Genomic DNA, 144,179 nt, shown 5'->3' with positions numbered 1-144,179 from the left:
GGTTTAAATCACGTTGGGGTATGACCATGAGGTGCATTTAACCTGCGATCGTCGCACGGTGGCGCTGGCAGCAGTCCACATACGCAGAGGTGTTTTGGTGCATGTCAGAGTACGGTGTAGCGAGTAAGTGCGCAGACGTTTTCAGACGTGGTAATGGTGACTGTGTGTTGAAAATGGCTCAAAGAACACATATTGATGACGTTATGAGTGATAGAATACTAGGGCGACCGGAGGCTGGTCAAACACAGCAGGTTGTAGCACGGGCCCTCCATGTGACACAAAGTGTGATCTCAAGATTGCGGCAACGGTTCCAGCAGACACAAAACGTGTCCAGGCGCTACAGTACGGGACGTCAACAGTGTACAACACCACAAGAAGACCGATATCTCACCATCAGTGGCAGCAGATGGCCACGGAGTACTGCAGGTAGCCTTGCTCGGGACCTCACCGCAGCCACTGGAACAGTTGTCTCCAGACACACTGTCTACAGACGACTGAACAGACATGGTTTATTCGCCTGGAGACCTGCAAGGTGCATTCCACTGACCCCTGGTCACAGCAGAGCCCGTAAAGCCTGGTGTCAAGAAAACAGTACATGGTCATTGGACAGTGGTCGCAAGTTACGTTCACGGACGAGTCCAGGTACAGTATTAACAGTGATTCTCCCCCGGGTTTTCATCTGGTGTGAACCAGGAACCAGATACCAACCACTTAATGTCCTTGAAAGAGATCTGTATGGAGGTCATGGTTTGATGGTGTGGGGTGGGGTTATGATTGGTGAACGTACACCCCTGCATGTCTTTGACAGAGGAAGTGTAACAGGTCAGGTGTATCGGGACGTCATTTTGCACCAGTATGTCCATCTTTTCAGGTGTGCTGTGGGTTCCACCTTCATCCTGATGGACGATAACGAACCGCCCCACCGAGCTGCCATCGTGGAGCAGTACCTTGAAACAGAAGATATCAGGCGAATGAAGTGGCCTGCCAGTTCTCCGGACCTAATTCCCATCGAGCACGTCTAGGATGCACGTTCTCACACGCCTAGGACACTCCAGAAACTCCGACAGGATCTGTTGCAAGAATGGGAGGCTATACCCCAGCACCTGCTCGACCACCTGATCCAGAGTATGCCAACCCATTGTGCGGCCTGTGTACGTGTGCATAGTGATCAGATCGCATAATGATGTCGGTGTATATGGGAAGGGAACAGTGACGTTTTGTAGCACATGTGTTTCGGGACGGTTTTCTCAACTTATCACCAATACCGTGGACTTACAGATCTGTGTCGTGTGTGTTCCCTGTGTGCCTATGCTATTAGCGCCAGTTTTGTGTAGTGCCACACATTCTGCAATTATCCTTAATTTATGAGCATGAGTATAGTTTACAGAAAGCTCTGGAAGTCAATTCTATTCTTTGTTTATCTCTGTTCCTTTCAATCTAGTCGTTGCCCTCAATTGTCCTACACTCATCCACTGACACTGTGACTTGAAAACAAAGGGAGTTCAGGTACTTTCTATTAACACGAGTTTCTTCTACTTTCCCCCGGTTTAAGGATTTTAAAACTGCATCTGGGCTTGCTGAGAATTGGTTTAGTGGTACGAAATATCCACGACACTCTGCTCTTTCAGTTTTCTACTTTCGCTCTGTGCTGATAAAGTCTAATCGAATCTACAGCAAAGATGAACACCGTCTCCAGTATACTAACTTAGGCTGAATCACCGATTTGTTTCCAAAGGGCTGCTAGTACGCACTTTTTTGACACTGTATCAGAAGCTGTTCCAAAAACTATGAATCCCAGACTATATATTAACTCAAGCTTTTGTAATCATTATTTCCTTGGAAGTATGGCTTAAACAACGCGTTCAGTCACAACTTTTTCGCACTTTATTAACTACACGATGCATTTCGGACCCTGTGCGTCCATCGTCAGGTGTAATTTGTCTTAATACATGTTTTATTTCTTCTCCTGAATGAGGTGAAATACATATTCCTGTCACGAAAAGGTTTAATGTTAGGTTATGAACTTCGTAGGTCGAACGCGGATAATGTGTGCAAAATAGTGGAAAATGAACAGTATAAACTTACGACATAAACTGGTGATCCCTTGATGCCTCAGAACATGTCCTACCAACCGATCCCTTCTTCTAGTCAAGTTGTGCCACAAACTTCTCTTCTCCCCAATACATGTTTTATTTCTTCTCCTGAATGAGGTGAAATGCATATTCCTGTCACGAAAAGGTTTAATGTTAGGTTATGAATTTCGTAGGTCGAGCGCGGATAATGTGTGCAAAATAGTGGAAAATGAACAGTATAAACTTACCACATAATCCAAGGAAGCATTTTTAATGTTTTAGTACCGGCAAACAGTCTTTTCTCTGTCGTTTAAGAACATGTCACTGCATTCAGGATGTACATTTGCACACACATGTTTATGAACACATCATTGATGTTTTTGTACATGGTGTCAAAGATGAACGTATTCGTAGTGCTAAGGATATACCTATTAAACAATTGGCATAAGCAAGAAATAACTTCAGAATACGACTTTAAAATTACGGAAATAACTATGGCTTGCGAAATCTGTTTGTTCATTTAACATAGATTATGGTTTTTTGATTTTTGTGGAGGTATACCTCCAGTTGTTCTAAAAGGCTTATGGTTCACCACTGCGTTCATTATGTAGTATTACCATATTGTTTTCTAAACTGTAGATCACATGTTGCGTTTCCAACATATGTTATGCAATGACTGATGTTTCGAAAGCAAGCCATACTTATTTCAATAATCTTAAAGACCTATTCTAAAGTTATTTCTTGGATATGTCAATTGCCTATTAGTTATATCTTTAGCACTACGAATAAATTCATCTTTGACAACACCATGTAGAAAAACATCTGTGAAGTGTTTATAAACTTGTGTGTGCAAATGTACATCCTGAATGAAGTGACATGTACTAAAACGACAGAGTAAAGAATGTTTGCCGGCACTAAAACATTAAAAGTGCTTCTTTGGATTATGTGGTAAGTTTTTACTGTTCATTTTCCACTATTTTGCACATATTTTCCGCGTTCGAGTTAACGAAATTCATAGCTTAGCATTAAACGTTTTCGGGACAGGAATAAGCACTTCACCTCATTCAGGAGGAGAAATAAAACGTGTATTAAGACAAATTACATCTGACGATGGAGCCACAGGGTCCGAAATGCATCGTGTAGTCAATAAAACACGAAAAAGTTGTGACTGAAGGCGTTGTTTAATTCATAGTTTCAATGTTTTGAATACAGTCACGTTTTAAGCTGCAAAATCTGGATAAAATTTAAAAAAAAGTTATTTTCTTATATTGAGGAGTTTGGACAGAAGAACACGACCCCATAACTTCGATTGTTGGTTCAATCATGAATTACCTCTATTTGCTTCCTATTGAATACTTTGTTCGTTTTTGGAATTTGTTTTACGAAACTTGCAAAACCTTTAAAAAAGCTTATCATGGTTGTCGTCTGAACGTAGAATTTTCATTGTCATCGCCATCGTCATTAAGGATTAGACCTTTTTGTCTGTACCACCTCGGAATTGTTCACGCCATCTCTTTAAGCGACATAGTCCGGTGCGAAGTATTCCTCGGATATTTTCCCAGGGTAAGAAAAGTGGCGAGGCTGCCGCCTTTAAGCTTCCGTCTCAGCTGATACGTAGTAACGAATCTTTATTAACAGAATTTTCTTGGAACAGTAACATGTAGTTTTTTTGTGTTGCTTTTCCAGAAAATGTAAAATGTATTGCGTATCTTCTGATAATAATCATTCATTACTGTCCTCCTCTCCTGCGATAATTCCTTTTTCCTTGTTTACACCCATCAGAAGACTGAAGGCGATAGCAGTACCTATGAATTATACATGTTTGTCCCTTAAGTCTTCTGAGAAACGTCACCTGCGCTTTGCGATGGGGAAACCAACACGCTCTGCTTATACGGTAGTTTTGTTCTTTTTGCGGCTTGGTACAGCTCTCATGCTACTCTGTCGTGTGCAACGCTTTTTGTCTTTGCATGACTGCTGCAACCTACAATGACGGAAAAAATCGCAAAACCAAGAAGTACTTGTGCGACTAAACGAATGTTGGTAGACATGTTTCTAAAACTATTAAAATTTGAAGCTGTTATCAATACCTCACTGACTCGAACGAGTTCGTGCAATACAGCTACGAGAAACCGGATGTTCCTTCTGCGATAATGCAAAAGGATTTGACAGGAATATAGCTACTTCACGTCGTAACAACAACGACTCTGTACTATTGTACATATAAGTAATTCTTTTCATCTGATTTTACGATAAAATTGTGTAATTGATGTTCTGATTTCATTTCTTTTTGTTTCATGCCATTATGTTAAGAAAACTGTAAATAATTTCAATGTGAATATTAATGTTTATGTCAAATGTAAAGTAATATTGTAATAGAATTGTTGTTGTTGTTGTGGTCTTCAGTCCTGAGACTGGTTTGATGCAGCTCTCCAAGCTACTCTATCCTGTGCAAGCTTCTTCATCTCCCAGTACCTACTGCAACCTACATCCTTCTGAATCTGCTTAGTGTATTCATCTCTTGGCCTCCCTATACGATTTTTACCCTCCACGCTGCCCTCCAATACTAAATTGGTGATCCCTTGATGCCTCATCTAATCTTCAGCATTCTTCTGTAGCACCACATTTCAAAAGCTTCTTTTCTCTTCTTGTCTAAACTATTTATCGTCCATGTTCCACTTCCATACATGGCTACACTCCATACAAATACTTTCAGAAACGACTTCCTGACACTTAAATCTATACTCGATGTTAACAAATTTCTCTTCTTGAGAAACGCTTTCCTTGCCAGTTTACATTTTATATCCTCTCTATTTCGACCATCATCAGTTATTTTCCTTCCCAAATAGCAAAACTCCTTCACTACTTTAAGTGTCTCACTTCCTAATCTAATTCCCTCAGCATCATCTGATTTATTTCAACTACATTCCATTATCCTTGTTTTGCTTTTGTTGATGTTCATCTTATACCCTCCCTTCAAGACACTGTCCATTCCGTTCAACTGCTCTTCCAAGTCCTTTGCTGTCTCTGACAGAATTACAATGTCATCGGCGAACCTCAAAGTTTTTATTTCTTCTCCATGGATTTTAATACCTACTCCGAATTTTTCTTTTGATTCCTTCACTGCTTGCTCAATATAGAGATTGAATATCATCGGGGAGAGGCTACAACCCTGTCTCACTCCCTTCCCAACCACTGCTTCCCTTTCATGACCCTCGACTCTTATAACTGCCATCTGGTTTCTGTACAAATTGTAATTTTTTGGAACGGTGGTTAAAGAAATGTTTTGTTAATGAACCAGTAAATGAATAGCGAAGGTCTAACGAAGTCGAAAGATAACTTTAGCATTGATATAGTAATGAAGTTTATTATTTAAATTATTTAAATGAGCAGTAAATAAGATGAAAAGAGTAGTAACTTATATACTGGAAATCTTGAATGAATAATAAATTCAGTAATCATTTTTTTTAAATACAGCGATCGTAACAGTTTCAGGGTCGCCCCTCGTTCATTTGAATTCTGAAGTGTTCTAAATTGGTTTGAGCAGCAAAAGTTAAAGTCAATATAAAAGTCAAAATTTATCAGAGTTTTATCTTTATCAAAATTGAGATTTTGCGTGTGGCATGAAAGCACAATTTCTAGGGTAACCTATGCCCGATTTTAACCGGATTAATTGACAGTATAAAGTTTTGTAGTAAACATTATAGTGTAGTGTTATGTATTCATGATTTTCCATATCAGTACAGAACGTGAAACTATCAGTTCAATCGATTTTCTGGTTCTAAAATTCTACTATATTATGCAGTGTTACAACTTGTTGTTTTGCATGAATATATACCAACTTGTACAGGGAAGAAACTCAGTTGATGCCTAATTAGTCTGGCGACCGTATTATTGTCACATTGGTAGCATCTTCTGGTTTGCTTTTGGTCCATCCTGACGTATGATTGCATTTCGAACTTACTTGACGTATCATTGTTATTACAGAGTGGATGTAAGTCTTATTTGTCACCATTCAGGTACACGCGGTCGATATCTATGCGAAAATCCTTTCTCGTAAGGTGAATCCCGCTCACTTGCCATAGCACAGGCTTTAACGAGTACTGTGTCAGGGATCACAGCGTGACTGCTGGAAGCATTGGTCACTGGCGCCACCGAAAAGGAAGACCATCGTGTTCGGCGTGTGGTTCTGGCGCATCGTACTGCATCTGCAGCAGTAATTCGAGCAGCAGTTGGCACCGCAGTGACACAACTAACTGTTAACAAATGCGTTACTTCAAGGACAGCTCCCAGCCAGACGTCCTGTAGAGTGCATTTCTCTAACCCAAAACCACTGCCGTTTTTGACTTCAGTGGTGTCGATCGAGTTCTCATTGGATGGCGAAGTGGAGGTCTGTTATGTTTTCTGACGAAAGCCGGTTCTGCCTCATGGCCGTATGTTGGTTAGAAGCAGGCCGGGTGGACGCCTGCAACCAACCCGTCTTTTCGTGTGACATCACTCTCGTGGTTATCCCACACACCCTGACTGCAAATCTGTACGTCAGTTTCGTGCTTCTACCTGTTATGGTGCTATTTATGAACAGCATTTGAGGGAGCGTCTTCCAATAGGATAATGCTCGCCCATATACCGCTGTTGTAACACAACATGGCTCTACAGTGTCGACATGTTTGCCGGCCGCGGTGGCCGAGCGGTTCTAGGTGCTTCAGTCCGGAACCACGCGGCTGCTACGGTCGCAGCTTCGAATCCTGCCTAGGGCATGGATGTGTGTGATGTCCTGAGGTTAGTTAGGTTTAAGTAGTTCTAAGTCTAGGGGAAATGGAAGAGGATGTAGATGAAGATGAAATGGGAGATACGATACTGCGTGAAGAGTTTGACGAAGCACTGAAAGACCTGAGTCGAAACAAGGCCCCTGGAGTAGACAACATTCATTGGAACTACTGACGGCCTTGGGAGAGCCAGTCCTGACAAAACTCTACCATCTGGTGAGTAAGATGTATGAGACAGGCGAAATACCTTCAGACTTCAAGAAGAATACAATAATTCCAATCCCAAAGAAAGCAGGTGTTGACAGATGTGAAAATTACCGAACTATCATTTTAATAAGTCACAGCTGCAAAATACTAACGCGAATTCCTCACAGACGAATAGAAAAACTGGTAGAAGCCGACCTCGGCGAAGGTCAGTTTGGGTTCCGCAGAAATGTTGGAACACGTGAGGCAATACTGACCCTACGACTTATCTTAGAAAATAGATTAAGGAAAGGCCAACCTTCATTTCCAGCATTTGTAGACTTAGAGAAAGCTTTTGACAATGTTGACTGGAATACTCTCTTTCAAATTCTGAAGGTGGCAGGGGTAAAATACAGGGAGCGAAAGGCTATTTGCAATTTGTACAGAAACCAGATGGCAGTTATAAGAGTCGAGGGGCATGAAAGGGAAGCAGTGGTTGGGAAGGGAGTGAGACAGGGTTGTAGCCTATCAACGACGTCATTCAATCTGTATATTGAGCGAGCAGTAAAGGAAACAAAAGAAAAATTCGGAGTAGGTATTAAAATCCATGGAGAAGAAATAAAAACGTTGAGGTTCGCCGATGACATTGTAATTCTGTCAGAGACAGCAAAGGACTTGGAAGAGCAGTTGAACGGAATGGAGAGTGTCTTGAAAGGAGGATATGAGATGAACATCAACAAAAGCAAAACGTGGATAATGGAATGTAGTCGAATTAAGTCGGGTGATGCTGAGCGAATTAGATTAGGAATTCAGACACGTAAAGTAGTAAAGGAGTTTTGATATTTGGGGAGCAAAATAACTGATGATGGTCGATGTAGAGAGGATATAAAATGTAGACTGGCAATGGCAAGGAAAGCGTTTCTGAAGAAGAAAAATTTGTTAATATCGAGTATAGATTTAAGTGTCAGGAAGTCGTTTCTGAAAGTATTTGTATGGAGTGTAGCCATGTATGGAAGTGAAACATGGACGATAAATAGTTTCCACAAGAAGAGAATAGAAGCTTTCGAAATGTGGTGCTACAGAAGAATACTGAAGATAAGGTGGGTAGATCACGTAACTAATGAGGAGGTATTGAATAGGATTGGGGAGAAGAGAAGTTTGTGGCACAACTTGACTAGAAGAAGGGATCGGTTGGTAGGACATGTTCTGAGGCATCAAGGGATCACCAATTTAGTATTGGAGGGGAGCGTGGAGGGTAAAAATCGTAGAGGGAGACCAAGAGATGAATACGTTAAGCAGGTTCAGAAGGATGTAGGTTGCAGTAGGTACTTGTCGATGAAGAAGCTTGCACAGGATAGAGCAGCGTGGAGAGCTGCATCAAACCAGTCTCAGGACTGAAGACAACAAGAACAAACAACAAGTCTAGGTGACTGATGACCTCAGATGTTAAGTCCCATAGTACGTAGAGCCATTTGAACCATTTTGGTCGACATGTTGCCTTGGGCAGCTCGATCAGATCTGTCTTCAATCGATCACATAAGGGATATCATCGGACGACAATTCCAGCGTCATCAACAAATAACATTAACCGTCTCTGTATTGACTGACAATGCGCATAAAACATGACACTCCATCCCACAAATTGAAATCCGGCACCTGTGCAACACAGTTCATGCACGTTTGCTTGCTTGCATTCAACATTCTGGCGGTTACATCGGTTATTAATGTACCAGCATTCCACATTTGCAATGGATTATCTGGCGCTTACATTAACCTGTGATGTTGCAATGTTAATCACTTTAATTTGTATTCCCGACAAATGTATTCCCTAAGTTTCGTTATTCTACATTAATTGCTTTTTGGTATTGCGTTTTTTTCCCGTCAGTGTACATCCATTTGAAACTGCTTACTGTAGTGAAGTCTCGGTTCCCTTCCACAATCTCTACCCCCCCCCCCCCCCCCTCGCACTCTCCCCCCACAAACACACACTTCCCCCCGTTACCAAAATGATGATTCCTTGACGCCTTAAGATGTGTATTATTAACTGAACACTATTTTTAGTCATTTTTTTCAGTAATACAGAAAGTGATTACAAAACCAATTTAATCTTAATTCAATCTCTCCATTAATTTTCATAATTTCGTTGTACAATATGTTACAGTATATTTATCAGAATGTGATAAATAGGTAATTAACATTTTAGTTAACTATGACAACATATCGTTTGAAACATTACTTGTATAGTCCTGCAGTCACTTTAATTTTAAACGACAGTACACGTTTCGATGGCGTACTATCGTTTTCAGGTTGATAACAGTATTTTTACGCGGTTGAATTTGTTTCTGACACACATGTGCTGTGTATTTGGCAGACATCGCTGTGACAGAGAGGTTACGCGTCGTCTTGCATGAATGTCTGAGCCCATATGATTGCTGAATGCTGACGTAGCGAACCTGATGTGTTTGTCACTACACACTTTCCAATGTTACGATATTACGTTATGAGATAAAAGTAAAGTAGTAGTATGTCACATCAACCATACTGCTTATTCATTCTTACTCACGCACAGTTAGAATCTGGAAGAAGATTAAACGAAGTTAAAGTGCTGCTGAAGCACTGGATGAGTTTCATAAAATGTAAAATTTATTTTATTGTGTGAATAGTTCAAGACAGTGGTTTTCAACCTGTGCGCCGCAGAACCCTGATGCGCCATGAACGACAGTCTGGGGCGCAGTCCTTTGTTTCGTGGTTAGTGACAAAGACGACAGTCGTGGGAAAATTCATTTCTCGTCTCAACCTGTGTGGCCTAGGAGGAATTCCACTTAAGACGTTGGCTTGTCTGTGTAAGCGCGTCACGCTTATTGTCGGCAGTAATTGTTTTTGATATAATGTGACTTTGTTACAATTTTGATAAAGGCAGTAAACTATGCAAAAATTCTTAAATTTGTCAAGTGGGTGTAAAAGGTGAGAACTTGCTGCGAACAAGAAGGAACGTGGTAATGAAGACGGGAAACACAAGTATAGAAAATACGATGATACCTGCTTAGATTTTGTTGTGAAGAACGAAGAGCGTCCACAGTTTTCTGTGTTTGAAAGTACTTTTTCTTAAAATGTCGTTAGGAAGTGTCCATGGGAATGACGCAATCAAATCAAAAGAATAATTTTTTAGAAAAGTGAGTGAAATGGAAGAACAGAAATCATTTTCTTAGGGGGCGAAAATCTCGAATAAACCACTTCTAGCGTCCTAAAACGTAGATTACAGAGTAGCAAGATGTAAGAAAGCGCATAGTTTTGCAGTATAACTAACTGTGTCGTGTGCTATTGACATGGAGTCCATGGCAAAACAACTTTTGGACATTCCTTTGTCTGACACTATAACTGGTTGTCGAATTCAGGAATTAGGAGCATACCCTCATGAGAAAATAAAAAAAAAATAGAGGGAGGGATTTTGGTTTGCAGCTTGGTGAGGCCATTCATAGCAACAGAGATGCTAATTTAATTTTCTACTTGCGATTTGTTGAGGAAATAAGTAACGAAATGATGAAAAATTGTTTTATGAGGAAATAAACCCAGATACGACAGGAAAATATTTGTTCGAAATAATGGAAAACTTCGTGACAAAAAATCAGAAAGCACTTATTCGCGGCAAAGCTCCTGATATTACGTAGGTCCATTGCATTATCCATAAAGGAGCCCTTCCTTCGGAACATTAGAGTGTTGACCATAATCAACTACCGAAAACTTTCAAAAATATGGTGAACGTTATTAAATCTCCTACTCAGAAATCTAAATATTTCGGATGCGAATGTGACGATATGGTGGCTGAACAAACATTTCTCTCATTTTGTTGCTGCTGTCTTTCTAGGTGAAAAGTGCTATCACGCATTGTTTGATCTTAACGAAAAGTCTGAAGAATAAAATCGTATCAGCGCTGTTTTCTAGACACTAAGTTTCCATTAAAGGTCACATACTTCTGTTTTATATAATCGAGAAGTTAAACTCACTGAATAAGTGTCTGAAAGGAAGTGAAACTCGTTTCATTCATCTTATTGATGGAGTTTAGCCTCTCAAAAAAAGCTTCTTCTTTACAAGAGAAATATTAACGGCGGAGGAGAAATGGACTACTTTCTATGTTTGTGGCATTTTATAAGCGACTATGACATGGCCTTACTGCATACATTTTTTCTATAATTGCAGGACATTTATTTGAACTACATGTTCATTTACAAAAATGCTTTCCTGAAAAATGTTGTAGGTTTCAGTCGGTTAAGAATCTCTTCACTACTGATTCTCCTTTTCAGTTCAATACTTAAGACGAGGAAGCGTTGATAGAACTTTCATCAGACAATTCACTAAGAGTGAAGTTTTCATCAATGACATTGCTAAAATTTTGGTATTCAGTAAGAAAAGAGTTTCCAGATTTGAGCAAAGAAGCACTAAATGTATTAATTCTTTTTACAACCTCTTTTCTCTGCGAGACAAGGTTTTCAGCAGTGGCTGCCATTAAAACCAAGTACAGGTCAATACTTTGTGTGGGTAAGGAAATGAGCGCAGCTATACCTCATTTGGTGCCAAGTTGTGTAACAAGAAGAAAGTCAGTGTCCTATTAAGATGAGTAGTATTTTATTCGTAACGTTTTTATTAATTATTTCAGTTTTTACAAGGTATCCTATAGAAGAGCCACGGAAACAACGTAGTTGTTAAAGGCAGCCACAGAAAGGTGGCTACACTGAGTCACAGCGCCAGAGATTGCGCCAAAGAGTATTATTCAGCCGCCTCCACTGGCAGTGCTTGTTGAGATGTGGTAGTGGAGAGTGCTTGTCGAGAAGTCGTCGTGGAGAGTGCATATTGAGAAGTGGGCAGTAGGAGTTCTGATGTAGCCGTGACTAGTTGTGAGCATGTTGTATGCAGTTGTTTTGATGGGCTAGACAGCCGATGCTGTTCGATTGCGGATGTTGTAATGATCAGAGTGTATGTTTCGTCAATATATATGAAGGTAAAGAAAATCTTTTATTTTTTTATTTCAAATGTGCTAAATAACAATGCCTCTTGGTCACAGGTTCAGTCAACAAAGCATCTGGCTTGTGTTCATGTATTAGACTGTAATTCGGGTTTCTATGTGCAATTGTAGTATTTCAGTTTTATTTAATTGATTCAGTGTAAATGGTATTTAAAATACCTTGTCTTATTGAGGAAGAACCGTGCCAGATGTGTACGTTGAATCACACTTCCACACACAGAACAGTTACATTTGTGTTTTGTTGTTTCGTAGGTTTTGTAGTTGCTGGGGACTTAATTAATTAATTGTGTTAACGGAAGGTTTCTTTCATTCTTTGTTGTTATTCTATGAAGTCAGATTGCGGAGTAATACTAGTCAGGGCCAACCGGTTACGAGACTGCGTAACCGGACAGACAGAAAAAAAAAAAAAAAAAAAAAAAAAAAAAAAAAAAAATTAAATTACTTGCATTCTTTTTAATTAAGCCCCCATGCACGTGGCGACCGCTGCTTCGGATCGTCCCTTGGAATCTTCTGATAGTAAAAACAGCAGACAGTAGTATTGTTGTAGTAATAGAATATTGCATATGTAGATTTGGTAATTGAACATTTGTAGTTGTCTTGTTATTCTTTTAATGGTATTTTGGCAGAATTTAATTTTTGATGTCTTGTATACGGGTTTGACAATTTTGTGCAATTATGAAGATTTCAATTGTTCGTTAATCGTGTTTGTCGGGAAGCATTTCGTGTGAATGGTATTGTTGGAGATAAAGTGTCATTTTGTGTAATTTTCGTATAGTGACGAGTTTTGTATGTTTTGTAAATGATTACGCGATCGATGAAAAAGGCAAAAATGATGAATAGTGAGAATGACGAAATTGTTAACATGGCGAACTCGCCAACACAGGAGAATAGTATGATGAATAATGAAGTAGAAAGCAATTTAATAAGCAGGGAAAATAGTCCAGAACCAGTTCAAAACATTTCACAATCAAAAAATTTTCAGAATTCGAGATTAACGACAGAAGATTCTGGAATAGTATCGAACACAGATAGCTTTACAGCTATGACGAAGGAAGCTGGTTTTGCGGGAAATGTTAGGGGCGAAAAGAATTTCGAACCAGTCAATGTGGAGCAGTTGATGGGTGGTATATTAAATTTGGGATCACGGATGGGAACAATGGAAACACGGTTAGACTCACTGGGATCGCAGTTAGGATCTGAATTAAGTACAGAGATGGGAACTTTGGCAACACGTTTAGAAATTGATATGGGAACAATGGCAACACGGTTAGACTCACAAATAGGAACAATTAAAACAGATATGGGAACAATGGAAACACGGTTAGACTCACGAATAGGGACATGTTTTAAAAACATGAAAGATGAATTAAAGAAAGAAATTAGAGAAGAAGTACAACCGATTTTGAGTGCTCACAATAATAGATTGATTTCAATAGAAATCAGACAATAGGAACAGGATAGAGAACAGGAAGAAAAAGATCGCGTGATAGTACAAAAAGTTTTAGAGTTAAATTTACAACGTGCACACGATAAGGAAGAAATATTTGAAAGAATCGAGGAATCCGTGCCAAATGACAGAATAAATAACCTAACACAACAGTATGAACAGTTAACTACTAAATGTGTCAGTACTGAAACCCGAGTCGCGACACTTACGGAAGACGTATATAAACAGAAAGAACAAATAGGTGACTTATCGGAAAGAGTTGAGGAGATTGCAGATAAATTGACAAGTCTTAGTTTAAATGGGGACAGAGATTCAGATGATATAGCTCCATTGCCATTTTTAGAAACCGAAGAGTACCAGAACATAAATAAGCATGTTGAAAATCAGGGAAAATTTAATGATCGCGTTAAAAGGGAATTTGAGGCATTACGAAACAAAGTCAAACAAATTGAAGGCGAAATCGTAGGAAAAGACAGCAGAAGAAATTTAGAATCACAGATAGCAGAAGGGTTTGAAGGAAGTAATTTATTTCATTTACGAGAAGCAACAAGAGAGCGCCAGGCGCGCGAACTTGACAATAATCGACATTGGGACTGGGACAGACGCGGTAGGTCTTTGTCGCCACGAGGCGAAAACTTTGACTATAAACACTTCTTAACTGTTCGGAAATTTAAGATCTTTCGCAATTCTAAGAACGACATACATCCATGTTCATGGTTAGATCAATTTATGTACGCACTTCCACCAAATTGACCGCTAAGTCACAAACTGGAATTTATGTGTGGATATTTAGAAAACGAACCAGCGACGCGCATGAATGCACTTATTAGAGATTGTAGTAATCTAAATGATTTTTATCATGCATTTCTATCGGCATATTGGTCCGAAAACACACAAGACAGAGTCAATCATAGTCTTATTATGCAGCGTAATTTTAAACAGTCTGAGTTCCGCACGCCAGCAGAATACTTTGAAGACATGATTCGAAAGAATCAATTTCTGTCCAACCCTTATAGCCCGACTGAATTAATTCGCATTTGTTTAACTAAGCTGCCACAATCCATAAGACAAATTGCTTTAGCCGGGAGATATAAAGACGACATTGAGACTTTTAAGACGTTGCTACAAGAACTTGAGTATGACAACGACGAGGGGACTTCTTGTAATTTTTTCAGTAACAGTTATCACAATAGATTTTCAGAGAGAAGGGATAATGATCGGAACGGACGTTATAGCGGTAATTTTGAAAGTGACAGACGTAACAGACAGGACAATAGATACCAGCCTTATGACAATAACAGACGGTCTAACAGAAATTACACAGACAATTATAATAACGGAAATTCCTACCGGAATCATCAATCATACGGAAACAATAATCGGTATCATCAAGACAGAAATTATTCATACAATAATAGGAATTCTTACTACAGAATTAATCAGGGTAGTAGATATAACAATAATTTCAGAAGTGACAGTCGAAATTACACAAGAAGTAGTCATGCAGACAGCCAGGAAAATAGAAATTTTAACAACAGACGCAACCAAGAAATTACATGTAACAGACAGGAGGGACCTAATTGGCATCCTCCACGTGACAGAAATTCAGAGAGACAAGTGCAAATCGTAGAAACTGATCCGCGAAATGACGGGAATAATCAAAGACGTGACGCGAACAATCGACAATGACTTGTAGCTTCGGCTTCTGGCAGCAATATAGACGGTTCAGAAAGTAATGACACTACGACTTTACACTACGTACGCCTGGAAGACATGAGAGACATTTTGCTAGACGAAAAGGAAAATAATGTAGACGCATTTTTACATCCTGTTATTGAAGTATGTGTGGGTAAGAATAAGTTCACTGCAGTTTTAGATTCTGAGAGCCCATTGAATGTCATTAGTGAATCAGTTTTTCGTATATGTGTAAGAACTATTGCTTGTCCTGTGTTACCTGTTTCTAAAACTACAATTCGAGGAGCTATTTCTGGAAAAAGTGTGGAAGTCAAAGAACAGACCAACTTAAATTTCATTTGTCAAGGATACGAATTTTATGCTAATTTTATTATTGTTCCATTACTCAGTACACAAATTATATTAGGTATGGAGTTTCCTAACGCACATAAGGCAATTTTAAACTTTAAAGAAGGAAGTGTGAATTTGACTGTTGCCGGAATGACGAAAAGTTTGAAATTTTTCGAGTGTTTAACAAAATCTGAATCAGACACAAAATGTTTAAGGTTTCTTACTTCTGATGTTTTCGCTGAGCATTATGACGACAATGTGTTCATTCATGACAACGACAATAGATAAAGAGACGCGATGGATGATATAATTAACAGCGAAGAATTAATTAATGAAAAGGTTAAGAAAGCTGAAGTGCCAGATGACGTTGCGAGAGAAGAACTGCACCAAATTTTGACTTCACGTGCTACAGTATTTAGTAATCGCACAGGAACTATATAAGGCTTACAATATTTATTTAAAGTAAAAGAACACATACCATTTCGGGGGAAAACGTACGCTATTCCTTTGGCTTACAGAGACAAGGTTAAGAGTGAACTTCAATACATGTTAGATCAAGGCATTATTGAGCCAGCAGTCAGTCCTTATACCAGCCCATTACACGTCGTTCTTAAAAAGGATGGGGCAATTCGTTTGGTTCTGGATTCCAGACAGATAAATAATATCATCATTCCTCAAACTGACCGTCCACAAAATTTAGATGAACTTCTTCAACATTTCCATGGAATTAAAGTTTTATCCACGATTGATATGCGCGCAAGTTTTTGGCAAATAGAACTCCACCCGGATTGTAGAAAATACACTGCCTTTTTAGCCTTTGGTAACTGTTACCAATTTCGGAAATTACCGTTTGGACTTACTGTATCTTCAGCAGCATTCATTCGTAGTTTAAACGAAATTTTACCTGTTTATCTTCGTGACAATATTACTTCATATGTTGACGATATTCATATTGCTAAACGTTCTGGGAGTGAGCATAACAAAATTTTGGATTCATTATTACGTATTTTCGCAAGAGTTGGCATTACAGTGAACTTGGAAAAATCTGAATTTGGTCGTTCTCAGGTGAAATTTCTTGGTCATATTATTTCTACAGAAGGTATTCTTCCTGATCCAGAGAAACTAGACGCTATTCGTAATTATGCTGTTCCTACCACAAAACGTGATGTTCATAGTTTCCTTGGAGTCTGTAATTTTCTTAGACGCTTTGTTAGAGTGGACGATTTGGCCACACCTCGTTTATGTGAACTATCTGGAAAGAATTCTAATTGGTGTTGGGATGAGGAAGCTCAGTCAGAATTTGAACAACTTCGTGATGCTTTAGTTGCTGCTCCACTTGTTTCACATCCGGATTTATCTAAAGATTTTTGTTTGGCGACGGACTCATCATACAAAGGCCTAGGTGCACATTTATTTCAAGAGATAGAAGAAAACGGCGTTGCAGTACAGAAAACTATTGCATTTGGAAGTCGTGTTCTCCCTAAATCAGAAAAGAATTATTCGATTACGGAACTTGAAGCTTTGGCTGTTGTATGGGCTTTCACAAAATTTCGCATATTTTTGTATGGCAGGCATACTAAGGTTTACACCGATCATCGAGCTCTGGAATTTCTTATGTCAACAAAATTAACTCATGGAAGATTGTCACGATGGGCGCTGTATCTACAGGAATTTGACTTTAGTATTGTTTACATACAGGGTTCTTCAAATATTATTGCTGATGCTTTATCACGTGCACCTATGGGTTTGAAACAAAGTGCTGAAGAGGACTACAAAGAAAACAATTATTGTTTGATGTATATTCAAGGTGTTGCGTTTGAGAATTTTATTTCTTCTTCGTTCCAGGACATCGCTAAGGAGCAAAACAAGGATCCAATCTGGAAGGACATTAAGGAGAAGTGGAGGAGAAAGGAAAGCGTAGCGATTAGACAATATTATTTAGTTCTTAATGATATTCTTTTTAAACGAAAATCGGTCGACAACTCTGTTTGGTTAGTTTGCATTCCTGAGTGGGTTAATAAATTGATTTGGTACACACATTTCAGTTATGCACACTTTGGTCCCATAAAATGCTTTCAAAAATTACGAGAAAATTGCTACTTCAGTAATATGGAAAAACGTATTCGATCTGTTCTTGCCAAATGCAAATTATGTCAAAAGGCTAAGCCGCCAACTATTTCTCACAGAGCACCGTTGTTTCCTATCATTCCAGCAAAATTAAAGGACATGGCTGCAGTCGATTTGTTCGGTCCAGTGGTTCGTTCTACTAATGGTTTTGCCTACATTTTGGTAGCAGTGGAATTGACATCAAAATATGTGTGTTTTACACCTTTACGCAAAGCAACAGCCCATTCAGTATCTAATGCCTTCATCAAACATTTTCTTAAAGAAGTGGGTCATGTTGATAAGGTTATATCAGATAATGGATCACAGTTTCGTTCTAAAATTTGGCTTCGTACTCTACGGCGTCGTAAGATTAAACCAATTTTCATTTCACTTTTTCACCCTCAATCTAATGCTTCAGAGAGATTGATGAAGGAAATCAATAAATTGTGTCGACTTTATTGTCATCAGAATCACAGAACATGGTATCAGTATCTTCATATTTTTCAAAACATTCTGAATGAACTCCCTAATGATTCAACTTCTTTACCACCGATACTGATATTAAAAAATAAAGCACTGACAAATCGCATTTCTGAAATCGTTCCTTTTCCGCCTACACGGAAACTGCGGCATTCTGAAGTTGTGAATCTGGCTCTGCAAAATATTGCATCTGCGGCTGCTAGAAGAGAGAAATCAGCTAAACGTCCTGGTCGTTTAAAAACCTTGTCAGTTGGTCAAAAGGTGTTAATTAAGTCTCACCGTTTGTCTCACAAATGAAAGGGCTTGTGTCGCAAATTTTTTCTGCTTTATAACGGTCCATATAGGATTCGCAAAATTATTCATGATAAGACTGTTGAAGTAGAAACTCTTAAATCTCGGCGCTCTAAGAGATTACATCATATATCGAACGTTAAAATTTTTGTGGAATGACATACTTTAGAGAGGTAGTCGTTGACCGTAAACAATTACTTCCTACAGCTGATCGAGCGCTCAGTGCGAATGCACTGACAGCCGTAAACAAATACACAGTCTAATTTCTCTGAATAAATTCTGTATAAAGCTATAGTGACTTGATAAATTATGATAATAACGGTGAGTATTTTTCAGGATACAGTTGTATAAAATATTTAAGAACTTCAGGTAAATTCTGTGTGTGTCCGACGTTAAGAGGACTTGCTATCGAGAAAATTTCAGGAAGAATGTAATTTCGAAGAAGAAAGTAATAAACTAAAAAGGTAACTATTAATTGAGTTTATTTTTCAGGTAACATATTTCCCCTTAGGTACGTACTTTAGACGTAATTTGCTGCTCGCGATTACGTGATTCATACTTCGTGTTAACTGATTTTGACAATGATTGATTAATGAACAGGGTTGTTACTTATGTATATTATGCATCGCTTGGCTGCACTGCTTTTTCACTGATGTCATATTTTTCTATTATGTGCCTGCTGTGCTTATTTATTTAAATTATAATTGTCACCTGATTAATTGTGCTGATATGGTTATGTATGTAAGTTATACTTTGTGATTTATCTGCTTGCGCCTTCATGTTTACTTATTAAGATTACATATGAACATTTATTTGCTTATGCTGAAATGATGCTAATGACCTGTTTATTATGTAAGATACATAGTTGCTGCTTTGCGTATGGATTGCATATTTACACATTTCTGTTTGTTGTCATCACTACTCTTTAATTTGGTGTATAGAAATGCTGATATGCAGTGTACGAACATGGAGTTTAGGTCACACTATGGTATTAATTATAGATTGTTCGCTTGGTAGAGCCTCGTTGTAGGGATTGTGCTGCATCCACTTGTTGACACTGTTCTCTACTGGTATATTTACTCGCTATTGCATGTTTTGCTTACACTCAGTGCCTTATATTTTAAGATAAGAAAATGAACTGCTATAATTCTACGAACGACGTTGGTACAAGAAACTTCATTGAAGTCACATGAGCTGGAGGTTTTATGGAAGCTGTATAAATTTATGCTAATAGGAAGGAAGCTAACGACATGACATACCAACACTAGGTTTAGACCATTGACAGTTATTACACTGCATTCTTCGTGAGCAATTGAAATAGCAAGTGATACTTGACACAAGAAATACTCCACATGTTTGCTTCTGTTTTGCCATGATTTTTGAAGTGGTGTACACACTGTGAAATATTACGATTTATGCATTCAAAGTCTTATGTGATCTTTCATACTGCGTACTCGCACCTACTTACTGAAAGTTATTCAAACTGAAGGCTGTTAGAGGTCATGTATGCATTTCTTTTATTTTATGATGGACAAGGTAACCAAAATGTATTTTATAATTCATAATGAGTAGAAGATTTGGCTCAGTTGGACTACACAGAGGTTGTGTGTGGACATTGTGTCTTCGGATTGCATGGGATGATGAATTGAAGTTTGCACTAGGATTTTATCTGTACTTGTTCGAGGAGACTGACTAGAGGAAAGAGTTGTTATGGAAGGGAAATGATATTGGTAATAAGGTTTATATGTATCGACGTATTGAAGAGGTATTATTGAGGTATTGAGATTGTGTGAAGTTGACGATTATTGGAGTTTTGGTGGACAAGAGGTAAGGTAAATGATATTGACGATAAGGTTTATATGTATCGACGTAAGAGGTATTATTGAAGTACTAAGATTATGTGATGATAATGATTATTGGAGTTTTGGTGGATAAGAGGTGAAGTAAGTGAGGAGCATTTTTTTTTTGTTTGTTTGTTGGTCTATATGGAACAAGGAGGATGAAGATGGCAGACTAGAACACTCAAGTGGAAAGAAGATTGTCTACACACACACTTTGTTAAATCACTAAGCTGTATATATATTTTTCTTGGAGAGAGGACGTATTTGCATATCTTGGCACACTGACAGTTGTTCAGCAACCATACATTTGATTTGGCTTGGCAAACATTGGTCTTGACATGATGACTACGACGTTGACTAACTATTATTGACTGTTATACATTGCTGCCACTACTACTTGATACACAAGTTGAACATAAAATTTTGGATAGAATTGCATTTACACAGTTAACACTATTCAATTACACAGTAGTACTTAATGTGGATGAAAGATGAGTGAGTGTGTTTTGTGTGTTTTCCTTTCCTAATCCCAAATAATTGGTACCGACCTATCTCCTAAATATTATTTTACTTGTTTGTTGTGGCTTGCACTGACACCCATAAATATTATAGGTTTACTGATATTTGTGTATTTGTAATATTTAATATGACAATTATCTGATATCATTTGTGTGTTTATTATAATTTGTATGTTTAGTGTAAGAGCATTGATAATAATTTTGTAAAAGCAATTGTGTGTGCCTTCAAACTGTTGTTCGTGCTTGCACCTATTCAACATTGCTGGGTGCCACTTGGAAATGTTTAATTTCTGCTGATAAACTCTGATGAACTGTCTAATTAGTGATAGTGAATATTATGGACTGTTACCTGCACTTGTTCAACATGATGGGTGCCACTAGGAGATGTTTAATTTCTGCTGATGAACTCTGATGAACTGTCTGATTAGTGATAGTGAATATTATGGACTGTTACTTGCACCTGCTCAACATTACTGGGTGCCACTGATGGACTGCTTCTACTGAAATGATGTCACTTGTTGGTGTCTGCACCTGCTCAACATTACTGGGTGCTACTGATGGAACTACTTATACTGAAATGATGTCACTTGTTGCTGTTTGCACCTGCTCATCATTGCTGGGTGCGACTGTTGGAAATGCTCAACCAGTGATGAGATGTTACTTGTTGCTGTCTGCACCTGCTCAACATTGCTGGGTGTCACTGATGGACTGCTTCTACTGAAATGATGTCATTTGTTGGTGTCTGCACCTTTTCAACATTGCTGGGTGCCACTAATGGAACTGCTTCTACTGAAATGATGTCACTTGTTGCTGTCTGCACCTGCTCAACATTGCTGGGTGCCACTGATGGACTGCTTCTACTGAAATAATGTCACTTGTTGGTGTCTGCACCTGTTCAACAATGCTGGGTGCCACTGATGGAACTGCTTCTACTGAAATGTCACTTGTTGGTGTCTGCACCTGTTCAACAATGCTGGGAGCTACTGATGGAACTACTTCTACTGAAATAATGTCACTTGTTGCTGTTTGCACCTGCTCAACTTTACTGGGTGCCACTGTTGAAGCTTTTTAAATACTGCTGATGAAATGTTATGAGACTGCTATTTGCACCTGTTGATCATTGGTGGGTGCTACTGTTGGAACTGTCAACTACTCTGAGGAGTTCTACTTGTTTATTGAACTATTGAAAGGATTTTATGTGAATATTTGTATAAACTGATTTTTTGTGTGTTTACTGTTTATGAGATTTTATGAGACTCTTACCTGCACCTATTCGTCATTGCTGGCGCTATTGATTGAATTGTTCAACCACATGATACCTGTGTAAACTATTATGTAAAATCATATGTACGCAAGCATCTGTATTCCTTACTGTATTTTATATATTAGGTTATTGAAGGGTCAGTGCAAAGCCAAAATTTATTTAGTTATGTGATATTTACTTATTAATATTACTTTTTAATTTTTGTCTGTATTTTTTTGACGAATTTGGTGGTATTTTCACCACCAAAGCTGGCAAAAATACCATCAAATTCTAGCCTGTGGAGGAGGGGCATATGAAAGGTGGCTACACTGAGTCACAGCGCCAGAGATTGCGCCAAAGAGTATTATTCAGCCGCCTCCACTGGCAGTGCTTGTCGAGAAGTCGACGTGGAGAGTGCTTGTTGAGATGTGGTAGTGGAGAGTGCTTGTCGAGAAGTCGTCGTGGAGAGTGCATATTGAGAAGTGGGCAGTAGGAGTTCTGATGTAGCCGTGACTAGTTGTGAGCATGTTGTATGCAGTTGTTTTGATGGGCTAGACAGCCGATGCTGTTCGATTGCGGATGTTGTAATGATCAGAGTGTATGTTTCGTCAATATATATGAAGGTAAAGAAAATCTTTTATTTTTTTATTTCAAATGTGCTAAATAACAATGCCTCTTGGTCACAGGTTCAGTCAACAAAGCATCTGGCTTGTGTTCATGTATTAGACTGTAATTCGGGTTTCTATGTGCAATTGTAGTATTTCAGTTTTATTTAATTGATTCAGTGTAAATGGTATTTAAAAAAACTTGTCTTATTGAGGAAGAACCGTGCCAGATGTGTACGTTGAATCACACTTCCACACACAGAACAGTTACATTTGTGTTTTGTTGTTTCGTAGGTTTTATAGTTGCTGGGGACTTAATTAATTAATTGTGTTAACGGAAGTTTTCTTTCATTCTTTGTTGTTATTCTATGCAGTCAGACTGCGGAGTAATACTAGTCAGGGCCAACCGGTTACGAGACTGCGTAACCGGACAGACAGCAATAAAAAAAAATTTAAATTATTTGCATTCATTTTAATTAAGCCCCCATGCACCAACAACTCGTAAGGGTTGAAAACCATGGGTTCAAGATATCTAAAGGAGATTTTCGTCGAACGATAATACGAAGAGGGGACGTAATTTCATTGTTAGGTAATCCTTGTAGATATAGTATCAACAAAGATATTGAATGTAACGGAATGGAATTATGTACTTTCCTTCTACAGCTTTCGAAAGCTCTCGAAAAGGTGAGTCAGTGAAATAAGGTTTGTCAATTTTCGCAGGACAACCTGAAAGCAAAAGTAGCCAGAGCCTGATAATGTGGTGTAAACATCGCCAGGGGTGGCGGGCTGTCACGCCGGGTCAATAGCTACGAGCTGCGAGAAGGTCAGAGGTGTTTATATCGTGGAAGCGGATTCGGGCTTTCTTGCCTATGAAGTTCAGTTCATTTCTCACATTATTCTGTCGTCGACAGACAAAACATGAAGGAGGGAGAGTGATGTCTGAGACTAACAGAAGAAGCGGACTATAATGAAGTTGCGGCGTGGGATTAGCCGAGCAGTCTAAGGCGCTGCAGTCGTGGACTGTGCGGCTGGTCCCGGCGGAGGTTCGAGTTTTCCCTCGGGCATGGGTATGTGTGTTTGTCCTTAGGATAATTTAGGTTAAGTAGTGTGTAAGCTTAGGGACTGACGACCTAGCGGTTAAGTCCCATAAGATTTCACACAAATTTGAACATTTTTATAATGAAGTTGTTGGATTAGGCAGATATTTGACCCACCGTGTGAGTGATCCGTTAACACGTCATTAATACAGTCTGAGGTGGCAAATGGAAGAATGGAAATTTTTAGTAGGCTAACAGTTGTACAAGAAAGCGGTTACAGAATGTAGAAGTTACAAATATCGGCCAACTTCTGTAAAAATGGCATTTAATAGGATACTCACAATAAATTAAAGCAAACGTGGAGGCATAAGTCTCTGCGTAGTGAGTAACCAATCCTTTCGGAGATCTGAAAGACTGCAAAGATCAGACGCACATGTGGCTTTAAAGAGGAAGAACGAGTGCAGAGACCAAGTACCATGTAATATCAGGCTGCTCTATGTTGGCGAAGAATGTGTCCTGTAATTGAAACACTGTCACAATATTCCCCCTTTGGCAAAAGATTCCAGATTAGTCTCCCGTTCGTATCTCCGGGAGGGGACTGCCAAGGGGAAGGTGACTATGAGAAAAATATGGAAAAACCAACGACAGGACAACATTCTACCAGTCTTAACACGGACATGAATAGTTCAGGTACGCATGCCATCGTCTCAAGCAGCAGATGGAGAGAAAGAGTAGGTACATGGGAATACTGGACAGGTAATTCCGTATGTATATGGAGATGAAAATCTAATAGTCATCACGGACAAGATGGAAGAAAGGGTTACGGATGTATACGGGCTTGGAAGTAGGAATGAGAGAGGAGAAGGACTGATTGAGTTCTGCAATAAATTTCAGATCGTTATACCAAATATTCTGTTCAAGAATCACAAGAGGAGGAGGTGTACTTGAAAAGACCTGGAGACAAAGAAAGGTTCCAGCTAGATTACTTCATGGTCGGACAGAGATTCCGCAATCAGATTTTGAATTGTAGCGCGTAGCCAAGTGCAGATATGGACTCAGATCACAATTTAGTAATGACGAAAAGCAGACTGAAGTTTAAGAGGCTCGTTCGGAAGAATCAGTGTGGAAGGACGTGTGATACTCAAGACTGGGGAATGATGAGATGCGTCTGAAGTTTTCTAAGGATGTGGATAGTGCGTTAAGGTATACCAGAATAAGCAGTCTTGTTGAAGAGGAGTAGACATCTCTGAAAAGGGCAGATGTGCGACAGTCAAATGTAGGTAGAAGAAAGGTGGCCGCAAAGAAACCTTGGGCAACACACGAAATACTTCAACTGATCGATGAAAGAAGGAAGTACAAAAATATTCATGGAAAGACAGGAATGCAGTAATATAAATCCCTTAGAAATGAATAGGAAGTGCAGTGCAGCCAAGGTGAAATGGCTGCAGGAAAGATGTGAAAAAATCGAAAAAGAAATGATCGTCACGGGCACTGACTCAGCATATAGATAAGTCATAAGAAACTTCGGTAAAATTAAAAGCAAGGGTGGTGGCGTTAAGAGCGCAGTGCCAGTTCTTCTGTTAAACGGTCAAGAGAGAACAGATAGGTGAAAACAGAACAATGAAAGACTGAATGACATGACAGAAGAAGAAATTGGAGTCGATATGGAAGACATAAGGGTATCTGATAACAGGGTCATAATTGAAAAGAACTCAACAAGATTTGAGATTAAATAAGGTAGAAGGGATAGATAAAAATCCATCAGAATTTCTAAAATCGTTGGGAGACTCAGCAACCAACCGACCATTGAAATTGAATGTATGAACATGACAACTTACTATCATACTTTCTGAAAAATATCATCCACACAATTCCGAAGATAGTGAAAACTATGGCACAATCAGCTTAACAGCTTATGCATCCAAGTTACTAACATTAATGATGGAAAAGAAAATTGTGAATCGATTAGATTACGGTCAGTTTGGTTTTAGCAAAGTTGAAGGCACCAGAGAGGCAGTTCTGATTTTGCACTTGATAATGGAAGCAAGGTTGACGAAAATCAAGGCACGCTCATAGGAGTTGTCGACAAAGGAAAAGCGTTCGACAGTGTAAAATTATGAAAGCTTTTCGAAATTCTGAGAAAAGTAGTAGTAGAGCCTACGCTATAGGAAAGACGGGTAATATACAGTATGTACAAGAACCAACAAAAAACAATCAGATTGGTAGGCAGAAACAAAGTACTCGGATTGAAGAGGGTGTAAGTCAGGGATGCCGTCTTTCGCCTCTGTAGGATGAAGTAATGGCAGAAATAAAAGAAACTTTCAAGAGTGTGACTAAAATTCAGAGTGAAAGGATTTCAGTGATAAGATTCGCTGGTTACATTGGCATTGCTATTCTCAGTGAAAGTGAAGAAGAATTACAGGATCTGGGGGATGGAATGAACAGCACAGTGAGTACAGAATATGGATTGAGCTAACCTGGCAAAATACAAAGGTGATAGGATGTGGCAGAAACTTGAATAGCAAGCAACATACCGTGAAAATTGGTGATCCCAAAGTAGACGAAGATAAAGAAATCTGAAACTTTGGAAGGAAAATAACCTGTGATAGACAAGGCAAGCAGGACATGAAAAGCAGACTAGCATGGGCAAAGAGCTCATTTCAGGCCAAGGGGAGTCTACTGGCATCAAACATACGCCTTAATTTGAGAAAGAAATTTATGAGAATATACGTTTGAAGCACATCACTGTGTGGGAATGAATCATGGTCACTGCAAAAACTGGAGTAGAAGACAATCGAAGCGTCTGAAATACCGGGTGATCAAAAGTCAGTATAAATTTGAAAACTTAATAAGCCACGGAATAATGTAGATAGAGAGGTAAAAATTGACACACATGCTTGGAATGACATGGGGCTTTATTAGAACAAAAAAAAATACAAAAGTTCACAAAATGTCCGACGGATGGCGCTGGACAGCAAGACGTCAGTGACTTCGCATGACACTCGTGTGCAAAAGGAGCTGTAATGAGAGAGAGAATCAGATGCGCCAGCAGTCGCAGCATGTTGACGTTACCTGAAAAGGCGCTTTTAATGAAGCTGTATTATCAGAATGGGGAATGTGCTAGTTCAGCGTCACGATCATATCGCCATAGGAAGGGGATACGAACGGGTAAAGGTCCGTTGACAAATGCAGCTGTGGCGAGAATGATTTCGAAGTTCGAAGCCACGGGTTGTTTAGACGCTAGACCCCGTAGTGGCCGACCGAGCACAAGGCGTAATGCTGCTGAGACAGTTCAGGAAGAAATGGAGACTGTAGCGGGTTCGTCTATCCACGGGGAAGTCAGCGCTCGTGCAGTCGCACGTCGCACCGGCATTCCATACACTACTGTTTGGTTGGCACTTAGGCGCACGCTCCGATACTATCCGTACAAAATCCATTGGCATCAAGAACTGTTACCTGCCGATTTAGTGAAGCGGAGGGCATTTGTGGTGTGGGAGTTTCAAGGGATGGCGAAAGATGACAATTGGTTGAGTAACGTGTTGTGGACCGACGAAGATCATTTCACGCTCCTAGGGTCAGTCAACGCCCACAACTGCAGAATTTGGGCTACCGAAAATCCTAAACTGTTGTGGAAACTCCATTGCACGACGAGAAACTCACGGTATGGGTTGGATTTACCACATCTACCGTTATCGGGCCTTTTTACATCGAGGAAATGCGTGATTCTGGTTTTGTAACTGATACTGTGACGAGTGAGAGGTACGCCGATATGTTACAGAATCGCATCATCCCCAGCCTTGCTGATAAACACCTGCTGGAACGTACGATGTTTATGCACCACCCCATATTGCTAGACGCGTGAAAGATCTCTTGCGCGCGTCGTTTGGTGATGATCGTGTGCTCAGCCGCCACTTCCGTCATGCTTGGCGTCTCAGGTCTCCAGATCTCAGTCCGTGCGATTATTGGCTTTGGGGTTACTTGAAGTCGCAAGTGTATCGTGATCGACCGACATCTCTAGGGATGCTGAAAGACAACACCCGACGCCAATGCCTCACCATAACTCCGGACATGCTTTACAGTCCTGTTGACAACATTATTCCTCGACTACAGCTATTGTTGAGGAATGATGGTGGACATATTGAGCATTTCCTGTAAAGAACATCATCTTTGTTTTGTCTTCCTTTGTTACTCTAATTATTGCTATTCTGATCAGATGAAGCGCCATCTGTCGGACAGTTTTTGATCTTTTGTATTTTAGTGGTTCTAATAAAACCCCATGTCATTCCAAGCATGTGTGTCAATTTGTACCTCTCTATCTACATTACTCCGTGATTTATTCAGTTTTCAAATTTATACTGACTTTTTGATCACCCGGTATAGTGCTACAGAAGAACGTTGAAATTTAGGTGGACTGATAAGGAAAGGAATGAGGAGGTTCTCCACAGAACAGAATCGGAAAAGAAAGGAGCATATCAAAGACATTGATAAGAAGAAGGGACAGGACGATGGAGCATGTGTTATGACATCAGGGACTAACCTCCATAGTAGTAGAGGAAGCTGTAGAGGGTAAGAGCCGCAGGGGAAGTCAAAGATTGCAATATATCCAGCAATAGCTGTGGACATTGGGTGGAAGTACTACTCTGAGATGGAGACGTTAGTGCAGTAGAGGAATTTGTGGTGGGCCATATCAAAGCAGCCACGAGACTGATGACTCAAAAAAATTGCTCCATCTTCTGAAGAGCTTTGGAAAGGCACTTTTTAGTCGACAAAAAAGAAACATACCTGTTTCAAGATCTCTGTTAACATACTAGTTACGAGGGTTAGCATAGTGTGTCGTTATCGATGAACATTTCAAGTTATACACTCACACTGTTGACTATAGTGGGACATTGTCTCAGCTTTGTTGCTGACTGACTCTGTATACTATAACTTGCTGTAATAGTGGGTTCGATATTGAGAAGAATTCATAAATTAAAAGTGTTACGTTTTTCGCGATTCCTCATGACGATGTGAGAATTTTAGGCCACACGTGTCCTGCCACGAAGAAGCTACCGCTACGTTATCCCGCAGAACACAAGAGACTCGATAGCCGGTGAGTGGGTGTGCTGTGATGGAGAAAGGAATCTGCTCCAGCTGCTCCCTGGTGGAGCCGGGTCGGATGCGGAACCTGCGCAGCACTGCAGCCAGCGCAACCCGCATCTCCAGGTCGGCGAAGCGCGCGCCCACGCACTTGCGAGATCCTGTGCCAAACGGCAGGTAGCTGCCCGGCTGCCTGCAGGTGGCGCTGCCTCCGGGTAGGAAGCGGCCGGGGTCGAACAGGTCGGGCTCAGGGAACAGGTCTGGCCGGCGGTGCATCAGCAGGAACGACACAAGCACGCAGCAGCCCCTCGGCGCCAAGTAGCGACCATCGCACAGCGTCGTGTCCTCGGTCACCAGGTGTGACATGTTGGGGATCGTCGGGAACAGCCGCAGCGACTCCTGCAACAGTCAGACCTATCAAGCTGTAGGCTGTTCAGAATGAAGGGGACATTTAGCACCCGTAGCCCTTTTTCGCCCCAAAAACGTAGAAGTACCATATGTCGAAAATTGTCGTGGTTTTGCAGAGGGAACAAGAAAGAGTACGAGATTTCCTAGCCAGAAATTCATTGACAATAAACATTCAAATGAATGGATTTTGCCGAATGTGGGAAACACAGCATAGTGGATGCGTGGGCTCTGAAACAAAAACATCGACGCAGAAATGTGGCCTGGTAGATACCCCTGAACATACACGAGTCATCGGATGCCTCTCAGTATCCTGTTGAACCTCCGTTTCCTCTGTGTAGTGCAATGACTCAACGGGCCAAGGACACAAGTCGTTGGAAGTCCCCTGCAGAAATGCTGGTATAGGATTTTCTGCACGAACTGACCTGTCGGTTGAATCCTATAAATGTTCGACAAGATTCACGTTGAGCGATCTGGGTGCTCAAATCATTCTTTGGAACTGTCCAGAATGTTCTTCAAACTAATCACAAACGGTTGTGGTCCAGTGACATGCTCCATTGTCATCCACAAAAACTTCATTGTTGTTTGGACACAGAAGGCCTCCAAGTAAGAGAACATAACCATTTCCGCGTAACGATCGGTTCACTTGCACCAGAGGACCCAATACAATCCATGTGAAAACGTCTCACACCATTGTGGAGTCACTTCCAGCTTGCACGCTGCATTGCTGACAACTTGGTTCCATGGCTTCATGGGGTACGCCCCACACTCGAACCCTACCATCAGCTCTTACCAACTGAAATCGGGACTCATCTGATCCAGCCAGGTTTTTCCAGTCGTCTAGGGTAAACTGATATTGTCACAAGCCCAGGACAGGCACTACAGGTGATATTGTGCTGCTAGCAAAGGTACTAGCATCGGTCGTCTGATGCCATAGCCCATTAACACCAAATTTAACCACACTGCCAAAACGGATACATTCGTCGTATGTCCCAATTATTGCACATAGTGTTGCTTGCCTATCAGCACTGACAACTCTATGCAAGCGCCGTCACAGCATTGTCTGTCGTGAGAGGTAATGCCTAAATGTGGTGTTCTCACCACGCTCTTTACACTGTGGATCCCGGAATACTGAATTCGCTAACTATTCCCCAAATGGAATGTCTCATACTTCTACCTCCAGCTATCATTCCACGTTAAAAATCTGTTAATTCCCGTCCTGCGGCCAGAATCACGTCGGAAACCTTTACACATGAATCATCTGAGTACGAATGAGAGCTATGCAACGTACTGTCCTTTAATACTTTGTGAATGCGATACTACCTTCGTCTGTGTATGTGTGTATCACTATCCCATGCCCTTTGTCACCTCACTGTACTATGTTTCAATGCGATCAATGCTCAGTTTAGAGAGGCAGCTCATATTCCATATTCCGCAATCAGGAAATGTAGCATGTGGTTGACATTCCAAGAAATAATATATCTAAAGCTAATCTAAATTAATATTAAAATACAAGAAATATGGGGTAGAAATTGAAGTGTGAAGTACACTGGCTATATCATTAGGGGTTACAGATCAGCAAGTATTAAGGACTGCTGCAGATGGAGAAACATCATTAGGAGCTATGACCGGATCAAGATCACGACGTGACCTCTCGTCCAGATTGTGTAACAGCCAGGTTCTTTCCAGAGGATGCTGATACAACAGCTCCCGATTTAGCAATTATATTCAACGGCACGCTCACAGAAAGATCCACACCTAAAGACTGGAAAATTGCTCAAGTCACACCAATACCGAAAAAGAGAAATAGGAGTATCCCGCGGAATTACAGGCCCATATCACTAACGTCTATCTGCATTAGGGATTTGGAACATATACTGTGTTCGAACGTTATGAATTATCTCGAAGAAACCGATTTATCGACACACAGTCTCCGCGATATCCTTTATTCCAGCAGTGCTAGTACTGCAAGGTTCGCAGCAGAACTTCTGTGAAGGTTGGAAGGGACGAGACGAGGTACTGGCGGAAGTAAAACTGTGAGGACGGGTCGCGAGTCGTGCTTGGGTAGCTTAGTCGATAGAGCACATGCCCGCGAAAGGCAAAGATCCCGAGTTCGAGTCTCGATCTGGCACACAGTTTTAATCTTCCAGGAAATTTCACTCTAGGGGGTGTCTTCCAACAGTATAACGATCGCCACATACCGCTGTTGTATCCCAACATACTCTATAGAGTGTCAAAATATGTCAATAGGCTTCCTGGTGTATACTGCTGAAAAATCTTCTCGGGCTTCCATCCGGGTAGATGCGTCGAAAATCTGCGACGTTTCCATTAGAGTCTTCTGGCGAAGATGATGAGAATGACTCTAATCGAAACGTCGCGGATTTTCGACGCAGCTATTCGGATGGAAGCTTGAGGCGTGTCAAAATTTTGTCTCCTCCAGCTCGATCACGAGATACGTCTCCAGTCGACCACATACACTACTGGCCATTAAAATTGCTACTCAAAGAAGAAACGCAGATGATAAATGGGTATTCATTGGACAAATATATTATACTAGAACTGACATATGATTACATTTTCATGTAATTTGGGTGCATAGATCCTGAGAAATCAGTACCCAGAACAACCACCTCTGGCCGTAATAACGGCCTTGATACGCCTGGGCATTGAGTCAAACAGAACTTGGATGGTGTGTACAGGTACAGCTGCCCATGCAGCTTCAACGCAATAATACAGTTCATCAAGAGTAGTGACTACCGTATTGTGACGAGCCAGTTGCTCGGCCACCATTGACCAGACGTTTCCAATTGGTGAGAGATCTGGAGAATGTGCTGGCCAGGGCATGAGTCGAACATTTTCTGTATCCAGAAAGGCCCGTACAGGACACACAACATGCGGTCGTGCATTATCCTGCTGAAATGTAGGGTTTCGCGAGGAACGAATGAAGGGTAGAGCCACATCTGAAATGTAACGTCCACTGTTCAAAGTGCCGTCCATGCGAACAAGAGGTGACCAAGACGTGTCACCAATGACACACCATACCATCAAGCCGGTTGATATGCCAGTATGGCGATGACGAATACAGGCTTCCAATGTGCGTTCACCGCGATGTCGCCAAACACGGATGCGACCATCATGATACTGTAAACAGAACCTGGACTCATACGAAAAAATGACGTTTTGACATTCGTGCACCCAGGTTCGTCGTTGAGAACACCATCACAGGCGCTCCAGTTTGTGATGCAGCGTCAAGGGTAACCGCAGCCATACTTTTCGAGCTGATAGTCCATGCTACTGCAAACGTCGTCGAACTGTTCGTGCAGATGGTTGTTGTCTTGCAAACGTCCCCATCTGTTGAATCAGGGATCGAGACGCGTCTGCACGATCCGTTACAGCCATGCGCATAAGATGGCTGTCATCTCGACTGCTAATGATAAGAGGCCGTTGGGATCCAGCACGGCGTTCCGTATTACACTTCTGAACCCACCGATTCCATATTATGCTAACAGTCATTGGATCTCGACCAACGTGAGCAGCAATGTCGCGATACGATAAACGGCAATCGCGATAGGCTACAATCCGAGCTTTACCAAAGTCGGAAACGTGATGGTACGCATTTCTCCTCCTTATAAGAGGCATCACAACAACATTTCACCAGGCAACGCCGGTCAACTGCAGTTTGTGTATGAGAAATCGGTTGGAAACTTTCCTCATGTGAACACGTTGTAGGTGTCGCCACCTGCGCCAACCTTGTGTGAATGCTCTGAATAGCTAATAATTTGCATATCACAGCATCTTCTTCCTGTCGGTTAAATTACGAGTCTGTAGCACGTCATCTTCGTGGTGTAGCAATTTTAATGGCCAGTAGTGTAGCAGACATTATCAAACAACAACTTCAGTGTCATCCATAACCAGTATTGACCGACCATGTGCAACAAGCCTGAAACTCCATACCGTAAACTGACATCCGGCAGCTGTGCGACATAATCCATGCACGTTTCCATGCTTGCATTCAACATTCTGGCGGTTGCACCAAAATTTCACATCGGCTTATCTGGCGCCTACTTTAACCTGTGCTTTTGCAATGGTAATCTCTTAAATATGTTACCTAGACCAATATATTCTCGACATTCATTACGCTGTATTAATTATTTTTTCCCATTAACGTATGTGCAGCTCTATTGTCACCTAATGCCCTTGTTATCTAGCACAGAGTGAAATAAAATATCTAAGGTGTTCATGAGCAGGTGGATCTATGTGCATTTCGACTGTCGCCCAGTGCCCTTATTATCTAGTGCAAAGTGATATGAAATATCTAAAGGGTAGTGTTACAGGCCGTCTGCTGTTCCTTATCTACATAAAAGATTTAGGAGACAATCTGAGCAGCCGTCTTACGTTGTTTGCAGATGATGCCGTCGTTTATCGTCTAGTAAAATCAGAACATCAAAACAAATTGCAAAGTGATTTAGAAAAGATGTCTGTAGGGTGCGAAAATTGGCAATTGACTCTAAATAATGAAAAGTGTGAGGTCATCCACAAGAGTGCTGAAACGAATACTTTAAACATCAGGTACAAGATAAATCAGTCAAATTTAAAGGCCGCAAATTCAACTAAATATTTAGGAATTACTATTAAGAACAACTTAAAATGGAAGGAACACATAGGAAATGTTTTGGGGAAGACAAACTAATGACTGCGTTTTACTAGCAGAATACTTAGAAGATGCAACAGATCTGTTAAAGAGACTATCTGCAATACGCTTGCCCGTTATCTTTTGGAATATTGGTGCGCGGTGTGTGGTATTTACCAGATAGGATTAATGGAGTGCATTCAGAAAGTACAAGAACGTTTTGCATTATCAAGAAATAGGGGAGATGGTGTATCTGACATGATACAGGATTTGGGATGGACATAATTGAAACGAAGTCATTTTTAGTTGCGGCGGAATCTTCTCACGAAATTTCAATGATCTACTTTCTCCTCCGAAAATATTTTGTAGACATCGACCTACATAGGGAGAAACGGTCGTCAGAATAAAATATGGGGAATCAGAGCTCGCACGGAAAAATTTTGGTGTTCGTTTTTTCCACTCGCTGTTCGAGATTGGAACAACAGAGAATTATTGTGAAGGTGGTTCGCTGAACCCTCTTGCAGCCTCTTAAGTGTGATTTGCAGAGTATACATGTAGAAGTAGATGAAAAGGGTTCATCAGCAGCTAGCTACACACATGTCTGAACTTTAAATGAAATACCGAACAGTTTTTATCTGCATGTGGATTCAAACCCAGTACCTACAGCCAATGGTAACGAAGCAAAACCTTCGTGGCTGACCGAGAGTCTCAATCGGTACCGATCGCCTTTGCTGACTAAGCATAAAGAGACGTAGGGAATCTCACTAACAGGTCACAAATTGAAACTAAATGACGAAATCCTTGTACTGGACTTGAACTGTCATTCAACTACTACAGTCCTTATTCATTAACTACGAAAGATATTAAATATAGCTTCATTCACAAGCGACAAAGTGTGCACTTGCTTAAAACTTGAAATGATGTGACGGAAACTTTTGTGTTGGACTGGAAATCGAGCCCAGCACCTAATCGGATTGTTACTAAAGCACAGTCAGATGTTAGATATGGAACTTTTTCGCCAGAGTCCCAGTAGGTCGAGACGTGAGCAAGTATTCTTGCTTGTTCAAACAAAATCTACTTATTTAACAGGTTGTGGTCTGCCACCTCTGATTTATCCATATTACTGTATTTAACCTATTGGCACTCTGTGATGAGGGAAGCAGTTGAAGGTAGTCTTTGTGAAAATGACATCAATAGAGACTCTGGCTATGCACTTGGCAATGCATGGAAGCGTGTTTTTGATGAAGATAAAGCAGAGAGGAAGACTTCTCGCAGTTTATCGCCTGGCGTGAGAGATGGCGCTGCAGGCAACGCTGGAAACGGAGCGGAAACAAAATCTATGGACGTGGAGGACCATTCCGCTGTAGACAGCGTGATGTAATACAGCTAATGAGATGCTTTGCTGTGGGTACAAAAGAAGAAGCGTCAACAGTTCACGACAGTCACTTTTAGCCCCTGACGACGATGATGGAGCTAATCATTATTCTTGGCTGAAAATTTACCTCATTCTATCCTTACACGCATCGAAAGTGATATGGATATAGAAGATTTTCTGGCCGTCACGTGAACAAGGCCTTCCCTTCTAGAAGTTCTCCTAGTACTAGCTGACGGAATTTCATCCACAGTATGAGGAACCCCTTCCTGAAGCTCCAGCGCTTGTACGTTGTGTAGACTCTGTAACGACACCAGTATACGTCACACAGGGTAGGAATTCTTCTATTTCATTTCGTAGAAGTTATTTCGTTATTCTCTGTCATAACTTAGGAAAAATACGAGCAATAGTAGGGCAGTTGTAAAAACCTGTACAATGCAAGCAGTGAGATGATAGAGCCCTGAGGACATGTATGCCATCTAACGGCAGCAGGGTAAAGTATGGCAGCTCGCCGCTGTAAGGTGTTGCCACCAGGCTGCGAAGTACGCAACCAATAATCTGTAACTGTCTCCAAAATGTATAGCTGTAAATAATGGTTTTTCCTATTAATCTCTATATATTGTTAAGTAACTGTTAGTTTTAAAAGTATTATGAACCTTTTTATTAAAGCTGCAACGAGTAAAGGCTTAAGTTACAATCTAAAGGGACTTACCCGTGGAAGGGTAAGGGAGGAATGTTGCGACAGAAAGTTCCAGAACAGTTCTCTTTGTGAGTCGGAAGGGTTGTGAAGTAGCATGTGCGATGCCCACGTACTGAATTGTGGGGTGATTAAAAGGAGCACAATCATTGTCAAATGGCTCAGATGGACGAGAAATTATTGCTAGACATAATTCTACAGTGTGAAGCAGCTGTTTGTCAACCAAGCAGAAGTGGCACTGTTATTACGAGGGCCAGTGGGAAGACGTTGTTTGCTGTGAAGGAGGCAGACATTACGTTGCAGCATTACACACTGTACTGGCCAAATATTACAATGGGAATTACGACTTGGAAGCCACTGTGTAAAAGCTGCTAAACCATATGTTAGACATTTCACGATTTAAGCTAGCTTCCTACTTCTGCAGAGTAGATATGGATGAAGGAGGAGTTGCCAAATTTATTAAAAACTGCCATAAATTCAAGAACATTGACATCAATAAATTCTGTTTAGAGCAGCATCTAGAAGCATGTGCAACAGAAGTAGAGTTCCATAACAGATCCTATATAATAGTAACTATCAACCGAGCACTTGCAAGAAATTATAATCTATTCATAAATCATCTAGAAGCTCTCGTGGGTTATTTAACAGGTAGAAAAAAAGAAATTTTGATTGCTGGTGTCTTTAATACAGATTTTCTAATGCAATCTTCCAGTAAACATTTACTGCAGTTAGTAATGTTGTCTTTCAATCTAACTCATACTGTAAACTTTCCAACTAGGATCACTAAATCCTCAAGGACAGCCATTGATAACAATTTTATAGACAAATCAAAGGAACAAAATCATATCATAAAACCTGTAATAAATGGACTATCAGATCATGACATGCAACACCTTGTTTTAGACGTAAATTCTAAGTAGATTATCAAGACTGCTAAATCTGAGTACAGAAGAGTAGTCAATCAACCAAAATTTGAGTGTTTTAGAAAACTGCTCAAAGATATGAAGTGGAAAGGTGTTTATAGTGCTCCTGACATGAATGAAAAATATAACACATTCATGAACAATGTCAGTACCATGTTTGAAAACTATTTTCCCCTAAAAGTTACTCAAATTAAACAGAAGTCTATTATAAAACCATGGATTACTCAAGGAATAAAGATTTCCTGTAAGACAAAAAGGAAAATGTATCTGTCGACCAAGAATAGCTCCAATGCTGATGATTTAGCTAAGTACAAGGAATACTGTAAAATATTAAAAAACGTAATTCAGACATCTAGACAAATGCACTACCAAAAGAAGACAGCAATGTCAGGGAACAAAATAAAAACAATATGGGATATAGTGAAAGAGGAGACTGGTAGAACTAGAAAGGAACAGGAGCAAATAGCTGGCTCTGAGCACAATGCGACTTAACTTCTGAGGTCATCAGTCGCCTAGAACTTAGAACTAATTAAACCTAACTAACCTAAGGACATCACACACATTCATGCCCGAGGCAGGATTCGAACCTGCGACCGTAGCGGTCGCTTGATTCCAGACTGTAGCACCTAGAACCGCACGGCCACTCTGGCCAGCAGGAGCAAATAGCATTAAGGATAGAGGACACATTAGTAACCGATGGGCATAGTGTGGCAAATCTATTTAACAAGTACTTTATATCCATTACTGATAGAATGGGATTGTCAGGATCAGTAAATAATGCCCTTGAATATCTGAAACTAGCCTTTACAAATAGCTTCATGTACATGAATATGTCACTCACTTCATCAAAAGAAATAACTTCCATAATAAAATCTTTAAAGACAAAGCATTCTAGTGGTTGTGATGAAATATCAACCAAGTTAATTAAGGCATGTTATTGTGAGTTTAGTACAATTCTAAGTAACTTGTGTAACCAATCGATTACAACTGCGCCATTTCCTGACTGGCTAAAATATGCAGACGTTAAGCCTCTATTCAAGAAAGGGGATAAAGAGATACCATGAAACTACAGACCGATTTCACTTTTGCCAGCATTCTCAAAAATTTTAGAAAAAGTAATGTACAGGCAGCTTCTCAACCATCTGACCACAAATAACATATTACCAAGAACACAGATTGGATTTCTGAAGGGTTCTGATATTGAGAGGGCTATTTACATCTACGGTGAAAATGTATTTAATTCATTAAGTAACACACTACAAGCAGCAGGTATTTTGCTAATGATATTTTCATGGATATTAATAAATGGTTTAAAGCCAACTTGTAAGGTGTATGCTTCGCCGGCGATGGGCGAGACATGACAGAATCTCTGACCAGAGAGTAGTTTATTGTTAGTTGTTGCTTGTCGCGTGTCTGCGCTTGTCTGCGCGAGTCTGCAGTAGTAGTCAGTCGGATACAGTAGTAGTCGGTCGGCTTTAGTAGCGAGTGGACAGGAGTAGTCTGCGGGAGTCGGCATGCGTCGGCTGTGTGCTCTGCTCGCGACTCTGGTCAGGACTCTGGAGGATGAGTACTGTTGTAGAAGGTAAAGAAGCAGCATTGCGCATATTTAATAATGTATGTTAATTGTAATTAATTTGTTCAAAAAAATTTGCCCCAATAATAATTTTTTTATAAAGTAACTCTTTTAAAGAAAAGTATTCATTTCAATATAAAGAATTTTTCCACTCTTTTGAAGAAAAAGCATTCATTTCAATTTAAAGAATATTTCCTATGCATTCCTTCCAAAAATTAAAAAAAATATACGCCAGCATTGCACGAAGCTGTGTCGATAAATAAGAGCAGATATAGTTGTAGTTTTTATTGAGGTAAGAATTTTGCTTTTGTTATTCAGAATACAGGGCCGAAGGTCAGCGCTGCCGTCCTTATAAAATTTTCCAGATATTATTATTTCTGTTAGGAGGTTACATTTCGTTCATGGTTCATTATTTAATTAATATTATTGTTGGTTCATGGTCAATTTTCATTCCTTAATTTCGTGTGGAGAGGTTACACTTGGCTCCATTTCAAATTTTCATTTAATTAAAATTTTTGCGGGGAGGTTACAAACTCACTGACATTAAACTTCGAAAAGACTCACTATATGCAATTCAGAACCTGTAAGAGGTCTCCATCCAGCGTATGCATAAAGTATGAAGAAGAGCAGATAGAAGAGGTTGACAGTCATAAATTTCTGGGATTACAACTTGATAATAAATTCAGTTGGGAGGAGCACACCACAGAACTGCAGAAACGCCTTAACAAATCTGTATTTGCAATTCGAGTGTTACCAGACACAGGCGACGTAAAAATGAAAAAGCTTGCATACTTTGCCTACTTTAATTCCATAATATCATATAGTATAATATTTTGGGGTAACTCTTCAAGTCAAACAAAAGTTTTCAGAGTCCAAAAGCGTGTAATATGTATTATTTGTGGAGTAAATTCACGGACGTCCTGTAGAAACCTCTTCAAAGAACTGGGTATACTAACTACTGCCTCTCAGTATATTTACTCCTTAATGAAATTTGTCCTAAATAATATATCTGTTTTTCCAACAAACAGCTCAGTTCATACATACAATACCAGGAACAAAAATGATCTGCACAAGGACTTAAAAGCACTTACTTTAGCTCAAAAAGGGGTCCACTTCTCAGGAACACTCATCTTCAATAATTTACCAGAAAAATAAAGATCAGTTCAAAAGAAGCCTGAAAGACTTACTAGTGGCCAACTCCTTCTACTCCATTGACGAATTTTTTAATAGAAACAAATGATGTATTGTATATACTCATACTATTAGTACTGCTATTTCAGCTTTAAAAAAAGTGACATGTTCCACATCCACGAGGATCCCCTCAGCACGGATCTATGGAACGAAAAACTAATCTAATCTAATCTCATCAATCGTTAGCAAAATCTCGTCAGAGGCTGCAATACGCGGCTCAACACAACAAAGCGATTGAAGTAATTATTTCTGTGGTAAAGTTCAGTAAATTCTATTTTTCCTAGTGACGGACATATTATAAAAATCATGATTCGCCGACCTCTTGTGCAAGTTAAGTAATAAAAATTAAGTGTTTAAAAAAACAACTTTATTACAGTGTTGTTATTTCAGTACACACTTAGTGTGTCCTTTCCACATACCGTGACATCTAACCAGAAACATTTTCATATTATAAGCTTGTAATACATAGGTCTATATAAAGTGCTTAAAATTATTAGTGCAATATTAAGCAAAGCATCAGATTTATTACATTGGGAAGCATAATAAAAGCAGTTGCGGAAGAAGACAACAAAAGGTATTGTGTACATTTTCATTACTACAGAAAGGATTATTATCATGATGTTCAGAACATACGATTTTACTGATTCATGGCATGTGACAAACTAAATTTATGGATCAACAAAAGTCCAGGAAAGTGTTTTTGCTAAGTTGCACTGAAGTATCATCCGTTCAAAAATTCTCCATGTTGAAAATGATCAGGAACAACAGCGTAATAACACATTTTCAGTCAGTGGTCAATTCTGAGTAAAGATAATACTGAAGAAAGATGTTTACTAGTTACAAGAAGTACACATAACACCACCACAATAGCTATGCATCTTCAGTTCTCAGCAGGATCTTTTCACTCAACAACTCTGTATTACTGTACATAGAAGTATCTCGATTTTCAACCGATTTATTCTGCACTGATGAAAGTGTCAGTGGCTGCGGTAACGACAGTAATAAATGTGTAGGATCCATATTGTCAATATGCAGCATATGTCGGTATTTCAAAGTGGTTATGACTTATATTGTGTGCTCTCCTCCTCCACAATTGTTTGTCAATTTACTACACTACTGGCCATTAAAATTGCTACACCACGAAGATGGCGTGCTACAGACGCGAAATTTAACCGACAGAAGAAGATGCTGTGATATGCAAATGATTAGCTTTTCAGGGCATTCACACAAGGTTGGCGCCGGTGGCGAAACCTACGACGTGCTGAAATGAGGAAAGTTTCTGATTTCTCATACACAAACAGCCGTTGACCGGCGTTGCCTGGTGAAACGTTGTTGTGATGCCTCGTGTAAGGAGGAGAAATGCGTACCATCACGTTTCCGACTTTGATAAAGGTCGGATTGTAGCCTATCGCGATTGCAGTTTGTCGTATTGCGATATTGCTGCTCGCGTTGGTCGAGATCCAATCACTGTTAGCGGAATATGGAATCGGTGGGTTCAAGAGGGTAATACGGAACGCCGTGCTGGAACCCAACGGCCTCGTATCACTAGCAGTCGAGATGACAGGCATCTTATCCGCATGGCTGTAACGGATCGTGCAGCCACGTCTCGATCCCTGAGTCAATAGATGGGGTCGTCTGCAAGACAACAACCATTTGCACGAACAGTTCGATGACGTTTGCAGCAGCATGGACTATCAATTCGGAGACCATGGCTGTGGTTACCCTTGACACTGCATCACAGACAGGAGCGCCTGTTATGGTGTACTCAACGACGAACCTGGGTGCACGAATGTCAAAACGTCATTATTTCGGATGAATCCAGGTTCTGTTTACAGCATCATGATGGTTGCATCCGTGTTTGGCGACATCGCGGTGAACACACATTGGAAGCGTGTATTCGTCATCGCCATACTGGCATATCACCCGGCTTGATGGTATGGTGTGCCATTGGTGACACGTCTTGGTCACCTCTTGTTCGCATTGACGGCACTTTGAACACTGAACGTTACATTTCAGATGTGTTACGACCCGTGGCTCTACCGTTAATTCGATCCCTGCGAAATCCTACATTTCAGCAGGATAATGCACGACCGCATGTTGTATGTCCTGTACGGCCCTTTCTGGATACAGAAAATGTTCGACTCATGCCCTGGTCAGCACATTCTCCAGATCTCTCACCAATTGGAAACGTCTGATCAATGGTGGCCGAGCAACTGGCTCGTCACAATACGCCAGTCACTACTCTTGATGAACTGTAGTATTGCGTTGAAGCTGCATGGGCAGCTGTACCTGTACACACCATCCAAGTTCTGTTTGACTCAATGGCCAGGCGTATCAAGGCCGTTATTACGGCCAGGGGTGTTTGTTCTGGGTACTGATTTCTCAGGGTCTATGCACCCAAATTACAAGAAAATGTAATCACATATCAGTTCTAGTATAATATAATTTGTCCAAAGAATACCCGTTTATCATCTGCATTTCTTCTTGGTGTAGCAATTTTAATGGCCAGTAGTGTATATCGATTCCAATTATTCAAAATTAAAGATTGTGTGGTAAGAGCTTGGCTCTGCAGTCCTTAGAGCGATCAGTGAAATCAACTCTGAGGTCTTACTGCATGAGAGTGTCTGCCCAGAATAATTACGAGTCCCATCGCCAAGCACGGTAGTTTATAGGTGAAAACTGGATGCATATAAGGATAGAACTTGGTGGGGCATCGCAACTACCAACATCTACAACCGTCTTCTCAAATGAATCTTTCTCTCACAAGCGTTAGTGGGGTAAACCAAGGTTCTAGCACCGGTTAACTGCTTCTCAGCATAAAGTTAGCATGTTGCGTCCTCATTTTCATCTGCTGATCTGTACATGTAGTGCATGCCCATCATTTCAGACACTGAATACAGCGTTGTGACATGTCATGATGGAACTTATTCTTAAGAGAACAAACTACGATGAGACAAAACAAAACAAATGCCATGACAACTGTAAACAAGAAAGTGAGAAAAACAACGCATTTGAGGTAAATTGCACACCAGGAGTCAACGAAGAGAATTCCTTTCACACCTTCCTAAGGAAAAGGATTTTTCGACCAATAATCATATGAATTTCTTGTATTGTTTTGAATTCAAGAATCAATCCCTAAAGTTTCGGATCATATTTTATACACCCTGTACAGCATTTAGCTTCAAATGATGACTGTACACAAGTATCTAAAGACTGTTTGCTGCTAGTCTGGCGGAAGAACAGTTTGGATTTCGTGAATAATTTCAGAACAAACGAGACTATATTGGCCTTACAAGTCGTCATACTAGATATGTCGAAGAAAAACACATTCCCATGTTTATGGTACATCATTTGTTCATTTTGAAACACGTTCTAAACAAAAAGGAGAGCAGAAGGTTATCAATAACTTGTACATAAAACGGCAATCATAGCAGGTGAAGGACATGGCAGTGGATCAGTAACAGAGAATGGAGTAAGACACGACTTTCGCCCAGATGGCTGGACTTGGTGCATCTAATGAAAAGAAAATAAAGGGTTTGTACAACATCTATAACAGTAAGTTACGCTGATACGTCATTCTAGTACATACCTTAACAATGGCATCTATGATCGTGAGCCGGGAGAGATCGGCCGCAGTGGCTGGCCTGAGGTAGTCGCCTCCAGAGCCGAACACGACGTCCAGCTGCCTCTGCGCCGCGTCCTGCCACTCTGGGTGCAGGCCGAGCAGCGCCAGCGTGAAGCCCATGGAGGTTGCCGTCGTCTCCACAGCGCTCAGGGCGAGGGTGCGTATCTGAAGCAACAAGCCGCAACACAGCTGGTGGAAATGCTAAAATATTAGAATATCTAGAGAATGTGCAACACAGGATTGGTTACTGTGAATGACACGAAAACACTTTCATTAAGAGAGGACTCCGTAAAGAGGTTATGAGGGTCAGTTCTGGGATGACAAAACACTTAACACATTTTCTGGCCGCCTTTCAAGATAAAGGTTAAGATGTGGCTAGTAGAAGATACTCTTTCAAACATCTACATCTACATCTATACTCTGAAAACCACCGTGAGGTGCATAGCTGAGCGTATGTTCCATTGTACCAGTTTTAAGGTTTCTTCTGTACCATAGACGTATGGAATGCAGGAAGAATGATTGTTTCGATGCCTCTGTGCATGCATTAATTAATCTTATCTTCATGATCCCTATGTGAGTGATACGTACGGGGTTGTATTATAGTCCTAGAGTAACCATTTAAAACCGGTTCTTGAAAGTTTGTTAATAGACTTTCTCGGGATAATTTACGTATATCTTCAAGAATCTTCCTGTTCAGTTCCTTCACTGTGACACTCTCTCGTTGGTTAAACAAACATGTGACCATTCGTGCTGCTCTTCTCTGTATATGTTCAATATCCCTCTCAGTCGTACCTGGTACAGATCCCACACACTTGAGTAATATTCTAGAAATGGTCACAGGTGTGATTTATGAGCAATCTCCTCTGTAGAGTGCTTGCACTTTCTCGGTATTCTAAAAGTAAATGGGTTATGCAGCATTCTTTGTGAGTGTGGGTACTTTTGTACTGGTCAGTTGAAACATAACATTGCTGGCCACACCACAGGACTTCGACAGTTCCAGGGTGGGAGTTTTTTCTAGCATCTACCTGGGGACTTTGTGTTTCCCTAAAATGTCTAAAGTGGTCTGTGTCCGGAACCTAATTCTCTCACGTAGAGACAGGCGTATTCCAGTTCCCATTGGAAATTAGTTGGTTCAAATGGCTCTGAGCACTATGGGACTCAACTTCTGAGGTCATCAGTCCCCAAGAACTTAGAACTACTTAAACCTAACTAACCTAAGGACATCACACACATCCATGCCCGAGGCAGGATTCGAACCTCCGATGTAGCGATCGCGCGGCTCCAGACTGTAGCGCCTAGAACCGCTCGGCCATTACGGCTGGCTGGAAATTAGTGTGCGAAAAGTCCTGGTAGCGAGCAGCAGCTGTTATTGGGAGTACGGGAGCAGGAAACGAGCAGTGGAAATGAGTGAATTCCACTCCTGCGGCTAAGTGCCTGAAAGCCCTGAGTGTTATAACAATTTCCGTGCAGCTTCTTACAGGGCATGACGTAAATAAGTCAGCCAGCGTAGGAAGCCCTTCGTGGGTCCTATGGTGAGAAGACGGTGTTTAGACGTCTTCAGCATTTGCAAAGTCCATAACTAGTGAACTTTAATGATCAACAAAGTTGTTTTCCCAGTACATAAAGCATACAAGAATATAAACAGTCGTTCCTATGTGTGGCATTCTCTAGAGTTCTAGGTGAGTGTCAGACTTCAGTGGGTGTGCAAGAGCTTGGCAGGTAGCGTCCATATATCTGACCATGGAGCCATTAGGTGGGTGGCATTGGTGTTTAATGGAGGTTGTGGGGTGTAACTGTTGGTCGAGTCTTCAGACCAAAGTCTCGTTTGGTGCAGCTCTCCGTGTTACTCTATCCTGTGCAAGCCTCTCCATTTCCAAATAAATACTGCAGCCTCTCTGAATCTGCTTACTGTATCCAACTCTTGGCCTCCATCTACGATTTTTACTCCCTCACACTAAATTGGTGATCCCCTGATGTCTCAGAATGCGTACTATGAACCAATCCCTTCTTCTCGTTAGGTTGTGCCACAAATTTCTTTTCTCCCCAATTCCATTCAGTACTTTCTCGTTAGTTACGTGATCTACCCATCTAGTCTTCAGCATTCTTCTACAGCACCAAATTTCAAAATCTTCTGTTCTCTTTTTCTCTACACTGTTTATTGTCCGTGTTTCACTTCCATACATGGCACACTCTATCCAAGTACTTTCAGAAAGAGTTCCTGACCGTTAAATCTACATTCAATGTTAACAAGTACCTCTTCTTCAGAAACGCTTTTCTTGCTATTGCTAGGTTACATTTTATACACTAAAGAGCCATAGAAACTGGTATAGGCTGAATTATTCAAATAAAGACTTACGTAAGGAATACGGCACTGCGGTCGGCAACCCCTACGTAAGACAACAAATTGTTTGATCACTTACTACTGCTGCAATGGTAGATCATCAAGATTTAAGTCAGTTTGAATGTGGTCTTACAGTCGGCGCACGAGCGATGGGCACAGCATGTAGGAGGTAGCGATGAACTGGGGATTTTCGTGTACGATCATTTGACGAGTGTACCATGAAAATAAGGAATACGCTAACACATCAAATCTCTGACATTTCTGCGTCCAGAAAAAGAACGGGACCAACGACGACTGAAGGGAATCGTTCAACGTAACAGAAGTGCAGCCCTTCCGCAAACTCCTCCAGATTTCAGCGCTGGACTATCAACAAGTGTCAGCGTGCGAACCATTCAATGAGACATCATCGGTATGGGCTTTTGGAGCCGAAGACCCACTCGTGTATCTTTGATGGCTGCAGGACACAAAGTTTTATGCCTCGCCTCGAACTGTGAACACCGACATTGGACTGTTGATAACTGGAAACATGTTGCCTGGTCAGACGAGTCTTATTTCAAATTGTATCGCGCGGATGGACGTGTACGAGTATGGAGACAGTCTCACAAATCCATGGACTTGCATGTCAGCAGGGGACTGTTCAAGCTGGTGGAGGCACCGTAATGGTGTGGGGCGTGTGCAGTTGGAGTGATATGGGACCTCTGATATGTCTAGATAACACTGTGACTGGTGACGCGTACGTAAGCATCCTGTCTGGTCACCTGCATCCATTCACGTCCATTGTAAATTTCTAAGGACTTGGGCAATTCCAGCAGACAATGCAATACTCCACACTTCCAGAATTGCTAGACTGGCTCCAGCAACACTTTTCTGAGTTTAAACACTTCCGCTGGCGACCAAACACCCCACATATGAACATTATTGAGCATATCTGGGATGCCTTGCAACGTGCCGTTCAGAAGAGACAGTGCTAAAGAGCCAAAGAAACTGGTACAGATGCCTAATATTGTGTAGGGCCCCCTAGAGCACAGAGAAGTGCCCCAACACAACGTGGTATGGACTAGACTTGTCTGAAGTAGTGTTGGAGGGAACTGGCACCATGAATCCTGCAGGGCTGCCCATAAACCCTCAAGAGTACGAGGGGCAGAGATATCTACTGAAAAGCACGTTGCATGGCATCCCAGATATGCTCAATAATGTTCATGTCTGGGGAGTTTGGTGGCCAGCGGAAGTGTTTAAACATAGAAGATCGTTCCTGGAGCCACTCTGTAGCAATTCTGGACGTGTGGGGTGTCGCATTGTCCTGCTGGAATTGCCCAAGTCCGTCGAGTATGCACAATGGACATGAATGGATGCAGGTGACCAGACAGGATGCTTTTGTGCTTGTCGTCTATCAAAGTCGTATCTAGACGTATCAGTGGTCCCATACTACTCCAACTGCACATGCCCCACAGCAAAACAGAGCCTGCATAAGGTCGAACAGTACCCTCCTGACATGCATGGTCCTTGGATTCATGTGGTTGTCTCCATACTCATACACGTCCATCCGCCTCACATAATTTGAAAAGACACTAGTCCGACCAGGTAACATGTTTCCAGTCATCAACAGTCCATTGTCAGTGTTGAATGCACGAGGCGAGACGTAAAGCTTTGTGTTGTGCAGTTATCAGGGGTACATGAGTCGGTCTTTAGCTTCGGAAGCCCATATTGATGTTGTTTCATTGAATGATTCGCACACTGACAGTTGCTGATGATCCAGCACTGATATCTGCAGCAATTTGCGGAAGGATTGCACACCTGTCATGTTAAACGATTCTCTTCATTCGTCGTTGGTCCCGTTCTTTCAGGATCTTTTTCCGGCCACAGCAATGTCGGAGATTTGACGTTCTACCGGATTCCCGATATTCACTGTACACTCTCGCAGATGCTTTGTCTCATCGGTCGTGCGGCGACTGTAGCACCAAGTTCAAACTGATTTAAATCTTGATAACCTGTCACTGTAGCAGCAGTAAGCGATCTAACAACTGTGGCAAACACGGGTTGCCTTGTACACTGGACCATCGCTAATGTGACCCTCAGTAGTCCGGCCTCTCAGTAATTCGGCTCACATCCAGCCTCCAGTCGCTCAAGCAGAAATGATGACGCATACAATAATGAGTTCTCGTGTGTAGCAAAGTTGTTAGTTTAATACAATGTTAAATAATACTACACATGTTTGAATTTGTTACTTTTTTACTGTTCAGTATCAAGGCTTCCAAAAGGAAGCACCGTATGTTAGATGTCAAATAGAAACTCGAAATTAGAGATAAAGTGAACTGAGCTTCTTCACAGAAAGCCATTGCTGCCGGCTAAAATGTTGTAGGAGAAACTATTTACGACCAAACTTTAAAAGACGAAAAGATAATCAAAAGTGTGCAGAAAAGTTATGATAAAAGTGATGAAGAAGAGGACATAGGGGGAAATAACGTAAAGATACGTCACACTGCTGGTACTGAAGCTGCAGACATCTAGGTGGAGTGCATTATGCAAATACAACACCGATTTAATGCTTGTTAAGTCGTTGTGTGATAAAGCATACAGCTGACGCGTATCATCAATGTGACAACTAAAAATGTGAGACATGTTTCGTATGGATACTACTGTATAAGTATACGCTCAAGAAGTTAGTTTTCTACGAAAATGAATGTCCCTTTGGATATAATAAAGTATTACGCCTATTTTACACTAAATTTAAGACACTCTCAACAATCCATCACTTCCGCTAATTGTTGACCCATATGTGGAAAGAATGGCCAGATTAGCAAGAGTCCAGTGTATATGCGTTGCCGAGTGCAATATTCTGCCTGTTTACATATATCTGTATTTGAATACGATATCCAGGGTGTTTGAAAAAGAATTTCCTAATTTTAATGTACCCTCGGATCTGTATAAAGTGACATACAATATTCTAGTTCGTCGTGTTTGATTCATCAACTCTCCACATTTGGCTCCCCTGCAGTTGGCACGCCTGCTTGACCTTGAGACGGCACGAGTGCTGTTTTTTTTTCCTCTACGCCCTCAGTTCAGTCCAGGGGTGCACGTAGCGCAGTGCAGAGCAACTCAGCAACAGTGTGTACTCTACACCTGGATGTGCAGTGTGTTCTTTTACTTTCTTTTGGGGCCACATAAAAAATGTTGTGTACAGTGAAAAGACCAGAGACATCAATCATTTATGGGAAAGAATCGTCGCCGTGGTTGGGACGTTACACCTGAAATGTTGGAGAATACGTGGCAAGAAGTGGAATATCATCTTGACATGCGCAGGGTAACAAATGGATACCATGTTGACATCTGCTAACGTAACAAAACTTGAAGGAATTCTCATTGACGTAATTTTTCATTAATTTCCTCATTAAATTTATACTTAAAACTAGGGTGTTCTTTTTCAAACAGCCTTTATATACATATATATATATATATAACAAAACTTGTAAACACAGCTATGTGCTGTTTTGATTTCTTCCTCGCAGTCATATTTAACAGTAAATAGGAAAGTCGTAATTGTGGCTTAAGGTCGTATGATTAGATTGTCTCTAACGGAATCTGAATCGCCACAACTTAGTATTAATACACGTGTGCAGATTAAAATGAGCTAATTACTGTCTGTGAAGCTGCTGTCCTCACAGACCCAGCAGCAGGAGAGCTCTCACACCTCAGATACCAATGATACCAACCAATTTACCCATTTATTTTAAGTGACTTCAACTCTCATCCAGATTTCGTTGGCAGTAACAATAAACAAGGCTTAATGTAAGAGAGGGGGGAAATAGATACGCAGATGGAAGGGGGGGCGAGGAAATGGACGCAGAGAGGGGAAGGAGAAGATGAACCAACAGAGAGCGGTGGAGGAGATGGAGGTGGAGAGAAATAGGGAGAGGAGGGGACGGTCAGGAAAAGGAGGTAAGGGACAAAGAGAGGGGAAGGAGTAGGAGACGGACAGAGAGACTGGGGAAACGAGAGTAGGACGTATATCCAATTCGCATACGTAATTAGCAATTGCAAAGCTTTTCCGTGTTTGCTATTGCAATTATGATATGAGAAAAAGGGACCCAACACGTCGTGCTGAAAATTTTCGCCTTATATATATATATATATATATATATATATATATATATATATACGTGTGTGTGTGTGTGTGTGTGTGTGTGTGTGTGTGTGTGTGTGTGTGGCGAATATATATATATGGTGAAAATGTAAACAAATACGGCCCCTCTAACGATTTTCGGCACGATATGTTGTCCAATAGATACGTGACATTCGCGTTGTGGCTCTTCTGCGCGCTCGCGGGCAAATCAGTAGATGTGATGTACCTTTGTACAGAAACGATTACAGTTTGAGAAAAATTAGATCGTTTATTTAAAATAAAGAGATTCATGAATTGAGCAAATCAAGAATGCGTTGGTTCTCCTTTGGTCATTAGGCAAGCAGTTTTTTGGTACGGCAGTGATTGATAAAGTTGTAGGATATCTTCCTGACGGATAGCGACCCAAATTCTGTTCGACTGGAGCGTTAGATCGTCAAAATCTGGAGATGGTTGGAGGGTCTTGCCCATAATGCTACTAATTTTCTGAATTGGGGGAGATGCATTGACCTTGCTGACCACAGTGGAGTATGGCTAGCGCAAAGACAAGCAGTAAAATCTGTCGACGTGTACGATCGGGCGTTATCTTGCTGAAATGCAAGCCGAGGACTGTTTGCCATGGACTGCAACAGAACTCGATGTACAGTATCGTCGACTTACCGCTGTGGTGTAAGGGTTCTGCGGATGACAACCAAAAGATATCTGCTATGAAAGGAAATGGCGCTCCACTTGTGGTTGCCTGACCTTATTGCGGGCGACAGGTTAGTATCCCCCGCTGTCCATAGCGTGTCCAGACACGCCTTTGCTGGCCATCGGGGACAGTTCGAATCGGGATTCATCACTGAAGACAACTCTACTCCACTCAATGAAATTTCAGACCGAAGACGTGTCTGGAGGCTCGCCAGACACTGGTGGGATACTAACCTGACTGTTTCCCGCCATACGGCCCGATATCCAGGAGTGGTGGTCTGCAGTGTCATTTCGTTTCACAGCGGGACCCCATTGGTTGTCGTCCATGGCAGCCTTAGAGTGATATTCTACGCTCCGTTTCGTTGCCTTTCATGGCAAGGCATCCTGGGCTCACATTTCAGCAAGATAATGTCCACCCGCAGACGGCGGGAGTTTCTACAGCTTGTCTTCGTGCTTGCCAAACCCTGTCTTGGCTAGGCAGTGCCCTCCAACCATTTCGGGATTCTGACGATCTAACTCTCCAGTTGGACAGAATTTGGGACGATATCCCTCAGGAGGGCCGGCCGCGTGGACGAGCGATTCTAGGCGCTTCAGTCCTGAACCGCGCTGCTGCTACAGTGGCAGGTTCGAATCCTGCCTCGGGCATGGATGTGTGTGATGTCCTTAGGTTTAAGTAGTTCTGAGTCTTAGGGACTGATGACCTCAGACGTTAAGTCCAATCGTGCTTAGACCCATTTGAACCATTTGAATCCAGCAGTTCTATAAGGCACTGCAAAGAAGCCCAATAACAGCTTAAATACGGACCAGAGATTGAACAACACGTTATTAACTTGCTCGATTAGTGTAGCTCCTCCTCTTGGACAAATCATCAAATCATTCTGGAAGTGTAATGTACATCATACAAAGCTATAAGGATTATTAATCAGATCAGGAGAAACTGCTTTAACAAAAAGGAACTGATGTGGGATGGAGTATGTATAGCAAACCATGCTGATGAGAAATTCAATTAAATTCATAGTAAATTTGTGTCAAGTAGTAGCTGACGAAATATAGCCAAAAGAGTAGTAGAAAAATTTAATTATTTCGTTCCAGTGAAATTCATGTCAATTACAGTTACCTGTAGATGGAAATATGATGAAAGTTATCAAAAACGAATACTCACCTCATTGTACATTTCTTCTTCAGTCATATGCTGCCCAGGCTTCTGCTCTGAGAGGAAGTGGACCAACGGAGTCACGCCGTCAGCCTTCCTGCCGTCTCTTGCAATGGCGAGGCCACGCTTCACTAGGCTTCTGAACTCCGCAATGTTCCTCTTCACTGCCCTACCTTCTGCACTCAGCCACATGGCGCCAGTAATCGTCTTCCAGGGTCGGACAACTATTGCCTGTCAAATACACATCATCAGCTGTAAGAGCTGAGTGTCTATGTTTTATCTATAAAACAAGTTTTTAATCAAACTGACAGTCACATTACGGCCTTTTATACAATGTCTTCCGATTTTTGCATTCTATCCACGAGTAATCCTCGCTTAGCTTTCTGTAAGAAACTTTTTCAGTATGTAATATTTAATGCATTGGACTGAAAAGAAATGTCCATTCGTTTTAGTTGTGAAACTGTGTAACTGGCTTAATAAGAGAATGTTGTTGGTTTATTGTAGTCCTCAGTTCAAAGGCAGGTTTGCCGCAGCTTTCGACGCTGGTCCGACTTGAGCAAGTCTTTCCTTCACTACGTACGTACTGCACGCTACATCCATTTGAATCTGTATATTGTATCCAAGCCTGGGACACCATCAACAGTTTTTACTCCACTCCAACACTCCTCCCCATACACATACTTTCCCTACCATTAGGTAATATGTATTTCTAATTGCCTTCTACACTGAAGGGCAAAAGAAACTGGTGTAGGCATACGTATTCAAATACAGACATATGTAAACAGGAAGAATACGGCGCTGCTGTCGACAACGCCTATGTAAGACAACAAGTGTCTGGCGCAGTTGTTAGATCGCTAACTGCTGCTACAATTGCAAGTTATCAACATTTAAGTGAGATTCGACGTGGTGTTGTACTCGGTGCACGAGCGATGGGACACAGCATCTCCGAGGTAGCAAGGAAGTGGGGATTTTCCAGTATGACAATTTCATGAGTGTACCGTGAATATCAGGAATCCGGTAAAACATCAAATCTCCGACATCGCTGCAGCCGGAAAAAAGATCCTGCAAGCACGGGACCAACAACGACTGAAGAAAATTGTTCAACGTGACCGAAGTGCAACCCATCATCGATGTGGGCTTTCGGAACCGAGCCGGCCGAAGTTACCGAGGGGTTCTAGGCGATAGAGTCTGGAACCGCGCGACCGCTACGGTCGCATGTTCGAATCCTGCCTCGGGCATGGATGTGTGTGATGCCCTTAGGTTAGTTAGGTTTAAGTAGTTCTAAGTTCTATGGGTCTGTTGACCTCAGAAGTTAAGTCCCATAGTGCTCAGAGCCATTTGAACCATTTTTTCGGAGCCGAAGGCCGACTCATGTACCCTTGATGACTGCACGACACAATGCTTTACGCCTCGCCTCGTGCCGCCAACACCGACATTAGATTGTTGATGACCGGAAACTTGTTGCCTGGTCGGACATCTCGTTTCAAATTGTATCGAGCGGATGGTGGTGTACGGGTATGGAGACAACCTCATGAATCCATGGACTCAGCATCTTAGCAGAGCAGTGTTCGAGTAAGTGGAAGCTCTGTAATGGTGTGGGGTGTGTGCAGTTGGAGTGATATGTGACCCCTGATACGTCTAGATAATTCTATGACGAGTAACGTGTATGTAAGCATCCTGTCTGATCACGTGCATCCGTTCATTTCCACTGTGCATTCAGACACACTTGGGAAATTCCAGCAGGACAATGCGACACCCCAGACGTCCAGGATTTCTACAGAGTGGCTCTAGGAACATCCTTCTGAGTTCAAACACTTCCGCTCCTCACCAAACTACCCAGACATGAACATTATTGACTGTATCTGGGATGCCTTGCAACGTGCTGTTCAGAAGAGATCTCCATTCCCTCGTACTCTTACAGATTTATGGACGGCCCTGCAGGATTCATGGTGTCAGTTCCCTCCATCACCACTTCAGACATTAGTGTAGTCCATCCTACATGGTGTTGCGGCTCTCTGTGCGCTCACGGGGGCTCTACACGGTATTAGGCAGGTGCACCAGTATCTTTGGCGCTTCAGTGTATCAGCGTAGCTCTTCTTTTCGCGAATTTGAGTAACTTTCCCAGAAAATTTCACGCCCCTTGGGACTGGCGATGAGCGCCTGTGTCCGACAGATCTGTGACATTCGACTTTTTGATCATGTTTCTCCGCCTAGAGCACAGCTGTTCTGGGCATGTGCAGAGAGCGCATAGATCTTCACTGACACTCATGAACATTATATTGCTGCTTATCTCCCTCCTCAATCTTAACTCTCTTTTCTGAGCAACACAGCAGAAACACTCGTTCCCAGTAGAACAAAATCCTTTCCGACCCACTCGGATTCTTTCTCCAAGTCCTTCCTTACAGCAGGAACCCGAATCTAAAATGATTTCCCTCACGCCGTTAGTAACAGTCTTCAGATTCAGAAGACATTTAATGACTTGTCCACTAAAAAAATAATAATATCTGATTGTCTTGCAATCAACACTTACGCCATTACAATTAGGTACCTTTCTTCCCAACCATGTCATTTTGAATTCCAGAAGCGCGTAACTGGTGCAGTCGACACTAAATGTATCCTACTTAGAATACGTTATGTACATTTATAAACATAGCTGTAGTGGTTGTGGAGAAATGATTTTTTGTGAAGTTCGCCATCGCATCGTGGTGGTTTCAAAACATCTGAAGTCTCTTTTTCATCGATCTACCGTATTTTTCGAAGGAAAAAAATCGAGATTGTTGTAATATGTTCTCGTGCGTCTAAGAATTTTCTTGAATGTTAACGAATGGTTTAGAACGTCTTAGAATGTTCACGAATGTTCTAAAATACAATCTGCAAACAGCACCTATAGCATTTATACACACATTGGCAAAATCGTCTTAATCGATGAGTTGTGTAAAGTAGTAAATACAGAGGAACAACTCGTCGAAAAAGCGTATCCGCTTGTAGAGAGAAATTACATTACGTAAACTAAGAGTGGTTGTGACAGCGAATAATTTTAGCTGTTACAATGACGTTGCCTAACACACAAATCAGAGAACGGAGAATATGATACCAAAGGCAGAAAAGTATTTAAATCCACTGATACGGTGATGAACCGAAATGAAACCAGTAACTTCCCAAGTGAATTTTTAAATTCGATCAGTGTTCCCGGTATTTCCTCGCAAGAGAACTTCTAAGCATGATAGAAGCGGAAATATTAACTGGAAAAGAAAAAAGACGAGTCAGTTTTCGTATCACTAATTCCACTCATTTTAACCAACTTACCGTTCAGTTTTAAAAGCATCCAATTTTCGGTATGATTACGACTGTCTGGTAAGTTTATCAATAAAGCATAAGGGCTGACATTCAGATGCTGCAGCGTGCACTGAAAAGAGTTGTGTTTCTCCGATGTTTCCCGTATGTATCATGATTGCATGCATGAGAACCACAATACTTGTTCGTCTCTGCACATGAAAGAAAAACAGCAAATGCAGTCACTACGAATACAAATAAATTAGGTGGTATAGTAATGAGATGATTAATTGCACGTTTTTTCAGTTCAGAAACGAAATGAAAAAAAACATAAAGCGAATTGGGTAGTTTTCAGCAAGTAAATAAATAAAATAAATTTTTTTCGCAATTAGATTGGGTATCTTTTTTACAGTTAGTACGTTTAGCATTCACGTTTAGCATTCGTCACGCCTCAAAAGTTCCTGTGCTCTTCATATCTGTGTTGTTTGCTGTGCACGCGCCATTTCCAAATAAATAAATTAAGAGCAGGCTTCCCAACACTGAAATTTATATTCGCTGCTAAAATATTTCTCCTTTTCAAACCAGTTTTTCTTCGTATTGCCGTTCCACATTTTATAACCTCTGTACTTCTGCGGTCGTCTGTTATGTTTGTGGCCCCTTCTTCGAAAAAAGGGAAACCAAAAATGAAAGAAAAACGCTTTCTCTGACATTTAGCCTCTCTCCGAAACACCGAAAAGCGCTATCTTTCATGATCAACGACTCGTTCTCCCGCCGCTCCCAGCTCCCTGATATTGGTTGGAGCTGGTTGTAAGGGGCGCAGATCTCACTCGATACTGTTCCAGATGAGATCTACAGGGATGACGTCATGCGACCTGGAGGCTCACACGAGTACCCTCACGTCCGTCAATTGTTTTTCATATGATTGCGTGGTGTCTGTTCTTTCGGACATGTCCGAAAGAACAGAAATCCACAGATGTATATCTACAGCTATATTCTGCAAACTATTGTGAAGTGCATGGCAGATGATACTTTCCATTGACCAGGTATGACGTTTTCCTCCCGTTCTATTCGCCTATGGAATGAGGGAAGAAATAAAAGCTTAAACGCTTCTGTTCGAGCTGCAGTGAGTCTACTTTTGGCTTCCACATTCCTACTGGACCGTTACATAGGGCGCTGTAGTATATTCTTAGATTCCTTCTTGTTGCTGAGAGTTTGGCGTAGGATTTTGAGGGACAGTTCACATCTATCTTCAACCATCTGCCAGTTCAGGTTTTTCAGAATTTCCGTGAGGCTCTCCGTGAGCCAAACGAACCTGTGACCATTCGTGCTGTCCTCCTTTGTATAGTATCCTGTGTTATTCCTATTACGAATTCCCGCCCTGAAAACTGCACTACTCGTTAACACGCCACTTCCGGGATTCGGGGAACCAAGACATACAGGGGTGCGTAAATTCCGTCCCGGGGGGAGAGAGGGGGGGGGAGTGCAGGGGGGGGGGGGGAGCTGAAGGGCAGGGGTGCTGACAGGAAGGAGCATCCGCCCACCCTCTACTACTAACACTCATTGCCAAATACAGTAATTAATATGCCGACACCGAGAAGACCGGGGTGAACAGCAGGGAAAAAAGGAGAAATCCTATTAGGAATGGGCTCTGCACGCTTCAGCAATACGGGCCGAAAGAATATTTTGTATGAAATGCACTTCTTGGAAGGACCGCAAGAATTTTTGTATGATATACCCTTTTTAGACTGAATGTATTTTCGTAGTGTGCTACCAGTGAACTGAAGCCTGCCACATGCTTTATCCACTACTCAGTCTACGTAATAATTCCATTTCATATCCGCACAAATTACACGGGAGTAATTGCGTAAGTAGGCTGGCTATATTTGTGACTTACTGATATTTCGTCATAGGGGATACTGCATTATTTTCTCGTGTAGTTTCTTTCTGACAATACTTCATCAGCAACAAAAATTCCGTGGTCGATATTCATATTTCCCTGCCAGCTTACTAACATACAACATGAACATATGGGATCCCTTAAATGTTCCTTGGTACACCTGAAGTTCCTTGTACATCTGTAGAGGTATATTGTGTTTATGATGACACAGGACACATGCGGCGTATTTAGGCGAATGAACAGATGCACATGTTCAGACAAGAGGAAACAGACAGTAATTTGTAGAGATATGAATGAAGGTTTCTTAAAAGATTGTGAGAGAAAAAATTAATTTGCGTCATTATTTGGCTGTTTTAATCTGATTTCAGTAATGAATTTTCCAACTAGCGTGCAGAAAGATAGCATGGATCTAACCGGTATCATTTTTATAGTCACTGCTCAAACTGAAAAAAACAACGTGTATTCAACAGTTAATGGACTGTCTGCTCATGATGCACAGTTAAAAGGAAAAAGCAATGTAGCACCTTACAACTGTGAGGTGTGTTCATACAGAGCTATAAGGTTTATTAATTAGATCACGATAAAATGCTTTAACAAAAAGGAACCGACATGTGATGGAGTATGTATAGAAAAGCAGGCTGATGTGAAATTCAATAAAATTCATAGTAAATTTGTGTCAAGTAGTAGCTTTCCTAAAAATTTATCCAGAAAGTTCATTAAAAAGAAAACAGAAAAGCCACAGGAAACGAAACAGATTATATTCTCTTGTAAGAGGAAAAGATAAATTTATGTAAAGACCAGAGCAAGTCGAGATCCAACGTTACTTGCATTCTGCAAAAAATACTGTGATATTTTAAAGAAAATTATTAAAAGTTCGGATATATGCATGTTCTGATATAAATTAATAATGCAGGTAACGAGATTGAAACTACAATGCATCTACATCTAATAGATTAAAACTATACAGCCTATTGAGAAAAAGGAGGGAGGGCAACCAGACGGTGCACAAGATACCATTACAATTAAATTAAAAGACAATGTTGTTACACTCAGTCAGCATAGCTCTCACACTCCTCTTCGAAAGTAAAGTTTCTTCCCTCGTTAACATCCCACACACATGAACTGGCTAGAAAGAATTTTTACAATTGGCTGTGTCGGCAAGTTGGACGTGCCGGATGATGTGATTTCCCCACTGCTTTGTACCAAACTGTACCGTACCTTACTAGTCGGGATGACCTTTGTCCATGCTTGTACAATTCCACGGCAGGATTTATTGCGCCAATTTTCTGTGAAGTGGGATGAACAGAGATTCACCTTGGCGGCGATGGCTTCCCTACCTCATGCAGTGGTAGTGGTTCGGGGGGTGTGGCTATTTACTGTTTGTCATTGTCTAACATTTAGTCAGACAGTGGTTTTCTGCATGCTAGCGCTTCTAGCTGCTGTCACATTCCCCGATACTCAATAACGGTCGCTTGCTATCAATGCATTGTTACCATCTGTGGCGGTGGTTTGCTCCTAGGCCAGTTCTCGCGGCAAACTCTTGACGTGGTGTAATTTTATTGACTAGTGCTTCTTAGATCCTGGAGATGTGAAGACTCTCAGCTGTCGGGCTCTGTCGGTCTGGCCACGATGAAATGCATTGACGTGACAATTGTCTCCCATCCCATGCTTCACTGTCTTCTCATACTCGTAGGTCAGTACGGTATTTGCCAATCGGTATCCCCGTCACGGTTCCGTTTTCATCGACTGCCTGAGCAACAAAGTAGCTACTGGCAGTGCTTCTTTCATGATTATTCAGATTTCTCAGATAAAGGAGAAGGGCCAATCTATCACTTGGAGATTGCAACTGCCGGTCTGGAAACAACTGACAAGGTAAGCACCCCAGCTTCAACGGCTAAAAGCGAATAAAAATAATGTTGAAGTATAGAGATTGTCAGTTCTACCACTAATTCAGGTTATTTTCTGTAAAAGTTTGCATTTGTTAGCGAACGTGGAGGGCACAGCAAAGAACTCCGCTAAGGAAATGACAATGTGCAACAGACAGTTATAACCAGCACAGTCATAAGATCTGTAAACGAGACATTATTTAACGAAAAGCTAACATTTCTTTTGGAAAAAAATATGGTAACAAATGCACTAGTTACTGTGTCGTATTTGACAAAAGAGAAGTTGCTGTGTCGTCTTATGTTCCTCCCGTATTTGACACTGAACTGCAAATGTGGAATCTCAGCAATACTGAAACACGTCTGAGTGGAAGAATATGCATACCAGACGAGGAAAAGGAGTGGACATTCTCGGTGTATCTGTACTGTAAAAGTCCAGTTCTAAAAGGTAGGGTGGCCTCTGCTGTACCGAGGCTTGTAACGCCTGGAGTGTCAGCATCCAACATCACATCAGTGCTTCAAAGATGCTTAACACACAGGGGACAACTTTGCTGGAGACAGACGGCCATGCTTCGATCGTCCACCAGGAAGCAACCCAAATGCCACCAGAGGCCACACGTTGCACGAACCTATTCTCTTCAGCACGAACGTGATCGAAAATAGCCCCACCTGCATCCTAGCGCAGAGTAATATTTAGTGCAGTGCTCTGTCGGTAACAGACATGTTTGCTCTGAGTATTTCTGCGCCAGGCGCTGATCCTGCAAGGATTCCATGAAGCAGGGGTCTCACCATTGAGTCGCCACCACGACGTCACTGGCATTGGCGTCTGACTTTGGGAGCAGCCAGCTATGGAGTTGAGAGTGTTTGTCACCTGTTCACCAAAGAAGATGGGGACTCTGTCGTCGTGGAAGACTTGTCGGCTTGTAAATTTGCTCCTGTTCATCGTTCAAATGGCTACATGTCAGACTTAGACAATGTTGCTCCCTACGTAACTTAAGCTTTGTTCATGCTGTTTGCACTTTAAAAATAAGTATCCTAAGGGACTTTCATTTTTATAAGGAGTGTGTTTAATGAACGTAGTCGCAATCTAACCGGCCTAAAGTTGCCAGAAGTATTATTTTTCTATTAAAGAAATTTACTTTCAATATTCTTTGTTTCAGTCCACATCACTTCGACAAATAAACATGTTCATTTATTCCTATCTGGATAGTTTTTATGCTGCCATTGGTGAACATATCGGTATCATTAACTAGATCTTTAATATAACCTGTCCCATTCCCCTGTCTTAATCACTGCATGGAAACTCCATGTAAGCACATGGCTTTTGTGATGTGTTTTGGCATTTGAAAAAATAATGGAAATGGCCAGTGACCCACTACATGACCTCCTCAAAACGGAGAGGAAATAAGTACTCCATTCAAACCAATGAGTATTCTGTCACATTTATGTCTAAACAGCGAGGACTGTAAGAGGAAAACGAACATTGAAAGGAAATTCAATCACCTGAGGGAAGCAATACTGTTTGGTGGGTCAGGGATGTGGGGAATATCAAATTATGATCAGCACATTCGAAGCAGCACTGCAGATGGGTGGTTGGTTGTTGGGGGGGAAGGAGACCAGACAGCGAGGTCGTCGGTCTCATCGGATTAGGGAAGGAAGTCGGCCGTGCCCTTTGAAAGGAACCATCCCGGCATTTGCCTGGAGCGATTTAGGGAAATCACGGAAAACCTAAATCAGAATGGCCGGACGCGGGATTGAACCGTCGTCCTTCCGAATGCGAGTCCAGTGTGCTAACCACTGCGCGCACTGCAGATGACTCGTACCTAAAAATATCACCTACTTAAAATGATAATGACTGCTGTTTTAAATAACTAAATTGCATAGTCATCACTTCCCTTTTCCAGTTTAAGAGCAGAAAAACAAAACACTACGTATGGTAAAAGTATCTTTACGCAAAACAGTGCTTAAATAGTGTCAGGGTAAAGAAACTCAATGTGATGGACTTCGGACAATAATTTTGAGTTAGAAAAGTGGAAAGATAGATGAAACAGTCAACAAATATATGGGTAGTCACAAATGGTACGGGAAAGAGAAACATTGTTCTATAGCCACCAAAAAATTAATTCCAGTACAATGAATAAATATGCATCAAACAGAAGTCCTAGAATTATGTTAAGATCATTCAAAGAAACTGAAGTAGACATGTAGACGCTGAACATATACCCATACAGGCTCCTCCACTCGTAAATACGAAAAAAATGTATAGTTCTGTTGTTTGGGGGAGGAGACCAGACAGTGAGGTCATCGGTCTCATCGGATTACGGAAGGATGGGGAAGGAAGTCGGCCGTGCCCTTTCAAAGGAATCATCCCAGTATTTGCCTGGAGCGATTTAGGGTAATTCCGGAAAAACCTAAATTAGGATGACCGGGCGCGGGAGTGAACCGTCGTCCTCCCGAATGCGAGTCCAGTGTGCTAGCCACTGCGCCACCTCGCTAGGTAAAAATGTATAGATTTAAATTACTTGTTCGTTGCTATGTAAAGAAAACCGCTCCTAAAGCCAAGGCTTTTACAGATAAGGTAGCAAGGGTGCAGTAAAAGTAAAAGAGTTTGAGCGGTTTAGTGGACTCACCGACATTTTTCTGATGGCCGCTATACGGGAATGCTTGCGCCGATCCGGCTCCAGGCGGTCCAGCTCGACGCCAAACATTGCCTTCATGATGGTGCGCAGCGCACACACCATCAGCATGGGGTACACGTCGACGGTGGCGCCCGCAGTCACTGCCAGCTTCTCAGACAAGGAGATCCCGCTGCCGTTGAACGTTCCCATCAACTTCGTGAGCACCTGCGACATGGCAGGAGCACTCCTGATATATAGCACATGTCTTCTTTAGGAATTAAGATACGTTATTAAGTGTTTGCCTATACCCTTGTCATACTACTTTTCATTACACGTAGAACTATGACAAAAGCTGGTCGAAAGCAAAAGTAGAATAATAACAAATGAAGTGATCACAGGATGGAAAAGGAACAATAATTTCGAAGGCGCCTGTACCTGATAGAGTCTCCTTTGTATTCTACATGTTATGAAGTATCACCTGTAGTTATATGTTGAAAATAGAAGAAAGTAATCTAGTCCAGTGACAGTTAGTGTTAGTGACTACACTGTGACTGGAGGAAGTGGTTGGCAGAGAGAGTGGGGGGAGTAAGCAGACGATACTAACAACTGTTGTTAGATTTATTCCTGTCTCGTACATATGAATTAGTATGAGTCTATCATGCCACTTTTCAAGAATGATTAACGCCCTCTGTCGTTCCATTACACTTAAAAATTAGCTGTGCTAAATCTGGGTTTACTGGGATAATCGGATGGGGTGCCCTTCGACCTTCACAATCGGAGACTGTAGTAAAACAAAACAAAAACAAAAAACTGTTTAAGTACTATGCGGGACTACCTGGCTCAATTTGCACCTGAACGCAGTATTGAACCTTAAAAGACCACTGACTTCAAGTGCATGAACTAGCGCAGGTCGCCTGCATGTGGGGACAAAAACTTCACAATCCAAGATAAGGACAGCTCCCAGCCGCCTATCAATATTATCATAATGTGACACCCCAAACCTCTCCCTTCCACCACCCAGTCTGCCTACACACTTCCCTCTCCAGCAATTAACAGCACAGTAAGAAAATGAAAAGTCACCCGCAATGCAATATTTTAGCTGGCACTGAAATGTAACGGAGAATCACAATGTAGCCCTAAAGCTGTCACCGAAACATCATAAAGAAATTAATGAGGCAGGTTTGTCCTTTGCATCCATATTTTGTGTGTAATACATCATGGAAGAAACTATAGAAACTCTGAAGGGAAAACAGTAAAGAAAGATTTGTGTCATCGTCCTACCGACAAACTCATCAGAGGCGAAGCACAAACTCTGAATGGGGAAGGCTGGAGAGTGAAATCGGTTGTGCCCTTTTCCAAGGAACCATCCCAGCATTTGCCTCTCGCAGTTTAGGGAAACCACATAAAATCTAAATTTCAATGGATGAAGGTTATGTTATCCGCTGCCCTCCATAATGTGAGCCCTGGATCTTATCTCTGTGCCCCCTATCTCAATATAAAGACAGAAACAAAAAGAGAATTACAATCGATGATGAAACAAGCTGCTGCATCAGATTTGGTGACAACACAGCAACATTTACAGATCCATAGAAAGAAATGAACGATACGTTGCAAATTTGATCAAATGAATTGAAAAAAAAGAAATCTGAAAGGAAATAAATTGAAAAAAGAAATACTGTAACTTAGGAACAGCAAAAAACTGATCGACATGGGGATAATGACTGACAGTACTGAAATCAACCAAGTGAAGTAGTTTCTCTTCACTGGAATTATAGTACACAATTGATGTACAAGAGAAGTGAAGAATAGCTCTAGCAAACTTTTGTGAACCAAACAATAGGTTCACTACTGATACCACGAGAGGCGGCCATCACTCGCCTGGTGGCCCTCTGGTCCGTACAGCAGCCTCCAGATGGCGCTCACAAATCCGGACCTCTTCCTGCCTCTGTGCCGCTTCTAGAACGTGTTATGTACATCCAATGATTGCGTGGAAAGACGCCACAACGGATGCTTGCACTGAGGGGGACGCCGAAATAACTTCTGCCAAGGGGCACCAAAACATGATGCACCATCGAAACTCGGACAGTTGTGAGCCATCAGTCAGACAGATTAGTTCAGTGCCTGCAGCCAGCTCAGAACAGTTCTCTATAAGACTACATTCTAACATAGTAGTCGGTATTTACAGAACAACAAGACAAACAAGAGTGTCTGCAAATCATATCAGTTATGAGCCGTACCCAGCCATGCTTTGGTATGGCTCAGTCTGCTTGAACGGAAAAGAATGGAAAACGATAGCTCACATTTCTGATGTGTACGGCAATTCGGTATACATCCTAATCCTCTTCTCTGTCAATCTCCTCCTCACTCTATCTTTGCCCATCTCCTACGCTTCCCCCCCCTCCCTCTGTTCACCTCCTCCTCCCCCCCCTTCTGTCTTTCCATCTCTCCCTCCATCTCCTCTTACCCCTTCTCTCTCTCCTCTCTCAGTCTGTCCCCTCCTCCCCCTTTCTCTGTCCATCTTCTCCTCCACTTCTGTCTCTCCACTTCCTCCAGCTCCTCATCCTTCCCATTTTCTATGTGCATTTCCTCCCACCCCAATGTCCATTGTTCTTGCACCCTCTCTCTCACCTTGAGCATTGTTTATTGTTACTGCAAATTCAGATTCTGTAGTAGTATTCTAATTATAAACCAGTAACCTATAAATACAACTTTTCTGATTGCAAACAAAGTTTCATATATATATATATATATATATATATATATATATATATATATATATATATAACTTCAAGTGGACATATGCCCTATTGCAAATGGTTTCTGAGATAGAACACGTTTAGTACCACTTTTGTACGTTTTCCTTTAATAACTCGAAAACCGCACACTCCAACGTAAACGTGTGTCGGTCGACATTTCAACTAAACTAAACTTGCTACAAAAAAGGTCCTATTTATTTTTTGACTAGAACTAACAGTTTGCTAGGAGAGATCGCGAGAATACTGAAAATCTCGCGCGACGCGCGTGCGCTGTACCTTAAGTGTTTTTTGTGGCCCCGTTTGAAGTAGTTTCCCAACTTGATAGACCACAAGCGTCCTGTATATAAACGTTCGTCTCAACTTCCTCTATATTAATGTAGTACGTTGTAAACGATAACAATGAATGACACAGAAAATAAATAGAAATGTACATTAAAAGTGTTCTGTCTCCGAAACCATTCGGAATAGGGCATATATCCACATCAAGCTTTTTGTTCAGAATCACTAATGCTATTACCAGTCAAAACACGTACCTTTCCTCCTGACTTACCCTGTATATACAGGGTGGTCCATCTGAAGTTTCGGATGAAATTATCTCGAAGACTATACACCGGGTAAAAATAGTGGGTAAGATAGGTTCGTAAGCTCAGAGGGGGACATCAAATGATACTACATGTGACCCCAGCCCCCGCTCCCTTGGGGGCAACTTTTAAATCTTAAATGGAAACCCCCATTTTTATTGCAGATTCGGATTCTCCATAAAAAAGTAATCAAGTTTTGTCTGAAACATTTTTTAACCCATTGACAACTGGCGCTGAAATCGAGAAAAAAGTAAAATGGGGGAAGAACTCTGATTTATTTAGAATGATCCGAGAAAGGTGCTTTAAATCATTAAACAATGTGCAACAATTCTATAGTTTATCCAAATTAAGCTATTTTTGTACAGAATGTACTGTATCCGACTTTTAGCGTTACCCAGGAACAACCACATGGACGTAGTAGAGTGATGTTCCCATGGGGTGCTTCATTAGTTTGAGTCCCCTTGCTTCTCACATGTTGGGATGCTTCATTAGTGTAAGTCCCCTTGCCTCTCACTATTTGGGGTGCTTAATTAATGAAATTAGCCACGAATAAATTGTTCAAAACTATCCCCATTTGCTTCAACGCATGAAGTCAATCGTCTGCGAAAGTTGTCCACAGTTTTGAACAGCACATCCCGTGGTATGGCTGCACATGCTCTTTGAATGCGTTGCACTATATCGTTTCGGCTTGTGGGCTGTCTTTCATAAATAATTTTTTTCTAAATAACCCCACAAGAAAAAATCAGGAGATGTTAGGTCTGGTGAACGTGGAGGCCACTGAATTGGTCCGCCGCGTCCTACCCACGGACCAGGGTACCGTAAATTTAAATGTTCCGCACATTTTTAGCATAATGGGGAGATGCTCCATCCTGTTGCAACCACATTCGTTGCCTAGTTTCTAAATCAACATCTTCCATTAGCTCCAACAAATCATCGCGGTGAACTTATAAATAAGATTCCCCAGTAACATTTCGGTCAAAAAAATACGGTCCTATCAAGTAACCGTTTAAAATTCCACACTAGGCCATTAACGACCAGCTGTGTTGATTGTCAACGGGTCTGTGGCAGTGTGGATTGATAGGGGACCAATAATGACAATCATGACGATTTTATTCGCCATTGTTTTCCAATGTGGCTTCATCGATGAAAACAACGCATCTAAAAAACTCATTGTCCTCTCTTATCATTTCCAAGGCCCATCGGCAGAAAAGCACGCCTATTCGTATATCTTTCGGCGTTAATGCCTGTGTCAGTGCGATATGATACGCATGATATTTATGTGCCTTCAGAATCCTCAAAACAGTTGATTTCGGTATTCCAGTTTGTCTCTGAATCGCACGACTACTCATTTCGTGATCCGGTTGAACACAGGCGAGAACGGTAAGGGTATAGGCGTCATTTTCATTGTATTCGCGATGACGAGGTGGACGGTGCATGTATCCATTTCGAGTTCAATGAGTGCAATTTCGAATAATATTTTCGGTTGGATGTTGTCTGTTTGGGAAACGATCCGCATACAATTGCGCAGCTGCAGCGTAATTATTATGGCCTTCACATAAAATTAACATAATATCAACAATCTCTGTAGGAGGATAGTGCCGGCCGTGGTGGCCATGCGGTTCTAGGCGCTGTAGTCCGGAACCGCGCGACTGCTACTGTCGCAGGTTCGAATCCTGCCTCGGGCATGGATGTGTGTGGTGTCCTTAGTTCTAAGTTCTAAGGGACTGATGACCTCATTTCGCCAGTTGATGTTTACGGTTCACAATCTGAAGTGAAGTGACGTCTGATCGCATTGCACCGACATTTATACTGTGCCAAAGTTCGCAGTTGGCCACGGCAGCACCACAGTCGGGTGAGTAACGCAATTGTGAAGAGTTCCCTAACGGGATTTCAATACCATTCCGCCTCCCTCCATCAAAAACTGTGGCGGGTAGGATACATTTTGTGAAAAAATAGCTTAATTTGGTGTAATGAAAGAATTGGTGCACATTTTGTATCGATTTGATGCGTCCTTCTCGGATCATTCCGAATAAATTGGAGTTCTTCCACAATTTTAATTTTTCTCGATTTCAGCGCCATCTGTCAATGGTTTAAAAAAATGTTTCAGACAAAACTTGATTACTGTTTTATGGAGAATCCGAATCTGCAATAAAAAATGGGGGTTTCCATTTAAGATTTAAAAGTTGGCCTCAAAGGGGGCAGGGGCTGGGGGTCACGTGTAGTATCATTTGATGTCTCTCTTTGAGCTTACAAACTTGTCTTACCCATTATTTTTACCCGATGTATAGTTTTCGAGATAATCTCATCCGAAATTTCAGATGGATATATATATATACGAGGGGCGTTCGGAAAGTAAGCTCCGATCGGTCGCGAAATGGAAACGACTATGAAAATCCGATAAAGCTTTGCACAGATGTGTTGGGTAGTGTCTCTAGTATAACCCCAGTTAGCATCACGTCGCTCTTCTCATTTCTGAGCTCGCAGTGAGTGCGTAAAGATGTCTAGAAAATAGTGTCTGCCGCCAAGTACGAGGGCCTGGTGAGAAATTTCGCCTGAAGCTATGCAGCTAACATTACATAACTGTCGTGCTGTTTCTTCTTCAAGACAATTCTCAGCCGCATTCTGCAAGGGCAATGAAGATGCTCCTGCATCGTTTTCAAATGGAAATGTTAGATTATCCACAATACAGTCCGCAATTGTCTCCCCCTGAGTTTCATCTCTGGTCACATGAACCGCTGTCTTTGAAGACAACATTTTGACACAGACAACGAGGTGTAGGCCAGCGTGGAGAATTGGCGGAAAGCACTGGCGGCTGCCTTCTATGATGAGGCTATTGAAAAGTTGATACAACGCTATGACAAAAGTCTAAGTCAGAACGGCGACTACGTAGAGAAGTAGCTGAAAGGTGTAGCTAATTGTTAGAAGTAAAACATTTCTGATGTTCACTGTGGTTTCAATTTGGCAATCAATCGGAGCTTACTTTCTGAACAGGCCTCGTATATCAGTGAGTGTGTGTGTGTGTATTAAAAATATACATAAATGTGTAATATGTGGGTATTCGAATGCAATGTTGTGTCCAAATTTCAAAGCAATCTGTGAATAACTTTTGGAGATTAGACGTTTTGAGGAAAGAAACATGTATGTTTGTACTCATACTGAAACTGCAAATGTTCCTAATCGTAAATCTCGCAAAATTTTTGACCGAATGCTTTGGAATTTTGGTACAACATTGCATTCGAATACATGTATGTGTTTTTGTATACCTATTTTGGAATACACTTAATACATAATTTTTATTAATAAACATTAAGATTTTTATTCGTATAGGTTTGTGAAGTATAGAGTGCCAAGATTTCATTACATTAGATATAGGATATCAAATACTATGGATCAAAATGTATCAAAGTTAGCATATGGTTACGTACCATTTATTGTAACATACTATTAGTTGTTTCTTGCTGTGTTGCCATATCTCTGTTATAGCACCGTCTTGTCCGACAAGTATTTAATTAGTAAGCGTGCAATCAGCGCCTATAAATAACTGTTGCAGTAATTCATTTTTCTGCTAGAGTGCGTATTTAACTTGAATTAATAGTGCATTCAGTTAAAACACTGACAATATTTTGGTGGCGATGTAAAATTTTGTAGTATGTTCACATTGTTTCGCCAAGTTTCAACATTTTGATGATGAGGAAAAGCTTTAAAGATGTTGACAATTTTTCACGACTAGTCAACATTTTAACAATGAGAAAAACTGGAAATTGTTGACAACGAATTTCATCAGTGCAAACCCACAGCATTATCGTCGATATTGGGGCGACAAATAGACGAATAAAGAGGAAAGTTACTGAGCTGGACAATTTATTATTTTCATTTGTTCCTTAGAGTGCGTGATTAAAAATGTGTGAAATCTTATGGAGCTTAACTACTAAGGTCATCAGTCCCTAGAGTGCGTGATTAATTTCATTGATTTCTGTGATAACAGCAGGTGGCTTTATTCTGTGATAGTTACATCCCAGGGTTGCTAATCCATTTCCTTTCCAGGAAAATTTTTGTGAATTTTGTAAACTGTTCTGAGCATAGTTTTTAGACATGACCCAATCGGAATTCCTCGATCAGCCGATGCTAAGGGAGCTCATAGTGGAACGTTTCGCCCGACTTGAAGACAGCGAGAACGACGGCCAACAGCAACAATCACTTAATTTAAAAATGCTGCCTCTACTTTTTCCGGCATTCAGTAGAAAAGTTGAGTCCTGGAACAATTACATCCGGTGAGTGGAGCAGGACTACATCATTCATGAGATCCCACGTGATGTGGGACGAAAATCATTTTTATTGGTGCATGTAGACACCACCGTGCTTGAACTTCTTCAGAAATAGTCAGCTACTTACGAACCCGTGATGCTCTCTTATTCTGAAATTAAAGAAATGCTTTCGAAATATTATGTCTCTGAAGCCCATGTTGTTTTTGCCAGACACTGATTTTTTTCAATGTTTCAAGAAGTCGAGTCAGAGCTATAAAGAGTGGATTGCACAATTGCAGGACATAACACGGAGGTGTAAATTTCATTTTGAAAATCACCAATGTAAGAAATCTTACATAGACTCGCTAATTTCCGAGATGCTTTTCCTGCACTCTCCTAACAACAAAACTAAAGAAGGGCCTACTTAGTCTAACAAAGCCTTCTTTGCAAGACTGTCTGCCATTGATCTGGATGTACCAACAATATCTTGTATCTACAGAGGCAACGCATTGTGAAGACGCTGACGTGTTTACCACAAGGAAACATCCAGCAAGGCCAAGCGACTAGCGAGCCAGATCCAGGAAAAACAATGCACGCTTACTACCCTATGGACGTAGTCAGTAAACAAGTTAAGAAATACTAAGTTACGATCGTGTTCACTCAATGTCGTAAACCACCCAAGAGACTATTCTTTTTGTCAGAGAGGCCTTATGTTGTTTTTGCGGTATTCAGTCTGAAGACATCCTGTACAAGCCTCTTCATTTCCGAACAGCTACTGCAAACTTACATCCTTCTGAATCTCCTTACTGTAGGCTCTCCATTTCTTGGCCTCCCTCTACAACTTTTGTCCCCCACACTTCCCTCCAGTGTTAAATGGGTGATCACTTGACGTCTCAGAATGTGTCCTGTCAACCGATCCCTTCTTCTAGTCGGGTTGCGGCACAAAATCCTTTCTGCCCAATTCTATTCACTAACTCCTAGTTGTTTACGTGATATACCCATCTAATCTTCAGCATTTTTCTGTATTTATAAAGCTTCAGGGAACGGGTTTAAAAAAATTATTTCAAAGGCCCTGTGAAATTTTTATACAAGTCTACTCCCAGAGCAACTTACGCTGTGCCCACGTGACACAAGTTGCCTGCCTTTCAGAACCGAGGCAGTTCTGTCCAGTCAAAGCTGTTGGCAACAGACGCCCTCAGTCCTCTGCTGAAACTACTAACGAATTCACTCCATTGGTTTCAGCCAATAGCGAGGGTGGGATGCTGCTCACATGTGTGCCTCTCTCTCTTGTGAGCCATACCTCGAGCAGAACAGATGTCTTTTTGGATGGCAGAGCCTCTGGCTCTACATTCCATTTCCGGCCACCGACATCAATTAACATGAACTGCCGTCCCTTCCTGAGCCATGCATGGCTCATGTTTCTGCCATCATGTACACTCCTGGAAATTGAAATAAGAACACCGTGAATTCATTGTCCCGGGAAGGGGAAACTTTATTGACACATTCCTGGGGTCAGATACATCACATGATCACACTGACAGAACCACAGGCACATAGACACAGGCAACAGAGCATGCACAATGTCGGCACTAGTACAGTGTATATCCACCTTTCGCAGCAATGCAGGCTGCTATTCTCCCATGGAGACAATCGTAGAGATGCTGGATGTAGTCCTGTGGAACGGCTTGCCATGCCATTTCCACCTGGCGCCTCAGTTGGACCAGCGTTCGTGCTGGACGTGCCGACCGCGTGAGACGACGCTTCATCCAGTCCAAAACATGCTCAATGGGGGACAGATCCGGAGATCTTGCTGGCCAGGGTAGTTGACTTACACCTTCTAGAGCACGTTGGGTGGCACGGGATACATGCGGACGTGCATTGTCCTGTTGGAACAGCAAGTTCCCTTGCCGGTCTAGGAATGGTAGAACGATGGGTTCGATGACGGTTTGGATGTACCGTGCACTATTCAGTGTCCCCTCGACGATCACCAGTGGTGTACGGCCAGTGTAGGAGATCGCTCCCCACACCATGATGCCGGGTGTTGGCCCTGTGTGCCTCGGTCGTATGCAGTCCTGATTGTGGCGCTCACCTGCACGGCGCCAAACACGCATACGACCATCATTGGCACCAAGGCAGAAGCGACTCTCATCGCTGAAGACGACACGTCTCCATTCGTCCCTCCATTCACGCCTGTCGCGACACCACTGGAGGCGGGCTGCACGATGTTGGGGCGTGAGCGGAAGACGGCCTAACGGTGTGCGGGACCATAGCCCAGCTTCATGGAGACGGTTGCGAATGGTCCTCGCCGATACCCCAGGAGCAACAGTGTCCCTAATTTGCTGGGAAGTGGCGGTGCGGTCCCCTACGGCACTGCGTAGGATCCTACGGTCTTGGCGTGCATCCGTGCGTCGCTGCGGTCCGGTCCCAGGTCGACGGGCACGTGCACCTTCCGCCGACCACTGGCGACAACATCGATGTACTGTGGAGACCTCACGCCCCACGTGTTGAGCAATTCGGCGGTACGTCCACCCGGCCTCCCGCATGCCCACTATACGCCCTCGCTCAAAGTCCGTCAACTGCACATACGGTTCACGTCCACGCTGTCGCGGCATGCTACCAGTGTTAAAGACTGCGATGGAGCTCCGTATGCCACGGCAAACTGGCTGACACTGACGGCGGCGGTGCACAAATGCTGCGCAGCTAGCGCCATTCGACGGCGAACACCGCGGTTCCTGGTGTGTCCGCTGTGCCGTGCCTGTGATCATTGCTTGTACAGCCCTCTCGCAGTGTCCGGAGCAAGTATGGTGGGTCTGACACACCGGTGTCAATGTGTTCTTTTTTCCATTTCCCGGAGTGTATTTTACACCCTGTTTTTAACGTACTTCCACCTCACAACGTTAGTTTAAATTACTACTGTCATTGAGTTGCTGCTTTGTCTGATCCTGAGCTACACTAGCAGTGCGTATCGATGTATCCCCTCTCGTAGTATCTTTGCTGGACTGCTATTACTCCCCAGTCGTTGTCTGTCGTAGGGGAGTTTGCGTCGCGACTTCAGGTCTGCCAGTCGGTTGAAACGTGTCTCGATGCAGTCCGGACCTGCCAGTCGGGAGTTGCAATGCGGCACCAGTGCAGTCGGGTTGGAGCAGTGAGGTCTGCGTCGACATGGCTCGCCCAACCATTGCCGCCACGCATCACTTGAGCCGGGCCCCATTCTTGGTGGACCGGCGGTCGGTCGTCCTACCGGACGACGCGTTCTGGCTCGCCGATCGTTAATGAGTTGGCTGTGTGTGTGTGCATCAACTCCCGATCTGTCTTCGCGTGTGCTTAGTTACTGTTGAGTATCGTTCAGGTCTTCGTGCAGTGTTTGTCAGGTTGTGTGCGTAGTTGGTATGTTTGTGATTGACAAGTTATTTTAAATGTTTTCGGCGTATTGGCTCTAAGAGGTGGGTCGTATCATCGGGCGACGTGTAACTGGTTCTCTGAGCGCTGGGCCCCTTCAGTTACCATCTTGTGGAACTCGGGTAGGTCCTTTCCTGGTGCAGGGATGTCGCTTAGCCAGTGGGCGTGCTTCCTCTCCATCGTTGGGTCAGAGCCATATTTCCGCCGTCGTGTGTCTGGAAGTGAGCGGGAGACGCACCGGCAGTGCAGTCGCGACGGAGCAGCAGGCGGTCGGTCGATTGTTGCCGACGAGGGAAGTTATCGCCACGCGGTGCAGCCGGCTGGGGCCGCTGGCAGCCCCTGTGCACTGTCGAAGCGTGTGTGGAGCTGCCTGATTGCTAAGAGCTTGGTGGTTCACCGACCCAGGACGTCAAAGCTGAGTAGTGGTTTCAACTGGCCAAGCCACGTCCATTCATGTTGTGGTGGTTAGTTTCAGTGGTTTGCTGTTGGGGAGGTTTTCCTGTGAGCAACACCAAGTGTTTCTACTGCTGAAATTTAGCCACCATGTGGTGCAATTAACTATTTTGGTCGACTACAATTTGAGTGCACCAGTGGAATTTTCTGTCTTGTTGCCGTTAGTGTTCTGGTTACCTGCCCTGGGCACTGAAGTAAGTTCAGGCAGTGTTCTTTTGAGTGAAGTTAACTACATTGCCGTGTTTCAAATTCAAGTGTACCAGCAGAGTTTTGTGCCTAGTGGCCGTTAGTGGTCCAGTTACCAGCCCTGGCCACTAACGTAATTTCAGGCAGCGTCCTTTCCTCACCTGTTGTCGCTGTCCAGAATGGTGTAATTTTGACAGCTAAAACAAAAATGTTTCAAATGGCTCTGAACACTATGGGACTTAACTTCTGAGGTCATCAGTCCCCTAGAACTTAGAACTACTTAAACCTAACTAACCTAAGGACATCACACACACATACATGCCCGAGGCAGGATTCAAGCCTGCGACCATAGCGGTTCCAGACTGTAGCGCCTAGAACCGCTCGGCCACCCCGGCAGGCAGGCTAATACACACTCCATTGTGGATTATCACGTTGGTAACCTTTCCAGTTTGAGTTCTCATGTACTGATTGATGGGAGGAAGTCGTTGTGTCGGTCGGTCCGTGGCTGTCCCGTGGTTGAGTTCCGACGGATCAAGTATGGTTGCGCTCACCACCTGTCTCTCGCCTAAGTGAACGAGGGCAGACCGACCTCCTTGGAGGCGTCTGAGTGCCACCAGTGTTTAATTATCTGCGGTCAGCTACTTTAAATTCAAGGCTTATGGTTATGTTTTTATCTTCTTAAAAAATTGGGCAATTTTTTTTAAAATTTATCTTTCAAGCTTCAACATTGCGGCCTTCTACCTTAAAAAGATTATGGCAATGTATTTTAAAATTTTGAAACGTAATTGAGGCCTTCAGCCATTGGTATTGAACCTTGCATATTTATGTTCTACCTGCTTAGCCTTAAGGCTTTCCACGTAGCCATGATACGTTTCTTTATTTATTTGATTTGCCTCTTTAATTGAATTTTAATCTAGTTGATTTTTAAGATTTCCTGTTGGTAAACATTCTAGCCTTCTGCCTTTAAAAGTCTGTGGTAATATATTCTAAAATTTTGAAATTTAATTGTGGCCCTCAGCCATTTGTATTGCACTTTGCACATGTTTTTTTAAATTATTTTATTGCTACCTTAAATGGATTTTTGTCTTGTTGATTCGTTAAGATCTCTTGTTTGGAGGCCTTCAGCCGTGAAAGAGTTGCATTCGATAAAGTTCCGCTTTGGTTGTAAAGGTTATTGAACTACAATAAATGACAATTGGAAAGAGAAACTGACCTCAATCTGTGGTCCAATCCTATTACCTGTTCTGCCCAGTGGGTTTAGCGGGCGTATCACTTCCGTTGCTCATTTCAATTAGTCGAGCGTGTTATATAGAGTATAAATATTAAGTAGCGTAAACCTGGGAACTTCCGTCCATAGGCGCGCCCTTTGTATACTGTACAGTGAAACATATTCTCTTTATTTTACCTAATTTTCTTTTCGGTCATTTTACGGCATTCCTGGATGCCCACTCACAAGTCCTGAACGCTCGAAATCCTGGACATTGTCGTCGTAAGCAAAATCCAACCACCTTTTCCTCGCTTTCCCTGCCCATGTAAATTGGTGTCAGAAGTGGGATTCGTTCTCACCCTTCGATCCCTATGGCGGCCGTTTACTTTTGGTTCCTGTTTGATGTCGTGTGGTCGGTCAGTATTCGCCGCTCTTAACTCCGCTACGAGCCGAGCCCGGGTGCTGAAGCGCGTCGGCTACGATGCCGCGCCAGATGCTGCGTCCGCACATACCAGCGCTCAGGGCAAAGACTTCCTGCCTCTCGCAGCGCGCCGCCGCACCAACACGTGCTCGCTGAGTGCAGTGATCTGCGACTCACAGCCTGTGTGCGTACTGCCTGCGCTCTGGCCCCATTTGACGGTCACAGCTGGCCCAACTTCTCAGTCGCAGCCCGCTACCTCCAAGTCGGGCGATTTGCAGCTTGCAAAATGTGTTTGGCAACAACAGAGTCTCCCAGCCGTTCATGACATTTCCTTCCATTTCGTTTTCGTGTCCTGATCTGTCTTACTTTCTTTCATATTTCCTATGAGCATCATTTCTGCGCCCTCTGATGAAAGTACAAGGGTCACTCCAAAAGAAACGCACACTATTTTATTAAAATCCATCTTTTATTTTACATGTTTGAAAGTTTTACAGTGTGTAGATACATCCTTTAGGAACAATATTTTCATCTCTCCACATAATTTGCATTCCTCTCAACTGCCTTACGCCATCTTGGAACCAGCGCCTGTATACTCGCACGGTAAATTTCTGACCAACCTGTTGGAGCCACTGTTCGGCAGCGTGCACAAGGGAGTCATCATCTTCAAACCTTGTTCCACGAAGAGAGTCTTTCAGTTTACCAAAGACATGATAGTCACATGGAGCCAGGTCAGGACTGTAAGGCGGGTGTTTCAGTGTTGTCCATCCGAGTTTTGTGATCGCTTCCATTATTTTTTGACTGACATGTGGCCGTGCATTGTCGTGCAACAGCAAAACATCGTGCTTTTGCCGATGTGGTCGAACACGACTCAGTCGAGCTTGAAGTTTCTTCAGTGTCGTCACATATGCATCAGAATTTACGGTGGTTCCACTTGGCATGATGTCCACAAGCAAGGGTCCTTTGGAATCAAAAACACTGTAGCCGTAACTTTTCCAACAGAAGGTGTGGTTTTGAATTTTTTTCTTAGGTGAATTTGCGTGATGCCCCTCCATTGATTGCCTCTTCGTCTCTGGAGAAAAATGATGGAGCCTTGTTTCATCACCTGTCACAATTCTTCCAAGAAATTCATCTCCACCATTCTCGTACTGTTCCAAAAGTTCGCATCATACCGTTTTTCTTGTTTCTTTGTGAGCCACTGTCAACATCCTGGGAACCCACTTGGCACAAACCTTTTTTAACGCCAACACTTCCAGTATTCTGCAAACACTTCCTTCCCCTATCACAAAGTAGCGTGACAATTCGTTTACTGTGCTGCGTCTGTCAGCAGTCACCAATTCTTTAACTCTCTGCACATTGTCTGGAGTGTGTGCAGTACGAGGCCTGCCGCTGCGAGGACAATCCTCAATATTGCCGTGCCCGCTTTCATCACGTAATCTGCTTGTCCACCGACTAACTGTAATGCGATCGACAGCAGCACCTCCACACATCTGTTTTGTCTTTCGAAACAATGCATCAAGTTTATGCCACTAAATTTTTTCTACAATGTTACCTCTTACAAGACTGCTTCATTGAATATTTTGTTTTGTTGTCAAACCTAGAATGTGGAGCCGCTCTTTGCGGTATCTATTCTATCTGTCTTTTATTGACAATGGATTGCGATACTTCGAATGATCATCTAATTTTTGCAACTGATGTTTCACTGCTTTGTGGATGAGCTAAGTCCACTGTCGGTTTAGAAGCATTTATTTCCTTTTTTTTTTTTTTTTAAGCTGTCGCTAAGATTTAAAAATGATAGCACGTTTTTTTCATCACCTGTCCAATTCTTCCAAGAAATTCATCTCCACCATTCCCTACACATATAACTCAACACAGTAGCACTGTAATCGATAATGTATTTCTACAGCAAGAGGATGTAAAACTAGCGCATGCTTTCCCTGTGATAAAGGGATTATCAGACTAACAAAACCTAGCTCGCTGAGCCCAGGCTCCTTGCCGCTAACGAAGTGATTGCTTTTGCTGACATCATTTGCAATAGCGACTGCGCGAATTGACGGTACCTCGTACGGAAAGAAAGAGTAGCTGATGCTACTGAGGACTCGACCGCGAGCATTTCCGACGCCTTCTTGGGCTCTTATTCGTGATGGCATTCAGACAGGCAAGGGTGCTGTCGATTGTTGCGTACGAATGCGAAATAGCTGCACTGTGCGTTTCCCCAAAGTGATTTTTACGCCACAATTGCAATCGTCCTACAAGTTGCGTCAGATGTGCAGCGCAAAGCGTAGCAGTTGCCGTGGTGTAGCGGTTATCACGTCTACCTAACACGCAGAAGGTCCCCCGTTCGATTCCGGGCGGAAACACTTTTTCGTCACACTGAACAAGACACTTGCTTCAGAAACCATTAAGTAAAAGTGAATGGCTGGTCAACCCAATATCTATAGATCACTTCAGAGAAAGTTTAAGTAACCTTTATTGGGGAGAAGTATATAATGAGGCCAAATGCTAACGATAAATGCTACATATTTCTTGATAAATTTATATCCCTTTTTGAACAGCGTTGCCCCAAAAAATTATTAAATGTAACACCAAACAGTTTTCAAAGGACCTTGGATTACTATAGGCATTAAATTGTCTATAGAAAGAAAAAGAAAATTGTTTGAGACACCAGGAATTAGTAAAGAACCAGCAGTAATTTTACACTAAAAAAATTATATATATATATATATTAGAGATGAAATTAACAACTCGGGCTATAAAATCAAATCAATATGGAATGTTGTTAGAAGAGACACAGGGAAAGTAGCCACTATTACTATTAAAAAGAATAAGACCTCCTTAACCAACAGTATACAAGTAGCTAATGTATTTAACAACCATTTCTTAAGTGTAGGTGAAAAAATTGGTGAGAATAGTTCAAAACAAAAAGCCCAGCAGTACATGGAAAAGTCAGTTTTGAGAAATCCTTGTCAAATTAATCTTCATCTAACAACCTCTTCTGAAATAAAGAAAATCATTAAATTTTTGAAAAATAAATGTTCAGTTGGAGTAGATGACATCTCTAACAAGATATTAAAACAATGTGGAGCAGGTGCAGCTGATGTTCCGAGTAACGTTTGTAATGCATCACTAATTCAAGGTATTTTCCGATACAGTTTAAAATATGCCATTTGCAATCCTCTCTACAAAAAAGCAGTCACCACAGATGTAAATAATTACTGGTTAGTAATTTTGCTTACAGCATTTTAAAAATCGTCAAGAAAGTAATATACTCAATAGTGGTTAGCCTTCTCCACAGTAATGGGATACTTAGTAAATCACAATTAGGATTTCAAAAGTGCTGTGCTACTGAAACAGCAATATACAATACCACTGCGAACGTAATGTATTGTTTAAATAGTAAAATGCCACTAATAGGAATTTTCTGTGGCTTATCCAAAGCATCTGATTGTGTGAGCTGTGGAATTATGTTACAGAAATTACAATTCTACAGTGTAAATGGAATGGCATATGAGTGGTTCGTCATATGTGCAGAACAGGAAGCAAAAAGTTTCTTTATATGGTTTAAATGATTTAAGGAAGTTATCCACTTCATCTAACTGGGGTGAAATTACATTAAGTATTCCACAGGCTTTGATCATGTGTCCCTTGCTGTTCTTGATATATGTGAATAACCTCACTTCTTATTTGAAACAACAAGCTAAACCTGCACTGTTTGCTGATGATACAAGCATAATTATTAATACAGTAAAAGAAACCCCAATAGAAAATGACACAAAGAATGTCTTTGGAAAAGTTATTGATTTGTTTTCTGTGGATGGGCTTGCTCTGAACTTTGGAAAAACACAGGACATCCAATTTTCTACTGCAAGGAGTACTGTTCCAATATAACACATAAACAGAAGTCAGTAGCCAGGGTATAGCATATTAAGATTTTAGGTGTACATATAGCTGAGAATTTTAATTGGGAAATTCATATTTTGGATCTCCTAAAGCGAATAGGTTCAGCAACTTTTGCAATCAGAATAATTGCTAATTTTGAGGATGTAGAAATTAGCAAGCTAACATACTTTGCATACTTTCGCTCTATCATGTCATAGAGAATAATATTTTGGATAACTCAACACTTGGGCAAAAAGTATTCAATGTTCAAAAGAAAGGGGTTAGAATAATGTGTGGGGCTCGTAGTCGCACGTCTTGTGGGCATCTGTTTAAAAGGTTAGCAATTCTTACAACAGCCTCACAGTACATTTATTCAGTAATGAAATTTTTTCTCAACAACATGGACCACTTTAAAAACAACAGTGACATTCATGATTGTAATACCAGAAGAAAGAAAGACTTACACTACCCTCTACTTAACCTATCTTTGGCAGAGGAAGGAGTAAAATATGCTGCTGTAAAACTTTTCGATAAATTACCAGATGAAACAAAATATCTGACAGACAGCAGTAATAGTTTCAAAAATAAACGTCCTTTACAACTTCTTCCATACCATGGATGAATTCTTGAATAGGAATAAATATATCAATAGGTATAATATTGCATTTTGTGCCATTTAAGGGAATGGGGTTGGTAATAAATAAAAATTGTGACCTTAAAAAAATAACAGCCTAGATTAATGTGTGCATTTCAGGAACTCAGCTGATTTTTTACGTCGTGTGGAGCGACTGCGGTTGAATGACTATGATATTTTAGTGAGTTTCCATGTGGTCTCTCTCTTCACTCGTGTTCCTCTGTCTGATTCGTTGCGGTTTGGTGCTGAATTAACTAATCTCTTTCGGCATGTGTTGACATCCACTTACTTTTTAGTCAGTGACCAGTATTACGAGCAGACAGATGGAATTGCGATGGGTAGTCCGTTGTCTCCTGTGATCGCAAATTTGTTTATGGAAGACATGGAGGAACGTGCATTGGAGTCGGTGCCTTTGAAACCCGCCTGTTTCTTCAGATATGTTGACGATACCTTCGTTGTTTGGCCGCATGGTAGGAAGAATTTGGATGCCTTTCTAGAACATCTGAACTCGATCCACCTGAATATTCGTTTTACGATGGAGGTGGAAGAGGATGGTTGCCTTCCCTTTCTTGACGTGTTGGTTAGGACGAAGGATGATGGATCATTGGGACATGCAGTCTACAGGAAACGTACTTACACCGACTTGTACTTACAGGCTAATAGTTGTCACCATCCGGCTCAGCGCGAAGGTGTACTTCGTACCCTGGTACACAGGGCACATATCGTTTCCGAAAATGAGGCTTCATCAGCTGAGCTGTCCCATCTTGAAGTTACGTTTCGTCAAAATGGTTATAATAATAGAGAGATTGAACGTGCGTTGCGCTATCGACCAACTGTACATCGGGTGATAGATGATAATTCTGAGTCGAGACCTAAGTCTACTGCCTTTTTGCCTTACGTAGGAAACACAACAAGATCGGTCGTATTTTACGGTAATACGGTGTGAAATGTGTTTTCCGACCTCCATCTAAAATTAGAGTGCTTTTGAGTTCCGTTAAGGATGATCTTGGTCTGCGTAAGGCGGGTGTATAGCGCATTCCTTCTAGCTACGGCATGGCATATGTTGGTCAAACTATCAGGACCGTGGAGGACAGATGTACTGAGCATAAACGGCACACACGACTACAGCAGCCAAGTAGATCTGCTATTGCCGAACATTGCTTGGATACTGGTCGCCCCATGTTATATAATAACACCGAGATATTGGCATGCACGTCCAGCTATTGGGACAGTGTTATTAAGGAGGCAGTTGAGATTAAATTAGCGAGCAACCTCGTTAACAGGGATGGAGGTTTTTGTTTAAACTCTGTTTGGAATCCGGCTCTCTCCCTTGTCAAAAACCAGAGGGACAGAGTCAGTGCTACCTCACCTGCGAGTTCGCAGTCTCACTATCGATAGCTATGACTGGTCATGTAGTTGTTCAGTGTGTGTGTTATCTTTCTTGCATCAGTCCGAGAGCCGAGGTTTTAAATTTTCATGTACGTGGCCTGCCGTTGCAGTTTGCCTTGAAAATGGCGGGGTGTTCTCCCGCTGAAATATCAGCAGTCGCTGAAAGTGTTACCTGACTGAATTCCCGGAAGTTATTTGAGAGTTGTATACGCCAGGAGAAACTCAGGTTTGACAGTTCACATCTGTTCACATGTCGCAAACATCACAATCATTTTACATTCGGCAACAAGAAGCTATAATTCAAGAGTACGTTATTGTTTTGCACTTTTCAGTGCAATGGTATATTTTGCTGGCCTTTACGAAACATAAAAACCAAATCGTGGGCGTAGGCCTTGTAACAGAACCTTCTAACATCATGCAGAAGAGGACCCTATTTCTCTGATACATCGAAAACAAATGCAATCTGCGTGCTGACATATGACACTTTTGTTCTATAACTCACCTCTACCGACCTGTGTATAAAGTTTCTTTCACCCATACTTGTAGAAGAAGTCGACATCCAGCAGACTATCATTTGCAATAGCAGCAGATTTCTTTGTTGTAGTTTCATAAGCAATTTGGTTATCGCAGAAGAGCCTGTTTCAAGCAATTTACTCAAATGTTGGGAAAAACACTATCATCTCTAGGTTCCACTATGAGATATATTCCAATTGGTGTCTAAAATTAGAGGTTATGATGTATATAGAGGGTCTATACAAGGGCGATGTACTTGAGGACAATATTATGGAAATGGAAGAGGATGTAGATGAAGATGAAATGGGAGATATGATACTGCATGAAGAGTTTGACAGAGCACTGAAAGACCTGAGTCGAAACAAGGCCCCCGGAGTAGACAATATTCCATTGGAACTACTGACGGCCGTGGGAGAGCCAGTCCTGACAAAACTCTACCATCTGGTGAGCAAGATGTATGAAACAGGCGAAATACCCTCAGACTTCAAGAAGAATATAATAATTCCAATCCCAAAGAAAGCAGGTGTTGACAGATGTGAAAATTACCGAACTATCAGCTTAATAAGCCACAGCTGCAAAATACTAACACGAATTCTTTACAGACGAATGGAAAAACTAGTAGAAGCCAACCTCGGGGAAGATCAGTTTGGATTCCGTAGAAATGTTGGAACACGTGAGGCAATACTGACCTTACGACTTATCTTAGAAGAAAGATTAAGGAAAGGCAAACCTACGTTTCTAGCATTTGTAGACTTAGAGAAAGCTTTTGACAATGTTGACTGGAATACTCTCTTTCAAATTCTAAAGGTGGCAGGGGTAAAATACAGGGAGCGAAAGGCTATTTACAATTTGTACAGAAACCAGATGGCAGTTATAAGAGTCGAGGGACATGAAAGGGAAGCAGTGGTTGGGAAGGGAGTAAGACAGGGTTGTAGCCTCTCCCCGATGTTGTTCAATCTGTATATTGAGCAAGCAGTAAAGGAAACAAAAGATAAATTCGGAGTAGGTATTAAAATTCATGGAGAAGAAATAAAAACTTTGAGGTTCGCCGATGACATTGTAATTCTGTCAGAGACAGCAAAGGACTTGGAAGAGCAGTTGAATGGAATGGACAGTGTCTTGAAAGGAGGATATAAGATGAACATCAACAAAAGCAAAACAAGGGTAATGGAATGTAGTCTAATTAAGTCGGGTGATGCTGAGGGAATTAGATTAGGAAATGAGGCACTTCAAGTAGTAAAGGAGTTTTGCTATTTGGGGAGCAAAATAACTGATGATGGTCGAAGTAGAGAAGATATAAAATGTAGGCTGGCAATGGCAAGGAAAGCGTTTCTGAAGAAGAGAAATTTGTTAACATCGAGTATAGATTTAAGTGTCAGGAAGTCATTTCTGAAAGTATTCGTATGGAGTGTAGCCATGTATGGAAGTGAAACATGGACGATAAATAGTTTGGACAAGAAGAGAATAGAAGCTTTCGAAATGTGGTGCTACAGAAGAATGCTGAAGATTAGATGGGTAGATCACATAACTAATGAGGAAGTATTGAATAGGATTGGGGAGAAGAGAAGTTTGTGGCACAACTTGACCAGAAGAAGGGATCGGTTGGTAGGACATGTTCTGAGGCATCAGGGGATCACCAATTTAGTATTGGAGGGCAGCGTGGAGGGTAAAAATCGTAGAGGGAGACCAAGAGATGAATACACTAAGCAGATTCAGAAGGATGTAGGTTGCAGTAGGTACTGGGAGATGAAAAAGCTTGCACAGGATAGAGTAGCATGGAGAGCTGCATCAAACCAGTCTCAGGACTGAAGACCACAACAACAACAACGATGTATGAAATAATACAGGACTTGCGTTAGCACATATTTTTAAACACACACTTATGAGGTTAATAATAAAAACATTCATGATTTCGCGGGAAAATATACAGTTGATTTCTATTAGTTGTATGAACAAATCGGTGTAATGTGAGAGCATCTCACATAGGGGGGAGGGTTAAAACTGAATGCTGACACAGCATAATTTTTAAGCTTTTCTTGGTCTTAATTGTCTGGATACCCCAAAATCACCTCAATTAACCGGATTTCGTGGTATCTTTTCTCTAATTTTATGTACTCTGTCAGTTTATGTAATTTTGTTAATTTCTCGAGGTTTTAAATATTTAGTCGTATTCCCTCAGTTTTACGAATTTACCATCAATTTTTTGTGATTATGTGAAGTTTTATTCGTTTTTTTATCTATTTCATCTCTTTTTCATATTTTTTTCCATATGTATATGGTCATATTGCTGACATACCCATGCGTTGTTTGAATTTAAATGAGGATATTTGCGTGTCTTGTACTACAAAATTCTAAGAATCCCTTTCTTCCCGATGATCTACATGCGTAGATTTGGACTGGTAAGACGATCATGAAAAGCATTCACTTTGTACCTAGGTGAGGCTCAACGAAAGGTGCAGGTGATGGGCACATTGAAAACTCGAAGCCTGGAAACAATTCCATGTACTGCTATGACACATCAGAGAGCTTATCTGCGGACTTATTTAGTGATTTACTTGATGGAAACTCTAAGTCTGGAAACACTTCTACATGTGCATTTGACCTACACTCTATCGTGTAGGAGTCTGCAACAGTGAGTTGACATATGTACAGAGTTGATTTCCGTTGCTGCTCGGATGTTTTCCCCATAAATATACGCTGTTATAACTTGCCAGGTGAGCTTTTATTTATACCCTCCAACTCTGATACTTTTCCACAACCCTGTCGGACATATAAAAACTAGATTGTTTTTTACCCTAGTAATAAGTTATTCGTTATCTGACAGTGTGTCAATTGCACTTAGCACCCTTGACCATAAGGGTTTTCGTTTTCCTTACCTACAGAGTGTATCTCCCCAGCAGCGTAATTTATAGACAAACAGTCATGCATTCGAACTGCAACCGTCGCCGCTGACAGCTCTACACACATTCATATAGAGACTCTAAAAGCATATTACCAATCGCAAGGTCTCAATTTCAACCACTTGTACGTTATTTTCAACAGTGCTACAGCCCTGCAAATAGCGAAATACTCTCTGCAAAACGACGGTTCTGTAGGGAATGTAAGCACATTTAAATTCGTCCTGCTAAAGAACATAACATCTGTCATGCAGTTTATATTAGCAGTATTTTGTAACAAGATTGTCTAGATTATCCAGTAGTAGCAACAAACCAAGGTATCTTGCTGCGGCTGGCACCCCTTCTCCTATACTCTTAGAGATCCATGATGACAGGTATATGTACATCCCAGTTCCGCTATTTTCTGTGCTAGATGTCTGTTGGATGGAGGGAGACAGTCTTTTGTGAGTATTATTCTTATGTACAAGATAGAACAGAACAATAGTTGGTCGGTATATAGCACTGTACTCGAATGCACTCAGTCATTTACAATCACATATTCTACAGATGTAGTGCATTTGATCTATTTTCTGTATGGAGAGGAGGAGGTAAGACTGGTTCTAAGTTGGTTAGTTCATGACTGCACATCGAGATCGAGAAGAATGCGTGTTCATCTGTCTCCCCTCTCATCTGGTGCTATCTTTTGGTGTCACTCTTTGCAGCAATTGTGTTATTACAATGATTTTACCCAATTCCCAGTACATGTGTTGGATTATGACCTGTTATTTACGAGTGCTGCCTTTCTCACGACAATTTCGATATCTAATCAGAATAGTGAAGCATTTTAGCAGGTGTGGTAACGTGTATAAGCCTTCCTGAATTTCGAGCGCTAGAGGTGCAGGGTGTTTGTCGATCAATGCGGCAGGAGGCATCTGTGGCAAACTCGGATGTCAAACAGTGATAAACACAGTTCGCACTTGTATGCTTTCAGATAATACACTTATTAAGCTCTTCTCTGTCCAACACCAACATCTCATTAGTTAAATACAATTCCCACCAAAACTAAAGATAATACCTATCACTCCAGGCTTTTCCCCACCAGCTTGTAGGTGAAGGGATCCTCTGTACATTTTGAGTATATCTGCCGCTGGTTTCGAGTGGTGTTATGAATTTGGTGTCCCCAGGAGGATAACACCAGTTGTGTGACATCATCAATATTTGAGTTGTTTTGCGATTTTAGGAGCTCTATATGTAGCCCTTTGTATATTGACGTGTAATTAAGCCCAATCTTTATGATTAATTACATAATAAGGGCTGGTCTTTACTTCAGTTTCCCACCAAAAATAAATAAAGCACAGTAACCTAACCTTGCTCTCCTGCATCTGGACAGTTTCCCTCTGTAGGAGGGTATTTGGGCTATCTGTCCAGGAGGATTGGGATTAAAGTCCCAGAAAGGGCATCCACCATTTTGAATTCCCCACCAATTCCCACCAATAGGGCAGTTGAGGTAAGGGGAGGGACAGGGAGGAGAGGGGATGCAGAGGAGGCAGGGTTCCAAATGCCAGCTGGGGAAAACCCATGACATCAGTGGGGGAGGGAGTGGGGATGGGGTAATTAATTGATCAATTTAATTAATTTTGATATCAATTTGATATCAAAGGTACCCAGAGCCCCATTACCCCACTACTCCCACTACTTCCTTTCATCTATTAGATTTCCCTTCTTTTAATACTTGCAAAACGACCGGGCATAAGGCTGGGGTGTGTAAAACGAAACATAACCGATAGAAACAGCAAACACAAAAGCATACTAAAATGATTAAAAATAGTAAAAAGGTAAGTAATGTTCTTAATGAACAGGTACAAATTAAAAAACTTCCATGTATGCGTCGTCATGCAAATGCTATCTTTTCTGACAATAACAAGTCATTATATCAGTCTTCGAGTTAATGAAGTGGAGAGCAGTTTTCAAATTGAGACAGGGTCATCAATTTTAATCGTTAATCTGCAAGTGTACTGAAATTTAGAAATGTCAAAGTTAACTGACTTTCGTAGTTCACTGTTTGGTACAGAAATCGCGAGGATCCAGTAAAAGGACAACATTTTCAACGGATGTGACATATAAACAATTTGCTAAATAGACTACATTCGTGGTTGTAAATTCAGATGAGGCAATTTTGCTTGGACTGGATCTCTTCAAAGCTTTGGTCATCCGCAGTCATATAGGACTGAATTGAAAGTTAAACCAGCTGTTGCTGAGATATGACGATATTTTTGCCGAAGCTACAAGGAATATAAAAGACTGAAGCCTAATGTGGTCTCAGAATTCTGCAAACAATGCAACATTTCTTTTGCATTAAAAGATAAGGTATACCAGGAACTCGACCACCTTGAACAGAATGAGGATATCGAAGCCATAATCAGTAGCCAATGAGCAACAACAGTCGTAGCTGTACAGAAACCGAACAACTGTCTTTGCATCTTTGGAGATTTCAAAGCTGCTGTTGATTCCCAATATATTATTTATTCTAATCCTATTGCAAAGCCAGAAGAACTGTTGAAAAATTACTTTGGCAAGCTGGACTTTAAAGAAACATATTTGCAAATCCTTCTGGACGAAAACCGATACTCCATTTGTTGTCTGCCATTACAACAGGCTACCCTTCGGAATAGCCAGCTCATCGTCTTTATTCCATTGATATTGAAAACAATTAATTCGGAAAGCTTCGAACATTGTGAACTACTTTGAAGACATAATGGCCTCTGGCACAACGCAACAGGAACACTTACAAAATCTGAAAACTGTTACCAAAATTCTACAAGTGGCAAATCAGAAATGCTACAGGGACAAATGCATCTTCTTTCATCGTGAAGAGCAGTGCTTGAATTACATACTGGCTGCAAACGACATCAAGTCGATGCCGCACCGTGCTATTTCAGGACATACATATTATTATCAAAAGTTTCTGCCGTATCCAGATTCGGTCTCTGAACCTTTTCACAATATGAAACTTAAGGGCACCAAATGGAACTGGAACCATGAATGCCAACATGCTTTTAACAAAATAAAACATTGTTAGCTTGAAACCAAATGTCTTACAACATATGTTCCAAGCAAAACACTCACATTTGCTGCGAATGTTTCACTCTGTGTCATAGGCACCATTCTCTCGAATCGGCATCGTGGTTCCTAACGATCAATTGAGTTCGTTTCATAGATTCTGACAGTGGCACATTGAAATTACAGTCAGGCCAGGAAGGAGGTTCTCGCAGTTATATTTGCAGTCAAGAAATTGGAAATTTCAGAATTACATCTACAGACATAAATACACCGTCCTCACAAACTGTAAACCTTAAGTGGCTATCTTTGGAACGAACAATACTGCCCCTACATGGACAGATCGACGTTTGCAGTGCAGAAGGCCGCTTCTGACGAATTAAGACTAACAAAAAACGATGTCTTGCTGAAAAATTGTTCCTCCGAATTATGTATGTGAAAAGTCTTTAAGCTTTTTCAATAAAATAAACGTTATTATAATTCTACATCTTTATTCTTCAAGTCTAAATAATTGTGCTGGTGACCAATAAATTTCTCCCAACGAGAGCCCAGTTTGTTGATACCATTACTGTAGAAAGTTTGACTTTATTGAAGGAGCCGAAACTTCAGGTCTGCTCCATCACTATCAAAGTGAAGTCGTCAAAGGTGTAAGGTGCCCAGATTTTACGGACCTTACATAAAGTTGATCCAGAACGACAGGACGATACAGTATGAGATCCTCAGAAAATGATAATTATGTTACACGTTTCTTGTAGTGGCATTTTTCGCAGCAGCTGTATATAAATTGTAGTTGTTTCAAAGAAAATGCCTTTTTTGCATGCTGCACATCGAAATTTATATTTTTATTTATGCACCCAGACGCGTTTCGCCATTTTTACAAGGCATCTTCAGTGGGTGTCCTGAAATGTTTCATGATTTTTCCATTTTTACACTTAGGTTATGTTTTCACATCTAGGTTATAGATTTAAAAACATTTCCTTAATGTATTTTTATGAAATGGAGAGGTATTTACAGGTAACTTCTAATTCATTGCATTGAAGCAAACAGCTTCTTATCATCTGGTAACCAGGTGGACATCTTACAGTTCACTTTCAGTTCACTATTTACGTTACACATCACTGCAACTGACATCTTTTTCATACAGTGTTTCATTTGTTTTTCTATGTGTTACCAACATTCTCAGTTTTCTGCATTCAACTGTTTTGTGAATGTGTGTGTGTGTGTGTGTGTGTGTGTGTGTGTGTGTGTGTGTGTATTAGAGAGGGGGAGAGAGATTTCTTCTATAAAATAAAAATTATTTAATTTACTTTTATTACTATTTTTTATTCGTTTATTTATTCTTAAAAATAATACAAATGATTATTATTATTATTATTATTTCCTGTATAATCTTATAAGAGGAATCAGATATGTAATTATTTGTTGGGATTTCTGTCTCTCATATGATCAATCAGTGTAAACAGTGAGTTGTTAGTCATATTTACTTGCTCATTTAGTAGTTGTTTCTTCTCAGCCTTTGTTGTGTATATATAATAATTTTCCTGTAATGTTAGGAGAAGTCATTTATTATTTATTCTAATAATTTTCATGTCATTTTCTCTTGTAGTAGGTTTGTGATTGTTTTCTCTCAAATTAGAATAAATAATGAAATACATCTCCTAACATTACAGGAAAATTATCATATATACAAAACAAAGGCTGAAAAGAAACAACTTCTGAATGACCAAGTAAATATGACTAACAACTCACTGTTTACACTGATTGGTCATATAAGAGACAGAAATCCCAGCAAAGGATTACGTATCTGATTCCTCTCATAAGTATACACAGGAAATAATAATAATAATAATAATAATAATTACTATTGTTTTTAAGAATAGATAAATGATTAAATAATAGTAATAAAAATAAAATAAATAATTTACATTTTATAAAAAAATCTCTTTCCCTCTCTAATAAACACACACACACACTTTCACAAAACAGTTGAATTCAGAAAACTGAGAATGTTGGTAACACTTAGAAAAACAAATGAAATTCTGTATTAAAATGATGGCAGTTACAGTGATAAAAAAGCGTGAAGGAAATGTTTTTAAATTTATGACCTAGATGTGAATCCATAGTAAAAATGGACAAATCATGTAATATTTCAAGACACCCACTAAAAATGCCTTGTAAAAAAGGCGAAACGCGTATGGGTGCATAAATAAAAAAAAAAAATTCGATGTGCAACATGCAAAAAAGGAATTTTCTTTGAAACAACTACAATTGATAATTATGTTGTATCAACAAAAGGCAATAGCAGTTAATCTCATGTACTGAAAACTATCAAACAATATCTACCAATATATGGACTGGTATGGACAAACAAGTTAACATGATACGCATTTTGGAGACAAACCGATCAGGTGGTTAATGATATCATATAACTCCCACTTAGCAAGAGAACGGGGAGCTTCAGCACAGAAAGGGATAAGGCCAGAACAATACATTATTCCTATTAATGTAAATAAGGACAGGACCAAGGGGAAGTGGCTGCACGTCATTAACAGGGCTAGGCTGCGACCCAGCAAGGAAAAAATGTTTATTCACCTCTTGCGAGATGGTGATTGGCTGAAACCACACTCAGCGATGCAGACACAACACAGTGGCGAGATCCCCATTATATAAACACATTCTGAGACCTAAAATTAAGGCTCTATCTCTCTCTCATCTTGCGGCGAACAGCACAATGTGTGGAAACAAGCGAGGGCGTTGAGAACTTTGATTTCTGTGAAGTGCGAGAATTTTTGTGGGCAAAGAAATTGTGCACGTCGCTGCAACCCACAGCGAGTGTGCAATGGCCATTATTTCTACTAGGAAAAGATTAACGTTCTATGGAACGCAGGAAAGTTGCAAGTGAGTGAATTCAGTCAAAGTCAGACTAGGGAATTAGCGATTCAGCTCCAACACGGAGACAACGCTGTTGCAGATGCTGCTTGGTAAAGTACCATCGCGCATTAGGCTATGGTAAATGTTGAGTCTAGATTTTACTCACTCCAACTTGCGTATGATTTGACCATTGAATATCAAAAGCAAGGATACTAACCTACCCTCACATTAAGTACATGAGAGTTTTTTTCATTGTTTCAAAAAGTAAATTTATTCTCCACCAACTCAGTGCATTGACCAGCTACGAGAATGTAGATTTAAATGAGCTGATGAGGATTTTTAAGAAGCATTCTTTCCTCATGATAAAAAAATTTTCATGTGTAGAGATAACGATTTTAATAATCCTCATTTCAATGTCCAAGAATTAAATATTTTGTTATTGAGTGTCAAAAGTAAATGAACATGATTGTTGTTTATCACTTGACCCCTGAAAGCAACAGTTGATAACTTGTATGTAGAAAGAAAGGGGAATAGCTGTGTTGTCTTTCTAGAATAGACCCAAAACTTCCACATTTATCAATGCATGCATTATAGGTATGTGACAGCAGCATTTGCAATGATTTTGTTACGATCCACACCTGATATTAGCTGCCTTACAGGGCCAGGGTCATACTCATTTAGAAATTCTGTTTGACATCCTGGGCTTGAGAAGACAGATGGTTCAAATGGCTCTGAGCACTATGGGACTTAACTGCTGTGGTCATCTGTCCCCTAGAACTTAGAACTACTTAAACCTAACTAATCTAAGGACATCACACACATCCATGCCCGAGGCAGGATTCGAACCCGCGACTGTAGCGGTCGTGCGGTTGCAGAGTGTAACGCCTAGAACCGCTCGGCCACTTCGACTGGCGACAGTTCAGATGTTGTGTTCATTTTCGCAGTATGTGGTAAGCTAAGTTTGCACACATTAGTACACTCACTGTGCAGATACAAAGGTTGTATGTACGACAAAGGTATTCTTGAAGTTTTGGAATCAGATGAAAATCTGATGGGGCCCAGTCGGGACTGTATGGATGATGAGCAGTGACAGTGACCGCAGTGTGGACGAACTCCGCGAACTCTAGACTCGGTTACAGAGCGCTGTTTTTCATGCACCGACATAGTTGCAATGCACACCGCCATGTTACACGCTATAATTCGGAGCCCTCTTGTCACAGAGCACTGCAAATACGTAGACACGAAGAATAAAGTCCTAGAATGTTATTAATATTTATTTTGGTTATCACTGTTAGCATTCAACCGCGATTCTTATACATATATTTTAACAACACGTTTCAAGAGACAATGCTCTCATCTTCAGGTTGTAAAGTCTATGTCATGAAATTAAACGGACTAAATTTCATGACACAGACTTTACAACTAAATTTCGTGACATAGACTTTACAACCTGAAGATGAGAGCATTGTCTCTTGAAACGCGTTGTTAAAATATATGTGTAAGAATCGCAGTTGAATGCTAACAGTGATAACCAGTATAACGACAACTGCTACCTCGACTCCATAATGGATTATATTAAATATTTATTTTATTGAAAAAACTTGAAAAGTTTTCACATAAAATATTAAAGGCATTATTTTTCAGCACGCCCTCCTATATCGAGCTCCACAGCACACAACGCGAATGCAGATTTACATTCATGTTTGCCAGTGGGGCAGGACATAAAGCTTAACTCATCAGCTGGTCCTTGTTTCCTAACAGATATCAGTAGACAAGACACTATGGAGAATTCCAAGTACACTCTAATTCAAGTGCCAAATTGGAGTCAGAGGTCCTATTTTGTCTAAGATCAAACAGTGTATTGAAACGGAGTGGCTTAACGATAAATAGTAACGTAATCAGCCAGAGATTAAATCCTACTGGAGTATGAAGAATTCACCTAAGTAGACGAAGATGTTATTTTGGTACATTCAGAATAAAGCAAGGCATGAGTGATTACCCCACCACGCTTAAATCTAAGGTGCCACAGATGCTACATCAAAGGCAATGGAATATAGTTTGTACCAAACACAATGCCAGAGAGCGCTGATACTAGAAAAATATTGACAAAGACATTGAACTAATGTGGGACTAATGCCGCTTGTGTCAAAAAATAACAGTCAGCTCCGTCTCGACAATATTTCCCGCGGCCACAGGCATGATAACCTCCGTCACATCTGCATATCGATTTTGGGGGACCATTTCTCGGACGCTACTGGATCATCGTATTGATACTTTCTCCAAATTTAGATCCGTGATACGCATGTCATCGATTTTTTAAATAAAGACTATTCAAGCTTTGTCGATAACCATATCTATTGAAAGGATGCCGAAATCTATTGTCGCTGACAACGGCACACAATTTTTTCCCAGGAATTTAAACTACAGGATTTTTCAAAAAGAATACCTGATTTTCGATGGTAATAATTACGAAACATGAGATGTGCCGGCTAGGAAATGTGTGTTTTTTCCACACACGTGGACTAGAGTTTCAGAAAATCACCCTTAGGTGTCAGCCAATGCGTCTTGTCCGTTTGCAGCCAGTCAGGAGTAAGATGGCGTCCACTCACCAGAAGGCATTTTGTGTGCTACACTTTGCTAAGAGTGAGTCAATGACTTCGGTCCAGCGTATTTTTTATTGGCGTTCTGGCATTGATCCGTCTGCACACAAAAACATTCGTCGTTGATATCGCCAATCTGAAGAGACAATATGCTTTTGCAAAGGTCTGAGTCTAGCTCGATCTTGGATTCAGTTATAAGCTGATGACCCTCAAGCAGTTGCAGGTGTAGACAGGGCACAACAAACTTTCAGCAGCAAATTGAAAAGTAATCTGGTAGGAAATCAGCAAAGAGAAAGAAAGTGTTGTTGTTATGTAGTTCCCATGGCAGAGGTGTTGGCCAACTTTTGCAGGATGAACTAGGGTCAGAATACCAGGTCACCAATTTTTTTAAACTTAGTACTGCTCTGGAGCATGTGACAGTGGATTTAGGATCACTTTGCAAAGATTTCACTTAGGAAGACACCTTGGTTATAGTGGGTGGGGCAGGTAATAGTATTGACAGAGATCCTGGGTACAGTATAGAGTGTGACCTAGCAAAGATTGCATCAGCATCGAAGCATACTAGTGTTGAGTTTGTATCTGTTCTTGGGCGCCATGACCGACCTCATTTGAACTCTTCTGTCAAGAGAGTTAATTTGGAGTTGGAACGGCTGCTTATGTCGGGTGCAGGGTCACACATTGGTGTGGTTCCTGTTGATTCTCTCAATAGGTGCGATCATACTAGGCATGGCCTTCACCTCAACAGGAAGGGGAAGGGTAAACTGGCTGGGAAAATAGCAGGAAAGTTAAGGGGGGGAGGCACTGTCATAAGTGATAAAATACCAGTGGTTATAGGTTTCAGAAAGACCCTTTTTTAGGGTAGTGAGGACAGAAAGAAACCAAAATTTAAGAGAGCTTAGGACTTAGACAAACCTTCAGTTTGATAAAGAAACGAAAAAACATAATTCTAGCTTATTACATCAGCATAAACAGCTATTGGTTAAGAATTTTCAACAGTCAGCAGATATTTTAACTCTACCCAATTGTAACTCAGTCGATGTGAAATGTCAGCTATCTTTATTGCATCACAATATTCGAGGGCTGAGAAATAAAATTAATGAATTAATTATCTGCATAGATTAATTAGAGACTTCAAACCCAGCTAACATACTCTGCCTCTCTGAACATCATGTGACCACTGGTATAGAACTTTTAAGTGTTATGGGGTTTAGGTTAGCATCTCACTTTTGTAGAGCAGAAATGGAGAAAGGAAGAGTTGCCACATTCATCAGGAACTGTCATAAATTTAAGAACATAGACATTCATAAATTTCGCCTAGAACAGCATATGGAAGCATGTGCAACAGAAGTAGAATTTCACAAAAAATCCTTCATAATATTAAGTGTATATCGAGCACCTGCAGGTAACTTTAATCTGTTCATAAACCACCTTGAAGCAGTACTGGCCCATTTAACAACCAAAAACAAAGAAATAGTGGTTGCTGGTGATTTCAATGTAGATTTCCTTAAAGACTCTCCCAATAAGAACCTATCTGAGTTAGTAACACTATCATTCAACTTAATTCCCACTGTAAAGTTCCCCACTAGGGTAGCCAATTTCTCACAAACAGCCATTGATAATATCTTTATAGAAAAGTCCAATGAACAAAATTATATTACAAAACCGATAGTCAATGGCCTTTCAGACCATGACATGCAGTTTCTTCTGTTAAATGTTAATACTGAACAGGGTATAAAATCTGTTAAATCTGAGCTCAAGAGGATAATCAATAAACCAAAGATTGATTATTTTAGGACACTCCTCAGAGACATTCACTGGACTGATGTTTACAGTGCTCATGGCATGAATGAAAAATATAACACTTTTGCTAATAATATGCTTACCTTATTCGAACACTGTTTCCCCCCAAAACTTACCAAGGTTAGAGCAAAGTCTACAAAGAAGCCATGGATTATTCAAGGAATAAGGGTACCTTGTAAAACAAAAAGAAAACTGTGTATGTCAATCTGAAACAGTTCCGATGTTGATGCTATAGCACATCACAAGAAATATGGACATCAAAGCAAATATATCACAAGGAAAAGATAGTCATATCTGATAACAAAATAAAGAACCAGACATGAAGAGGGACAAATAGCATTAAGAGTAAATGGTGCATTGATGACAGATGTGTATAGTGTTACAGAACTTCTTAACAAACATTTTATAACTGTTACTGACAAGATGGGGTTGTCAGGTTCTGTAGATGCTGCTATGGAACACCTCAGACCAGTCATTTCAGGTAACTTCCATAATATGAATTTGACCCTCACTACCCCAGCAGATATAATATCCATCATAAAATCTTTAAAATCAAAAACATCTAATGGTTATGATGAAATATCAACAAAGCTAATTAAAGAATGTGATTCTGAGTTAGGTAACATATTAAGCTGTCTGTGTAACCAGTCATTTATCAGTGGAATATTTTCTGAATGGTTGAAAAATTCTGAAGTTAGGCCACTGTTTAAGAAGGGAGATAAAGAATATGATCAAATTTCCGTCCAATTTCACTTTTGCCAGCATTCTCCAAAATTTTAGAAAAAGTAATGTACAATTGGCCTTATAACCATCTTATCTCAAATAACGTACTGTCAAAGTCGCATTTCGGATTTCTAAAGGGTTCTGATATTGAGAAGGCTGTCTACACTTACAGTGAAAATGTGCTTAATTCGTTTGACAAAAAATTGCAGGCAACTCGTATATTTTGTGATCTGTCAAAGGCGTTTAACTGTGTAAATTACTTTATCCTTTTAAGTAAATTAGACTGTTAAGGTGTAACGGGAAATGCTGCAAAGTGATTCAAATCAATATCTCTGGCAAGAAACAAAGGGTGTTATTAGGAAAGGCACATGTATCAAGCTATCAAGAATCATCCAACTGGGAACTAATTACATGTTGGGTCCCACAAGGTTCCATTTTAGGGCCCTTACTTTTTCTTGTGTATATCAATGACCTTTCATCATTAACATTACCAGAAGCCAAGTTCGTTTTGTTTGCCGATGATACAAACATTGCAATAAATAGCAAATCAAGTGTAGTCTTAGAAAGGTCAGCTAAGTAAATATTTGTGGACATTAATCACTGGTTCCTAGCCAATTCTTTGTCACTAAACTTTGAAAAAACGCACTACATGCAGTTCAGAACTTGTAAGGGGTGTCCCACGAGTATATGCCTAACATACGATGACAAGCAGGCAGAAGAAGTGGACAATGTTAAATTCTTGGGATTACAGCTTGATAATAAATTCAACTGCGAGGAGCACACCACAGAACTGTTGAAGTGTCTTAACAAATCTCTATTTGCAATGCGAATTGTGTCAGACATAGGGGATATAAAAATGAAAAAGCTGGCGTACTATGCTTACTTTCATTCCGTAATGTCATATGGGATTATTTTTTGGGGCAATTCATCATGCCAAGCTAAAGTTTTCCGGGCACAAAAACGTGCAGTAAGAGTTATATGTGGTGTGAACTCAAGAACACCCTGCAGAAGCCTGTTTAGGGAACTAGGGATACTAACTACTGCTTCCCAATATATTTATTCCTTAATGAAATTTGTCATTAAAACATATCACTTTTTCAAACCAACAGCTCAATTCATGGAATCAATACTAGAAATAAGAATAATCTTCATAAGGATTTAAAGTCACTTAGTCTTGTACAAAAAGGTGCGCATTATTCAAGAACACACATTTTCAATAACTTGCCGGCAGCCATAAAAAGCTTAACAACCAATGAAATTCAGTTTAAGAGATGCCTAAAGGATTTATTGGCGGCCAATTCCTTCTGCTCCATTGATGAATTTCTCAGTAGAACCAACTGATACATATATATATATATATATATATATATATATATATATATATATATGTAAAGTACAATATAACTTCTGCACAATTTCAATGCAGTAATTTGTTCATTGTATATATATATATATATATATATATATGTATATGTATATATGTGTGTGTGTGTGTGTGTGTAAGTACAATCTAACTTCTGCACCAGTTCAGTGCAGTAATGTGTTCATTGTAAATAAGTATTTAGTAGTAGTATTACACGTTTATTACCTTGTAAATAAATAAATAACTTTTTTTATTTCAAATTCAGTGCATTAGTATTTGTAAAATGATTCTTTCATATAGCGTTCATTAAAAATGACGACCATGCCACTTGGGACCTATGGAATGGTACATTAACTTATTTGTTTGAGTTGTAAATATTTGTCATGTATTGTTGTTTTTCTGACGTGTTCTACATCCTGGAGGACCTCCTCACTACGGATCAATGAGGATCAGCTGCACCACACTGCCACAGTAACGTAAGTTGGTTTGTCAGAGACACTCTCCCGAGATACAGACCTGCATTCTTGGCCTCCAAGATCGCCAGACATGACTCAATGTGACTTTTTTCTTGTGGAGGTATGTAAAGGAAAGTATGTTCATTTTCCCTTTATCTCGTGACAAAGACGTGAAGACCAGAATAACAGCCGCCTTAATGTCTGTAAAAGCAGATAAATGACGAATTTAGCTATCAGCTAGCTGTAGTTCGTGCTGCTGCTGGTGGACAGACAGAGCAATTGTAATACCATAGCTAGAACAGTAAGATTTTATGAGTATTTTGCAATGTCTCTCATGTTTGTAGCATGTTTCTGCAATACATGTGGAGTTTTGAAATGATGTCATTCTTTTTGAAACACCTTGTATTTTGTGAAACCAACATCATTTCACAGCTCAGAACTGCACCGTTTCATCCTGAGGCTAATTTGGAAGTCATGCATGACGAAACTTGTCCAATACTACAATGACGACAACGCTTAATTGATCTTCGTCTGTCAACACAGCCGCTCCATACGATGCATATTCTGCAGCAGTGAAACTGCATGAAAGACCGCATCAGGCATTAATAGCAGTTTTAAAGTCATTCGTGCCGGCTGCTGCGGCCGAGCGGTTCTAGGCGCTTCAGTCCGGAACCACGCGGCCGCTACGATCGCAGGTTCGAATCGTGCTCGGGCATGGATGTATGTGATGTCCTTAGGTTAGGTAGGTTTAAGTAGTTCTACGTTCTAGGGTAAGATGTTAAGTCCGACAGTGCTTAGAGCCATTTGAATCATTTCTGAAACTCATTCGTGCATCCATATGCCAATAGTCAACAACGGTCGAAACAAAAAAATTTTTCAGCTGAATGATCCAGCGCTCATTTCAATGTGCAAGAAAGGGATGAAGATATGGTTACCAGGGAAGGTCACAGTATAGCTCGGCAAAGTCACGCATAAAATTAATTTTTCATATTGAGCCGCAACGTACCATAAAATCAAATTAGGTAACACCTCGCTCACATTCTAATTGGCAGAACCGCAAGGCAGTTTCCTTTCATAGAATCATAACACCTAAATGCAGCCTCACACCTCAGACCATGCTACAGACGTCGGAGTGGCGAATGCTTGACTGACCATCCTCTCATCTTGGTGTTTCGTTGGTTTCCCTCAGTGCAGCGGCCAAATGCCGGGGGAGGGGGGTGGGAGAGGGGCAACATATGTACACCCACCAAATGTGCACCCTGGCAAGAAAGGAAGCAGGACACCAATGAAGTGAGCCAGCTCCATCAGTTCCCCTCCCCTTTTCCAGGAGAGGGATGTTGTGCACCAATCAAGAGCTATACAGCAAGTGCCACGAGAGACCCCCACCACACAGCCACAGACACTCACCTGGCGCCCCTCATTTCTGTGCAGTTGCCCCCAGATAGCGCTCACAAATTGTAAACACATTGCTTTTCCCGAAAGTCGATAATATTTTTTTCTTTTGTGCATTACCTTGTCATAGTACGTATGTATCATTTATTTCAACTATTCTTTATTTGTTAATACGTCATATTGTTTCTTCATTCATTTTACTACTGTTTTATATTTTATATTGCACGAATATGAATGTTCTGGTTTTATATGCTTTCTAAATCTTTGGTTAGGCTATGAGAAGTACTGTGTCAGAGAGAGAGCGAACGACTATCGATAGAGAGCGTGCGAGTTGTTGTGGTATCGTGGCCGGTTCGCTGGTGGAGAAACGTTACAAAGTTCGGCGTGAAAGACGGTGATACGCGGACGAACAATTAATTACAGTGCATCCGCTGTGTTAATAGGAGGTCGTGCATTACTACGTGAACAGTGAAACCTGAAAAGTATATCGAGTGTTTGCGGTGACGATTTTACAAATTGTGTGAACTTGTGACAATTAGCCGTGAACCAGACACCATTGTCTTGTGGAGACAGTTATGTTAGAATTGCGTGAAAGTGGAACAAACCAAAATGATAAGTAAAAGAACAGTGCTGTGATTTGATCAAGAAACATTTACTACATCATCCAAACTGTCTTAAACACGACGACGTACATTGAACTGATGTTTAACGGGCTGTTATAGTGATACACAGATGCACAGATGTGACCGTTTTCCTGTGGCAACACGGTAAAAGAACTGAGCGAAGTATTGGCATTAACTGGCTATATATCGTAAATACTAAAGACACTGCATAATTCCGACCTACCCGCACCGCGTGATTAATAAACTTTTAATCATAAAACGTCGCGCGTAACGACAACGCACACACTGGAACTATTATTATCGCGCCAGTGCTGCCAGCTGATTCGACTACAACGGAGACGTGGACCACCGCCGTAACTGGAATATTAATGAAACAGGAGGATCCATCATTATCTTCACGCCACGAACCAGGATTCACTTCATACATCGTCCGCGCGGACCACCGCTGACGTCATCGCACTGCCTGCAGCAACAGTTAAGAATTAAAAGAAAATTATTACGCTCTCTCTCATTTCAAAATTAAAGACAATTGCAGTTAAATTATCTATTTTAAAAATACTGTCACAATATCAAGGTTCAATTTTGTTTAGTTCCAATAAATATTCTTTTCATTTTGTCTTGTTGACAGTGTTGAAAACCCGCCAAATTAAAGTTCAATTAATAATTTTCTTTCAAAATTTTTCTCAAACATTTTGCTGCTCATCATAATTTTATTTTAATGTTTGTGTGTAACTTCTTTGGGAGGGAGTACATATTTTATTTTTGTGCAGTAAAATTAGCTACCATAAAATTACGTATATTACCAGCTGACGCTGTCCGCCATTACTGCTGAAAAACTGACCAATAGTGTTTTTGCACCTGTTTTCTCATTGCCTGTCAGCTTTTTCGTGGTCATCTAGCAGATGCGCGATGACTATGTAGGCCGCTACAATATTTTTTTTTTTACTTTTGCAGGTTTACAGGAATTATATTGACTTTAATTGTTCATTTGGCCCCCGTTAAAGTGATTTATGGCATCTATATAATAATTGTACTGAATTACCTAATTTATTTTTTTATTATGTAAACATTGGCATACCATATTTAGATTAAAATTGACGTCTTATTGGCCCCACATAAGATTCTGCATGTTCTGACAAACACTATGCCAATTTCCTTTTCTTCCCTGACTAACAGGGGTAGTCAGATTCCTTGTACAGTTCATGTTTTATTATTTAAAAGTTTTTTTAATGAGTAGAGAACCAGTTTCTTTACAAAATCCAGACCTCTTTCTGCTTCTGCACCACTTCCTTCAGCGTATCGTACATCAGCATATAGTGTGGACAGCTGTCACAAAACGTGCTACTGATCGTACACTGCATGGCCTTGTGGGGCCAGACATGGAAATCCGTTAACTGACAGGCACAGCTGTGGACATTCAGGCATTGATGTACCAGTAGTTATAGCCAGCTCTGCCCAACGTCTCTACATTTAACTGATACTTAACGTGGAGCGGGAGCGGCTGCCCTCGCAATCATTATTTTTGTATTACTATTACTACCTACTACTACATTCATGCTCATAAATTAAGGATAATTGCAGAATGTGGTGCCACACAACGTGACACTACACAAAACGGGCGCTAATAGCATAGGAACACACACAACACAGATCTGTAAGTCCACAGTATTGGTGATAAATTGAGAAAACCGTCCCGATACACATGTGATACAAAACGCCACTGTTTCCTGCGCATGTACCCCGACATCAATATGGGATATGATCACCATGCACACGTACACAGGCCGCACAATGGGTTGGCAAACTCTGGATCAGGTGGTCGAGCAGTTGCTGTGGTATAGCCTCCCATTATTGCACCAGTGCCTGTCTGAGCTCCTGAAGTGTCGTAGGGGTTTGAAGACGTGCAGCAAAACGTCGACTGAGAGCATCCCAGACGTGCTCGATGGGGTTTAGGTCTGGAGAACAGGCAGGCCACTCCATTCGCCTGATATCTTCTGTTTCAGGGTACTCCTCCACGATCGCAGCTCGGCGGGGCTGTGCATTATCATCCATCAGGAGGAAGGTGGGACTCACTGCACGCCAGAAAAGGCGGACATAATGGTGCAAAATGATGTCCTGATAAATGTGACCTGTTACAGTTCCTCTGTCAAAGACATGCTGGGGTGTACGTGCACCAATCATAATCCCACCCCACGCCATCAAACCACGACCTCCATACAGGTCTCTTTGAAGGACATTAGGGGGTTGGTGTCTGGTTACTGGTTCACGCCAGATGAAAACCCGGCGAGAATCACTGTTCAGACTATACCTGGACTTGTCTGTGAACGTAACCTGAAAACACTGTTCCAATGACCATGCACTGTATTCTTGACACCAGGCTTTATGGGCTCTCCTGCGACCAGGGGTCAGAGGAATGCACCATGCAGCTCTCCAGGTGAATAAACCATGTCTGTTTAGTCGTCTGTAGACTGTGTGTCTGGAGACAACTGTTCCAGTGACTGCGGTAAGGTCCCGAGCAAAGCTACCCGCAGTACTCCGTGGCCGTCTGCGGGCACTGGTAGTGAGGTATCGGTCTTCTTGTGGTGTTGTACACTGTTGACGTCCCGTACTGTAGTGCCTGGACACATCTCCAGTCTGCTGGAATCGTTGCCATAATCTAGAGATCACACTTTGTGGCACATGGAGGGCCCGTGCTACGACCTGCTGTGTTTGACCAGCCTCCAGTCGCCCTAGTATTCTATCCCTCATAGCGTCACCAATATGTGTTCTTTGAGCCATTTTCAACACACAGTCACCATTAGCAGGTCTGAAAACGTCTGCACACTGACTCACTACACCGTACTCTGACATGCATCAACACACCTCTGAGTATGTGGTTTGATGCCAGCGCCACAATGGGACGACCGCAGGTCAAATGCACCATATGGTCATACCCCGAAGTGATTTAAACCCGCAAACCGCCGACCAGATCGTTGTTTCACAATGTGTCAGCATTATCCTTAATTTATGAGCATGAGTGTACAAATGTGTAATGCTGTAAAGTGTTTCAAGGAACTATAATTATAATTGCTTAGTTTTTGAACTTACACAATTAATTAGGAGCCTGACACTGCATGTTCGCTGTAAGTTCAGAAAGATTTGGTGCATAGCTGGAACACGCTATTGTTAGTGCATCATCTAAACGTGAGTCTGTCAGGTTGGACTGGTATTTATTATTGATGTTCATAGATGAAAATGCGATCTCCCAAAGATATGTCGAGCCAAATCAAGAATAAGTTTTCAAAGCAACACTAGCGATCAAAAGATATTTGTTGCTATCCACCAGAGTCCAGAAATTGTCTGAAGTTGCAAAACATAGTTTAAAAGACGTATTTTCATGAAAGTCTAAAACTTCCATTTCTAATTCTTCAAGATTACAAATTCCGAAGATCTCACACATCTTGTCTCCAAGTTCAGCAATGTCAACTGGTAAAAATAGATTACTGACAAATTAAATCACTAAATCAAATGCTGAAAACAGGCTAAACCTATTTATAAATTGTGTCTAGGATTTCAAGACGTTTGGCATAGATAAATAATCACATTAACCGACATTTGCGGTTCCATAATTGAAGTCGAAGCTAGAAAGTGTTACGGGGAATTTCTTTTTAAATGTGCAATCCATAACTGTAGTTTTCTCTGGAAGGCATTTACTGTACGTAGCACAGCTGAAACATTTCAATTTTCTCCCTTGCAACTGTAGGTTTAGCTCAGTTAAATTTTAGGTGATATCTGACAAGAAAACTAATTCCAATGGCCATGATATCTTGTCAAGTTTTTGACGATGTTACCCACAAGATGATTTCAAAAAATCTCTTATCTCATCCAGAAAATGGTTATTAAGCTACCTGACATCTGCATGAAAAATTGTATCACCTTGCTCAGAATCTGATAGATTTAAAAGATTTCTGAACAATCGGTTTCGTGTAGAGGATGGTCAGATGCAATTTGCTACACGAGTTACAATTTTCATGACTTGGTTAACCCCAGCAATACCTAGGCGTTTCCCATAACGCGCAGTACCAAGGAGGATTGCTTTATGGCCACACAAAAAATAAAAAAAAATAAAATTCCTTAATTGTTGTTGAGTTATATTAACAATTTTTAAAGAGCTACTGATGTGTAATTAGGGTTCAAAACATGAAAATATCTTTTATCACTCACTTACCAGTATTAATGCGCTTTCAGTATCGTGTGCTACCGACTTTGACAACCATAAAAATTAAAAAACTCACATTTCGTTTATTGTTGTTGACCTTTAATCTCAAAATACTTTTTAAAGATATATTCTCGTGTATATTAGGTCCCGAGCCTGGACATACTAAGTTTACTGTGAGAAGTGACATCTGCCACAGAGATTTAAATTTTTTGGTTACGTTTAACGAAAACTTTAAAACAGACGTGGAATCCGCTGGAATAATTAATTAAAAACGATGAATATTTTTTCAAAATTTTAAAATAAAAAGTAACCGACAGAATTAAAAATTATAGGGAGATGAACTTAAGCTAACCGCCCCCCCCCCCCCCCCCCCCCCCCCATGGTGTTGCAAGGGTTTAACTTCAGAATTTTTGCATGTAAAAGCTTCCTGGTGCATAATACAGTGAGAAGAAAGAAATTTTGAAAATGAGTCATCTTTAGCACAAAGAGCGAGAATTTTAGTCACTGAAGTCATCTCACCAGTTGTTACAGCAAGTGGCATCAAATAAAAGCACTTGAACTGCGTGGCAGAACAATCCGAGATGGGGTTTTCCTGCCAAAAATACCATACGACCTAAAAGTTTGGTACAGTCGCAGGTTCGAATCTTGCCTCTGGCATGGATGTGTGAGATGTCCTTAGGTTAGTTAGGTTTAAGTATTTCTCTAAGTCTAGGGGACTGATGACCTAAGATGTTAAGTCCCATACTGCTTAGAGCCATTTGAACCTAAAAGTTTTTGTTTTCCTCTACTTTTTGTAGTACTTATAAATTTATTTTTCCTTTCATCGGGCTTGTTCTGAAGATTCGGTGACACATCCACACCTCTATTCCCTCCACATAGATTCTATCGCGTTTCCTCATGCTCCACTTTTGTATAACCGAAGTTCACTCCCTACAGTTGATTTTACAAATAATTTCCGTATGTCTACTTTGATCTTCGTACTCGAAGAAATGTTTCTCTTGGCCCTATTGCTTGTTTTGTGTTGTGGATGCATTCTGACTACTACTATTAATCCAGACCAAACTTTCACAACCAGTAGCATGAAAGGGTATTACTGCTACTTTTCTGTAAATGTGGCTAATTGCACACTTATTAATTAAACAAATGTTGGATGGGGTGGCGCTGTAACAGGAATATGGCAAAGAAATAAAACATAAACAATAACATTGATTAAGAGTATGTTACAAAATGGTACTTAACTTTGGTACACTTTGATGCGTGGGACTTGATGTCCTACACATAATACAATGAAATCTAAATAACTTTGCTGTCTCTTGGCAGTTTATGATATTACATCTATAACAGTTATGTTTTAGGCACTTTTGGTTGTCCTTTTAATCCTTAAATAGTTTCTGCTAAGTGGGAAGGTAGTCTTGTGTTGGTCTGGCTTCAGGCACTCATCTGAACTGTAAAATAGCGCCGTTCAACGGGTTCGAATCTTGCCTCGGGCATGGATGTGTGTGATGTCCTTAGGTTAGTTAGGTTTAAGTAGTTCTCTAAGTCTAGGGCACCCCAGGTGCCATGATGTCCATGGTATATTCTCCTGGCGCCCTTCGCAAGCAAATTTCTTATCCGACTATTTCTGATATTAAATCAAATTTCAGAAAAAGTCTGGTTTTTTAAAGCAGTACTCATTACTTTTCTTAGAGTTTTTTTTTTACACTCAAAGCAGTACTAATTATCCCCCTACACAAATATTACACCTCAGTTGCTGGGAACTGGAGGTTACAAGCTTAATCCCAACAAAACTTTGCCACAAACAACAACTCTGCTCTTTTCAAACATTGTTGTTTGTAGCGATAGCTTCTTCCTGTGCAATATTTTTGGCGCAATCCAGTGTAACTTGGGGGGGGGGGGGGGACGGGGGGGGGGGAGGGGCAGGGGGGGAGGGGGAGGAGTTGTGTGTGGACGATTATTCTTAATACAATACGACTAACAGAGAAAGAATATACAGTTTTGATAGTGATTGGGAGAAGCACTATTGTTTGGTCGAATTCGGAGGAAAATCTGTGTGTTTATTGCTTAACAGTAGTGCGTAGGTACTCAAGGAAAGTAATGTAGAACGTCAGTTTTCGACAAATCACACAAAGTTTAACAGTGAGTTTCCTGTTAATTCTGAATTACGAAAACAAAGTTACAGCCTTAAAATCTAAGTTAACGTAACAGCAAAGAGTGTTTAAAAAGCCAGCTCAGCAAAATATTAATGCGTTAACAGCCTCTTATAAAGTATGTTATGCTTTAGCGAAAAGGAAGAAAAACTTCTCAGCGATGGATAAGTAGTTAAAGAAGCAATGATCAGTGCCATTTGGTCGTCGATGATGATGATGAAATGAAGATGAGCGCAGTACAATACCCAGGCCCCAGGCGGATCATATTGCTGACCTGGCCTTAGACGAGATGTAGCCCCAAACGACAATATCAAAGCGCTCAGTGATCGTTCCTTTTACCACACAGTTTGGGTGAAACGCTTTTTCCCATGGGCGGTAAGCCTAGTAACATCGAAATATATGTTCTGTTAAAGCAAGTGTTCCTAATTCGATTTGCTTAACAGATGGAGGATGAAAACAATGTAAGTCTACTGGAAAGGAAATATAAACCTACAAAATACGAAATAATTTTGTAATTCAAATGGATTTAAACAAATTTGTATGATCATCTGCTTCTTGTCTCTCCTGGGGCGTTTTAAGCGTTAGAAGACACTAGTTCATTCGCCAAGATGAATCGTCCAGTCAGAATCTTTCTTTCTTTCTTTTCGCTTTTTTTTAAAGACATGTTTTCGATCTTTAGATGTGCAATCGAAGGGTTTTTGGATCTCGGACTATATAGTCTCTTCCTGCAGTTCAGTTCATGTACTATACATAACCGCTCCCAGAGGATAGCTATCGAGGAAAGCATTCGCTTTTAAGTTTATCTGAGAGACATTGTCCATCTCTTTCACTAGACAAACAGGATCGAGCGCTTTCACCATTTCCTTCGATAAACCCATTTCTCAAGTAACATTTCGGCCTATGTCTAGCTGTGTGGATCGGTCCCTTGTCCTTTGGAAGAACGGCATTTCTCACTGACGATCAGCATGATTTTTCAAGTTTTCCTCGACTGGCTCTACTGCGAATGCGTTATCAGTTGTCACCTATCTTGTGTGAATCGCCATTTATACACAAATTCATCTACTATTAAAAGGAAGAACACGAGAATAATAAAAGGAAGACAAAGAGCCTACGGATTATGTAAAAAACGTCCTACCAAAAAATGCGTGAGGGACCTCCAACTGTAACTTTCCACTACTTTTCAGCTACAGCTGTTCCTCTTATTTACACTTGTCCACAATTTAGCATTTAAATCGGAAAGGTGGCAAGAACAATTGTAAATAAAGTACTTGCATTTACTTGTCATCTTCATCTGCAACTTTGTAATCTTTTCCGATAACGTTTTCAACTCGTTTCCGGGTGTTAATAACGTTTCAGGTAAATTTAGGCAGTACAATTAAATATAGCATAGAAAACGTTCGAATTTTATGCATCCTCTGTTTATTAAATTAGTCAGCCCACCGACCTCTGTTTACACAAAAGTTTTTAATTCATACAGCTTTTTACTGATATTATCAACTATCATTATTCAGTGAGGCATTACTAAACATTCTGCTCCATGACCTTTTCCATTGAATTTCCGACGAGCCGCCCATCACTTTGTTGTACAAAGATGCAACAGCACTGACTGCTCAAAAATGAAGGAAAGTAATACAAAACAACACTTAATATTTGAATTGTGTAGGCTTTTAAGATTTTTTGTAATCCAACTTTTCAAACACGTTTATAATTATTTTTACTTTTGATGATAGGATTCTAAAAAGCTTCTAATAAATTTTAAAGTCCGAAATTTCACCTTTACTGACAACATCTCACAATTCTATGTCAATTAAAAATTTCTAAGTAAATAATTTGGATAATGAATGCTGGAAAGGATTACTACACAAAATGACCTAAATTGAAACACCTATCTCACAAACATAAAAAAATGATTATCCTTCACAGAAGTCTGCCAGCTCATATACCTGCTGAAGAGTAATGAACTGTGACAACACTGAATTAGATTAATAGAACCACATCTTGCCGATCTATACTCAACCGTCTGATATTCCTGATAACATCGCACACAACAAAGACAAAACAGTTTAAATTGACATTTGAGGAAGTAGTACAGTAATTGTTGTTAATTACAAAATCGTCCGCCCCCGGTAGCTGAGTGCTCAGCGCGACAGACTGTCAATCCTAAGGGCCCAGGTTCTATTCCCGGCTGGGTCGGAGGTTTTCTCCGCTCAGGGACTGGGTGTTGTGTTGTCCTAATCATCATCATTTCATCCCCATCAACGCGCACGTCGCCGAAGTGGCGTCAAATCGAAAGACTTCCACCAGGTGAGCGGTCTACCCGACGGGAGGCCCTCGTCACACGATTGCATGCATTACAAAATCAGTTTTGATACAGATTCCTGTATGGCTTACTTGTTTAAATAGATGTCTGGCTTATTATGTGAGTAATACATTAAGCATACACGTTTTGACACTGCTACTTTGTAAAACTGACGCGCTAGACGGCGTGAAAAGATATTGTGGTGTTACGTTGACTGTACGAGGAAGTCCAGGGCAGCCATGTCTCTGAAAGAATTGTTCAGTCAGTTGCTCAGCTGAACATTATTCCTCTGTTCAGAGACCCAGTCCCTGCTCGCAAGTGAATTAAGCGTTTTGTAGTAAGAACATTTGTGGATCCATTACTATAAATTCGTCCCAAGAAACACGGAAGATTTTCAAAATGTCATATGAGACGGCAACAATATTGTCCTACCTCGTAGTGGAAAGCTGGTTCGATGGCCTTCCGGTGCCTCCTCCAGGTGTCACCCGTACAGGTGATGAGCCCGTCGCTTATGAGAGTCCGGAGCACGTGCATGAAGTAGGGGTCCCGCTCGCGCGTCTTGGTCGACGCCAGGACCTTCCGCACGTCTTCTGGTCGCGATATCACAATGAACAGCTTGGGACCCACGTAGTACCTGCAACACAGTGTCTTGAAACTGTACAAGCGCAGTGCGTTTCCATGAAACTTTGATAAAGCACTTACAGCACTGCAATCAGGCTCAAGCAAACGACGTAACAAAGTTAACACTTCTGCTAACTATCCATGAAACAAATAACGCTTTCGAAAGCATCGGCCCTTCGAAATTCTAGAATTTTGGAGTCACGTGCTGCCACAAGCTATACGCCGAATAAGAAACCATATTCAAAACCGACAAAATGGACTGAAAAGAACAGACCCATTCTCTAATGAAATCGAGGTACTACGCGTACCAATTAGTTTCTGCCGTTCAACATTAACATTCTTGTTGTCACCATAACGACTCTCTGGAGTGCATCAAGCTGCCGCCTTAAGTAAGAGTAAGTATATTTTTTCTAGCCTCGAAATGAATTAGTAAAGTTTGTAATTGTCTGCACTACAAAATTGATTTTACTGTATAATATCTTCAAAAAAGCTATGTTCTTTTCATAAATAAGTACTGTACAGCACCATATACTGGACCTCCTACAATCCATAATAATTTTTTATATCCCTTTTCTCATTTTCTCACCACTGAAGGGCTAGGCTGTACTGGCAGCGATGTTATTTGGTATCACGGCGAGTTTTGTCTATGCTGTAGACTTGTGAGATACTAAATGGCTCAGGAATCAGCCGAGACTGCGAGCCAGGTTTCTGACTGTGTGGGGAGCATACGAAGGTTTCTTGGATCAGGCGACTGTCCATCCACTCATTATAGTGATAGCTATCCGAGACCCAAATTAGTGCCACTCACGGACGAGACCATTAAAATCCCAGTCATCAGTTGCCGAAGCGTTCGCAACAAAGTCCCCGAGTTTGAAGCACTCCCAACAAGTCAATGGAGCTCGTGCTTGGAAAGAGAAGGGCAGCTAAAACCCGATATGATACAGGTGAAATATTTGAAGCAAACCCAAGTGTATATCTAAACGCTAACTCCGTCTTCAGGCCACAAGTGGCCCATCGGGATCATCCGACCGCCGTGTCGTCCTCAATAAGGATGCAGATAGGAGGGGCATATGGTCAGCACACTGCTCTCCCGGTCGTTACGATGGTTTTCTGACCGGACCCGCTACTATTCGGTCGAGTAGCTCCTCAAGTGGGATCGCGAGGCTCAGTTCACCCGGAAAAATGGCAACAGCGCATGGCGGTCCAGATGGTCAATCATCAAAGTGCCGGTCACGCCCGACAGCGCTTAACTTCGGTGATCTGACTGGAACTGGTGTATGCACTGCCTAACTAATAGCTAATGGTGGTGTTGTATTTGTTGCAGCAGGAAATAAAGTCATACTCACCGACATACGAGGATCACTCAAAAAGTAATGTCTCCTGTTTGCTTTATTAGTCAAGAATTTCAGATGCAAGTACATTGGTTGAAAACCACAACACTGACGATTAATTTATGACTTTATATTTATAGCTTCCTATTTCCCTCCATTTCCACAGTTTTGGTCCTCTTTTAACAAGGTATGTATTCCACTGTGGTGAAACGCTCGGTACTGCTTCCGAAGTCTTGACACTCGGACATTTTCATAGCGTGCTCATTTTAAAAGTGAATCCCACGATGAGCCCGAACAGATGGAAGTCTGTTGATGCCATGTCAGAGCTGTATGGGGGATGAGGCAATACTTCTCATTCAATTTCCCAATATATTTGGTGATGTGATAACTGGTGTGCGGTCGTGGATTGTCACCCAAAATAGCTTTCGTTGGGAGAGCTTACTGAAGAGGTACTTTAAGCTGTCTGGGGGTTCTGACTTACTGCACAGAATTTGTTGTGGACCCCTACATCAAAAAATTAACCATAATCAAACCCTCTGTGACACAAAATACTGTATCCGTAACTTTCTGATCCGATCGCACAGTTTTCAACCTTTTTTCCCCCTCGGTGAGTTTCTGTGATGCCATGTCATTGGATGCCCCTTTTCTTCTGGTTTAAAAAATAGTTCATGTTCCTGGTCACATTTTTTTCCAGAAAATCCTTTTCCTCCAAACGGGAGCGCTGCAGGAGTTGGGAGGCAACTGTATTTCTTTCCTCTTTATTATGGTCGGTTAGTATTCTTGATAACCAGGATGCACAAACCTTTGAGTATCCCAGTTGTTGAGTAATCGGTATCACGCTGCTTTTACTGAGGAAGCCAACGTGACACTAATCGCCTGCAGTCATCCGACGGTCACCACGAACGATCTCATCGAATCGCTGAATGCTGTGTGGAGTTACTGCCGTCACTAGGTTGCCGCTTCGCGTTTCGTCAGCCAACGGTGTTTGCCCTTCACCTTACACCGACGAACCCATCGTCTATCCTCTGATGCATCACCGTGCATGTTTCCCAGTCTTTCACGAATATGAGTGGGCGTTTCATTTTCTATATTCAAGAGTTCATCACAGGACCCTATCTAATACGAACATCAATATCGGCCATTTTGCAGGCGACTCCAGTTCTGGCATCTGTTGACACAGAAAACTACTTCTGCAGTGGGTTGAAGAAGAAGCATTGCGGAGTAACAGCTAATTCAAATTTTTCGCTTAACAAACTTTATTTAAGGAGGCTTTTTGCCTGGCCACCGTATTTCATGAACTACATACCGAACAGTGATAAAATTAAGCTGCATTCAAGGTCGTCCGCGCAAGACTCTGGTCAGTGGATACACTGGATATAATGAGTGATTCAAAATTGTTACTTTGGTCATGAAATGTGCATGTGCATAAAAGACGCCCTAATCTGCAGATAATGTAGTGGTCTCAGACTTGCTCACCATCATTTGTAACAGACAGAAGCTATGCTAGACTAAAGTTGAATACCGTACGTGTTTGGTCAACATTCAATAGATAGATATCCATCCCATTTCAGTGGCAACATAGGTCTGAACATAATTTTGAATCATCCTGTATATTAGATCTGATTGCATCACACAGACCTTACGTCTTTGAAGACGTCCACCCCGAAAGTGACAACAGTGGCCGTAAGCAGCTGTAACAACAATGATAACCAGAGTACAATGGGCAGTGAAAGTTGTAGAAAGATTTACATCAGTAATCTAGGTAAAGAAGTAATAGTGTCTTATGTCAACGAGGAACTCGAAAATTTAGTTCTGGGCAGGAGCCTGCAGAAGAACTGCAGCTGAAACTTAGGAAATAGCTGACCCAGTAAATACTGGAAACCGATTTTCACTACCAAGTTCACACGTTAGGCCTTGAATCGGTTTTACAACCCTATCAGATATCGGATTTGCAAGCTTCAGTTGCTTATCGTGGAAAGTCTGTGTAAATCACCTGCTCCGATTCCGCCGAGGCAATGTATTAAGGTTACCAGTATCTTCGTAATATTTGTGTAGAAGCGAGAATAAGGATGCTCCGTGAACTCATAAGGAAGGAGAGAGGGAGATTTTTCAAGAAAAGATGCTTGAAAAATGTAATCTACGCTAGTTAAAGTGTGCGAAACTGGATTATCACACGTAACAAAATGAAAAGTTATCACTGGTGGAATGTTGTTGCACTCCAAAAACTTGGAGAATTGGAATGGCTGGAAAACTCCCTAATGAGTAAAGACACATTCTTAACCCTGCACACAGAATGAGCGAAAATTTAGCCAGCCGGTGTGGCCGAGCGGTTCTAGGCGCTTCAGTCTGGAACCACGCGACCGCTACTGTCGCAGGTTCGAATACTGCCTCGGGCATGGATGTGTGTGATGTCCTTAGGATAGTTAGGTTTAAGTAGTTCTAAGTTCTAGGGGACTGATGACCTCAGATGTTAAGTCCAATAGTGCTCAGAGCCATTTGAACCATTTTTTGAAGGAAAAATTAGTCATGAGCCCTTGATTCCGTGGGAGACCCTTTGCCACCAAACGAGCTTCAGTACAGAAGTTTATAAATTAGCCAGCTATGCGTATACAGAGTTGCATGAAAAATTATTACGTCAAAATCGCTTAGACATATACAAAATTACGTAACCGGTTTTGGCAAGTAGTTGATATCTTCAGATGTGATTAATCCACTAAAAAGCTTCATATAGTTATATAAACAAATATAGTTGGGCACCTGTTACCAACATTATTTTAACATTTCAATGAATGTACATCACATCATCACAAGATAAAAGACTTGAAATTAGATATCGTCTTGCGTTACTGTACGTAGGGATATCGGAGAAAGGGTACAGGAAAAATGGGGGAAGGGAGTAAGAGGGGGGGGGGGGGGAATAGCAGTCGAAACGAGAGGATTACAGCGTACTCTACATCTGATTATGTCTTTTGTGGTCTATCATGCAAAAGTGATAGTTTCTTTAAAAAAAAAAAAAGGGGCCAAGGGCGCAAAGTACTACGTTAAAATCATAAAACTTTTAAAAAACTTAAAATTAAAAAAATTCAAATAACATGAAAAATTAGTAACATATGCATACGGCTGCAACTGTCGTATATTAAAATCATATAAAAGTATAGATTTCTTTACGTCTAATCCAACATTTAATAAACTTCTTTACGTCTAATCCAACATTTAAAGCAAATTTTCTACAAAATTGTTTTAGTGAAGGAAGAGCTCATATTAAATCACTTACATGTGTATAACGAAACGACTGACAAAACCATGATGAAATGTATTTTGTAAGAATATGTTGTTAATGGAAGAGGTAAGAACGCTAAGGTCATTATTAAAAAAATTGCAAGCGTTATGTGTACGATAAAATGAGTGAAAACTCATATACAAGCTGTTACAATGAAATAAAAATAAAACACCATGATCTTAGGATAGCAAAGTCCTCCACTGGGTTGTTCTGTAGTGTTGCATTGCAGGTGCCCGCGCCGTTGTTTTCTTTATAGTTGTTATCTTATTTTTTGAAATTTGTTTATTGTGTTTCGGCGTTAACCACTTAGCCAGAAATTTGAGTAGTTACATATATGGTATACAATATCTTATATACAGCATATGAATTAGGAATTACATTAACAGCAGTCAACGTTCATGGTACAATTTGTACATTCACATATTCAACACAGTTCGTATATCACAATTTCTGATGTGTCTGACTTGCAACTAGGTATCAGCTTCTTGCAGAAACAGGCCAGTAGTGACGTAGCCAGTTGTTGACAACTGCCAACGTGTTTTCAGTAGCGCGTGGTGGGCTCGGTGTGGTCACCTCGACCGACATAGTTGCTGCGTCCGTCACCTGCTACCTATCTCAAGGTCTGGCCTTCTACGTTCCACCGGAGGATCAACTCCTCAAAAACATTTCAAAAGGAACTCCGACAAAAACCGTAGCGATCGTTCAGCAGATTTACGGGATCCAGCATGTTATGTGAGTGAATTGCAAGCTCCCCCCATATATCTAGTGCCTGTCCCTGATCTGTTCTATGTAAATTTTTAAGCGTCCTTTGTAGTCATTCGACAGCATGTATATTCAACCAAGTGAGGACCGAAAGTTGTCTTATAGCTATAGAGCCGTAAGCGTTCCTCAAATCTAATCTCAGAATGTCGTCTCGCCAGCTCTACGTATATTTTTTTAGCAATTAATACGCTTTGTCCAGTATACTCCCGAAATTGCAAACGGATTCTTGTTATTTTCAGTGTTGTTCTGTAGTTGTATTTTAAACAGTTGCGACCGGAAACATTTGTTAACTTTCATGTCACGAAAACGTTTTGCAACCTTATCGTTCACCTGATCATAATGTCATAGGTGCACGTCACGTTTTCATCGTTACAAGGGAACCTCCCCATCGCACCCCCCTCAGATTTAGTTATAAGTTGGTACAGTGGATAGGCCTTCAAAAACTGAACACAGATCAATCGAGAAAACAGGAAGAAGTTGTGTGGAACTATGAAAAAAATAATCATAATATACAAACTGAGTAGTCCATGTGCAAGATAGGCAATATATTGGACAATGTGAGCCCAGGAGCACCGTGGTCCCGTGGTTAGCTTGAGCATCTGCGGAATGTGAGGTCCTTGGTTCAAGTCTTCCCTCGGGTGAAAATTTTACTTTCTTTATTTTCGCAAAGTTATGATCTGTCCGTTCGTTCATTGACGTCTCTGTTCACTGTAATAAGTTTAGTGTCTCTGTTTTGCGACCGCACCGCAAAACCGTGCGATTAGTAGACGAAAGGACGTGCCTCTCCAATGGGAACCGAAAACATTTGATCGCAAGGTCATAGGTCAACCGATTCTTCCAAAGTAAAACACGTCTGATATATTCTATACCACACTCGTGGCGGCATGTGCGTCACATGATAGGAATATGTTGTCGACCCACCTAACTTGTACACTTGGCGAATGGGTAAAAAGATTTTTCTACCTTGCTCGATTTAGATTTTCTTGTGGATGTGATAATCACTCCCAAAAGACGAACAGATAATAATTAGCTGAAAATAAAAAATTAAAATTTTCACTCGAGGGAAAACTGGAACCAAGGACCTCTCGTTCCGCAGCTGCTCACGCTAACCACAGGACCACGGCGCTCCTGTGTTCACACTCTACTAAATGTTGCATATCATGCACATGGACTACTCAGTTTGTATATTTTGCTTATTTTTTTCGTAGTTCCACACAACTTCTTCCTGTTTTCTCGATTGATCTGTGTTCAGTTTTTGAAGGCCTATCCACTGTGCCAACTTATTACTAAATCTGAGGGGGATGCGATGGGGAGGTTCCCTTGTTAGTATAAAATATATTCCTCTGCTTCCTATTGGTGATGTTTGCCTCACGATGTAGTTTTGCTTTTTTGTTTCTCTTCTTGTATCGTAATTCCACTGCCACTAAATGAGATAGCAGTAATCAAACGATACTTAAGGAGTCATGTGGCATTACTGTGCAAGAAGAGAAAAGAAAAAGAAGAACTGCAGCGTACGGCAAACACCACCAGTAGAAAGCAGAGGAAAGTCTAGACTAAGGCTGAAAAAACGACATACGTACAAATGAGGTGACCGACAACATTGCAAAATATATTCGTAACAATAAAGTTAACATATGTTTCCGGACAGACACAACTGCTTAAAATACAACTACGCCACAACACTGATAATGACAAGAATCCGTTAGTTTGAGACTAGATTAAAGAACGCTCACCATAGCTACACTTCGTTGGATGTAAACACTCTCTTAGAGTGTCCACAAAGAAATCTTAAAATTTTACATAGAGCAGTTAAGAGGTGGGCATGAGATATGTTGGAAGAACGTTGTAGGCACGATGTGGGTGGATCCAGCACATGTGCTCAATGATTAGAATGGTTCATCCTGGAATTAGTTAGTCAGCGTTTTCCACGATCTGATCCTCCAGCGAAACGCACAAAGACAGGCTTGGAGAGAAGTGACACCAGGCGAACGTGGCGACCACGTGGGACGGGGCGATCAAGCCGAGCCTGTCGTACGCTGCTGAAGACACGGAATGAACACAGCGCCGGGGCTGGCGCAAGCAATGCACCACTAGCGAAGGGTCCAGTATAGGGCACTGCCATCCTAACGTCATTCTATTTTACTGTAATTTCATTTTAAAAGTTTTTAATAACCAGTAGTTGCAGTTTTTTATCGTAGAGGTAAGGTTTTTCAGTACATGCGATAGTGTGATTACTTTTTTAAGTTAATGACACGTTTTGATAAAATGTATTCCATCATGGTTCTTTCAATGACTTACTTACGCACATGTAATACGAGAGTTTTCTTTAATACAACACATTTGTGGAAAACTAGCCTTGAATGATAAATTAGGCGTAAGTAGTCTGTTCATTTCTAAGATTCTCATATATTGTCTGTCACTGTAAATATGTCACCTTTACTGTAATGAGACTAAGATTTACGAGTGCTCTGCACGGGTAGTGGATAAGATCCCTAACGCTGTGTTTAATGTAATCTATGGTGCGCCTGGTCGACAGTCAGTTGTGGAGCGCTGGGGCATTCTTATCACAGGTACAGTAGAGAGCAGCTGAGTCCTAGAGAAGGAGATCTGATATTTGTAAATCTGGGAGAAATTATCCGGTATAATTTATTACGGAGATGAAAATTTATGTGCAAAGATATTTGCTTCACTTTGCCTATGGTGTAGTCTTTGGAGGAATATTTCAAGGAAACCAATGCAAGCGCAAGAATGAAATGTTTGTTTGTCAGGAATATTAACCCAACGACATCTTCGTCCCTTAGATAACTAATAACATTAATGATTATTGTTAATTTTATCTCTTTGTTTTCATCATGTCACAAATAACTCAATTATTTCAAATGTCTGTAATTTTTGGAATGAGTGAATTTCGTAATTGTTAGAGTCTTCTTACGTTGTACAATCTTTTCCTGACAATAATCAGAGTTTACTTTCTCAGCAATGATTTCCTTTAAAGTAAAATCTTCCTCCATTGTTCTTAGTAATGTTTTAAATATTTTCTGGGGGTGCGCATTGCATTTTACGCCACACGCAGCCACAGACATTTTCTGACAAGCAAAGAATCATTTGATAATAGGTTATTTTTCTATAGCTGCTACATTTAGCGATTTTAATTTGTTTTCGGGAACATCGGTACGTCAGACATGAAATGGCATACTTTCATTTCAGCGCAGATCTCACTTCTCATTGTTGTGGGCAAACAGTACGTAGCCAGAATTTTCAGCTTTTCTGCCGAGCAAACAAATTAATTTACAGTGAACAGCGTCGCTTATCTTAAACAGTAATTTTCTTCAGAGTTGAGCAGTATTTTGCTTTGTGGATGTTTCAATATCTGCACTTGATGTTACATAACTTTCATAACGTACTTCAGTCTTAAGTTTCAATTATATTTTTCCACTGAATGCACAATTAGTTTCTTTTGGGATTTAATTAGTTCACTTTCATTATTTCAAATTCAGTATTTCACTAAGATAGAAGTTTTGTTTGACGACACTCTTTACAAGCGGAACACAGGGCCAACCAACAATAAGTACTGCTCAGCAGCTGAATACGACATCTGAAGTACACGTTACACGACAAGCAAGTTTTCGAAAAAGAATATTCGGATTTTCATATACAGGTAGATTACACAGAAAGCTTACACATTTTACGCGACTTCAACATAAGACAGTCACAGAAGTGAGCATATGTTATTAATTTTTCATATTACTTTCAAAAAAATATACCAGTTTTACATGCCTGACCACAGAAAACGCAAGTAGGTACAGAGTACAGTTTTGGACGCACGCATTACTGTGGCCACGGTAGTGACGCTTTGACCGGCAACGTGTTGTACAACTGTTCGTCCACGATCGTAAGCACTCAAATGACGTCTGATACACATGTTGCCCTATCACCCGGAATGTCGCACACCGTACTGCATGAAGCGTGGAATGCATACAGAGCGTTCATGCACGGGCTTCGCTGCAGTCAACACGTCCCGCCCTCTACATTTCACAATCGTCGGTTGGTCCCTAGCAATTCGCAGTTGTTCCTTAGCAATTGTCAACCAGTGTAATTGACAGATGAGCTCGTATTTCCAGATTCGAATGCGGAGAGTTTACACGAATAAAGAGAAGCAGGACTGGGAAATGCTTTACGAATCATTTGAACCTATTGACATTGTCTGTTGCGGAATTCACTGCCCCATGCCTGAACCGATCGTCTACATCTACATCTACCTCTGCATGGTTACTCTGCAATTCACACTTAAGTGCCTGGCACAGGGTTCATCGAACCATATTCGTACTACTTCTCTGCCATTCCACTCTCGAATGGCGCGTGGGAAATAGAAACACCTAAGTCTTTCCGTTCCAGCTCTGATTTCTCTTATTGTGTTATGATGATCATTTCTCCCTACGTGGGTGTCAACAAGCATCCGGAAGAGAAAGTTGGCGATTGAAATTTCGTAAATAGATCTCGCCACAAAGAAAACCGCCTTTGTTTCAGTGACTGTCACCCCAGCTCGCGTATTATATCATTGACACTCTCACCCCTATTGCACTATAACACGAAAGTAGCTGCCCTTCTTTGCACCCGCTCGATGTCCTCCGCCAATCCTACCTGGTAAGGATCCCATACCGCGCAGCAACACTCCAGCAGAGGACGGACAAGTGTAATGTAGGCTGTCTCTTTAGTGGGTTTGTCGCATCTTCTAAGGGTTCTGCCAACATACCGCAGTCTTTGTTTCGTCTTCCCCACAATGTTATCTATGTGGTCTTTACAGTTTTAGTTGCTCGTAATTGTAATTCATAGGTATTTAGCCGAATTGACAGCCCTTAGATTTGTGCGACTTATCGTATACCCAAACATTTATCTGATTGCTTTTAGTACCCATGTGGATAACCTCGCACTTTTCTTTGTTTAGTATTAATTGCTACTTTTCGCACCATACAGAAATTCTCTCTAGATTATTTTGTAATTGGAATTGATCGTCTGATGATTTTACTATACGGTAAATTACAGCATCATCTGCAAAAAATCTATGGGGGCTGCTCAGATTATCACCTAGATCATTTATATAAATCAGGAACAGCAGAGGGCCTATGACACTACCTTGCGGAACGCCAGATATCACTTCTGTTCTACTCGATGATTTACAGTCCATTACTACGAACTATGACCTCTCTGAGAGGAAATCACGAATCCAGTCACACAACTGAGGCGTTACTCCACATGCACGCAATTTGATTAATAGTCGCTTGTGAGGAACGGTATCAAAAGCCTTCTGGAAATCTAGGTATATGGAATCGATCTGCGCTCCCTTGTCGACAGCACTCATTACTTCATAGGAATAAAGAGCTAGCAGTGTTGCACAAGAACGATATTTTGTGAATCCGTGTTGGTTATGTATCAATAAGTCATTTTCTTCATGGTGATTCATGATGTTCGAGTATAGTATGTGCTCCAAAATCCCACTGCAAATTGAGGTAAGTGATATGGGTCTGTAATCCAGTGCGTTACTCCTATTTCTTTTCTTGAATATTGGTGTGACCTGTGCTACTTTCCAGTCTTTAGGAACAGACCTTCCGTCAAGTGAGCGGTTGTAGTCTATGTGATTGCTAAGAAAGGCGCTGTTGTGTCGGCATTCTCTGAGAGGAACCTCATTGGTATACCATTTGTCATATTCTCGTGAAATTAGAAACAACGGTGAACGGGTACAAGCAAGGACCCTAGAAATTACAGACTAATATTCCTAACGTCTGTCTGCTCGATAAACGGCAGCAGGAAGATTCCGTAGTCCTAGATTTCCGGAATGGCGGCCCGGAAGAGCCGGCCACTCCCGCTCCAGAGTATTAACGAACGTCCGAGTAAACAGGATAGATTCTCAGATACGAGGGTTGTCCAGAAAGTAAGTGCCTTTCGGTCACGAAATGGAAACCACTGGGAAAATCCGGAAAAGCTTTTGCGCATGTGTTGGGCAGTGTGTGCAGTATGCCCGTCGATCGTGTCGCGTCGCTCTTTTCAGTTTTGAGTGAACAGTGAGCACGTGAAGATGCGTAGGGAATAGCGTCTCCCGCCAAGTATGAGGGCCTGGTTAGAGATTTCGCCTGTGTCGTGCAGCCCACATAACACAGCTGTCGAACAGTTCCTTCTTCTTGCCAGTTCTCGGCCGCACACTGCAAAGGCAATGAAGACGCTCCTGCAGAGCTTCCGATGAGAAGTGTCTGGTCACCCACAATACAGTCCGTAATTGACTCCCCCTGAGTCTCATCTCTGCTCACAAGAACCGCAGGCTACGAAGACACAATTTTTCCACAGACAACGAGCTGCAGACCAGTGCAGATAATTGGCCAAAAGCACAGGCGGATGCTTTCTATGACGAGGATATTGGAAAGTTCATACAACACTACGACAAGACTCGAGGTTGGAGCGACGACTATGTAGACAAGTAGGTGGAAGGTGTATCTATCTGTTGCAAATAAAACGTTTCTGATTTTCACTGCCGTTTTCATATCCCGACCGATCGGAACTTAATTTCTGGACAATCCTAGTATCTGAGTGGCTCGAAGACTTGTTAAGTGAACCAAATACGTCGTCTGGATGGCGATTATTTATTAGAGGTAAAAGTGTCGTCAAGAGTGCCACAGGGAAGTGTGATACATAAAGCATAAGGTGGATAGTATGAGCAACACGAAGCTGTAGTGTATGGGTAAGTGCCGTCATTGAGAGACTGGAGCGCGACGCAGGATGGCTAGGACAGATTTTCTATTCGATGTGATGAATGGCTGTTTGCCCTAAATGTGGAGAAACGTAAGTTAATGCAGATAAGTAGGAAAAACAATTATTTCAAAAATGGCTCAAATGGCTCTGAGCACTGTGGGACTTAACATCTGAGGGCATCAGTCCCCTAGAACTTAGAACTACTTAAACCTAACTAACCTAAGGACATCACACACATCCATGCCCGAGGCAGGATTCGAACCTGCGACCGTAGTGGTAGCGCAGTTCCAGACTGAAGCGCCTAGAACCGCTCGGCCACTACGGCCGGCCCCAATTATTTAATGTTAGAATGCAGTATTAGTAGTTTGCTACCTGACACAGTCACGTCATTTAAATATGTAGACGTTATGATGCAAAGGAACATGATATTTAAGGAGCACGTAAAGTTGCTAGCAGGGAAGGCAAATGATCGATTTCGATTTATTGGGAGAAATCTACGAAAATGTAGCTCATCTATAAACCAGACCGCATATAGCAAATTACTACGACCCGGTCTTGCGAGCTACTCGAGTGTTTGGGATCCCCACAAGGTCGGAATAAAGGAAAACATCGAACGAATTCAGAAATATGCTGCTAGATTCATTACTGGTAGGTTCCATCAACATCTTAGTATTGCCTAAATGTTCTGTGAACTCAGATGGGATGTTTTTTTTAGTGAAAAACTACTCATATATAATTTTTGAAACCATCATCAGCGATCTTATATTAATACGATGCTGCATGGAAGTTCACCTGCCGTTCTGGAGTCTGAAGATGATCCTTAAGGATTGGAACCGGTCACTTCGCCTAAAAGAAATTTGCGATCAAGACTGTTTCTTAATTATCACTGCCCATATAGTTTAGAGAGGCAACGGCCTTGCCGCAGTGGATACACCGGTTCCCGTCAGATCACCGAAGTTAAGCGCTGTCGGGAGTGGCCGGCTCTTCCGGGCCGCCATGTGCTGTTGTCATTTTTCGGAGTGCACTCAGTCTCGTGATGCCAGCTGAGGAGCTACTCGACCGAATAGTGGCGGCTCCGGTCAAAGAAAACCATCATAACGACCGGGAGAGCGGTCTGCTGACCACACACCCCTCCTATCCGCTTCCTCATCTGAGGATGACACGGCGGTCGGATGGTCCCGATGGGCCACTTGTTGTCTGACCATGGAGTGCTTATATAGTTTAGAGAACCGAAATTCACGACAGACTGCAGAACGATTCTACTGCCACCAACGTATATCTCGCGTAATGTCCGCGAAGGCAAGGTAAGCGAAATAGGGATTGGAATGGATGCATACGGATAGTTGTCATTCTCTCGCTCCTTTTGCAAATGGAACAGAAAAGGGAATGACTATCGGTGCTACAGTGTACCCTCCACCATGCACAGTTCAGTGGCTTTCGGAGTAGGTATGTGGATGTAGATGTATAAGTCTACACAGTGGTACATAGACACTGACTTCCCACAGCGTCACACGCCATACGGTGCAATCAGTTTATATAAATCATCTGCGAACAACGAAACCATTTATATTCAAATAGCTTACGGGTATGCTACCGGACGATATCTTCGACACGTCGATATTTCGACAGGTGAACACCCGCGTCATTTTCAAGGCAAAGTGGCAACGAGAGGTCCGTGCACGAAAATTTAGATCTCCAGTAGATAGGCCGTTGCCGACCAAGAACCGTAATACGGCATACACGGAAAGACAACACACACGCACATACACAAACTGTAAACTAGCGCCATCACACAACGACAGATGGCCAACGTTAGGAGTTATCGATAGTGAATATTAACTACCAACGGAGACCAAGTAGCATGAACTCTGTACCCCTACTGTTTGACCGTTTGGAGAGCAGGATTACAGGCAGAAGTGAACATATAAATAGAAACGGAGGTTTTGCTTAAGATGCTTGGAGGCGCTAGTTGTTTACGGTGTGTTTGTGTGTGTGTGTGTGTGTGTGTGTGTGTGTGTGTGTGTTTGTGTGTGCGTGTGTGTCCTTTACTCCCGAGGTGTCATATAAGGTATTTCCAGGTTTAATCTTTTTCTCGGGCGCGTACGCAGTTGAACCTTTTTCTGGCTTGTGGTATCATGTGCGATACACATCATGTTTGCCACAGCCCCTTTTTCGTTCTTTCGCCGAGCACGACGGGGTGGCAACAGTGATGGCAGATTTCGGATTCTGCAACTGCACAGCATGTCTCAGAGAAATAACGGTGAAAACATATTTGTTTGTAATTACAGGTGTTTTCACACACACGTTAATAATTTATTGAAGCTGTAAACAGCTAACTGTAAATTAATATTATAGCGAATTTATAACATTTAAACTTTTGGGTAGTATATGTTGCTATGGTAGTTTTGTTTAAGCCCTTAAGGGACTCTCACGCTGCGAGTACTAGGGTATACAGACCGCGGAGTCCAGGGCTGTGTTTGGCATTATTTTCACTTACTGGTGTCAAACTCCTTCTATTTCCTTTCCTGTAAGCCTCTCTTGTCCAGCTCTTGTTTTTTAAATTCCAGTGGTATTAGGTTTCGAGGCCCGAGGGAGTCTTTCGTTTTCCGTCCTCAACTCAGATATTCAAAGCTGCTGCCTTGTAGAATAGAGTGTTGGATCACCAAAGACTGAGGGAAGAAAAGCCTAAGAAAAACCCAGCACATCCCGCTGCCTTGCAGGACTAAAAGTGTGGCAGCATTCAAGGCTAGGATACGCTCCGTAATAAGGGCTGGTTGGGCAGGTTGGGCTTCTAAGCAGTGGTGAAGGCAGCCAGCCTAGGGAAAGGAAAATATCAAAAATAAATCCACCGAAAACATGGCCAACGGCCTACTGAAGGTGTAATTTCACTGCTCAGGGTATCAGTACTGGTCCTCGGAAAGGACGAACTACACATATGACGACCGAGGTCAGGAACGAGTCTAAGAGATGGAAAAATAAAAATGTTCTGAGAAACGGATCATGGAATATAAAATCATTTAATATAAAACTCGATATGCAATTGTGAAAATCATAAGACATTAATTACTAGTTGGTAAAAGAAATATTAGCATTCCAAGGGGAAAAAAATGGTTCAAATGGCTATAAGCACTATGGGACCTAACATCTGAGGTCATCAGTCCAATAGACTTAGAACTACTTAACCCTAACTAACCTAAGGACATCATACACATCCATGCCAGAGGCAGGATTCGAACCTGCGACCTCAGCAGCAGCGCGGTTCCGGACTGAAGCGCCCAGAACCGCTCGGTCACAGCGGCCGGCCGTCCAAGGAAAAGTTGGTGCGACAACTTCAGACTGAGGGTTAGTGAAGGAAACAGGCAATTTTGAATTGTTTTCTTACAGTTATTGAAAGTGTTGATACCAAATGTGTATTTTGCCGTATCTTGAAATCTACAGAAAATATGAGGAATATGTGCAATGTTCGTTTAAAGAATCTTGAAGCTACAAAGTTGTGTGCGTAATTGTCATGTTTAAGTCCTGTACCACCTACAAGAAATTCACTACCGTATCAAAATTTTTTTGAGGGTCCTTCATTGTTAAATAGCATTCACACAACGCAATTAACACAATAATAGCTCACATATACTTTTAACATGGACTCGCGACTGAAGAAGGTATGTTGTTGGTTGTGAGAGACCACATACCAAGCATTTACATTTTATCGCACGTTACCCCCTCGTTGCATTTGTGACTTGAAAATGGCGGCTTGTTCAGCAACTGAAATATCAGCAGTCGTCGAAATATCTGTTCATTCCCGTAAGTTGTTTGAGCATTTCATATGCTCGGAGAAACCAAAGTTTGAAAAGTCATGTATGAACCATGCACAGAGCGTGTAATAACTGAAGTGGGACAAATTTCAGTCCAAGTCAGACTGGGTTCTACTGGCACCCTAGTTACTTAACCAGTCCCAAATAACGTTAAATTTACTGCACTATGGGGGGAATTGTACTCCAGAATAAATATCAATATTAATTTCTACACAATGGTGACTTACACTGAAGTAACAAAGAAATTGGTACACCTGCCTAATAACGTCTAGGGACCCCCGCGAGCTCGCAGAAGTGCTGCAACACTACGTGGCATGGACTCGAATAAAGTCTGAAGTAATGCGCGAGGGAACTGAGACGATGACTCCTGCAGGGCTGTCCATAAATCCGTTGGAGTACGAGGGGGCGGAGATCTCTTTTGAACAGCACGTTGCAAGGCATCCCAGATATGCTCAATAAAGTTCATGTCTGGCGGGACTGCTGGACAGCGGAAGTGTTTAAACTCAGAAGAGTGGTCCTGGAGCCTCTCTGTAGCAATTCTGGACGCATCTGGTGTTGCATTGTGCTGCTGGAATTGCCCAAGTTCTCGGAATGCACAATGTACATGAACTCATGCAGGTAATCAGACAGGATGCTTGCAAAGTGTCACTTCTCAGAGTCGTATCTAGAGGTATCAGGAGCCCCATATTATTCCAGCTGCACACATGCCCCACACTACCATTACAGAACCTCCAACAGCTTGAACACTCCCCTGTTGACATGCAGAGTCCACGGGATCATGAGGATGTCTCCCTACCCGTTCACGTCCATCTGCTCGATACAATATGAAACGAGATTCGTCCGACCAGGCAACATGTCTCCACTTATCAACAGCACAATGTCAATGTTGCGGGCCCAGGCGAGGCGTATAGCTTTCTGTTGTGCACTCGTAAAGGGTACACGAGTGAGACTTCTCCGAAAGTCGATATCGATGATGTTTCGTTGAATGATTCGCACACTGACGCTTGTTGACGGCCCAGCATTGAAATAAGCGGCAATTTGCGGGAGGGTTGCACTTCTGTCACGTGAACGATTCTCTTCACTCGTCGTTGGTCCCGTTCTTGCAGGATCTTTTTCCGGCCGCAGCGGTGTCGGAGATTTGATGTTTTACCGGATTCCTGATATTCACGGTATACTCGTGAAATGGTCCTACGGGAAAATCGCCACTTCCTCGCTACCTCCGAGATGCTGTGTCCCATCTGGCGCGCGCCGACTATAACACCACTTTCCAACTCCCTTAAGTCTTGATAACCTGCCATTGTAGCAGCATAACCAACCTAACAACTGCGCCAGACAGTTGTCTTATACATGCGTTGCCGACCGCAGCGCCGTATTCTAGCTCTTTACATATCTCTGTATTTGAATACGCAAGCCTACACCAGTTTATTTGGCACTTCAGTGTAGAAACCTAGCTAAGTAACATTTATGACTGAACGGTGTCAAAAGCTAAAGTGATACCCAGATTCAAGAAATGATGACACAATCCTACAGTACTGTCCTGGACGACGTCCTGGTGAAAGCACTTTTCCGCTCCTTCCTCCGGCCTTTTATAAAGTGTAAAGTGTGTATCTGTGTCACTTGGATGTCTGTGAGGTGTAGTGTAGTTGAGAATACTGCTGTGGAAAGGGAGGGAGTGAAGTCTAGTGTCAGCTAATAGCCTACTCCTCTACAATACCACCAAGAGGTTCACCGAGCTTCAAGTGCCATCGGACAACCTGATAATGGACAACAATGTTACATGCGTCGCTCTTTGAGTTCCACATTACAGTTTACTACCTAATGTTCTACAGTAATCCATAGCGTCCATCTGTAATTACACTGCCTGACAAAAAGAGTGAAGCTCCGAGATGACCCAGTCTGATGTCAATGTTACTCCGTAAGTAAATGATTATTTATTTATTCATTGCTTATTTAAATTGATTAGGTTGACATCTGACTGGGAACGAAATGTACCAAAGATACTATAAAACAGTCACAATAATAATAATAAAAATAGTAATAAATGACACTAATAACAATAATAATAATAATAACAATGGTAAAAAGCAATAAGATTGGTAAAGACTAGTACAGTATGTTTAAAGCCACGTTTAGTATTATCAGAAGTGGAAGGAAAAACGAAAGTGCTAAAGATTGAAATGACAGTGACAGTGGCTACTAGGAAAGAACAGAATATAAGTAGAGTATTTTTGCCGACAGGCGGAGGGAAAAGTTGTGGGGGAGGGGGATTGACAAGAGTGAGCTGCAGTCTGGTACATATATTAAAAACAGTTGTGCATCACCTTTGTTCCAAGAGTTCCAGAATCTGTACAGAAAGCTGGAATAGAGCCCTTTCCATTGCTCATGAAAACTAGACATTGCATGTTGTACCACCATACAGCGAGACCTACAGAGTACGTGGTCCAGATTGCTGTACACACCGGTACCTCTAATATCCAGGATCAGGTCCTCTTGCACGGATGCATGCATTTATTCGCCGTGGCATGCTATCCGCAAGTTCATGAAGGCACTGTTGGTCCAGATCGTCCCACTCCTCAACGGCGATTCGGCGTGGATCCCTCAGAGCGGTCGGTGCGCAACGTCGTCCTTAAACAGCAATATTTAATCTATCTCAGGCATGTTCGATGGGGTTTATGTCTGGAGAAGATCCTGGTCACTCTAGTCGAGCGATTTAGTTATCCTGAAGGAAGTCATTCAGAAGATGTGCACGAAGGGGGTGCGAATTGTCGTCCATGAAGACGAATGCCTCGCCAGTATGCTGCCGATATGGTTGCCTATCGGTCGCAGGATGGCATTCACGTATCGTACAGTCATTATGGTGCCTTCCATGACAACCAGCAGCGAACGTCGGCCCCACATAAAGCCACTTCAAAACATCAGGGAACCTCCACCTTGCTGCACTCTCTAGACAGTGTCTCTAAGTCGTTCAGCCTGACCGCGTTGCCTCCAAACACGTCTCCGACGATTGTCTGAAGGCACATGCGACACTCATCGGTGAAGAGAGTTACAGTGTTACATGCGTCACTCTTTGAGTTCCACATTACAGTTTACTATCTAATGTTCTACAGTAATCCATAGCGGTCCATTCGGCATATTGTTGTGCCCATCTGTACAGCGCTGCAGGTGTCTTGGTTACGAAGATGGACCTCGCCAGGGACGTCGGGAGTGAAGTTGCGCATGGTGCAGACTATTGGGCACAGTTTGAGTCGTAACACGACGTCCTGTGGCTGCACGAAAAGCATTATTCAACGTGGGGCGTTGCTGTCAGGGTTCCTCCGAGCCATAATCTGTAGGTAGCGGTCATCCACTGCGGTAGTGGGCCTCGGGCGGCCTGAGCGAGGCATGTCATCTACAGTTCCTGTCTCTCTGTATCTCCTCCATGTCCGAACAACATCGCTTTGATTCACTCCGAGAACCAGGACACTTCCCTTGTTGAGAGCCATTCCTGGCACAAAGTAACAATACGGACGCGATCCAACCGCGGTAATGACCGCCTACGCATGGTTGAACTATAGACAACACGAGCTGTGTACCTCCATCCTGCTGGAATGACTGGAACTGAACTGATCGGCTGGCGGACCTCCTCCGTCTAACAGGCGCTGCTCCTGCCTGGTTGTTTACATCTTTAGGCGGATTTGGTGACATCTCTGAACAGTCAAAGGGACTGTGTCTGTGATACAATATCCACAGTCAACGTCTGTCTTCAGTAGTTCTGGGAACTGGGGTGATGCAAAACTTTTTTTTGATATGTGTACGTTTTCGCCTCACACTGGATTTTACGCAGATTTTGTGTATGTACATGTTAGGAAGATTGAACCTCCGTGTGTCGGAAACGGATAAAAGTGCCAAGTAAATTTTCAAGGTTACTGAGATGGGGGTCGTAAGAATATACAGTAAAAATTTCAGCCATTTTCTGTGCATTGCCGTCTTGGAATCCGCGGCTCTGTTTTGGTACGAAGAAACGGTAAGAATAATCTTTTTGAGGGTTTGCTAAGGAACAGTTACTGATCTAATGGAGTCTCTATAAGCCCCTTAAGGCCCACCGCAGATCACATACAGTAAAAATTTCAGCCATTTTCTGTGCAGCAAATCGGTTGGTTCTTTTTGCATTTGATGAGGACTTGTCTGGGCCTTAAGCAGCGTGTGGGGCCACCAACAGTTCGTGGGTGGTTCCATGGGAAACAAAAAACCAAAACAGGATACTTTACCACTTGTTTGCATTAAAATCGAGCCGCGGATTCCAAGACGGCTGTGCACACCAAATGGCTGAAATTCTTACGATATGGTCCTAAGATCACAATCTCGAATAACTTTACACGTAAAAAACGCACATAAAATCCTGTGCGAGACGAAATCGAAATGATACATAAACGCAAGAAATGTTGAAAGTTTAACGTTATATTCTCTTGGCATTTATCTGGAAGTGCCATCTTCCCCTTTTCAGAAGTGCTTATCTATTACCGAGAAACACCCTAAAAACCTGGTTTTGCGTATCATAAAGAAGCTGCAGATGCCAAGACGGCTATGCGCAGAAAATGAGTGTCATTTTTACGATATTTTCCTAAGATCCCGATGTCGAACAACATTAAAACTTTTCCCTATATCTTTATCCATTTCCGAGATAAAGAGGTTCCAAGTTACATAACCTGTACACGTAAAATACGCACATAAATTCAGGTGTGAGGTGAAAACGTAGTTTATAAAGTGACGATCACTGGCAAGTATGCTGTAAAGTGACTCCGTTATCATCAGAAGGTTCTGGTATCCTCATACTGTAGTAGTACTGAAGCTCATGCAACATTTTTGTACACGAACATACGGACTGAGGCGTAAAATTAGGGTTTGCGTTATTTCAATTTCGCGTAAATAAACTATCAAACTTTTATTGACCCATGAAGCTCTTTTCATGTGAGTGACATGTGACTCATTCCGCCTTCCACAATATCTTCAAAAATTTCCTCAAAAATTTTCGCGTGCGAACGTAGTAGCGTTCTTTTATGCTTAGAGATAAGGAGACTGTGCCAGCGGGAAATTAACGAAGAAGTAATAGACACTGGACGATTAGTGTACTGTGTCTGTAGTATAGAAAGAGCGAAGGAGACAATGCAGTGTGAGAGAAGGAGAGAGTCACAGTGGCAGTGGAACATAGTGGACAGTGACGCAGCAGTGCTGGGAAATGAGCGAAGGAGACACTGCCAGTGCGATGAGAATAAAGGGAAGGAGAAAGTGGAAGTGGGTGAGAGCCAGTGATAATGACAGAGTCTATGACAATGACAACGAGGAAGAGAGAGACAGTGAGAGTCAGAAAAGACAACAACTGTGGGAAGAAATGTATGAGGTAGTAGCAGTAAGAGTGGTGTAGAGGGAGATGGTGATAGTGAGAGGGTACCGTATTATCAGGATAGAACGAAGGAGACTGTGGCTTTGAGATAGGAGTCAGTGACAGTTAGTGAGACACAGTGAGAAACTGACAATGAGTTAGTCTGAATGAGTGAATGAGAATGGGCAAATGGAAGTGGATGGGTATGAGCGACTTACAGAAATGGACTAGCGGTTGTCAGCGAGTTACAGTTAATGGAGCTTGTGGGGGTGAAAGATGAACTGCGCGTTAAAAAGAGCGCGAATATGTTGGCGTACCAAAATTTTTAAAGGCGCTGGGGAAGATTGAATGAGGCGTCTGGTTCTCTACTTATCAATCAGAGTCTTTTAGAACTGGAACATATTCGCCTTATTTATGCCCCGATAGGAGCAATTTTTCGCAGGTTATTACTTGGCTGAATTTTCCAGTCGACAGTCGATACAAACAAGTCAGCATTCGTCTCTCAAACATCAAGCTCCCTCGCCTCAAATTTCGAGCAGCCTCCAATCTACCACGCCCATCTTCAGTTGACAAAATCAAGACTTCCAAAAAAATGGCTAAAGGAATTTTGGTATACTGAAGTGAATTGCTTTTCGCGAGAAGTAGACTTGTTCTATATCTTATTACATCCAGTGTGGGAACCGTAAAATATTTCGAAATACCACGGTTGCTGAACCAGATTCGCGGTGGAATGGGAAGAATTCTGCATAAATTAGTTTCTTTCTGTCGTAAGATGCAGATTGTTGAACTCTTGAAGCTGGAGAAAATAATTTTGATGTCACTTTATTGGTAAACGACATACTGCAGGACATGTACAAGAAGTTTTAATATCCATAGCGTCTGACAGCTTACCGACTCGTGGTGTCATGGCAAGTTGACGCGCCATCCGTGAGCGTTTTAGAGGGCGGTGTAGAAGTCATATACACTTATGCACTTTTATAAAATTACCATCTGACAAACTCGACAGTGCCCGGACATTCATTTTGCCAGTTTCATAGTTGTTGTTGTTGTTGTTGTTGTTGTGGTCTTCAGTCCTGAGACTGGTTTGCTGCAGCTCTCCATGCTACTCTATCCTGTGCAAGCTTCTTCATCTCCCAGTACCTATTGCAACCTACATCCTTCCGAATCTGCTTAGTGTATTCATCTCTTGGTCTCCCTCTACGATTTCTACCATCCACGCTGCACTCCAATACTAAATTGGTGATCCCTTGATGCCTCAGAACATGTCCTACCAACCGAGCCCTTCTTCTAGTCAAGTTGTGCCACAAACTTCTCTTCTCCCCAATCCTATTCAATACCTCCTCATTATTTATGTGATCAACCCATCTAATCTTCATTCTTATGTAGCACCACATTTCGAAAGCTTCTATTCTCTTCTTGTCCAAACTATTTATCGACCATGTTTCACTTCCAAACATGGCTACGCTCTATACAAATACTATCAGAAACGACGTCCTGACACTTAAATCTCTACTTGATGTTAACAAATTTCTCTTCTTCAGAAACGCTTTCCTTGCCATTGCCAGTCTACATTTTATATCCTCTCTACTTCGAACATCATCAGTTATTTTGCTCCCCAAATAGCAAAACTCCTTTACTACTTTAAGTGTCTCATTTCCTAATCTAATTCCCTCAGCATCACCCGTCTTAATTCGACTACATTCCATTATCCTCGTTTTGCTTTTCTTGATGTTCATCTTATACCCTCTTTTCATGACACTGTCCATTCCGTTCAACTGTTCTTCCAAGTCCTTTGCTGTCTCTGACAGAATTACAATGTCATCGGCGAACCTCAACGTTTTTATTTCTTCTCCATGGATTTTAATACCTATTCCGAATTTTTCTTTTGTTTCCTTCACTGCTTGCTCAGTATACAGATTGAATAACATCGGGGATAGGCTACAACTCCGTCTTATTCCCTTCCCAACCACTGCTTCCCTTTCATGCCCCTCGACTCTTATAACAGCCATCTGCTTTCTGTACAAATTGTAAATAGCCTTTCGCTCCCTGTATTTTACCCCTGCCACCTTCTGAATTTGAAAGAGAGTATTCCAGTCAACATTGTCAAAAGCTTTCTCTAAGTCTACAAGTGCTAGAAACGTAGGTTTGCCTTTCCTTAATCTAGCTTCTAAGATAAGTCGTAGGGTCAGTATTGCCTCACGTGTTCCAATATTTCTACGGAATCCAAACTGATCTTCCCCGAGGGCGGCTTCTACCAGTTTTTCCATTCGTCTGTAAAGAATTCGCGTTAGTATTTTGCATCCGTGACTTATTAAACTGATAGTTCGGTAATGTTCGCATCTGTCAACACCTGCTTTCTTTGGGATTGGAATTATTATATTCTTCTTGAAGTCTGCGGGTATTTCGCCTGTCTCATACATCTTGCTCACCAGATGGTAGAGTTTTGTCAGGACTGGCTCTCCCAAGGCCGTCAGTATTTCTAATGGAATGTTGTCTACTCCCGGGGCCTTGTTTCGACTCAGGTCTTTCAGTGCTCTGTCAAACTATTCACGCAGCATCGTATCTCCCATTTCATCTTCATCTACATCCTCTTCCATTTCCATAATATTGTCCTCAAGTACATCGCCCTTGTATATACCCTGTATATACTCCTTCCACCTTTCTGCTTTCCCTTCTTTGCTTAGAACTGGCTTTCCATATTCATACAAGTGGTTCTCTTTTTTCCAGAGATCTCTTTAATTTTCCTGTAGGCCGTGTCTATCTTACCCCTAGTGAGATAAGCCTCTATATCCTTACATTTGTCCTGTAGCCATACCTGCTTAGCCATTTTGCACTTCCTGTCGATCTTATTTTTAAGACGTTTGTATTCCTTTTTGCCTGCTTCACTTACTGCATTTTTATATTTTCTCCTGTCATCAATTAAATTCAATATTTCTTCTATTCCCATAGGATTTCTACTAGCCCTCGTCTTTTTACCTACTTGATCGTCTGCTGCCTTCACTACTTCATCCCTCAGAACTACCCATTCTTCTTCTATTGTATTTCCTTCCCCCATTCCTGTCAATTCTTCCCTTATGCTCTCCCTGAAACTCTGTAAAACCTCTGGTTTAGTCAGTTTATCGAGGTCCCATCTCCTTAAATTCCCACCTTTTTGCAGTTTATTCAGGTTTAATCTACAGTTCATAACCAATAGATTGTGGTCAGAGTCCACATCTGCCCCTGGAAATGTCTTACAATTTAAAACCTGGTTCCTAAATCTCTGTCTTACCATTATATAATCTATCTGGAACTTGTCAGTATCTCCAGGCTTCTTCCATGAATACAACCTTCTTTTATGATTCTTGAACCAAGTGTTAGCTATGATTAAGTTGTGCTCTGTGCAAAATTCTGTCAGGCGGCTTCCTCTTTCATTTCTTATCCCCAATCCATATTCACCTACTACGTTTCCTTCTCTTCCTTTTCCTACTATCGAATTCCAGTCACCCATGACTATTAAATTTTCGTATCGCTTCACTATCTGAATAATTTCTTTTATCTCATTTCATCATTTTTTCGTCATCTGCAGAGGCTGTTGGCATATAAACTTGTACTACTGTAGTAGGCGTGGGCTTCGTGTCACTTTCATGCATTCGTCAAAACAGCTTTCAAATAAATAAACAGTCTTACAAAGAATTATGCATAATGCTCAAATGGTAAGTATAGTCTCCATCGCAACACCTCTTCATAGCCCTATAGTCGGGAATCATTTTCACCTGTTGTCAGTAATTTCCTAAGTTGACTAAACTGTGGGTATGTCTTAGTAGCAAAGAATAAATCTTTAAAAACTTCGTGCACGATCCTGCATTTTATCACGAATCACAGTGTTTATGAACTCATATCTTTTAATCTGTGTGTCGTAAAATGATATATTTGTGCAGATGTATTCAGCAGCAACGTGCATACTGTCTGCGAAATATGTTGTAAATAGAGTTAGTAGCAAAGAAATAATAAATTTAAACGTCATGCTTTGAGCGGCTGTTTTTCTCGCATCTCAGTGTTTATAACGCCATATCTCCTAATCCGTGTGTCATCCATTTATATTACAAATATGGGCGTATGTTTATACGTATGTACCACATTTCCTCCTAAATCACAGGACCGGTTTCAACCAAAATTAGCACACACATCCATTACTGTCAAGCAACAATCGTTGTGGGGTAGAAACCACCTACCTGTAATAATTCAGGAGACATGAAGTCTTAAAAAAATGAGATGCCGCATAACGGATGACGTTTAAATTTATTATTTCTTTGCTACTTGCTCTATTTGCAACATATTTCTCAGACAGTATCCACGAATGTTGTTAAATGCACGTACAAAATTATGTTACGGTAACACACATAGTTCACGAGATATGACGTCATGAAGATGGAAGTGCGTGAAAAACTGCAATGTTGTGCATTACGTTTAAATTTATTACTTCATTGCAACTGATTCTATTCGTAACACATTTTGCAGACTGTATCCATGTGTATCTTTGAATGTACCTCCACAAATATATTATTTTATGACTCATAGTTCAAGAGATATGACGTGACAAACAATGAAGTGCGTGGTGCGTGAAGAAAATAAATGCCGCATAATGCTCGAATTTTTAATACATTTATTCTTTACTACTCTGACACTCTAATAGTCGAGTCAACTTCAGGAAATCCCTGATACCTGTCAGCGTTTTTGACAGCTTTCAACTGTGAATCGCAAATGGCTGTATGCAAAAACAATAGCCGTCTATAGAGCTGTGAAGAGATGTTGCCATAGAGACATTTGCAAATTCGCATTGTAGATATGCACAGCAGTTGCGTCCGGCGTATAGAAACTGTTAAGGATACTGTATTTGCACATTATGCATATTCCTTTGCTCTAGTGATTCACAATTTCGAAGGTGTTCCCACAATACATGGAAATGAAATTTTTTCGTAAATACTTGACATTAGAGCGAGAAGCTGGCAGCCGTGCCAGACACCTGCTGCACTTCTTGATGTGGCGATCTTGTATGAATTTCTCTTGCCATGAAGACACAGCTATATTTTAATGTTCTACTGTATTTTTATTGTGAGTCCGTCACAGTGGTATGAATGAATAAAAACGTGTGGTCTTCCGCGCAGAAGGATTTTATAACTTGTACGCTGTAAATCTGAAGATGACAGCTTAGTCATGTCGATACTAGTTATCTAGTGTACATACACGCAGTCAAGGGAATAAGCAGCTTATCAGAAGCTTTCTTTATACTGAAATTTTTTCGATAGTACACTACAAATTCAGTTAATTTTTCTTTTTCTTTTCTAAAAGTAAGTTGGCAAAATGAATAACCGGGCAACGCCGGATTTGTCACCTAGTACAATGACATACACTGAAGCGCCAAGAAACTGGTATAGGCATGTGTATTCAAATACAGAGATATGCAAAGAGGCAGAATATGCAGCTGCGGTCGGCAACGCAGTTGTTAGATCGGTTACTGCTGCTGCAATGGCAGGTCACCAAGATTTCAGTGAGTTTGAACTTGTGTTACACTCGGCGGCGCACGAGCGATGCGACACAGTATCTCCTAGGTATTGATGAAGTGGGGATTTTCCCGTACGAACATTTCACAAATGTACCGTGAATATCAGGAATCCGGTAAAACAAGAAATCTCCGATATCGCTGCCGGATCCTGCAAGAACGGGACCGACGACGACAGAAGAGAATCTTTCAACGTGACAGAATTGCAACCCTTCCGCAGATTACTGCAGATTTCAATGCTGGGCCATCAACAAGCGTCAGCATGCGAACCATTCAACGAAACATCATCAATGTGGGCTTTCGGAGCCGAAGGCACGTAATTGTAACCTTGATGACTGCATGACACAAAGCTTTACGCTTCGCCTGGGACCGTCAACACCGACAATGGACTGTCGATGACTGGATACATGTTGCCTGGTCGGACGAGTATCTTTTGAAATTGTATCGAGCGGATGGACGTGTATGAGTATCGAGACAACCTCGTGAGTCTATGGACTCTGCACGTCAGCAGAGAACTTTTCAAGCTGGTGGAGACTCTGTAATGATGAAGGACGTGTGTAGTTGGGTTCGATTCCCGGCTGGGTTGGAGTGGGTGCTGTGTTGTCCTTATCATCATCATTTCATCCCCATCGAGACGAAAGTCGCCGAAGTGGCGTCAGCTCGAAAGACTTTCACCAGGCGAACTGTCTACCCGACGGGAGGCCCTAGCCACATGGAATTTCATTTCAGTTGAAGTGATATGGGACAGCTGATACGTCTAGATACGACTCTGACTGGTGACACGCACATAAGCATCCTGTCTCACCACTTGCATCCATTCATGTCCATTGTGCATTCCGACGGACCTGGGCAATTCCAGCAGAACAATGCGACGCCCCACACGTCCACAATTGCTACAGAGTGGCTGCAGGAACTGTCCTTTGAGTTGAAACATTTCCGCTGGCCACCAAAATTCCCAGACATGAACATAATTCAGGACGTCTGGGATGCCTTGCAACGTGCTGGTTAGAAGAGATCTCCGCCATCTCGTACTGTTACGGACATATGGACAGCCCTGCAGGATTCATGGTGTGCATTCCCTCCAGCACTACTTCAGACATTACTGGAGTCCATGCCACTTCTGCGTGCTCGCGGGGGACCATCACGATATTAGGCAGTTTGATGTAAGGAAATATTATTATTATTAATTAAGCATCAGATTGAGAAGGGGAAGCAACATATAATTGCGTGGCTCTCTTTCCCGTTTAGAAAGTGCAGCGTATCATTGCGGAACAGTGAGGCTTTGTGCGAGTGATGTGCGGTTAGAGAAGTTTGCTAAGAAATTCCCGGACATCACTCGCACTGAAAATGTACTTTAGGGCCAGTTTGAAACTGAGTTCGAAAAATATTACTAGGGAGAAATAAAAGTAGTATGTTAACGTCGGCCTCGACTGTTGTGTCCACACTATGACACGTCGGACACGGTTGCCTCTGTAAAAGAAACTTGGCACATAGAAAGTAAATGATTAAGGTTGTCCAACAACGAAAGCAAACACAAATTTTTGGGTAATTGACACTATATTTACAAACTTGGACTTAACATACGTAAGTGTTAACATGTTATATGTAACAATGACAGAGCTCGAGTGGTTTGAAAAGTTTAGAAATCACATAGAAATGGCCATTCATTAACCACTCTGTGTTTTTCACACATACTAGTCTCACACGCAACAAAATAACAGTATTTATCAATAGATTTAAACAAATTACAAATCTTATAATGACGCCTATGTAACGGTGTGTTGCGTATTATTCAGGCGATAAAAAGATAGTGATATCGTGCGGCAGTGGACGATGGGTTGCGCGCTTGTTTTTTGTAACATTCAAATTGAAAGATTACCGCCAAACCTCCTTGCCTAGGGACGTCCGATGAAAGTTCATGTCGTCAAGCCCTGAATGAAAAATGCGCAACGGATAACTGGGGAGGGGAGCTTGAGAGCGCTACCTGGAGAGCGTGCCCTCTCTGTGCGATACTAGGCAAGGGGCTGGAGGGCTCACACGCTGATGTGTGGGTCCCTGCATATTTTAAATGAATTCCTTTAACTTGACTTCTTTGTGATTTTTAAGGTATGTTAAAGATTGATGACAACTGATTACCTATTTATTTTAAACATTATCACTCGACTTTACAGCGATTGCAGCAATTGTTCCAGTTTACAGATATTACAATTTTACAACTTATAGCTCGAGTATATTATATACTAATCTGCACACACATTTCTACGAGCAAGACGGAATTGCGTTGGCCAAATGTATACCACCAAAGTCTCCCAATATTTTACATGGGACATCCACTATGTGAGGAGGATAACGGGCAAACTAGCGACCAGATACATTAACACAGGGGGTCAAATTTCCGAAATTAAACGAGAACTTTCATTTCCTTAACGAATCCAAAGCTGGAAATAAAAGAATTAGTGCAAATATTCAAATACCTGTCTCCACGCGTGAACATTGAGACAGACACACTGAGGGCACGTTTGCTCACTTACCCGTCTTCTGTAAAACTCCCCGAATAAGGCGGACACCCGGAGGTCTTCCTGGGCCCCGGTGGAGGGGATGGTCGAACCACATGGCCGTGACCAACCTCTCCACCCCAAATCTTGCGACACTGGAACGTCTTTGACTTTTACCTGCCTGTGACGTCTCTCTGATCCCCTACCCAGGAGTGAGGTTGGCACTACTACACTACAGAACTGCTTCCTAACTAAGATTTGGCCACGCTTTACGGAAAGGTGTGAGGAGGATTAGGAAAGTTCATGTGCAGATTCACATACACGTACAAGAAATGCATAATACACGACACATATAAATACGTATCATGAAGCCTGACACATTTCTTTCCACCCGTCCCCATGGGTTCAGTTGCACCCGCGGCCGGCCGCGTCGTGCAATAAAATTGGCGGTGGAGCCGCCTCTGTTTGTATTTCCCCGTGCGAGCGAGCAGCGAAACCTACTGCTTATAGAGCGGAAACTACTGTACCGTTTCAAAATGTCTTCAGAGTCTGTCTTTAATATCAATGTTTTTACATGCGCGCTGAATTAGTCTATAGTTTCTTAGGTGCGTCAGTGGCGCTGGATTAATTTCTCCTTGTAAATCGTCAAAATACATCATTACAATGCGTAGTTAAATATTATACATTGGCAAATAAATGGCTCTTGGCCTCTTTCATTACTGAAATCAGTGTTTTATATGACGAGATGTGGCGGTGTCAAAATACAACAGCCGGCCGGGGTGGCCGAGCGGTTCTAGGCGCTACAGTCTGGAACCGCGCGACCTCTACAGTCGCAGGTTCGAATCCTGCCTCGGGCATGGATGTGTGTGATGTCCTTAGGTTAGTTAGGTTTAAGTAGTTCTAAGTTCTAGGGGACTGATGATCTCAGAAGTTAAGTCCCATAGTGCACAGAGCCATTTGAACCATTTTTTTTGAAAATACAACATCTCAGCAGGTGTACCAGTTTCGTGGCTCTTCAGTGTAATTTTGTAGGAACATTCAGCGGCATATCTGGACACTGTCTGCAAAATGTGTTGCGAATAGAGTTAGTAGCAAGGAAGTAATGAATTCCAACGTCATGCCCAATTCTGGAGTTTTGTTTCTCAGCGTTCCTGATGTCGTATCTCCTGAACTATATCTGACATCACGTATACTTGTAATTTTGTAGGTGCATTGAATTGTATATGTGGATACCTCATGTAATAACACCTTATAAATACTGCGTTACAGAATTTTAGTTCTAAAATTGGTCTACATCTATATGGATACTCTGCAAATCACATTTAAGTGCCTGGCAGAGGGTTCATCGAACCACCTTCAAAATTATCTATTATTCCAATCTCGTGTAGCGCGCGGAAAGAATGAACATCTATATCTTTTCGTACGAGCTCTGATATCCCTTATTTTATCGTGGTGATCGTTCCGCCCTATGGAGGTCGGAGTCAACAAAATATTTTCACATTCGGAGGAGAAAGTTGGTGATTGCAATTTCGTGAGAAGATTCCGTCGCAACGAAAAATGCCTTTCTTTTAATGATATCCAGCCCAAATCCTTTATCATTTCTGTGACACTCTCTCCCATATTTCACGATAATACAAAACGTGCTGCCTTTCTTTGAACTTTTTACATGTACTCCGTCAGTCCCATCTGGTAAGGATCCCACACCGCGCAGCAGTATTCTAAAATAGGACGGACACGTGTAGTGTAGGCAGTCTTCTTAGTAGGACTGTTACATTTTCTAAGTGTCCTGCCAATAAAACTCAGTCTTTGGTTAGCCTTCCCCACAACATTTTCTATGTGGTCTTTCCAATTTAAGTTGTTCGTAATTGTAATACCTAGGTATTTAGTTGAATTTACGGCTTTTAGATTAGACTAATTTATCGTGTAACCGAAGTTTAACGAGTACCTTTTAGTACTCGTGTGGATGACCTCACACTTTTCGTTATTTAGGGTCAACTGCCACTTTTCGCACCATCCATATATTTTTTATAAATCGTTTTGCAGTTTGTTTTGCTCTTCTGATGACTTTATTAGTCGATAAACGACAGCGTCATCTGCAAACAACCGAAGATGGCTGCTCAGATTGTTTCCCAAATCGTTTATGTAGATAAGGAACAGCAAAGGGCCTATAACACTACTTTCGGGAACGCGTGAAATCACTTCTGTTTTACTCTATGACTTAGCGTCAATTACTATGAACTGTGACCTCTCTGACAGGAAATCGCAAATGCAGTCACATAACTGAGACGATATTCCATAAGCAAGCAATTTTACTACGAGCCGCTTGTTTGGTACAGTGTCAAAACCTTTCCGGAAATCTAAAAATACGGAATCGATCTGAAATCCCTTGTCAATAGCACTCAGCACTTCATGTGAATACAGAGCTAGTTGTGTTTCACAGGAACGATGTTTTCTAAACCCATGTTGACTGTGTGTCAATAGACCGTTTCCTCTGTGTTTCATAGGAACGATATTTTCTAAACCCATGTTGACTGTGTGTCAATAGACCGTTTCCTGCGAGGTAATTCATAATGTTCGAACGCAATATATGTTCTAAGATCCTGCTGCATATCGACGTTAACGATATGGGCCTGTAATTTAGTGGATTACTCCTACTACCTTTCTTGAATATTGGTGTGACCTGTGCAACTTTCCAGTCTTTGGGTACGGATCTTTCGTCGAGCGAACGGTTATATATTACTGTTAAGTATGGAACTAATGCATCAGCATACTCCGAAAGGCACCTAATTGGTGTACAGTCTGGACGTGAAGACTTGCTTTTATTAAGTGGTTTGAGTTGCTTCACTACTCCGTGGATCTTTACTTCTACGTTACTCATGTTGGCAGCTGTTCTCGATTCGAATTCTGGAATATTTACTTCGTCTTCTTTTGTGAAGGCATTTCGGAATGCTGTGTTTAGAAAATCTGCTTTGGCAGCAGTGTCTTCGATAGTATCTCCATTGTTATCGCGCAGAGAAGGCATTCATTGTTTCTTGCCGCTAACATACTTTCCATACGACCAGAATCTCTTTGAATTTTCTGCCAGGTTTCGAGAGAAAGTTTCGTTGTGGAAACTGTTATAGGCGTCTCGCATTGAACTCCGCGCTAAGTAGCGAGCTTCTGTAAGGTATCGCTAATCTTGGGATTTTGCGTCTGTTTAAATTTGGCGTGTTTGTTTCGTTGTTTCTGCAACAGTGTTCTAACCTGTTTTGTGTACCAAGGAGGATCAGCTCCGCCATTTGTTAGTTTATTTGGTGTAAACCTCTCAATTGCTGCCGATACTATTTCTTTGAATTTTAGCCACATCTGGTCTACACTTATATTATTAATTTGGAATGAGTGTAGATTGCCTCTCAGGAAGGTGTCAAGTGAATTTTTATCTGGTTTATTGAATAGGTATATTTTTCCCTTATTTTTCGTGGATTTGGCGATTACAGATTTTCACTATCGCTACGGCGACCCTGTGTTCACTAATCCCTATATCGGTTTTGATGCTGGTTATTAACTCAGGATTATTTGTTGCTAAGAGGTCAAGTGTGTTTTCACAACCGTTTACTATTGGCGTGGGCTCATGAACTAACTGCTCGAAATAATTTTCAGAGAATGCGTTTAGCACAATTTCGGATGATACACTACTGGCCATTAAAATTGCTACACTAAGAAGAAATGCAGTTGATAAACGGGTATTCATTGGACAGATATATTTTACTAGAACTGACATGTGATTACATTTTCACGCAATTTGGGTGCATAGATCCTGAGAAATCAGTACCCAGAACAACCACCTCTGGCCGTAATAACGTCCGTGATACGCCTGGGCATTGAGTCAAACAGAGCTTGGATGGCGTGTACAGGTGCAACTGCCCATGCAGCTTCAAGACAATACCACAGTTCATCAAGAGTGGTGACTGGCGTATTGTGACGAGCCAGTTGTTCGGCCACCATTGACCAGACGTTTTCAATTGGTGAGTGATCTGGAGACTGTGCTGGCCAGGGCAGTAGTCGAACAGTTTCTGTATCCAGAAAGGCCCGTACAGGACCTGCAACATGCGGTCGTGCATTATCCTGCTGAAACGTAGGGTTTTGCAAGGATCGACTGAAGGGTAGAGCCACGGGTCGTAACACATCTGAAATGTTACGTTCACTCTTCAAAGTGCCGTCAATGCGAACAAGAGATGACGGAGGCGTGTAACCAATGGCACCCCATACCAACACGCCGGGTGATACGCCAGTATGGCAATGACGAATACACGCTTCCAATGTGCGTTCGCGGCGATGTCGCCAAACACGGATGCGACCATCATGATGCTGTAAACAGAACCTGGATTCATCCGAAAAAATGACGTTTTGCCTTTCGTGCACCCAGGTTCGTCGTTGAGTACACCATCGCAGGCGCTCCTGTCTGTGACGCAGCGTCAATGGTAGCCGTAGCCATAGTCTCCGAGCTGATAGTGTATGCTGCTGCAAACGCCGTCGAACTGTTCGTGCAGATGGTTTTTGTCTTGCAAACGTCCCCATCTGTTGGCTCAGGGATCGAGAAGTGGCTGCCCGATCCGTTACAGCCATGCGGATAAGATGCCTGTCATCTCGACTGCTAGTGATACGAGGTCGTTGGGATCCAGCACGACGTTGCTAACAGTAATTGGATCTCGACCAACGCGAGCAGCAATGTCGCGATACGATGAACCGCACTCGCGACAGGCTAGAATCCGACCTTTATCAAAGTCGGAAACGTGTTGGTACGCATTTCTTCTCTTTACACGAGGCATCACAACAACGTTTCACCAGGCTACGCCGGTCAACTGCTGTTTGTGTATGAGAAACCGGTTGGAAACTTTCCTCATGTCAGCACGTTGTAGGTGTCGCCACCGGCGCCAACCTTGTGTGAATGGTCTGAAAAGCTAATCATTTGCATATCACAGCATCCTCTTCCTGTCGGTTAAATTTCGCGTCTGTAGTAAGTCATCTTCGTGTTGTAGCAATTTTAATGGCGAGTAGTGTATTTTATGGGTACCTCCGGAATTAAACATGTATTTTCGCCAACATATCGAGGATTAGTTATCACGAAAGTCTCCACAGGTTCAGCGTATGTGTCCTGAGTGCTAAATACATCTCTGGTGAGTGTGTAGACGTAAGACTGGGGGAATGAGACGCCACCAAGCGTGACGCTGATGAGCAGTAGCGAGTAGTTGCAGTCGTCTACACTCAAAAAAAAAATGGTTCAAATGGCTCTGAGCACTATGGGACTTAACTTCTGTGGTCATCAGTCCCCTAGAACTTAGAACTACTTAAACCTAACTAACCTAAGGACATCACACACATCCATGCCCGAGGCAGGATTCGAACCTGCGACCGTAGCAGTCGCGCGGTTCCGGACTGCGCGCCTAGAACCGCTAGACCACCGCGGCCGGCCGTCTACACTCACCTGTAGATATCTCCGTAGCGCCTGTGACACTCTCTGACCCCGTGGAGGAGCAGGGGGAATTTGACGGGCGGCCTGACGTTGCCCAGCAGCGGCAGCGTCGGAGGGCCGGGGGCCGAGGTGCGGGGGCGGAAGGCCCACAGCCAGGCGAGCGCCGCGGCCAGCAGCGAGGCGGCCACGGCGAGGAGGCCTGCGCACAGGCAGGCGACCGCTGACACGGATAGAGCCATACTGCGGAGCGCGCGGGCCGGCGCGCCTCTACGAGTGCACTTCGGAGGCCGCTGTCTCACATTACGGCCGAGACCGGTTCTTCCCAGCTGATGCTTACAGGCGTCATTAAGGCTAACGTTTCCGGAGTCGCTCTTGCCGTCATATCAGCGCGTTGCCTCATCTCCCTCACAGATCCCAAGCCTATTAAACAACGAGATCCTCTCCGTTCTTCTCCGAGCCTGTCTGTGACTCGGCCTTGTACCTCTAAGGTGAGTCGCGTGTTTACGTTCTCCTGCATTATCTGCCCTGTCCCAGAAACAAATTAGGATTTTTCCATCAGCATACGCTCAGCACTCCCCTTCAGGAGACACAGCCTTAACGAAACACTGTTTGTGTGGGCAAGAGCCTTTGTCTCGACAAATGAAGTGGAGGGCTATACCTTCGGTAGTGTAACTGCCGGCAGGCTTTCCCAAGCCAGCTTCGTCTCCACAGAGGATCCAGACAAAGGGATCTCACAACATCCTATCCTAGACTAGTGAGTCAGGCTAACGCTGCCAACAGTATGAACTTTCCAATTGTTGGACCAAACCACACACGTTATAAAAATGGACGTGTATGTGTGTGTGCGTGTGTGGCACATCTCCTTCTAAACCACTGTACTGATTATAATCAGACTTGGTACACATACCAGGCGTGTTTTTTAAGTAAGTACCGTTTTGAAATAAAAAAAAACACGTGCTAATATATCTCAATAATTTTATTTTTACATAAAAGCCTGTACCTTAATCACGTACCAGCTTTTTCTTTCTGAAGACGACTTATTGTACCGGTGCGTGGGAGGAAACACACAAAATTCAAATGAAAGTTTGAACGCGTGTGTTTGGAAGTTAGCCCCCAAGTATTTGCTTTCTGGTGGGAAGACTGTGGAGACTGCGACTTTCCTGGCAGTGAGCAGCTGCAACGAAAGGTATTCAGCAATTCTGAAGACTATGACAACGACGGACGTCACCCTGGGACTCTATTCGGCGCAGTTTGGCAAGCATTCGGACGAACACCGGATTCAAGCGGCAAAAAACCTCTTGTCACCGGCCGTACGAGCGGGTCTGGAGCAGCCCAGGATGGCCCAGATCGAGCAGAAAGCCCTCAGTGAGGAAGAGGAAGGACTAGTTTATGGACCCAGAATAGCAGATTGAACGTAAGTTGCATTATATTGCATTTATATGTAGTCAAAACTTCAAACGCGTTTTTCTCGATATTACTTTTTTTTTTATCGCGCGGTATGGTAACTTCAAATCTACTGAACCGATTCGCATCATTCTTTGTTTCCGACGAAGCTAACTAAACTGTCTAGGAGTTGCACCACTTTTTTCCCGATCCATCAACTATAAATATTTTTACTAGGCCGACGAA

The 144,179-nt window shown here is 41.6% G+C and overlaps 1 protein-coding gene and 1 non-coding gene across 2 annotated transcripts; one reads left to right on the top strand and one right to left on the bottom strand.

Moving 5' to 3' along the window:
- Window positions 1-24,072: 24,072 nt before the first annotated feature.
- Window positions 24,073-142,789, bottom strand: LOC124606558 (cytochrome P450 4C1-like). Its single transcript, XM_047138542.1, has 7 exons — window positions 142,563-142,789; window positions 107,594-107,795; window positions 61,111-61,323; window positions 51,437-51,658; window positions 43,091-43,291; window positions 28,690-29,109; window positions 24,073-24,147 (listed from the first exon to the last, which is right to left on the bottom strand). Exons 1-7 carry the CDS (start codon window positions 142,787-142,789, stop codon window positions 24,073-24,075), a joined length of 1,560 nt encoding a protein of 519 aa, XP_046994498.1.
- On the top strand, window positions 76,630-76,702 carry Trnav-aac. Its single transcript has one exon. It is a non-coding gene; the product is annotated as a tRNA-Val (tRNA).
- Window positions 142,790-144,179: the final 1,390 nt, after the last annotated feature.

The sequence above is a fragment of the Schistocerca americana genome, chromosome 3, assembly GCF_021461395.2.
Source record: "Schistocerca americana isolate TAMUIC-IGC-003095 chromosome 3, iqSchAmer2.1, whole genome shotgun sequence".
NCBI classification, from domain to species: Eukaryota; Metazoa; Arthropoda; class Insecta; order Orthoptera; family Acrididae; genus Schistocerca; species Schistocerca americana.
The sequence above is the reverse complement of the archived record's forward strand: the minus strand, read 5'-3'. Positions and strand labels throughout refer to the sequence as shown.

Coding starts and splice junctions, on each gene's coding strand:
- LOC124606558 (XM_047138542.1), bottom strand. CDS start 142,789: ATGGCTCTATCCGTGTCAGCGGTCGCCTGCCTGTGCGCAGGCCTCCTC. Junction 107,796..142,562: donor CGCTACGGAGATATCTACAG/GTGAGTGTAGAC, acceptor ACTGTGTTGCAG/GTACTACGTGGGTCCCAAGC. Junction 29,110..43,090: donor TCATAGATGCCATTGTTAAG/GTATGTACTAGA, acceptor TGACTGTTGCAG/GAGTCGCTGCGGCTGTTCCC.